The sequence below is a fragment of the Myiozetetes cayanensis genome, unplaced genomic scaffold (assembly GCF_022539395.1).
Source record: "Myiozetetes cayanensis isolate MyiCay16 unplaced genomic scaffold, myiCay2020 scf5-8, whole genome shotgun sequence".
Classification (NCBI taxonomy): Eukaryota; Metazoa; Chordata; class Aves; order Passeriformes; family Tyrannidae; genus Myiozetetes; species Myiozetetes cayanensis.
The window spans coordinates 109,362,209-109,502,894 of record NW_026087742.1 but is presented as its reverse complement, the minus strand read 5'-3'; the positions used below and the strand labels follow the sequence as shown (position 1 = coordinate 109,502,894).

The following is a 140,686-nucleotide window of genomic DNA, read 5'->3' as shown; positions in this document are numbered from 1 at the left end:
GAAGTGTCACAGGTTGCCAAAAGCTGTTGTAGCTGCTGGTTCTGCCCTGCTGTGGACATTCCACCTGCCCCTGCCATGACTATCCCAACACAGGATATTGTTCCTTGAACTGGAACATGGCTGTGCTAACTTTATTTTTTCATTAAACTAAACAAATTAGTCTCGAAAGATACCTTAGGATCCAAAAGGGGCATTACCATTTTTTAGCCAATTTTCTTATTGCTGCTGTAAAAGTATGAGGATATGCAACACAGGGCCAGCAGAAGAATTTAGATGTTGTCCAAAATTAACAAATCCAAGTGTTATTTCTCCCAGAGGTTAGATGGTATAATTTTTATATTTTTTCCATCTTGTCTAGGTTGCACCTCCTATAAACTCTGCAGCCAGAAAAACTCTCAAAACATTTTAGCTGTTATTAAGTTTAATTTTAGAGACAATTATCAAAGCATGATTAACACATATAGCATGGTGAGGGTTTAGTGCACTTTTACTGGACAGAGAGGAGTCAGTGCTTATTTTTCCGAGATTACAGGAGTCTGTGTCTTGGTCACGCAGACGTGCCCATGAACGCCTTTGTTCTCAGGAACCTGCTGACTTTCCTCTGGGAGGTCCCTTGTGTGTTTCTGGGTGTCTGCAGGGTTTGTGCTGTGGTACATAATGGTCTGACAGAGGGAGAGCACCACTTGCTTTAGGTGCACCCGTGGGTGAGGACAGGGGGCAGACAGGAGAGCAGCAAGCATCTCCGTGGGGCTGCGTGTGCCAAGGCAGCCGGAGTGCTGAGAGCTGTGCTTGTTCCCTAAGCCAGCACAGCAGGCACTTGGCCACTTTATCTCATTAGCAACACAAGTATTAACGCTCCTTTGAACTAAGGCGATGTGGAAAACACAAACTGCATGGGGGCACCAGTCTGCCAAACGTGCAGACGAAGGGTCTGCTCCTGCCCTCCCTGCCTGCACCCAGCCCACGGCAGACACAGGGGCTCTGGGAGTTTCAGTTACCTCCTGATATTTGCTACCAATGTCATCTGCAAGGGATGTTCTCTGTGTACTCTTCAAACATCTGGGGACAATTTTACGCTGCCAGCTGTGCACGAGGAGGCCTCTGTGTGTGTCCGTGGATGCAGTGAGCACGGGGGGTGCTGCAGCCTGACTAGGGAGGTCCTGGTGGCTCCATCAAAAGTAGGGACCAAGCTATGTGGCACTAACTTATCTAAAGAAAGGAGTAAAGAAAACGGGGAATAAACACCTTTGTAAAACTGTTCTTACAGGTGAGAAAGATGATGATACATCTGATGCCACCTGTGCTGTTCACAGCTCTGTTTTCATTTAGAGTTTTCAGTTAGGTAGGTGGAGCAGTTTCCCCCCTCCTGAAATAAAAAAAAAGGTTATCTCAAACCTTACTTCATCTCCAGCCTCCAAATGTTGTCTAATGTCAGCATGTGAGTGGCCAAAGCATTACTTCTTGTCACAGTACCAGAAGAGCAGGAGGATGGTAAAGTGAAATTTGGTTTGCCAAAATATTTTCCCCTCTGCTTACCTTGTTTTGACAACGGGTGGTTTATGTCAGATGAAAGGAGTCTGAGGATACATCAGCACCTTACCTTTTCCTGTTCATCCAACTGTGTTGGCAAGTCAGTTTATGAAGGGTAAATTATAAACAGTAGAGCAGAGATGGAAAAGTTTTTATTAGATAAAACAGGCAGTGCAGGGTACAGCTCTCTCCTGAGAACTTATCTGATGCCAGGCTGACAGTATTCTTGCCCGGTGGAAATTATTAGACTTTGAAAGGGATATGCAGTGAAACACATTAAAAATGGCAGCACAAAAGATGCCTGTCTGCTCAACAGTTATCACAGGTAGCTGTGTCACTGTGTGACAACTGTGGAGGAAACACACCCGGAGCTGGAGATGTGCCAGCCTTTAGGACAGATCACAGAGCGTATCTGATGACAGTGCCATGTCTCCTATAGGTGGATGAGACTAATCATAGAAATAGGTATGCAGGGTGACACCAGCATAATTAATTTTCAAAATTCTCAGGGGTCACCGAGTGTACATACACAATTTCATCCAATTAACTGAAATTAGTTTTGTACATTGTGTGCCAGGGGTGTTTCTAAGGCTCTAAGGGTGAAGACTGGAATGATCACTCTGGTTCAGCAGGCTATTGGGGTTTGAAGCCCTGATTTAGCAAGGTACTTCAACACACGCATAAATTTCAGCATTTGAGAAGTCATGTTGTTGAGAGTGGTACTACTTAGGTGCTTCAAGCTGAATAACCACTTAAATGTTTTGCTGAATGTGACAATGTTGAGTTAATGTGGTAGGGCTCTAGAGCTTTTAAACCTCATGTCAGGCAGAGCACACACCTTTAACGAACACCAAGCTCCTGTCAAAAGGGAATTTTGTCCTGATTCTCCAAGGCAAGGGAAATTTTGAAGTGGTGCTGCTGTGTGGGAGCAAAGTCAGATCTGACTGTTATTTGCTGCACACTCACCTTTCCCTGCTGCAGAGACTGCCTCTCATCTCTTCTTTGGCAGCAGCTTCTTCTTACTAGAAACAAGCCCATAGAAAAGTCACTCACAATCTAAGCTCAAATTCATGCAGTTCTGGTTCAGTTTCATTCGAATTCGGGGCCATCAGCGTGTCCAAGATGCATTGATCTGCTGAGGAACCTCGAAGACTGCAAAATCCAGCAAGGATTCATTTTTTGTTTCAACAGGTTGGGTCAGAAGCCAGGGAGGGGTAGGGTGGAACATTTCCATGGTCGATACTGCATTCATAAATCCAGCCCTTTGTTTGGCTGGGGGCTGCATGCTGACAAATGTGCTGCTTCCTGAAAGATGTAACATCTGTGTCCAGTGTCCAGGTGCGGGAAGTAGGGTACAGAGTGGGACAGCCTGTTTCTAAAAAGGTTTGGTTGGGTTTTTATTAAATCCTTTTAAGATTAAGAGAGCAACCCAAAATCTCAAGGCATGCTTAAGATCAAAAGGACTCCAGCTCAAGAAAATATCAGAGCCTCTTTTCATCCCACAGCTATCCATCTTTCTCCACTACTGAAGCCTGGTTCAATCAGCTATTATCTCTCCTTTTCCAAAGACGCTGCCCTGTTTTTTTCTTTCTGAAATCTTTATGGACATTAAGTCTACTGCAAGCTGCAGATTAGGTAGTTGTGTGTGTATTGAGATACTGTGTCAGCCTTCTCCTTGGTTGTGATAGACACAAGGCCAGCTTCGTGACACTGTCAGTCAATAATGGTTATACCCTGAATGCTGAGTTCTCGCACATTGTTGCATTAGATCATTTTACTCTTGAATTGCCTCAAGACACGAGGCAGCACCCAGTCAGCCTACCAGTTTCATACAGTGGGTTCCAGCTTCAAAATCAGGAGGTAAGCAGAGGGTGATAGGGTCCCATGGAATTTGACAGCTTTGTCTTGAAGCACAGTGCACACCTCTTAGCAGGAAAATGTGGGCCTCAGCTTGCAGTAAATATCATTTTTTCAGTGCAGTGTTAGAGCTCAAAAATTGAAGGAAAAATACTTGAGACTGACCTAGTCAGGTTTTTTGGAGAACAAAAGATTCTTTTCAGGTGTTTTAAATAAGAATGGAGATTAGAAAGAAAATACTAGATCACAAGTCTTAGACATTAGTCTGGACACTGCTCATAAGGCTATTGAGGAAAAGCTGCTCTTCCCTCTCTGCCTTGGTCTGATCATCCACACTGCAGAAAGCCAATTGTCTGTCTGTCTCCTGATTCAAACCCAGTTAGCACTATCCATCAGTGGCCTACAGGGCTCCCTGTCCGTGTTTGAGCTCCCCAGCACTCAGACCAACAAATGAGTGTCTTCACCACTGACTTATGAAGTTCGTTATTGGGGTTTTTTTCCCCTCCAGTTAAAATGGGTGTTCAAGTGTTTCTTTCTGCTGAGTACCACACGTCTGCCAGGACACGGAGAGCACATCCCTCTGTACCACTTGGTGGCTAAGGGCTGCATCTGGAAGGGAGAAGACCCTGGTTATAATTATTAATCCAAAATAAGCAGATAAGGCTTGTGATATACCAAAGTGTCCCACCCTCTGGGATTAAACTTTATCCCTTGAGCCATCATGAAACAAAGGCTACTCCACAAAAAGCATAAAGATAGCTTGGATGTGTCAAAACATTCCCTCTTTTTTTTTTTTTTTTAAAAAGGTCATTTAGATCATATCTATTTCTCCAATCTACCTTGAAATGGAAAATGGTTTCCTTTGATCTGAAACTTCATTCCTCTGCAAATACACTTTAATATTTTTAATAGAGAAAAACAGGCCTACAGAGAAACAGCTAATATGTTTTTACAGCTGCACCTATTAAAGGAAACATTAGGATGAAGGTGGCACAAAGCCTCTGAATTAAATGGGCCTTAGATGAGCCGTGAAACTCTCTGAAGGTGCCACGTAACTGGATATCAGAAATAAAATTTAACCAATGGCAAATCTTTGCAGAAGATAAAATCACACTACTGTTTTACCACTTGGTTTCTGACCAGACTTAGAGGAACAGACTCCGTGTGATCGGTGTCAGGAATTGCTGGGCTGTAACTCCAGATGTACTGGGGTTATGTTGGTCTTAGCTGTAGTTTAGAAATGTCAGGAGGGGTTGTGGGTTGTTTTGGGTTGGTTTTTTTTAACTTGTAGTGTAGTCTACAGCTGCTCTTGTCGCTGCTTCTCCACCGTTCGGTGGCATAGCATTTGGTACCCTGGGACACTGATTACTTGGGAGGCTGACAGGCAATCCTTGGTGACTCCTGCTGCAGTGGTTTGTGAAGTAACCACCCAGAGCTTTCCACTCTGAAAGTCAGTTTAAGTCTTTGGCTCTTCCATGGAAGTAGGTGAGTTGTCTTTGTCCCCATTGGAGCCTCTGAGGTGAGAGCAACCCTGCGAGGGAAAGGGACAGATGGGAATAGTTTCCATGTTGAGCAAGATTCTTCACAATTCACCTGTCAATGTCTGTGGTGAGTCTCTCACCACCCTTGGAGAAAACATGGGGTATCACTGTTCTGGTCCTAGGAATGTAACAGTAAAAGTGGCCAGTGTCTCAATCAGACTCAGATGGTGCAATGCCCTGTCCCAACTCCTGTCCCACCTCTGCTAGCAAGGGGTCATCTCCAGAGGAGAGCTGAGCACTTGCAGCATGCTTGGAAATCACAGAATCATGTAATGCTTAAGGCTGGAAGGGACCACAGTGGGTCATCTGATCCAACCTCCCTGCTCAAGAAGGGTCATCCCAGAGCACATGGCACACGACTGTGTCCGGATGGTTCTGGAACATCTCCAGTGAAGGAGACTCCATACCCTCTCTGGGCAATCTGATCTAGTGCTCGGTCACTGCACAGGAAAGAAGTTCTTCCATCATGTTCAGGTGGAACTTCCTGGGCATCAATTTCTGCCCATTGCCTCTTGTCCTGCTGCTTGGCACCACCAAGCAGAGCCTGGTCCATCCTCTGACAGCTCCCTTCAGATACTTGTGTACATTGATGGGTTCCCCTCTCAGTCATCTCTCCTCCAGGCTGAACAGGCCCAGCTCCCTCAGCCTTTCCTCATTACTGAGGTGCTCCAGCTCCTTAATCATCTTTGTCACCCTCCCTGGACCTGCCCCAGGAGCTCCATGTCCCTCTTGTCCTGAGGAGCCCAGAAATGGACACAGCACTCCAGGTGATCCTCACCAGGGTTGAATAGTGGGGCAGGATCACATTCCTGATTCCCTGACCTGCTGGCGATGCTCTTCCTAATGCACCACAGGATCCCATTGACTTTCTTGGTCCCCAGGACACACTGCTGGCTCATGGACAGCTTGTTGTCCATCAGGACCCCCAGGTCCTTCCCCACAGAGCTGCTTCCCAGCAGGTCAGCCCTCAGCCTGTCCTGGTTCCTGGGGCTGTTCTTCCCCAGGTGTAGGACCCTGCACTTGCCTTTGTTGAATTTCAGACAGTTCTTCTGCATGGGAGACCACACGTTTTTTTCAGTAGGGTATTTTTGCAGTGTGAAGATACCATCAAGAGTAACATAGTAACCCAGTCGTGTACAGAGCAAAGATGGCCCAGCAACATCCAGGCACCTGCACAGATTTTGAATGTGTTACCTAAGCACTGTCTATGTTCTGTCTTGGAGTCATCTACATATAAGCATAGAATCACAAAATTATAGCATGGTTTGGGTTGGAAAGAACCTTAAAGATGACCTTGCTCCAATCCTCTTGCCGTGGGCAGGGACACCTTCCACTAGCCCAGGTTGCTCATAGCCCCATCCAGCCTGGCCAAAGCACTTTTCCAGGGATGGGGCATCCATAACTTCTCTGGACAACCTGTTCCAGTGCCTCACCACCCTCACAATCAAGACTTTCTTACTAATATCTAATCTAAATCTACATTCTTTTAGTTTGAAGCCATTCCTTCTTGTCCTATCAGTACACACCCAGACCAAAAGTCCCTCTCCACCTTTCCTCTAGGCCCCCTTTAGGTACTGGAAGGTTGTTCTAAGATCTCCATGGAGCCTTCTCTCCTTCAGGCTGAACAATCACAACTCTCCTAGCCTGTCTTCATCGGAGCAGTGCTCCAGACATCAGATTATCTTCCTGTCCTCCTCTGGACTCATTCCAGCAGCTCCACCCATGTTCTTCCTGTGCTGGGGGCCTCAGAGCTGGACACAGCACTCCAGATGGGGTCTCACGAGAGCAGAGTAGAGGGGAAGAATCCACTCCTTCAATCTTCCCCTCAGAGCTGCTCTCAATCCATTCCCCACTCAGCCTGTATTTGTGCCTGGGATTGCCCCAACCCAGCTGCAGGACTTTGCATTTGGTCTTGTTTGCACAGGCTCACCTCTCCAGCCTGTCCAGGTCCCTCTGGACGTCATCCCTTCCCTCCAGTGAACTGATCACAGCACACAGCTTGGTGTCATCAGCAAACTTGCTGAGGGAGCCTCAGTCCCACTGTCCATGTCACTGACAAAGATGTCAAACAGCACTGATCCCAACACCCACTCCTGAGGAATGTGACTTGTCACTGCTCTTCACCTGGACATCAATCCAGTGAATGCAACCCTTTGAGTGCAACCAACTGGCCAATTCCTTACCCAGCAATTGTTCACCCGTCAAACCCATGTCTCTCCAGCTTAGAGACAAGGATGTCATGTGGCACAGTTCCAAACGCTTTCCCACAAGTCCAGGCAGATGATGTCAGTTTCTCTTCCCTCATTCACTGACACTGTTACCCCATCACAGGAGGCTACCAGGTTTGTCGGGCATGATCTGCTCTTAGTGAAGCTGTGTTGGCTGACACCAATCTCCTCCTCACTTTCCATATGCCTTAGCATAGTTTCCAGGAGGATCTGCTCTATGACTGTGCCAGACACAGAGGTGAGTCTGACTGCTCTGCACCACTCGCTTATTTTTCCTTCTCGTAGGATGCCACGATGTCGCACACCCACACACCCGTACTCAATCCATTAGTCTTGTGCACATACGTTTCTGAGGCACTGCAAGAGTTAAATATTGGAACTGGTGTATTGCAGGACAGCCTGAAGCAGTGGGAGAGGGTGATCTGCTATGCAGACAGCTGCCATTAGATGTCTCCAGCCCCCTGGTCTTGGAAACGGAGGGAGTCAAGCATGACAGTCAGGGGTTGGTAGCAGAATTGGAAAGTGGTCATTCACCCTCCTAGTTAGCAAGCAAGAGCTGGTATAAAGTGTCCATTTGCTTGTGAAAGAGCTCTTGAACTTCAAACTAAACCTCTAAATCAAGGTCCTCTCTGAACTCTGGTGACCCTGGACTATGTCTAGTTCTCTGGTAGAAACAGGCTGTGGTAGAAAGTGTGCTGAGATCAGGATGCTCTACAAGTTATAAACACAGGCCTACAGAATTTGCTTCTCAATTGTTGAGAATGCTGCAGTTATTTTCCTCCATTTAGTTTACTTATTTAAACAACACAACAGATTTTTCCTGTGTGATTTTTCAAAACAGTTCCAGAAAAACTTAACCAAGCCAAGCAAAGCCCAGCTTTATCTTAGCTGGGGCTGAAATAGAGCTTCAGTATGGATCAGTTTGCTATTTCCATTTTCCATATGAATAAAACAGACCAGAGCAAAGTGAAATGACTTGTCAAGGCCACTGTGTAAGTTGGAATTTGGCTAAATGCTCAGTCTGGGCAGTTTGTCTCTTTCTAATATTTTCAAGCAGCTGATCACAGAAGAGAATGACGTGTCTGTTCTTTGCTGTGGGGTCCCTGAAAGTAATTAAGAATGGCAATAGGTGTTAAGATGAATTAAGATCTCAGAGGTAGAGACATGAATAGGAAAAACTGCGAAGCACTGATTACATTAATTGTGATCAATTAGAGAAAACTCTCTCCTCTGAGCAGAGAGACTTTTGGAGAGCTTGCCTCATGAACCACTTCTGGTGCTCAGCAAAACCTCGTGGGCCCAAAGCTTACTGAAAGAGTCAAAGCAGAAAAACTAGACCAGCAGCAGACATAAGAATGGCTCCACCGCCTCAAAGCACAAGTCTGAAAGCACCCAAGAGAAGAGGCCTGGGGTTGGGTGTAAGCCCCATGGCAAAGGTCTGCTCCCTCCCAGAAGGCTCTTCTCCTGCTCTGCCTGCTGCTGGTGCCTGGCTGTGCCCAGGCAAAGGGAATGTTCACACCTGGGCATTCACACTGCACGTGTATGCACCGTGCACCTGGACTCGCCAGCCCCTGGTCACACACCCACCACAGGCACTGAAAACCCTGGAAAGGCTCAGGCCAGTCATGCTGTGTTTGGCTGCATCAAACCTTAAATCACTAGCCATGAACATCTGCAGAGCCACATAAATAAATGAGGATTTCAAAATTTTCTGATGGTTGCTGAACTTCTTGTAAAAAGGAGCTAACAAAGACAAATGAAGCAAATGCTAAGTGTTTGAGATTTATGGTCTACACAATGACCTTCCCTTGGAACTGTGTCAGTGTCATTCCCCTTGCTGGCTGAATGCACACACACACACTGTCTCTGCAGCTCTCACAGACTGTTTTTCTCTGGTTTCACTTCTTCTCCACCCTGATTTATAAGGATGTGTCCTATCTTCATGTCTCAGGGAACACATCAGACTTTCAGTAAACATGCACAATGCAGTTCCCTTTTCCCCAAGAGTCAAAAGGAAAAGGCTCCTCCCAACAAAATAAACAACCCACCCACCGATTCCCTCAAGCAGAATACATAGGGGAAGAGAAGACTGTCTGTGCTTTGTGCCCTGTAGGTTTTCAGGCTGCTGCCTTCTGCAGTGAAGAACTCTTATCAGTGAGGGCTTTCTCTTGAGAGTGCTCTGCCATGGGTCAGCCCAGGTGAGGTCTGGGACTCTCAGACCCAGCAGTACATGATCCTTGGCTCCTCCCTTACCCCTTGGCCAGAGAGCCAGGTATTTTCCACCAGAGTGATATAATGCCCAAGGATCCAAGCAGTACAGATTGCACTCCCTAAGTTGCAGGAGCTGATCCAGTTCCTGTTGAACCAGTATCAAGAGATTTCTTTGGTTGATGGCTGAAATGTCTTTTAAACTAATAGTGTGGTATGATTTTGATTTAAAACAAAAAAAATACATTGACCTAGGGACCTTGAAACTTGTCAAATTTTTCTTACAACCTGACCCCAAGACAATTAAAGTCAGTTTGAAGTCCCCCTTTGATTCCATCGAACTTTAGACTGGCCCTTGGCAAATGTTTCAATTAACCTCTGCCAGGTTCCATGTTTGTAATGAAATCTAAATTCATGTTAGTTTTTGTGCAGTTTCCATTTTTGTAGTAAATGTTATCCACAGCCCTGTTTCCAAAGAAGAGATGTCCTCAGGCCCTACAGACCACGTAGAGCCTTAGATAGAAGGAAAATGAGTGGCCACATGGGACCTAGGTTGTAGAAGGATACTGTAGTGATGTCTAAAACATGGTGGTTATATATCAGAAGGCCCCAAAACCACTTTTCACCACAGGAGAGTCTGCTTATCCCGTCACCCTCTGTACAGGAACAGTCCTGTTATCAGGGAGCAACACTGGGCTCGCTGACTTGGTTACCCGAGGAGGGAGGAAAGAATTGCATCAAAGTAAGAAAAGCCTATATGGTCAAAATAAAGGCAATGACACACTGATCCAGTCTTAGACACAGAAACTAGAGAACACTGGGGAACCAGATGCCACCAGACAAGTGTCTACATGACTACTCCTAGGCTACACAAAACATGAGGTCATTCATACTAGCATGGACCTGTCTCATCTTCCATGGAGGATGCAGAGATCTCAAATTATCCCACATATGCCACCGTGCAAATCATCAGGGACAGTTGCCATGGATCAGCCGACACCCGATAACCTGCTACCCAGCAGAAAGTTCTTCATGTGTTCAAACTCGTGATCTCCCTTGAGACTGAAAGGTTCTCTGCAATGTTTTGGAGCGTGCCAGGCTTTCTGTCCAGCACTCAGAAGCTGTTTACCTCTCTTTGATGCCCCTTTATTGTTGTTTATTTCTAAGAATATACGCAGAATGGCAGTTCCTGCTATTTTTTATTAACAGGAGTTTCTTGTTATTCACCTGCTGAGTGGAGTGATTATTTCAGAATACACTTAGTGCTTGCCCCTCTCCTCACTGCAGTTTGAGGACTATCTCTTTGGGGGCTGCTTGTTTCTGGAATGGCTGTTTGGTAGTATCTCTGAGTGGGAATAAATCACTTCCAGATGGGCTGTGAAAACTGGTCCTTCAAAAAAACAGTATTAATCAGGCTACAGCACTTATCTTGTGTATTGCAGTTGCTTGTCTCCCTCATCCCACCAGTACCAAGAGAGCTTAAATTAGCTTTCAAGGACATAAGTTCTACATCATATTCACTTCCATTCAATTTTGTTTACTTCCTCAACAGTGTTGGCTCAATAACACCCTGGTATTTCCACCCAGTGTTTACTCAAGATCAGCCTGCAAAGCACATCTTCTGATGACAGTTTGGGTTTCCCACTTGTAATCCACAAAGGGCCACCATGTCAAGGTGGTAACAAGATTTGGTGCCTTCTAGAATAAAAGCTTTGCACAGGCAGAAACCACAGGGTATGCCAGCGTATCCGAGCAGGAAGGCTGGATAGCACAGAGCATATGGGAGACCTGGAGAGGTGGATTTAGCACAAGCTTGGCTTCCACGGCAACCAGCAGCAGTGTCGGCTCCTTGGGGCATGTTCTGCCAGGGAACCTTCCCCTGCTAACGTGGTGCTCAGATCTCACTGTCACACAGGAGTCTTCTCAGGGATAAAGCAGTGTGGTGGCACTTCGGTTGACATCACCACCCTTCTGTCATTTTGTGCCATGTCCAGTGTGCTGTGTCCAGTGTGGATTTCCACAGAAATAACAGTACATGCTAATATCCAAAGTATGATGATCTGCATGTTCAGCAGAAGGATGACTGAATACATTGGAGTCCCTCGCTGAGCCACAGTTTGGTTGCCTTTCTTTATCTGGCAGTCAAATGCATATCCTGAATTAACACAGATAAGCTCAGCTGAACAAAAATTCCTTCCACACGGGGTTTAAGGCACCATTTCTTGAAGAGCTAGACAAATGTGTGCTAAAAAGACAAGTCTTATCCAAAAGTATAAGCTACCTTAGCTAGTAGAACACTGCAAAAGATGGATTTCAGAAATATATGGTATTCTTTGCAAACTCCAAAATAATTGTATTGTGTTGTATTGTGTTAGAGAATTCCTTCCAAGAAAAAAATGGGGTTGATACAAGGCAGATCCTTATGTCTGACTCGGGGTGGTTAAAATAACAAAACCCCTATGAAGCAATAATTAGAAGGACAAGCAGGAGCAGAGAGCAAAAGCAAATGCAAAACATACAGAGCCTTGGAAAGCACAAGAAAACAGGAAAAAAACCCTATAAATACTTATGTCAATAAAGCAAGCCACTGTTCCTCATTTAATTAGCCATTTTTATTAACAGTGGTTTGTTGACTAGTGCAGTGTTTACCTAGGGCCCACATAAAAAGCATTACAATCAGGAGATAGTGGCATTTTAATCCCCCTATTCCCAGTGTGGAAATGTAAGTGCTAAACTGATCATTTGTGTCCATCAATAGATCAGGGGCAGAGAGATCACCAATCTTTGTATTTTCCTTGGGGGTCAGGATGCAGGGGGATATACCCATGGGCCCAGCTGAGCTGCAGCTTGCAGAGAGGCAAGGGGTAAAATAACTTTGGCTGACGTCATTTCATCTGTTGCACATGGATTCCCAATAATGCAGCCAGAAAAACAACTGCTGGTTCCCAGATCCATCTCTTCCTGCTAGTGGTAGAGCAGGATATAAGCCCGAGGTCATATATTTTGTTTTCAGTCTTTGAACTGAAAACTCATTCATTAGAAATCTCGAGTCTTGCCTACATCTAAAATGTAGAATTCCATTCCAGCAAAAGGCAAACCTGATGGAGGCTTTAGGTTGGAGATAGAGGCCAGGATCCACCTCAGCAGTTTATTTACTGCTGTGCTGAGTACTGGAGTGATCCCCCCCACTCTCTCTGTTGGCAAAAGAGGAAATGTTGTTCCATGATAGCTTTCTTTCAGAAGGTCCTTTCTAGAATTCAGAAATCATGACTCTGTGCCATATTTCTGATTCCTTTATTGGGACTTAGGTCAGGCAGGGGTTGAGCTACATCCAAAAATCTCTTTAAAGGGTCAAAATGAAGTGTTAGATGGGGCTGTTTAGAGTGACCCCAAGGGATCAGCGCACCACTGGGGCTTGCTGGTCCCTCTCCACTCTTTCTTAGTGCCCTGTGCCTGCCCAGAAAGGTCTCTGCTGCCAGGGGCAGGGGTCTGGTGACAGGGACCTCGTGACACTGGCCCTGGGTATGGGGAGGCTTCCCCTTCATCCTTTCTGTGCCAGGTGAGCCGTGTAGGGGAACTCAGCCAGAGCCACGTGTCAGGATGGTGTAGGCAGTAGCCAGGATATTGTCTGCAGTCCTGGCCTAGACCCAGCAGTGGATCATCCCATTGTTGCTGGATCCTCATCCTGCTGCGTGGACTGGAGGTATTTGTGCGGGGAAGGCTGAGGTGGCAGGAATGCAACCTGTCCAGGCTACAGTGCCTGCAACCCCTAATTACAGTCAGGTCCTTCCAAGTCAGATGCCGGTGACTAAAGGGGTGTGGACTGAAATCCTCTTGCTGGTGAATCGGCCGGGCTCTGAGGGGGCTGGAGTGTGGCTGGGAAAGGATAAAGCGGATAGTTCCCTGCCAGGAGTCAAGCAGTCAACTAACACGTCACAGGGGTTTCTTGTGCCTGCTACATCCCAGCTCTCCTCCTGCCACCCCACAGCATGCCGAGGTCCAGCTTTCTGGACAAATCCAGGATGGAACCCCAACATTTGCTGGGCTGAGGCCACCAGCAGAGGCAGAGTGACTCCTGGATTTGCCCTGGGCTGTGAACTCACAGGAGCCACAGCCCTCGAATCAGTGGCTCTGGACCCACCGGCACAGCCCAGCCGAGCCTTCGGCCATCCTGGAACAGTCATTCACCTGACCCTCTTCACAAGGTCACCCTCTGGTTGATGCTGACATCCTTCCACTCCCTGAAATGCACAACAACTCTCACACTCAGCCCACTGCAGTGGGCAGTGAAAAAAATTGAGCTTTTCCCCCGGTTTATATTTTCCTCAGAAATGAAGGAGACGGAGCTGTCCCAGTCCACAGAAACCAATGGCAGGATCTCTGTTTTGCTGCTGCTGTGGCTGTGCTGGGTGTGAGGCACACCTGGTGGCTGATGGCATTAATGACCTTTATCTCCAAGAGTGAGGAGAGGAGGGATAACTCACCAGTGGCTTTAATGGGTGACCATAAATATAATAGGAGACCCACAATCACATAATTATCTGTCTAATCCATCCATCTGCTGTACACATACTTTATTGATTATACACACACACACACACATAACATATCTGCAATATGTATATGTATTTGAAAAATGCTTAACAAATCATCCACGGACTGGAAGATTTATCCTACTTGTCACAACTGTTTAGGCTGCCACTTCCATTATAGCTATTCTTTTCCAGTGTGCTTAACTTTCTTCAGCATGGCACTTTTATATGGGCATTTAAACACTGTGTTTCAGTAGAGTTTGAAAGGAAAAACAGGAAGAGACCTCTTTCAACCACTTTTACGTTTAGTAAAAATGAAAAATTACTTTTCCCACATTTTTGTGTTAATAACAAACTCCTCTGCTCAGCCTGACTGATGATGAGACAATTTACCTGGGAGGCACTGCGATTCTCTCAGCAAAACAAAGCAAGAAACTTCTGCAACTCTCCTTGGTCCTTGCTGCCTCAGGAGAAAGGAAAGGGAGAAAAAGCAAATAAGACTATTTCCTTCCAGGGGAAGGAAAAAAAAATGCATGCCAAAGGAAAAAATAAACCTTTATGTGTGGGTATGCCAGCACTATTTGTAAATATTCTCTAAGCCTGAGGCTTTTTCCTTCCTTCTTTTCAGTAAGAAGAAATGTGGGGAGGGATTTCGTCTTGTTCCACGAGAAGAACTGAGCTGCTCCATTGCAGACCGGGGTGCCATTGTCCTGCTAACCCACTGTTGAGCACGGTGCTGCCAGACAAAAGGAGAGCTGTGAGGGGTGTGAGGGGAGGGTGACACTTCCCCAGGCCACTGCCTGCCAGGTAGGGCCCCCAGGGCAGCATTCAGCTGCTATCCAGGTAACTCACCTCAAGAAACAAAAAGGATACTTGTCCCCCTTCTCATCTTCTGGCACAGAAAAACAAGAGACAAAATAATGACCCTAAACTGAAATGTTGAGATGGCAAGGTTTCCGAAAGTTTGGATGTATAAAAGAAACATTGATAAGGGTGATGTATTTCTTTTCTGCTGCCAATATCAGCAGAAATGTGAGGACGTAGGGGTGCAAAGAGCACCTGTGGGGTGCTGCTCTCTGTCCTGCCTTTTGCAGTCTGCCTGGTCTGGAGAGCTTCAGGTCCAAAAAGTGTTCATGGGAAAGAACTATAGACAGGCCTGTGGCCAAAATAACATTGCCCTAGAGCCTTAACTCTTGCATTTCCTGGCTTAAAGTTTGCAAGTTAATAGTGGAAGGGAAGGGAAGGCAAGGCAAGGCAAGGCAAGGCAAGGCAAGGCAAGGTAAGGCAAGGCAAGGCAAGGGAAAAAGGGGAAGAGGAGGACAGAGGAGAAAAAAGAGCTCTAATGAATGGTGAGAGTAATGAGACTTTATTGCATAAGGATATGAAAGCCCCCTTCTACACACAAAGCCAAGGTATGGAGTGCTTCTGAAACCAATCTTGACCTAAAAGTCCCAAAACCCTGGGACTGTGGCAGCACAGCCAAGAAGGCAGGACTCCTCTGATGTGTGGCCATGGCCCACTGTGCTCTGGTAGCACTGAGGGGCTGGTGTCCTGAGCAGTGACCTCTGCAGTGGAGAGGCTACCAGTGAGGTTGCAATGAGGTTGGCTACCAGTGAGTTCTCTCGTTTATGACAAATCTAACCTTTGTATTCTGCACCAGTGCCTGACCTTCAACCTTCATCCTCCATTTGCCACAACACCCCTCCTCTCCCAAAGCCAGGTATGCCAAGTCAATACCTGTAAGGCAGGAGATGTTGAGCCTAAGTTTGCTGAGGCTGAGCAAATATTTCCAAGTGTGGGATCACTGTGTACATGTCCTGTGTTTGTAATCATCCCTGTGCAGCTGTGGCCAGCTGCTGATGGAGACAAGGCAGTGGGTTAGAACAGAATAGAACAGAATAGTGTATTTCAGTTGGAAGAGGCCTCCAATGATCATGTAGTCCAACTGTCTGACCAATTCACATGGATCTGTGATATGATCTGACACAACAGGTCTCTCATTTTCTAATATGTTATCTGTCAAATCTAGTCCCTCACTGTTTAGGTATATTACAGTATACAAGGTGCCTGCCCAGTGATTTTTAAATGCATTGGAAAGCTGTGACATTTCCTAAATTCCTATCTGGGAAAAACACAGTGATGGTACTGCTGCTGCCCCATGTGCCAGGCACCTGCCTGTGTGGCTGTGCCAGTGGTTGGGATCAGGAGCTTTCTGGGCCCTTTGAAGGCAGTATGATATCAGTGTAGAAGGTGTGTGAGAGCTGAGGGTGGATCGATGGTGAATTCAGGCTTTGCTGGTGACTGCAAGATGTTGAAGGATTGCCCTGATAAGAAAGGTGTTTCTGTAAAACAGAAGCAGATTGGATATTTTTTTCTTTAAATAATTGGGCTTTCCTGGCTTGAGCATATATGTCAATCTTTCTGTGTGCCAATCAGTCTTAGCTGGCGACTTAGAACCACCAAAGGCCCCGTGCCAAAGCAGTGCAGCCAAGGTGCAGAGATTGCACAGTTTGGCATGGGGGGTGGGATGGAACAGCTGACTGGTCCTGGCACTGGGTGGGCTGGAACAGAAGGGAGAAGGGCCAGCACCAGTCCCATGAGGGCTTCTACCTCACCTGTGCTGCTGCATGATGCAGCAGTGAAACCTCCAAAGTTAGAGGTGTCTGCCCCCAAACCTGGCATCACCCGGCTGTCTCTGGTATAAGAGCAGCATTATCAAGGAGGGTGCAAGTCCCTTTGTGCCACTTGGCTACCAAACTGTGGCCCTCTTGCGAAACAGTGCTCCCTCCCCAGGCGGGCTGTGGGTGGTCTATTAGCCCAGCCAGCCTGGGCAGCACACGCTGGCAGCTCCCCAGGGCCAACATCCACGGGGCATGGAGCAGGGAGAGCGGAGGGCTGAGGCAACAAAACAGTACCTCCTGGATATCGGCATGCCAGCAGCCCCCCCTTCCCAGCTGTGTGATTTGGGACTGCCCAGCAGCTTGTCTCGCATGCCCCGGTGCCGGCCACGTACGTAATCCCAGGGCAGGAGCCGTGCTTGAACTGCATGTGAACCGTAAATCCCTGCGCCTAAAGCCGAGGGCAGTTCCCGCTGGCACGCCTGCTGTGGCGGCTCAGCCTGGTCCCCGGCACTGCTGCCCAGGGCAGCAGTCTCATTTAAATTGCTTTATAAATGGGCCAAAGAACTCTGGCTCCAGCCTTCATCTGAGTAATAAATACACAATAAAGCAGCCTCGGTGGCTGAGGGAGGCCAAGCAATCAACACTTCCAAAACAGGGAGGATGATCTTACTGAAAAGAGGTCGGCTTTTGTAATGTTTTAGCCCTTTTCTGCCCCTTTTAGGGATTCCTCCTGGAAGAGATGGAGTAGAGACTATGTTTAGCCAGCTGTATGCCCAGATGGTCACAACACTCATGAACACCATCCCCTAGGAATAATTGTATTAAGTCTTCTTTGGATTTTATGCTCTTGGGGTTTTAAAAAAAAAAAAAAAAAAAAAAGATTCTCTAGAATTAATGGTTTGGCACTTCTGCATTTGATTACTGCATTAAGAAAGCAGCCAGCACCCAGCAGGTTTTTGTAGCCACCTCCAAACACGAGACATCACACAGGACCGTGACTTCTTAATGAAAAGCTGGAAAGTCTATAATTGAGGCTGAAGTAGGATGTGCTGACATATCAGAAAGGACAGCTGAACCCTGCTATACCAGTATGCCCACATGGGTTAAACTCCGTACTCACACGAGGAGCTCTTCTTGCACAGACAAGAGGAGCCAGTGAACAGTTTTCAGCCCCCTGTTAAGCGGCGCACATGGCAATGAATGTGTGCTCTATTTGGCTTGCAAATTTTACATCACCTATTGCGTTTCCACTCACTCCTTTCTTTGGGGAGAAAGAAAAGAAAGCAACCAAAGAAAAGAGAGCAACAAACAAGGGAAATCAATGAACCATGGCAGAGCACTCTGCTGCACACACACTTCACACCCGCCTTGGGAGAAGGCAGGGAAGGGTGGGGGGACAAGGGGATGAATGAAGGCAACACCACACAGTTCAGTTAAGGAAAGTGCTGAGAGATGAGAGTGGTGAAGGCAACATAAAAACTTTTCTGGGAGATCATTTGGAAGGGTATGTAAGTTTTAAAAGCTAACATACACTTTCCTGGTGCGTCCCAGTGGATCGTGAAGTGCTTGGCAAGCGATAGCACTGCCCCTGTTACCAAACTCCTGTCTCATGACATACCCATTTTACAGGCAGGAACACTGAGGCAAAGAGGAGTTATCCAGTTTCTGCAAGGAGAAATCAACTTACATTAGGGAAAGACAGATAACAATTGTGTTTGCAGAGATCTAACCATGACGGCCAGGAGGTTCTTGCCCAAAGACTTGCATTTCTACTTGTTATTGTGGTGTTGGAAAAGCCATAGGCATTAAGAGGCATAAAAAGGATCTGTAAAACATCCACCCCACACACCAGGGTCACCAACACTTCACCTGGGTCAACGCATCACAGGCTGCAGCCAGAAGTGCTATATTCCATAAAAAGCAGCTGGAAGAGACATGACTCGGTGTTCTGGGTCCTTGTGATAGCAGGGAATGTACAAAATGACTGAACCAGGAATGAAGACTGCCTATTGCTGCTGGTCCAGTGAGCTCTGAGTGTTACAAGTAAATCTTACCAGATGTGTCCTGCATGGAGAGCACGTAAAATTAAATCTGTACTTCCCCAAAGCCATAGCAGCCCACAAGACATCACACTACAGGAAAAACCAGCTGTTACTGGCCCAGGAGACCCTAGCAGAAGCCAGCTGTCTGGTGTCAGAGGAAAGGGAGCACTGCTCTTCACCTCATGTTTACTGGCTGGCTTCTGAAAAGTGGCTGCTGCAGGACTACTTGGGCTTGGGTGTGACTATCCCTAGGCCCTGAAAGGCTGCTCTGGAGGCTGGGAATAACAAGACTGCAGCAATATCCTGGATATGGCCCATTAGTCCCTGCCATGGCCCTTCTTCCAATGCTGTGGGGGAGTTCAGCAGATGCGATTTCTGCTCAGCTGATCCATTCCTCAAGACCCTGGTGGAATAGCTTTGCTGCCCCTTCTTTATTCCTGCACCACTGCAGGGAGCTACAGCAAACCCAATAACTGGGGCTTCTGGCATTATCCTCCTACCACACACGGGATTCCTGTCTCTAAAACAGAGCAGGAATGAGATTAGCATCTTCTTCCTCTCTTGCTATGCCAGGTTTTGACAGACAGGGAGATGGGGGAGTAGAAAATAGTATAAAGATAGAGCTGTGAGTTTTGATAGGAATTGTCATCACCCTGATAGCAGTAAGGTCATGTGAGGACAAGGTGGTTCTGACCTGCTGCAAGCCGCTGGCTGGAGGAAAGGGTGTCAGAGGAACACAACATGGTGTGAAGGGGCTTTACCTCAGCACAGACCACAGAATGAATGGGGGTAACAAAACCCTGCCTGTGCTGGCACCATAACCATGTAATGCATAAAGCCCTACAGACTCAAGTCACAGGATTCATCCTGCTGAAATCACTGCCACAGCCCGCAGGATCAGGCATGTACCTTAAGCCTTTTTTAATGTGTCATTCAGGAATAAACCAGGTGGCTTTTACTTGTCTCTTAGAAGACACATTTTTTCATTATATATGCTCCAAATCGAGGCTAAAGATCCAGAAACTACGGCTGTGGAGTTTTGGCGTTCCCTCTCATCAGTTTGGTTAATTGCTCGTTTCATTTACTAGCTAGATTTTAACTTTCCTACGGATCACTTGGCTCTTGAAATTCCATGAGTACTGAAAGTCAGCAAATTTTGGAAAGTGTTCTCTGGAGGAAAGTCCTGGAACTCTTACAACAGGCATAATTTTCATTTGTGCAGGTTTAGTGCTCTCACAGAATAAATAAGCATTAACTATCCCGCAACTGTGCCAAAATGCAGTCGGTTTGTAGCCTGTCGTGTGCTGCACTAGAAGCCTGAGCATTTTACCTTGCAGACTAAATGCCTCTGTGAACAGAAATTGCAATCATTACTCAGGAGATACCTTCCAGATGAAACTTCACTCAAAAATAGCTACGTCTGGATTTGATACATGTAATACCAAGATAGTGGTATTTGCATTTAAATGCTGACTTCAGTGCTAAAAGGAAATCGTGAGGGACAAAGGTACATTTTTGACTAACCCTTCCAGCCACTGGGTGCCACTAGTGACTTTGGGTTGAGGGAATAGCAGCTACCCTGCAACTTTAGAGGAACAACCCACCCATAAACCCTCGCAATACATTGTTAATACACAGGAATTTCACCTTCAACTTATTCAATTTTCTTCAAAAGCATCTACTCTGCATGTCTCTGATTTCCCTCTATTCTAATTCTCAGTTGGCTGTATTTCAGTCCTGGGGTATTGTCTAAGGTGATGGTTTAGAAGCTGCACAAGCAGATCTTGGAAAGCTTGGTGGAGCAAGCAAAGCACTCAAGCTTCTGCTTACGTTTATGACAACCGAGTAGTGCCTTTGCAATCAGTGAAACTGCTCACGTGCTTACAGACAAGCACATATTTGACTGGATTAGTGCATAAAGTGACTGAAAACAAAGACGTGGTCAGCAAAGAAACCCTTCAAGCTATTGCTTTTGCTGCTGGTTGTCCTCCCCAACTTCATCCTTTGCAATGCAGACACAATTCCATATCCTGACATAAGATACATGTAACAGCTGCTATTAATTCCTAGTCGGGGACAGGATCACACTCCTGGGTTTAATGGTCTGCTTTTCATCTCTGTAATCCCCATCCCCTCTCTCATTCTACTTTTCACTTCAAAATATCTTTGCCTGCCTCCCCCCCTTCCATTCCTATTGTTCTGATGTTCCCTACTATGATTTTTCCAAAGGCAGGGTGGTGAGGTGGTTCAGCCAGAACAGTCCATTTCCACAAATAGGCACATACAAGTTGAAATATGTATATGAATTTATTCTACACCTGAAAACACACGGGGCAAAATAAACCTCTGGGATCTACTTGAACTTTTTGCCTACAGAGAGGTCTCCACTGTTTTCTTATCTGATTTAAACTTAAGCGATACAAATTCTCCGTGGGGACAAGACTTAACTAGCCAGTAATTTGCAGATGCGCATTAAACCCCTACAAACCAGGTCTAAATTGAAACTGGGCCCTTGAACAAGAAATCCAACAGGTTTCTGGGGGGCAATCAGCTGCTCTGTGTCAGCTACACTGGGGTAACTGGCTGGTTGCAAATGCCCTAAACCAGCAGCACCTGCAGTGAACGTGATGCATCCCGTGCCTGTGCCAGCCCTGCTTCACACATCTCCAGAGCGAGAGCAGGCACACGAGCATTGTATTAGACTGGCTGAAATGTGATCCACACGTTGGTGTATCTCACAGCAAAAGTGCCACAGACCCCAGTTAACATTCTTCTTTCTTTCCTCCAGCACCCAGGTATATTCAAAGTCCATGGATGGTTCCGCTCGCCCTTCCTGTGGTCCCCCTCCCCTCACTGCTGCTGCTCCAGCCGCAGGGGCTGGCTGCTCCCACGCTCCCATTTGTATGTCACTCACGCATCTCTCCCCACTTAGAGCTGTCTTCTGTTTCCTGCTGCCAAGAACCGTCTCTATTTGAGACTCCCTTTCAAAACCCATGATTACCAGAAGCCTTCCTCTCCTCTCCTCTCATCTCTCTTCAGCTCTTCCTTACTATTCACTTCTTGGTCTGCATTTTATTTTGGTCTGTGAGTGCGCGCTCTGGGGCAGGGAAGCCCCACGTGTACTCACTGCCCTGCCGAAATGATGTGATGGAATGCTGTGCAGAAGTGGCCTGGGGAAAAGGCACCTCGTCTGAAGGCAGACAGGACAGTGTTGTGACAAATTTTTATCTATTATCCCTGATTCCGTGGTCAGGAATACTCCTGTGCCTTCTTCCTGCTGGTGAGGCAGCCTTTTGCATCGAGAGTAAGGGAGAAGAGGAGAGGAGGTATCACACAGCTGCCCATGAGCCTCAGCTGCTCCATCCTCCTCTGGGCCATCTTCTAGCACGGGCTGGAGACCATGCTCGGAGCAGTTTGGCGTGTCAGGCCACAGAGGAGCAGACTGACAGGAAGCTGTGCGTGCAGACAGGCCGCACGACAGAGGAAAAAGGTTTAAACCAGAGTTTCGTTTTCCAGTAGCTGTACTTGTGTAAATAGGGCAAGGACACAGATGGGTAACGGGCGTGGCCAAGGCCAAGTCCATGCACCATGTTCAACTGCTCATACTCACTAGGACTCCCTTTTTAATTAATAAAGATTTTTCTCCTTCAGACATTTTAAAAATTACTTAAACGGTTCCTTCGAGCCGCAGGTTTCACATGAGGGAAGGGTTGCAAGAAATCACCATTTAATTAAATAAACATCTCTTTGAACGATGACCCTTCTCCAAACTTGGAACCTCCTTGCCATCATTAGAGCCCCACATAAACTGTAGCAGTTAGCAGTCTGCTTCGGGATTACAGTGTTCCTAGCAAGAGAAATTGCTCCTGAGATCATTTAACCTCCCTGGGGAGATGACAGGAAGGAATTAATCTTCCGCTGCTAATCCGCCCTGTGCCGCTGGATCAAAAATTGGCATCGATGGGGGTGCCTGCGTAGGGGAGCCTGCGGTGGCATTTACCATCCGTGTACTCTCCCTCCCACCTCCTCCTCGAGCGCGGCTGAGGAGACAGGGGGCAGCTATTTCAGGAAGTCTACGCAACGTACTATTAAACCATTTGTGCTGGCTGGCAAGGAGGTTTGGTTTCCAGCGTTACCCTCCAGTCCTTGCTATGTCAGCAAGGTGAATGCTACGGAAGGGCTTTCATTTCAGTCCCAGGAATCAGTTTCTCCTCATTAGTTTTGCTGCTACTTCCCATCTCTTTTATTTTATATTTATTATATCATTATTGTTATCATATTTGTTACTCATTTTTAGAGATTATTCATCAGTGCCAGGTACATCAGTTTTTTTACTTCCCAGAGTACTTGTAGGAAATGAACTGTGCTAGCATGACCTGTGCCTGTGAGGGCCTTTGCATTGAAAGCAGCTCTGCGTGGTAAAGAAACCTCCATTTTTATTTGTTTTTTCTTCTCTTGGTGAGTGAAATGGATCCAAGGAACAATTCTGTATGTTTGTGGACAACCTGTGAGCAGAGGCAGGGTTCCAGCTTACAGAGCTAGAGGTGGGGCCGCTCGTGGAACAGGGACTATTCCTTGGGATACAGCACCCAACCACACAGCAAGAATAGCAAGTAGCAAATGCCCTTAGCAACTGGCTTGTGGAAAAAATTAATTTGCAAAAGAGCATCAGTACTAAGTCTCCTTGAAGAGTTGTAAATCACAAGCCTGTACAAAGGGAAACCGGCTCCTGCCTAGTCTGTGAGCAGAGACTGACTATTACGATGGATCTGACTACTCCTAATTAATACAAACTTAATAGAAAGAGTTCAGAAAATACTAGGCTCATCCAAACCAAAGGCAAATCATTCTGCTGATGGTGGAAGATGCAGCGTGGGACCCAGTGGGCAGTTTTTTCATAGCAAGGGACAGTTGCCTGTTTCCTTCTCCACAATATTCAGGTTTTCAGCCCGTGTCCAGCTGCCTCTGCCGAGACCTTGCGCTGCCACAGCTCCCACCTCAGCAGGAAGCAGGACCGAGGGATGGCAGCAGGGTGCCCAGCACAGGACCTGTTCCTGGCACAGATGATGCTGTGGATGGGAAAGCCAAGCCCAGAGCGGGACAAAGGCTCTCACCAGGAGGAAGGGACTGCGCAGTGTGGGAGCAAAATCAGCCCCTTCTGTTGCTAAAACCAGCCCTGACACAGGCTCTTTTCTCCCCTGACTGATCCAAACACTTGCAAAAGACAGGTTTTCTTTTCAGTAGCAGCGCACCACCAAATGGGATTTGCAACAAGGAGGTGTGAGGGATAACAGCCCATCCCTCAAACCCGACAGAGCCTGCAGGCTTCTTTTGCTGCTTTCAAGTTTCCTCTGCATTAATCCCCACAATAACACACGATCAACAGAAAAACCTTGGGAAATAGGGGGCAGGGGGATATGGACACTTTTCAGAGAGAAAGGTATAAAAGGAAGAAAAGAGCATTCACAATGGAAAAACGTAGGTCGTTTGCTCTTCCATTTTTCTGTCAAATGGTGATTAGAAGAGAAAATGTTCTTTCTGTACCAGTCAGGAAAGGAAGAAACATGTTCCACTTCTCGCCAAAAAAAAAAAAAAAAATTCCAATGAAATAAGAGTGATACTATTTCTCTTACTCAGAGAAGCAAAGCGGACTTGAGAGGTCTGTGAAGGTGTCCTTGCAGTTCTTGTGTTAAACTCTGATGAAAGCTTGTTTCCCAAATGTGTGGGGTGTCACACATGACTTCAGAAAGATGCTTGTCAGTTCTTGGGTATCCCCAGCTACCCAAACCTGCCTCCAGTGTCTCTCACCTGCGGTTTTGGGAAGTTTTCTGAAGGTGTCCTGCTGATTGTGCAGCTCTCTGAAGGTGCTCCCCATCTCTCTGAAGATGTCATTAAGCTGGTCCTGATGTGGCTTGCTCTTTCTGTACCCTCCAGACACTGATACTGGAGGAAAGCAAGGTTCCCTATGAACAGACCTCTTGTCTTCTCTGCTCCACGGTAGGAAGCTACAGGCAGGAGCTGGGATATACAGAAATACACTTGTGGAGCATACAAACTTTGATGTTCTTTATTTCGGGTCTGGGATCATGGGCTGTTGTATTCTAAAACAAACATTAGTTCAGATGACATAAACACATATTTCAGCTCCCCTAACAAGTACATTTCTAGTTCATCTCTTTCCCTCGGCATTTCTGCATTGTGATGTTTCTCTTTTTTGTACAATGAGCATTTTCATTTAAGCCAAAAATAATCTTTGGGTGTGTTTAGGATAATCCTACTCTGCATTTTGTTTCAAGGAGAGCACATCTACATCTTGCCAAAGCAAGTCCAAAGAGCCTATTAATGCATGAGCTGGGGTAAAATGAGCACCATAAAACTTGAGTGTGTCGCTGCACTCACGTGGCAGCAAGCAGGCAAAGACTGGAGCTGCCTGGTCCATGTGCAGCAACAAATGGGGTCAGGATTCCTGATGGTCACATCACCCTTGCAGGCTCTGGCACCACAGTTCCACAAGTCCCAGTGCCCAACCATGGTTTTGTGGGTGCTTTATTTTTGTGGGTGCTGTTGACACGCACCAAGCACAGTATGGTCTGATCTAATACCACTTCACACAAGGAGTCACTCAGTGTAGCAGCTGTGAAAGACTTATATTCAACGTGGCCCTTTGACAGTCGATTCATGTTCCCCATCTAACACAATATGGTTAAAAACAAACAACCAAACCAGTATAAAACATAAGTAGCTGCAGCAGAATATATATTTCATTTTTACATTAAAAACTACTTATGGTGATAGATGATAGCACAGTACAATCCAGAAACCAGCTGCCTATATTATGCATTATATCAATATTTATTTAAATCCTAAAGAACTGTAGATTGGGGACTTTTACTAAAATAGACACTGCAAATGGTATCGTGATGGATTATGCTTCGCTCCAAAGTAACTCTACTTGGACATCTCTGAATTCTGTTTGTCACTTGCTCTTCTCTCAGTTTTCCAGCTTGCTGAAAAAGGAAATGATAGAATAAAAATAGAGCTGTGTATCTGAGGTGAGAATTATCTTCCCTGGCAGTGGAGCGCAATTGGTCTCCAGTTGTAATTACCGCCTTCCTTACGCTCTAACAATAGACCCGAAATTGTGTTTTGGGGACACAGGGCTTTCCTTCACCGAGCCGCTGCCGCGCGGCTCTCCGTGTTAAGTGGCCGTGCTTCTCCCCTTCCCCCACCTAAACCTTTCCCGGCGCTAGTAACACACCGCCTGAGCAAATACCACGCACAGGCGGCATATTTGCTGTGTGCAGAACGGCCCAGGCTGAGGCTCTGCCGGCGCTGCTGACGGTGCGAACTCCGCCGGGAGCAAAGCGAGCCCGGGCAGTGGCGAGCTCGGCCGGCAGCAGCCAGAGCCCCCTGCGAGCAGGAGCTTGTGCTGCCCCAGAGGGACGCGGGGGCAGCAGTTCTTTCTCTGAGACTCCCCCGGGAGTCAGGGGCTCAACCTTCGCAAGCCTCGAAGAGCGTAAATAGGGGCACTTTGCTACAGCGCTAATCCGCGAGGGGTTTTTTTTCTGCTGCTTCTTAGCTCGCAGAACCAGAGGTGAGGGTACAGTGGAAAACACAGTTCGGGAGTTATTAAAAGGGAACACGGGCAATTTTCATTGCTTGAAAATGTGTTTATATTTTTGTGTCACCTTCAGCACATAGCTGCCCTTTTTGGTGGGCAACATTGCTAAAATGTAGCGTTCATGTCTATTAGAAACTGGGGACATATTTCCTTTGCCCAGCCCTGTTTATTTGCAAATGATTGATACCTAGCTTGCAAGAGGGATCAAATGAGACAAACAATTTCTTTTCTTCCAGCTTCAATTCTTTTTGTGAAAGCATTTTAACCCCAGAGTACTTTCTCTGAGCACTTTTTCAGTGCTATTACAAGTGATGCTGTGTTTACTGCTTGCTTGCTGACTTTCCTGAAACTATGTGTTTTCTCTTACTTTTCATACATAAAAGCATCCCCTTGTACCTTTTTCCATAGCTACTCATTGCAGTTTAATCAATCTCTTAAATGAAAGATGGTGGTTACACATTTTGTTTTCCATATAACTGAGTCAGCCAGGCTAATTATAATATTTAAGACCCAGCACTGTGTTGGGGATGTTCAAATCAGTGATCATTGTTTTGTAATTGCTGCTACCACAATGATCCAGAATCACAGGATCACAAAATCACAGAATGGGTCAGGTTGGAAGGGACAACAGTGGGTCATCTGGTCCAACCTCCTCGCTCAAGCAGGGTCATCCCAGAGCACATGGCACAAGATTACATCGAGATGATTCTGGAATATTTCCAGTGAGGGAGACTCCACACCCTCTCTGGGCAATCTGTTCCAATGCTCGGTCACTGATCAGTAAAGAAGTTGTTCCTCATGTTCAGGTGGAACTTCCTGGGCATCAGTTTCTGCCTGTTTCTCTTGTGGGTACCACTGAGCAGAGCCTGGTCCATCCTCTGACACCCTCCCTTCAGATGCTTGTGTACGCTGTTAAGGTCTCCTCTCAGTTGACTCTTCTGGAGACTGAAGAGGCCCAGCTCTCATCATTTAGCCCAAATCCTTTCGGGACACTGCTTCAGAGGGAAGCAGCCACTGCCATATGCTTTACCCACGTCTACGCTCCTCTCTCTTCTCCAGATGGTTCCCATTACACAGGACAGCACCAACATCCTGCTCCTTGCCAAAGTCTGAGCCCTTAGACTATCGCTCCATGAGGAGCTAGGGCAGGACTGGAATGTCATCTCTCTCCGCAGCTCCAGAGGATGAAGGGCCCACCATGGCAGGGGCTGCATTACCAGGAGATCCCAAGTGCCTCTATTGCAGGGAGTAACTCTGAGGCAGATGCCTCTGGGGGAACACAATTTTATCTTGGGTAGTTTGCAGCAGGCCCAGAACAAGCTCAGCCCCAGAACAAAAGCTTTCATCACCTTCAGACTGCTGACTCCAGCGATGGGTGTTTCTAAAACTCAAGGGTTGAAAAGAAGTCTAATCTCCTAGCAAATCTAAGCTAATCAATCCCACCTCAAAAACAAGTTTACCTCAATGTTACACTGCTTTTATTCACATTAAGCTGCAGCCAATTTTTACTAGGAGATGCTCAGTAGTGAAAAGGCTTTTTCCTCACTTGCATTATTTAAAGGTTAAAAGTAGAAGGGTATATTACTTAGGATATAGGACACTATATATATGTAAGGTTAATGATTCTTCAAATAGTGAGCCCTGAAAAGGGTTATGTAGGTGTAGCCTAAGGAACGACATAAACATCAACCAATTATTTTTACATTTTTTTCTTTCTTAGTGTAAGCTTCAGCAGCTGGGTCCCATATGAATATGTCATGACAGATGACAGTGATATGAGCAGATGAACCTCAAGGCAACCCGCTATCCTGTCAAGGAGAGGGCAGAGCTAGGTCCCCTAAATATGCATAGGCTCTGTCACTGACAGCAATTTACCATCATGGTCAGGTGCCTGGAGTCTACATTCTTCCCCAAGAAACAGGTTTTAAATATTTTTAGACTTGAATACCATTAAAGTTTCTCTTCAGTAAGAATCACTGACAAAGAAGAGCCCAATCTTACACAACTTGGCAAAATTTCACTTCTTTTTTTTTTTTTTTTTTTTTTAATCTGGCATTTAAAACGATGCTTAGCTAAGCCCTGCCAGCTGCCTTACCTGCCTTACCTAGCAATATTAAGCTGTATAAAGAGGAAAGGAGGTTACTGGAATGATTTGTCATAAATGTTTACATTTTTATAAATAGGCTTACACCTGTGTTTTGTCTGGCTCTGACCATGTGGTTCAAAACACTGAAGATGGGGGAAACGGCACAGTTTCCTCTTTTAAGGTGAAGCCTTAAAAATCCTCTTTTAAGGATCAGTAGGGTGCAAAAAAGAGTGGTCAGTGCATTACCTCCATTAGGAGTTGCATAAACAAAGCAGCCACCCCACGATGGTGATAAGATACAGCCTGTGGCTCAAAAGCTTGGATCAGTTCCTCTTCTGGCTTGCACCACAAAAAAAGCACAGTTACTGTTTTGCAGAATGTGTATGACAGTGCAAAGCAAGGCCTGAATTCTTGCTCCTGATGCCTCTGTAATGGGAGGAATTCAGAGCCTTGTTTAAATATTACGTCTTTCCTTTTCCATGCCCCATTTTCAGATGTGGTCTCTCTTCTCTGCTCTCAAGCAGTGACCAAAAGCCTTCCACGGCATTTTGAAGGGATGTTAGTGATTTCTTACGGCAGGGATTCGTATTAGGGGAAGCTGGTGTGTATACTGCTAAAATAAACTGCTCAATCAAATAAAAGGGAGGATGTCAGTGTTGAGGTCACAGTTAAAGCTAGTTTTGAATTTGAAGCCAAAAGAGGAATCAAATACCTCTGCTTCCAACTTTCCTGACCAAGTTTAATCTTCAGATTTTAAAGACTAGCTCTTACATAAGGCAGGGAGGGGTTAACAATGTTTTTTGGCATATCTACTAAGTTCTAAATGTTGTTCATTTTCTTTTTCATTTATTTTTAAATAATTGTAAATACCAGACTTTACAGATGGAAGATCTGATGGCACCTTAAGGTGTCTGTTGCTTCGTACCTTGGGAATTTCAGGCACCGCAAATCATTCCTCCTGCTCCAGGTGGCAGATCCGAATTATGCTGAGTTTAGCCAACAGGACAGATTGGGTTTGCCAGCAACGTGAGTTTAAAAGCCTTCCACCTCTTGCGTTGCTCACCTGATAATAGAAATTACGGAGGTGGGTTTTCAAGGTAACAGGGGAGTGAGATGTGTGGGATATGTGTGCATGCACAAATGATGTGACAAGCAAGTGACAGCACTGGATGCAAGTGGTTAAGCCCCTCTAAGCCCCAAGTGCTTCAGTGTCTCTGCAGTAGAGGAGGAATAGACTAAGCCCCGGGCCCTGAGGTACTGCAGCAGATCAGCAGTGCTTGGGCAGCTCTCCTTGCAGAAGTCTCACCCCTCTCACCTTCTACTCATCCTTGCTCAGCTCGTGCCTCCGTGCTGGTGTGTGTCAGCTCTGACTGCCCCACAGAGCTGAGGCAAGAGCGAGGGGTTCCCTCTGAGGGCTGACCCCATGGGGGTGCAGGCTGCTGGGCTTTTATCCCGCAGGAACCCAGCCCTGCTTCTGCTCACTCAGTCCCTCCCCCTGGCAAATTGTTTAGCAGCACCACGAGCAGCTTGGCTGGCAGGGGCAGAGGGGATGCAGGCAGCTGCAGCAGTGGGATGGTGTGGGACAGCATGGAAGGGGATGGAGAGCCTACATGAGAGATGTTCATGGTAGAGGGGCTACACAGGCTTTGTCAGCTCACAATTCCTCTGTTTCTCCCTGCTCGGGTCCAGATTGGCTACAGAGCCAGTTTTCTCACATCTCCCTCCTCCTTGGAGCTTGTCAGTCCTGCAAACCCACAGAGCTCACTACAGACAAGCCCCCACCTACACTTCAATATCTTTACCACCTCTTCTCATGCTGCCCTCCTCACTGTCCCACACATATGCCCTTTCTCCTACTCTTCTCCCTTGCCACCCTAATTTTTTTCTCTGTGTCTGTAATATATCAACTCATATGGCTATCTCCACTAATTCTATATAAAAGAGCAGTGAGAGAGCTGACCACAGACTCAGAAAACAGGAAAAAAAGGTTAGTCTGGGCTCTAGGAATAGCAGCATACAAAATTAATCCAGGACATGATCCGGAAAAGGTGACAGAAAAGGGGAGTCAAGTAAAGAGGTCATACAGAAAGTGAGGTGATATGTGAAGATTCAGGGCTTTGCAAGGCACTATAGGAGGAACAGAGATGAAAATACATTAGCTACCCATGCCATCTGTCAATGTTTACACAGAAATCCCACCAAACCAAAAATATTGTTTAAACTCCGTTAAAGTTGCTCATGGCACATCCCACCAACAAAAACATTAGAAAGCCATCAAGTCCCTGGCCAAGCCTTCACTCGGGTTTTGAAGCCCTTAACCGCAGCTCCACCTTCGGCACATCACCCCACCGACTTCTAGAACCCACAGGCTTCCTCCCTCCCTTCCCACTTGAAACCTTTAACCTGAACCCTGCGCACAAACCTCTCCTGCAGAGAACACAAAATGCAACATCGTACTTCCTCGGTGCACCACCTAACTCACACCAGCACAGGGAGTGAGGTGAGAACTCAAAGCCATGGACTCTCCCACAACAGACTCCCACTCACAAGCAAACAAAACCTTTGCCTCATCTTACAAAGCTCCCTTCCACCAGCTGCTGAGATCATATACCTCGAACTCCCACTGCTTCCCAGGGCACCACCAATCCACAGAATTGCTCCTCTTGCAAACTACACCATGCAGTTTGAGCTTACAGTTCCGCAGCCCATGTGGGGACAGAGGGAGGAGGGGTGTGGGTTGTGGGTGGTGGATGTGGCTGACGTAACGTGGAGAAGGTGAAATTACGCTCACAGATTGCAAGGGCTGGCAGAAGGCTACACTGGCAACTTCACTGGTTATTTCCATGGCTCTGGAAGTGCCTGATATAGGTAAGATACTCTTTTTTTTTTTTTTCTTTTCAGTAAATTTTGAGAGAGGATGATAGTGGTGGTAGGGAGTAACCACTAAAACATAACAAAATAATAAGTTGTCATTCTTTCAAATTTGTTGCTTTGTTGACACATTAAGGTCGCAACTATTGGCTTGGCTCTCTCACTTCTCTCCCCACGTTACTGTGACTACATGAGTGCTTTTTTGTGTTGGCTCGGACATGGCCCTTGCGCCTCATGGAGCTCCAGGCTACTGCAGGATTGGGTAGGAGGAGCAGATGGCCTGAGACGGCAGTCACTGGTTAAAAAGAAGAAATCAACTGTACTTAGCAAAGGCAGTAAAGTGAATTATTCTAAAACAGGTAATCTCATGGTGCAGAAACAGTAGAAAATATCTTAAAGCTCACCCTCTGCTCACAGTTTTCACCATCCTCCAACATTACTGCACCTCCATGTCTTAGCATTTTTATCACTTTTGTCCAACCAGATTTAACCTAGAATTTTTTTAAAAAAGTTGCTGATTGCAAGCATGCCCACTTTTGTGTATGGGCTACAGCTGAGTGCCCAGAAATTAAGGTCTTTGTAATCAGTGGCTATTCCTGAAAGTGCCTCCCATAAGATACCTATCCAGTTCACTGGACTCTCTCTTCAGAGTACTTACAACACGGGGAGGGAGCAAGAGCACCTTTTTCCTCATGATTCAGTATCTATAACGAGCATTGTAACTTGTTTTAAATTAAACAACGGGAGGTTTAGAACATAGCATTCTGTGACTGGGGAGATCTGGATCCTCTTTGCACTACTATAAAAGAATCAAATATGACATATCACTATTTAGTAGGGTACAGTCTTAAATTGTTGGCAGCAACTAGAGTGGGAAAGAGCAGAGTTTGTTTAGACAGAAAGAGCAAAAGCCCCTGCTGAAACCTGGCAGCCCTGCTCTTTGCAGGGCAGGCTGGCCAGGAGCTCTCCTCTGGCAGCCAGATCCATGCTTCCAGCCAGACCCTGCGTTCAGAGGAGCACTTCCCAGCAACGCACAAGGCTCATCAAATGCTTGGGGGTTTCTGCCAAGGTTTCCCCAAAAGATACCAGTTGTGATTGCACTGGGTCCCCAGTTCAACTTAGCTCATTTAACAGAAACCACAAGTTTAAAAAAAAATTCGTGTAATCATGGACATGAACTTAGCAGGGCACAGGTTAGAAATTACCCTGCATAAGAGCTGATTTGATGACCTCTGAGACCTGATATAAATCTTTCCGGCAACCGGGACAGATTTCTGGGAGACTTTGGGTCAAACCAAGAAATCCTACATCTGCTAAAAGGTTACTCACAAGGTGCCAGATACTGCATTGGTGTTACCTGGGCTGGATCGTTATGCACAACACAGAAAGGGTCCACTGTTTTGAAATTAGTGTTTGACCAGGACTCCCAGTTGCACCAGTGGCCAGACATGACGGGGATACAGAAGAGCATTAAAACCAAGTGACTGGTATGGTTGTTGGTGCAGAGACCACTGACAAATAGGGAAATAAAATAATAAAATAAAATAAAATAAAAAATAAAATAAAATAAAACTATCACATAGTATAGCATAAAGCCACAACACAAAATAAATAACACAAAATAAAATAAAATAATAATAAAACAATGGAATTAAATCGCTAGCGGGCTGAGAGGGTTTCCCATCCGGCAGGAAATCATTTCTCCAATAGGAGGAGCTCTTTGCTTTGGTGAGACGCTGTCAAAGGCGTGGCCACAGTTTTACTCCAAACCCCCTCCTCCTCCTTCCCCTCCCGCCCCCGTTTTATACGAGAGCGGCAGCTTAATTGATTTGATAACAAAATAAACAGCAGCCGAGGGCTGCCCGCGGGAGACGGCAGAGGAAGGTGATGGATGCCCGTCGTACGACTTTCCCCGGCCGCCACTGTCCGGCCCCGGGGGGGAGCGAGGTGCGAGGTGTCCCTGTGCGTCCCAGTACCCGCTTCCCCACGCCTGGCACACCGCAGGGGCTCAACTTGCTCCTGGCTCCGCGTGGTTCGCAGCCCTCCCGGCGGGCTGTAGCTGCGCGGAGCGCGTAACAAGGCTTTCCCTGCCGTTCCCCCGAAGGAGGAGTGGGGGGAACGCCGTGCAAAAGGGATGGCAGACGCGGGATCAAGTCATGCCCTGGGGCTCCTGAGCGGAGCGAAGGGTCAGCGTCTGGGCTTTCTCCCGCCACGTGCGGGTGATGTTTTAGTGCTCTGGGGTTCCCTCGCTGCTCGGAAACTTCGGGGGAAATAACGGGTAGCACGTCTTATTAGTCTGAGAGTGGGTTTCCAACCCGAGTTTGCAGGGTAACTCGTGCCTTCAGGGCGGACGCTGGCGTCGCCTTAAACAACCCAAACTCACCGCGGCCAGGGGGTGCCTCCTACCCGCGGGTGGCCTCCCTAAGCCCCGACCCCCCTAACCACGGACACTGTGGGGATCGCAGCCGGCCTCGCATCTCTCACCTCGTTTCCCACCCGTGAACCACCCCTTCCTCCCCCGGCAGCCGCCCCAAGGGACAGCGGCTAACCTCGCAGCAGAAATGAATCGCGGCCGTCAAGGCATTTCACTATATTTCTGGGAACTAACGTGCCTAGAGCTCGCATAAAGGTTGCCACGGAGGGAAATGGCCGTGGGGGCTGAGCTTGCCCGCGGGGCATGTTGTGAAGGGGGAAAGTGGTTCCCGAGCAGCAGCAGAAGGAAAAGCTGCCGAAAGAGCTGCGCTAAGCGGCGCTCGGCCACTGCCGTGGCCTCCCGCGGGGTTGCCCGCGATCCTCGCCTCCCGCGAGCACCCGTGGGCTGCGCTCGCCCTCCCGGGGAAGATCCCCACGCTGGCCCTCGGGACACTGTCCCTCCCGCAGGAGGGTCACTGCGCCTGTCCCCTCCACACCCTCTGGTGGCCCTTGGGCAGCAGCAGAGCTGCTCGGAGCTCCGACCACGGCCGCGGGCAGGCGGGATCCCCCGCGGCTGCCCACGCGTGTACGGGAGGCCGGGTGCGGGCGCAGAGGGCAGAGCGGTGGACAAGGCATCCATCTGCTCTCGCCTTCTGGGACTAGCGCAGCCACGAGCAGCAGCAGCAGTGGAGTTTCCAGAGCCTTGTCCGCAGTTTCAGCTTGTTTTTCTTCCTAATTATTTTTTAAAGACTCGATGACTTCTCTGTGTGGGTTGTGCTTTTTTGGTTGGTTGGGGTTTTTTGTTGATTTTTTTCGGGGTTGGTTGGTTGCCTTTTTTTTTTTTTTCCCTCTGGTTTTGTCTGCTCTGCGCTGCAGTGGGGATTTTGAGCTGTAGAACCCGAAACCAGGAACCGTGACTAATTTAGGGGTGTATTTCTTCAGTGCATTCATTTTAAGACAGTAAAACTTAAAAGATGGAGTGTAAGGGGCTGTGAAAGGGGGAGAGGCGAAAGCGCACTGCTGGGGCTCTGCGTGAAGTTTAATACACCGTGAGACACGTACAGTGCGATCGGTGTGTGGGGCTGGGGGCGGGGGGGACACGTAGCCGGTAACGAGCAGATTGCCGTATGATTTAGAGACGATGATGAGGTTTATCATTTGAACACTGATGAATTCAGGGAACATGAGAGCTGCAATTGACATTCCTAAAAACAATTAAATCGGTGGGGAGTACTGCTGGAAAATCGATACGGCCCAATGTAATACGGTTTGACTATAAACAGATTCCTCCCGTAGCAATAAACCACGAAGTGAGTGTGAAGTACCGCGATTCCCTGGCTGAAAAGAGGTCTTTTCCCTTCAGCATCCCAGAACACATCCCCTCTAGCCATCGGCAATGGTCCCCGGCTCCCGCGGCGCGTCCTGGGGAGTCGGGGCGACGGTACTGAATACCTTTGTGAAATTCTCCAGCAGCAAACGTTCATAACCCCGAGGGGAGGTCGGGGGAGGCATTTAAATAGCTTCCCGAATAAGTAGCGATCGCCTTTGGTCTGGGACGAAAATAAACTGGGAGTTAAGCTTTAAATATCCAAGCTTGATTTAAGAGCAAGATGCACTCGGCTGAGTGCGCTCTCGGGGTGGCCCCCCGAGGGGGGGCCTGGGGAAAGGAAGGGGAAAGGGAGCTGTGAAGGGAAAGAAGGGAAAGGGGAAGGATGAAAAATGGCAGGGAAAGGAGGCCCCCGGGCCCTGCTCGGGCTGTGCCGCCCACGCTACTCTGCGCTGAGCGTGGAGGCGACGTTTCCTGCGTCCCCTCGGTCGGAATGGTGGGATGTGGGGGATCCCGCCGCCGCCGCGGCCCCGCACCGCGCGGAGCTTTCCAACAGAGGGCGAGGGAAGCCCGGCTGGGGATCCGCGGCCGCGTGGGGGTCAGCACGGGGTTCCGCGGGGGGAGCAGCTCGTTCCCCCGGGACACCCCACCCCCCCGCGCCGCTGGCTGCTCCCACTGCAGAGAGGGCCGCCCTTCCCGGGTGGCCTCGGGAAGAGGAAAAGGGGAAACCGACGACAGGCAAACCCCGGGGGCCGTTCGCGGAGCTGGCTTTCATTCCGGCTTTGGCTGGCGAGCGGAGCGCTCGGGGCCGCCGAGCCCCGCTGTGCCCGCGGCTTGGCACGGGCGGGCAGCGCCGGCTGCCAGCGCCGCCCTCCGCGGGCCGCGATCGTGCGGTTTGCAAAGCAGCGGCTGCACGCCGGGGGCCCCCGCCCGCGGGCGGCGGCCAAGCCCCGCCGGGAACGGCCTGGCAGGGCCCGGGGGCCGCCGCCGTGCGCCGGGCGGGAAGCGCCCGCTTCCCTCGGGGCCGCAGCTCCGCGCCGGCTGCTCGGGAAACAGGATCCCGCTGCCGCGCGCTGCACGGGAACCTGTTCCTGGCAGCCGCCCGGCTTCCCGGTGCCTCCACGGAAGAGGATACAAGTTGAATATTGTTTGTGCGGCCGCGACAAAATATCCAGGGCCGGCGTGGAGGGGGAGGGGGGGGGGAAGGGATTGTGTTCGTCCGCCCGTGATGAATAATCCGGGCCGGCCTCCCGGCTGTGGCGGCCAAATCGCTCTTGGATCTGCCAAGAGATCAGCCGCTACCTCTGCCCGCGCCTCGGGCGCCGTTGGCCTTTCCCCGGCTGGTTCTGGCAGCCTCCACATCGCAGCCGCCGAGCGCACGGCGCTGCCTCCGCCGGGGCCACCCGCTCAGGGGCCGGGCCGCAGCCTCAGCCTCAGCCTGGGACGGGGGATGGGGGTCAGGAGGGGGATATAAAGGGTGGCAGCGAAGTTTGGAGCGGAGTGAGTGTTTCCCCGGGCCGGGGATGCTCGGAGGCAGGTGGAGGCTGCGCCGCTGTCCCGCGGGGCGGGGGGCACGGCGGGGCGCGGAGCCCTCGGGCTGCGCGGAGCGGGACCTGCTGACCCTTCTCCCCTCCCGCCCGCCCGGCCGTCTGGTGGGAACAAACACAAGCTGTTCCGGACCGGGGCCGCGCAGCTGGCCCGGCGGTGGCGGCGGAGCTCTGCCAGAGGGGCCGCAGGGAAGGTCCTCGGGTTTCCCGCAAGCGCACACCCGCGGCCGCCCGGGCGCGGCGCTCGGACCGCTCCCAGCGGGGGCCCTGTGTGTGTGTGCGGGTGTGTGTGTGCGTGGGTGGGTGGTGACGTGCCCGGAGAGCAGCCGGGGACGGCGGGAGGCTCCGCGTGTAGAAATCCGCGGCGGCGAGTGTCTGCGAGACGATGCGCGTGGGGGGAGCGGGATGCGGGAGAGGCGGCGCGCGTGTCCCTACGTGGGAAACCCTGAGCGTGTGCGATCGCGTGTGCGGGTCAGCGTGAGTGTGTGGGGCTGTGACAGAGCCCGGGTGTGAGAAAGGGAGTGTGTGTGGCTGCGTGCGAGCTTCTCGGCGTGCATCCAGGCTGAGAGAGGCGGCGAACGTGTGAGAGGCTGCCGTGCTTCCCCGCAGGATGCAGTGCCCGTGCGAGGGGGGCAGCCGAGTGTGCGTGGGAATCAATGTGCGTGTGACACAGAACGTGTGCGTGATACGGCGCGATCGAAAAGAGGCAGTGTGTGTGTGCCACACGGAGCGTCTGCGTGACACGGTGTGTGAGAGGCAGCGCGCCCGTGTGACTCAACCCGTGAGTGCACGCGTGGGCGAGCGCCTCCGAGCCGCGCGGGGAGCGGACGCGCTGCGGGGACGAGGACGCCGGGCAGAAACTCTGCCCCGTCGCCGTGCCGGCGCCCTGCCTGGGCGGCCCCCACTCCCGGGACCGCCCGCGGATGTCCCTTCTCCGGACGGAGCCCGCCGGGCCCCTCCGCCTCCGCGCAGCGCAGCGCGGCCGGCGCCCGCCGGAGGAGGGAGCTCCCGGGGCAAGAGCCGTGGCTGGGCGGGCAGCGGGCCATGGAGGAGGGACCCCACGCCCTTCCCCTCCCGCGCAGCGCCGAGGGCTGCTCTGCCCGTCCCCACCTTGTTTATGTGCGGCAGGAACTGGGATTTTCCATCTGCCTGCTCCGCTGGTCGTGACCTCCGAGCAGAGCTCGCAGGCACCGGGCCGTGAGTGGGGCCGGGCTGCGGGGGCAGCGGGAGCTGCTGTCGCCTCCCCGGCGGAGGACGTTGATCCTCACATAGGCTCCCGGTGTGAAAAGAGGACGATGGCAACGGCGGGGGGAAGGGATGGAGCTGGCGGTGGGAGGCCCTGGAGATCTGCCTTACCCGAGGAACCCTGCCAGTCTTGTCCTGCCTCTGCACGTCCAACCACTTCGGCACAAGTTTGCGCTTTCCCTGCCCCGGCCCTATTCCTCCTGCCAGGGACAGCATATGCCCTTAAAGGGGTTTCGGGGGGAGGGAATCCCCAGCTTACTTACACCACAGGGAGTAGGTGACCCCGCTGTGGCTGTTAAAGCGCTGCCGGGAGGAAAGACCTCGGTTCGGCACGGGAGTCTGCTCCTGCTCCGCGGGATCCCAGAAACATCAGCAACCGCATGGGAAAGATGCTCCTCCGGCACGGGCGCCCGTTCCCACTTGCGGCTGTGTGACCCTCGTCCGCAGGGAGTGGAGAGGGGGTGGGACACGGGCACTGGTCCCACTTGCTCTGGCAGGGAGGGGAGCTGCGGCGCCGAGGAGCCACTCAGCCCAGGCAGTGTCCAGATTTGGATCCGCCCATCCTCTCCCACGCCCGGACACGGGGGAGCGGGCACTGCCTCGCCACTGGGCTCACCCCTAGAGGGGTGGGGGGTGCCCGCGGGCTCCGCATGGAGGCGGCACGGAAACAGCGCTGCGAGGGAGCCATGGCTCTCCTCCTCCTGCGCTGTAGAGCAAAGCCTGGCTCTCTCTGAGCAGCCAGCAGTGATAAGAGCTGATTTACAGGTAGGGGTGAAACGTGCTCTGAAAACCTCGTGACACTTTCAAATTCAAATAGATTCAAATAATATATAAAGACCGTGAGGTGGCGATCTCCCGGGTAGCTCCTAGGATGCGTGGTGTTGTTGTTAACACATGTTTCAATTTTGGATTGAGACTGTCAATTACCCGCTGAGCTGTGAGTCTTAGCCTCAGGCGGGCTGGGGAGAGGGGACGGGTGTATTTATTAACCTCTGAAGCCTGGCGAAGCTGCGCTTCCAGCCTCTCGCTCGGGCTTTCTCGCACCTTCCCTCCGTCCCAGCAGGTGCCACCCGGGCTGTCCCGGCGGCCTCCGCTGGCCGTGGCAGCCGTTCTTTGCCTCCTCCGGTCACTGCATGTGGCTCTCGGTCCCCATGCCAGCACAGCACCGCGCTGAGCCCCACAGCTGCAGGGGGGATGGGAGGGACGGGGAGGCAGCCCGCCCAGGGCGAGCCGGAGGTCGCTGTTTTGGCCACAACGGCCCCGGACGGAGCAGGGAAATGAATGGGGAGTGTTTCTTCTCGGTTCCCAAACGCACTCTCTTTCTCGGTCAGAAAAACAGGCCGGTTCTCCTTGGCATAATCTTACGGGCTTAGGGTTCTGTTCTCCGAGCGGAAGAAACCCCCTTCTCCCCAGGAGCATAAGCAAACAGCACCGAGAGCCCACTCCAGAGACAGAAGCGGAAGGGCTGACAATTAACATTTCCTCTGGTAGCAGAGATCTGCAGGCAGATCGCTCGGGAAGCGCATCGTCCCCTCCCGCGGCGTGCCCTCGCCGCATCGCACGGTGCCTGCTAAGCACTGAGCCCCGTTCGGAGAGGTTTCTGTGTGGTAGAGCCCGCCTGCTGCCCCCGACCCTACCTCGCACCGCCCCGGGAATGCTCCGCCGGAGCAGCCCAGGGAGGCCCTCAGCACCGCGGTCTGCCCTATTTGCTTCTCCGCCGCTTCCCCTACAGTCACCTGAAAACAAGCCACCCTAACTCGCTCAACGCGGCGCCTCTGCCGCTTGCTTTTCTTCTCCCTTTCCCTGTGCCTCGCCGCCTTGACCTCCCCAAACTTCGCTGGTCGGGGCCGAGCCGAGCCCAGCGACCCCCGCAGGGCCCCGTACGCCTCTCTGTGCCGGGAGCCGCGAGTGCGCCTCTCCGCACCAAGCCTCCGTGACGAGAAAGGCATCGTAGGCAGCCTATAAATAATTTCCATTATGTTCAGCTGACAGCGCGAGGCGATTAATTTTAATAGCTGTATATTTGCCTGTTTCTCCTAATGCTCTGTAATGAGATGAGAAGCCATCCAACCCCAGATGGCTCCAGCCGCCTCGTTATTTATTTATTTTGTGTGTGCGTGTGTGCAAAAGAGGGGCGAAGGGGAGGAGGGGTAGCGGTTCCTGCGGGACCGGCAGCACCCCCCCCCCGGAGCTGCCCGCATCCCCGCCGCTCCCGGTATCGCCCCCGGTGATGCTCGTGGGCCGTGGGAGCCATCATGACACTGCACATTCAGACGCCGGGGACCGGTCACTCGTTCTTGGGGCAGGGCCGGGGGCCGCCACCAGGCTGGGTGTTCCGGGGATGTTTATTTATTCTCTCCGGTCGTGCCGAGCATGACTGCGGGAGCGCCGAGGGCCGGTCGGCGCTAGAGTAAATGCAGCGGATCGATGTCATTCGGGGTGAGGGGCGGGCGAAGGGGACCACGGATCAAAGCCCATCCTATTAACCTAAATTTCGGCTCTGCGTGGCCTGCGGTCCGGGGGCCGGCGGGAGGGGAGCGCTTTGTGGGAGCCGGGAAAGCGAACACGCCGCCCGCTGCCGGCACCAGCCAGCGACGTGGTGGTGTGTGTGTGGCGGTGTGACAAAGCCTCGCCGCGCTGAGCAAGCTGTCCCTCAGCCCAGGCGGCGGGCGGGGGAAGGGGAGGGTGAAGGGAGGTTTCGACATGTAGGAACGGCGGAGCGAGTCCCAGATTTGGGGACTCCAAAGATGGGGGTGGGGAGGGGGCATTCCCTGGTAGGACGAGAATGCTTAACCAGGTGGAACAGCACCGAGGCGAGCACCTGTGTCTTTTTCTAAAAGGCGTGTACTGATAATTACGAGAGTTAATTGCATTGCTTTGAAGGTCATTTGAAGTTACGGGGCTGTGTTTTCTTTTCAGGCTAGCAGACAATGCCTGTGCACTGTTTTAAATGTAAATCAGAGGGTATCCGCATAAACCTGTATTGTAGGATCGAGGCGTAATGGATTCACTCCGGCTGTGCCTGAGCTCGCCACAATACAGCTGAGCAGCCGAGCTGGGAGCGCGCCGGGGTTTCTCTGCGGAAACGCAGTTGCCGAAGAACATGAAAAGCATTAAATCGTGACGGGAAGGGGGCGGCGGCGGGGGGGGGGTGGGCAATGCGTTTACGCTCGGGGGGGAAATCTCGGGACCGAAGGATGCGTTGCGGGGGCGCAGCCACTGGTCGCTGGCAGCCAGGAAGTTTCTCACCCCGAAGAGACACGGGGCTGGCGTGTCACGCACCGTGGCACCGGCGGGGACGGCCCTGGCATCGCTCCTCCCGCGGGCGTGGGGGGGCATCCTCCCTTGTACCCCGCCGTGTCCCACCTCGGAAACCGCTGTTCCCAAAGGCTGCTTGTTCGTGTGAAGGGCCAGGGCAGAAGGGCGGCTCCCTCACCGGCTCGGTGGACCTTGTCCTGGCCGCCCTCTCCCAGGGGAGGAGAAAGTCCCGGCCCGATCCGATCCGGAGGAATGTGGTTTAAGGGGGACTGGCCCGCAGCCCATCCCCGCTGCCTGAGCCTGCATTAATCGCACCGCCCGGGGCCGCGGCGCACCGCCGAGCTGGCCTGCCATGCGATTAGCCTGACGCCCCAGGGTACGGCTCTTCCCGGCGGCGCTGACAGCCAGCCCGGCCCCCGCTGCCCCCGCTCCGGCACCTGCGAGCAGCTCCGCCGGAGGCGAGGACGTGCGGCACTGATTCCGCAGAGAGCCTTCCTTCTCTCCCCTTTTCCCTACTAACACCAGCGCATCGCTCAGAAGACGGTCGCTCCGCACGCCCTCACTAATTTCCACCGCCGGGCTGCGGAGGGACGCGGGGCGCCCGGGCAGCCGTGCCACGCTCCCGGCCCCGCAACGGTGGGGGCACAAACCGGGGAGGGACCCGACGGCATCCCAGACGGGAGGGTATGCGCACGTCCCCAGGGCCGCCTGCGGGGAGGACATTCCTCTCCCCAAGGATGTGCCCATGACTAGGGGCCACCTTCCGGACGGAGGGGCCGCGAGGCGAGCGGCGGCCGTGGCAGATGCGGTCTGTCCCTCCCCGCGATACAGGGCCACCCTCATGCTGATCGCGCCGTGTCACCTCCCTGATGGCAACCACCACCCGCCTCTCAGAAAAGTCGTCAGCCCGGTACCGCCGCTTCCCCCGTTGTCCACGGCAACCGGCGTATCTGATTGAACCTCGTTGTAGGCAGTGACACCCGCGTAATGGATCATCCTGTCAGTGCTTTTTTATCACAGGCATTTATTTTGGTCACGGCTGGTGATAACTTTGGTGTTTATCCCTTGTGTCGTTACGGGCCCTGGCCGCGATCTCCCTTCCGGCCCCCGCACCCCTCCCCATCGGGCGTGCTGGGGGGACGGGCTACTCCGGGACGGCGGTTCCCCCCCGCCCGTCTGAGCGCCGCTGCGAGGGGCGCACCGATATTCCCCCCGCTCCCGCCCCGGGCTCCCGCGGCCCCGGCTGGGGACAGATCGATCTGTTTGGTTTGGTTAAGCGCCCTCCCCCGCTCCCCCCGGCCTCCCCGGGGCCGGGTTATCTTGGGTCACGCTGGCGCGGAGCGCCGGGTGCGGTAAGAGGCTCCGGCGGAGCCCTGGTGCAGGAGGGAGCCGAGGGAAGAAAGTGCCGTCCGCAGTTCTCCATCAATCCAGACACTTCAAAAGTAAATAAAGCAGGGCAGGGAAGGGCCTCCAGGGAGGGGAGAGAAGAGGCCTCTGACAGGCGATTGTCCAGGGCGGAGTCAGGGCTATTTCCAGCCCGGGAATAACAACACTTGGGCTGCGGCGGCTCCGACCCGCGTGTCCAGGAAAGACCGGATCGGGGTGTTTGTTTTGCTTTTAATTATTATTTTGACGGCGGGCTGGCGCAGCGCTAGCAAACAATAACCCCAAGCCGTCCGAGAGAGGCACCGGGGGGCAGCGCCCCAGCCCGGGGGGAAAAAGAGCCCAGCGAGGGGGCGGGCGCGGGGCCAGGCTCGCTGCCTCCCGCGGAGGTCGGGGCCGGAGCCATGGGGCCGGGAGGAGCCCGCTGGGGCTGAGGCGGCGGGCCGGGGGCGGCCCCGCAAGGAGGCAGCGGGAGGCGGCGCGGCGGGCGGGGAGGGCTGCTGAGAAGCCGGACCGGGGCCCCCGGCGCGCTTGCGGGCGGGGGTGTAGGGGGAGGTCGCCGCGCTTATCTGGGTCACTGGGGTTAGAGGGAGCAGCTGATAGAAACAGAGGAGCTGAGCTCCCGCTGCTGCAGAGATAGAGCCGCGATATGGGCCAGGCAGGCACCGAGCTGGAGGAAGGGCGGGAGGGAGGGAGGGAAAGAGGGAGGAGGAGGCGGCGGCTCGTTCCGGCTCCCGAGCCGAGCCCAGGTGCGCTGTGGTTTCCCTGCGCTCAGCGCTGTGCTCAGCGGCCCCCCTTCCCTCGCTCCCCATCCCCCGTCCTCCTCCCGTCTCCCTCCAACGTTTAACCCTTTCCCACCTCCGCGGGGCTGGAGGCTGAGGCGTGCGTTGGCCCGGGCGCGTCCCCTGCGGTTCCCCACTCCCTCCGTGGCAGAGACTGATCGCGGTAGGGGAGAAGCGGGGGGGCAGGGGGGGCTGGCCTTGTGCTGCCGAGCACCGCCCTCGGGCAGCTCCCGGGACCCGGCTTTGTACACACGCACACACTCACGCTCGCTCACACACACACACACACACCCAGCTGCGCCGAGCCGAGCCAGCCCCGGAGCCAGCCCCCGCCTGCCGCCGCCGCCGCTAGCGCGGCCGATCTCGGTTACAGCCAGCCACCCAGCAGGGTTTGCTGCTGCAGCCACCGCCTTCCTCCTCCTCCCCGGTCTCCGCCGCCCTTTTCCTTCCTGCTCGGGTTGAGCTGCCCCGGAGCTCCCGTGGCTCGCCGGCGGCGGCCAGTCCCCGCTCCCGGGCCGCTGCCGGCGGGGAGGCGGATGCGGAGCGACCGGGTAGGGGAAGGGCTCTCCGAGCACCCCCATCGTGCGCCCAGCCCTTTAATCAATTTCACCCTATTAATTATTAATTTTACGGCAGTCAAGCTTGCCCAGGAGGAGCGAGGAGGGGGAGGGGAGGCTGATGTCAGTCGGAGGCGGCGGCGGCGGGGCCGTGCGCCAGGCTCCCCGCTCAGCCCCGGCCCAGCAACTTTCGGCTCCGCTGGCTCGGGCAGCTACGCTCGCCGAGAACCGGGGGAGGCGGCGATTCCCATTCCGGTGAATGATGCGATACCCCCCCCACACTTCGCACACACATCCACACACGGTCTCCCTCTCTCTTTTCCGCTCCCTCCCCTTCTCTCCCCACCCGCCCCCCTTGTAGATACATCCATACAAGGGCCCATTGCATCGTAGCGATGATGGATCGTGCCTAGCGGGGGTGATTTGGTGTTGATCGCATATTATCACGGGCAGGTTGGACTGGTTGCTGATGGACGGCTTTCTAGCAAGCCGCTCCTTCCGACGCTCGGGGAAGCAGCTCGATCGAAAAAGCAGCTTGCTTTTAACTCCTTCTCTCACCAGCACGCGTAGGGCAAAGCTTAGCATCTGTCACAACAGCTCTCCGGATAGCACTTTTCCCTCCTCCCGCTCCATTTTCGCCGCGGCAGCCCCGGCGCCGGCTGGTTCTCCCCAGCACTGGGCGAGCACCGGGCAGGGCTGGGAGGGGGCCTTGGGCAAGGGCTTCCGAGGCTCTTCCGAGGGCGAGCTGCCTGCAGGGAGGCGCGGTGCCCTAGCTGAGGGAGGTGCCCGTGGGGGTCCCTACACCCGCCCGGAGAGAGCCCCCCCCCAACGCCCGGACTCGCTCCTCGCCTAGGGAGAGCTGCTCTCTCTCCCTCGCCTCCTTCTCGATTATTTTTTGTGTAAGTTCCTGTAGATACGAAGGCGGTTTCATAATGCTTCCCGTCTGCGAGGACAGGGGACCTTGTCTAACCTTTCGAAAAACTGCAAGTGGCTGGTAGTAGCCTGCTCTGACTGCACAGGGCACCAGGGAGGGTCAGCGTTTCGGTGACAGGCGCCGAGGTAGCCATGGATCCACTGTGAAAGGCCTGCTCGTAGCCTGCCTCCCCAGAAACGCTTCGTGAGAGCGCTTATTCTCTGGCGAGAGAGGAGGGCTGTGGAGGGGAGGCTTAACCCTTTCGCTCCTCGCCTCCAGCCGCCTCCCAGCCCGCTCCAAGACGCGCCGGACAGCCCGAGGCTCGGAGCAGCGCCTGCCGGGGCCGGGTCGGGCGCTACCTCTGGACAAACTGCCTCTTCTCCACGTGATGGTGCACGACGGGGAGCCCTGAATTACATTTTTATTTATTGATGTTTATTGTTATTTATTTTAATTTGATGTTCTTTCTTTCTTTTTTTTTAAAACACAGGACTCGAAGGCGATGGTGCACGGAGCTTATCTCGCTCTTCGCTGCCAGTTTAACTCCTTCCGCCAGCCCCAGCACAGGTTCCTTGGGCCGGGGATTGTTTTCTGTTTGGAAACCGGAGAAGAGGGGGAGGCTATCGGCAGGGAAGCAATAGCTCGCTCTCTCTGGAGAGCTGCTCTCCAACAGGCAGCGCCTTGAAATCTATTTAAAGAGAGGGAAGGGGGGGGGGAGAACAAAGGGGGAAGAGGAGGAGGGGGCCGAACCAGAGCCAGAGAGAGAGGGAGAAAGCGATGGATCAGCCGGTTTGCAGTGTACATCAAGCTATCACATCTGTATATGCTCCGATCGATGAAAAGGATGGATAATATTTGTCAGCTGCAGACCTTTTTCTTCTCACTTCCCAAGGAAAGGACGGGGGTGGGGGAAAGAGAGGTAATAGGGTGCTTCAAGGCCAGAGGCACTTCCTGGTACAACCAAATAGAAAATAAAGGCTGGGGATTATTATTAATTATTTGTATTATTCTACAGCAGTCAAAAGGGCGATCAGGGGACCATGCAGCCCTCTTTGCCCACTTCTTCACGCTCTCACTCCTTCCTGCTGCCCCCCTTCTTTTTTCTTTATTTTTTTCTTTTCTTTTTTTTTCCCTGAAACTCAGCTTCCTAGCAGGGCTCCAAAGATTTAACCCTTTGCTTGAGGCTTGAGGTGGGTGAGCACAAAAGCAGATCGCGAAAGCCTTGGACCGGAAGAGAAAAACCCAACCCCAACACGAGCCCAGCGAGAAATCAGTAAAACGCACCGTTACACACACAGCGACGTGGTTTGGCTTTAGGGAAGACGAGGCGGGGGGAAAAGCGAGAAAGAGACGTAGCCTCTCTCTCCACCATCCCCCGGCTCTGCCAGCCCCTCGCCTGGTGCCTGCAGTTTGCACTCGGAGTAAATAGTTCCCACACATGGTCCACATTTTGCACAGCAGCAGCGTGTTTCCTCTCGGTCTCTCGTTGCTGCTCTCCGAGCAAAGGGGGGGAAAAAAAAAAAAGAGAGGTTTAGAGGAAGTTAAAAATCAGACGCGCTGAGAAAAGACTCTGCGTTACACACATCCTGAATGAAAGCGAAAGCGCAGCGTTTCGGCCCTCTGAGCGCCAAGCTCTCACCTCCTTAGTAATGTCACTAATATACATGTTGGACATACCACAGTAATTGCTTACACCCGGCGAGACGGGCTCTCGGGCGCTCACAATAGCCGGGCTGGCTGCGGAGCCCGCCGGGGGAGGCCGTGCTGCAGCTGCACGGAGGGAGTGCCCCGGGCGAACCGGGGTACCCGGCCGGGGTATTCCTCCTCCCTGGAGATGGGGGTGCCCGCCAGCCAAGCCGTGCGTGCAGAGATGGAGATGTCCTGCACCCGTCCGGCGTTTACTTTAGCAGGGCACCGAGTACCCCTGGAGGGGCGGCGGGACGCGGGGAGTGGGAATGCTGGGTGTGCCCCAGCTCTAGGTGGGTCGCTATCGTTTCTCTGCACTCGGGTCCACCCCGGGCCTGCGAACTACTGGTTGCCCCGTGCCTGGGGAGCTGGAAGGCAGGGTGTCCGAGCGGTGTGCGCCGCTGGGAAACCATTATCCTGCGTCCTCCTTTTCTTCTCCTCCCAGGCCCCGGCTCCGTCCCCGCCCGCCCCTGAGCCAGGATCAGCCAGATGATCCTCAGGCCCGCGGCTGAGTGGCAGCCGTTTCATGGGTAGCATTAGGGCTCGGCCACTCCGCGCTCCCGTGACCCCGCCGTGTCTCTCTCCCTCCACCGCGGCCTCTCCGAAGCCCAGTGCCCCATCAGCTCTCGCTGTGTGATATTTAAAAGAAGGGTTGCATTCTCCCCAATAGAAGCCCACTCGTTTCCTTGTTGCCAGGAACAAAGCGTACATTCAGAGGGGTGGCTGTTGACGGCTCCCTCTGTATAGCACTGGAAAGCGGGTGGCCTTTGGTTACTGGCAAGGAAAATTCTAATCAGGGTGCTTGTAAGCGGGGCTTTATAGAAGCTTAGTTACAAAAGGCTTACACCAGAGTAATGCAATAACTATAATAACAGCCAGGGAGCCCTAAAGAGGGTGGAATGTGCTTGTGTCTGGATGATTTTCCCCGCTCGCACAGAGAGGGACTGTTTACCGCGAGTGCCATTAAGTATCGCTGGAAACTCACCAACCGCAGACTTATTTCAATATACTTTATTGTTGCATCTGCTCTAAAAGCAGCTTGCTTCGGACGACTTTTAGATCGTCCTAGAGAAGAAGGGGAGAGAGGCTGCCCTCCGGTATCAGAGGAGGCTCGGATCAGAGGGGTAGTGCCAAGGGTGAGGGAGCTGCGAGCCGGGGCACAGCCGAGCAGGCTGACCGGAGCGCGTCCCGGCGGGCAGCAGGGCCGCCTCAGAACAAAGCGGTGAGGCGAAAGGGCCCTCCGCGCCCAGTGGGACAAAGCCGTCAGGCTCCTGCCCCCGGGGGTGGGTGCGTCCCCTCCATTACCCTTCTCAGCTGACGCGTCTGACAAGGGAGAGGGGGCCCAGAGGCAGACATCGAGGAGGAGGGGAGGCATCGCCCTCCCGCCACTCAGGCCAACGCCCCGAGGCGCCCCTGGCAGCGGTGACCCCGCTGTTCCGGCTCAGCCGCTCCGGCTCGACGCGGCTAATGGGATCAGCCACTGCCCTCCGCCACCGCTGCCGCGTGTTGATTTTTCCAACCTCTCCGCTCGGCCCTGCTGCCCGCCGTCCCCCAGCCAGACCCGGCTACCGCTTGGCCGCCGGCAAGAGGCCGCGGCTTCGGAGGGCAGGAAATGGCTTGGCCGGGGAGCCGGGGCGGTCACCCCGCCCCGCCGCGATCCCGGGGCACGGCGACGGCCGGCGCGGGCTGAGCCGGGAGGCGCCCCGGGGACCGCGGCGGCCCTGGGGCGGGACGCGGGAGGTAGGCAGAGCTCCACCGCCACCCCGTTGCCACCCTCCCCCGGCACCCCCGAGCAGACTTTGCAGCGCTTTATTTTAACGGAACAACGGAGCGCGGCGAGCAAACTGCTGCTCCGCGCAGGGCAAGAAAAATGGGTTTTTAATAGGCAAGGTCGGCGTGCTTGGCAGCCGGCCATCGCGGCCGGGGAAATAAACAAACAGAGGAGCTGCGACTTCAGGTCGGAGCAGAAGTTGCGCTCCCGGCGAGATGAGCCCGCGGTGTAGTCCGCGGGGCGAGCGTGCAGCCGCGTACGGAGCCACCACGGCGAGCATGTCCGGCCCCCCGGCTCGCCCCGGCTCCGGGGGCGGCGCGCTGGGTCCCGCGACCCCGGAACAGGAGCGGGGCAGGCTCAGGCTGCGCCCCTGCGCTGCCGGGCGCGGTGCCGGCGAGCTGGCAGCGGGCGGAGGGCAGCTGGCCGCCCTTGTTTATCGCGTTCCGGCGGTGCTGCACGCCCAGCCGCTGCTGTGCGGCACGGCCGGCCCCGGGGAGGCAGGAAGGGAGAGGTGGAGGGAGTGGGAGCGGAGCCTCCCGATCGCGAAGCGGAAAGACGGCCGTGTGCCGGAGGGTTTCGAGCGATGCCCGCGGGGCTCCCGCCCCGGGGCTCGGCGGTGCCGGCCCCTCTGGCCGCACCGCGGGGGCGCCGCTCTCCCGCTCTCGCGGCGCGTTCCGGGCTCGGTGCCGAGCCCTCCCGGCTGCCGCGCATCAGCCTCCCCGCTGCCTCCCGCCGCCGCCTCGCTCACTCGCGGCTCTGCAGGCGGCAGGGCAGAGCTGCTCCCGCTGTCTCCCCAGTGGCACTGGCCTCTGACTGGCCTGTACGTCTTGCCGCCGCTCGAGGAAGAGCCCGGGGAAGGGATGGGGGGACGGGGGTCCTCTCCTCCTCTCGCCCTTCCCGAGCCTCTCTGCAGCGTCGGCCGCCGCAGGCCCACACGGGGCGAAAGGCGGCCCCCGGTCCGAGCAGGGTCTATGCACACCCTCTGCTCGCGGACTGCTCAGCGGGGACATCGGTTTAGCACCCAGCCACTAACAGGGCCCAGAAGCCTCGACGCTCCCGGGGTGAGGGAGTGACCATCCCTGTGTGCCCTGGGCAGAGGAGGGCGAAGGGAGCTGTGTCAGGAGAGCGAAGAGCGAAGTCCAAGCCTGGGGAAGCTGGACGAGAGCTCGGGAAGAGGCCGGCAGCACTCGTCCCGGCGGTCATAGACCCTTCCCGCTCACTGCTGCCATGGCTTGCGCCGGAGCATGGCCCGAGCTGGGGCCCCGGTTCGCTGGGAGGAGGCTCGGGGACGAGCCGAGTCCCCCGAGTTCCCACGGAGCCGCGGTTTGGGCTCCCAGCGCTGCTACACCATCACCATCACCTCTCGGACACATCGCGGCAGAGGGGACAACCACCTCCCACCCCGCTCCCCGCAGCTGGGCACGGAGACAAGGCGGGCTGCGACCGGGACGGGCACCGGGCAGGGCGGCAGCCGCTGTCAGCGGCGCTGCTGCTCCTTGCCGTCCGGGCACCTGCCAGGTTTTTGGCAGATTGCTCTGCAGACGGCTCCCAAGGACTCTTGCAAGGGCTGAGACGGGTCACGGGAAAGAGCTGAATAGTGCGAGAGGCCGGGATAAAAGAGGGCAGAGTCGAGCCAAGGAGAGCGGGGTCCAGTCAGGGTGGAGAAAAGGGAGAGAAGCAAAGAGCCGAGGGAAAGGACAGGCAGAGCCACTGGCCTGCAAAATGCCCAGTTGGCAGCATTGCCAAGAAGCTGGGGAGCACTGCAGCCCCGACAGCCAGTGAAAGGGCCGATGAAGAAGCAGCCTGAACAGGGCCACGACTGTCTCTTACAGACCTGGTGTGACCTATGGTTTAAAAAATCTAGCTTCCCCTTCTAGTGCCAGGGTGTACCTGCAGGGTAGTCTCTGCCTTTCTGTCTCTCGTCCCATTATTCCACTACAATCTAATCCTTCTGTTGTGACCTACAGCAGAGCTCTGATTTATTTTTAATGCGTTCTGATTCCTGTTCCGTTGTCAAGAGATGCATTGAGATTCATTTTCCAACCCCTGCTTTTCATACTTCTGTTCTGCTGGAGGGACCCGCCAATAGAGTTTAATTCGATTTGATATGATTTAATGAACACCTTTATCTTTTGTTTTTAGCAGAAGGATAAAGAATACAACTGCATTCAGCTTTTGCTAAATCAGACATGTTTCCCACCGAAATCCTATCTGGTGACACACACTCACTGTAACATTTCATTAACAACCCCCTTGATATATTGATTTTTAATATTTGTATTAAATGTTGTGTAAAATTGAACTCAGGCGTTAGAAGAGATTGTGCAAGTCACAAGACATGACTCCTACTTAATTGTTATTTTTTTTTCGGTCCTGGAACAACAGTTGGAAAGAGGCCAGCAGGAGGGAAAAAAAATTAAAAATAAATTCGCCGGGGGGGGCGAGGAAGATAAAGGGCAGTGCCCGGGGGAATGCGGATGAGATGGGGAGAAAGCGCAGCCCGGGCGGGTAGCAGGGCCTGGCCGATGCCCCGCCGAGACCCCCCAGCCTCTGCAGGCCCCTCCGGGGCCGCCCCCGCCCGCCCCATGCTCTGGGCCGAGGCGGCCGCCCGGCTCCCCGCTGCTTCCCCTGCTCTCCCGGCTCGCTCGCTCCGTGTCGTCTCCCTCCCTCCTGCTCCATATGGTTTCTCCCCTCCTCCTCTTCTTCTCCCCCCTCCATGTTGTCTCCGTGACTCTCCCCGCTCCACGTTACGCCTCCGTTCCCCGGGGGAGTGTTTCCCCACCGCGGCGTGGAGGGGCCCCGCAGAACGGCCCGGCCTGGCCGATTGTCTGAGGGGTTCAACCGGGCCATATCGCAGCTCAGAGGGGCGAGCGGGGGACACTGGGGGTCAGGAGAGGGCTACGAGGAGGGGTGCCAGCCAATCTCCCGGCCAGAGAGAGAGTTTCCCGGGTGTGCGGAAGAAGAGCTTGAAGAAGTTCATCTCCTGCACGCTCCCCCCCCTTCTTGTTTTCTTTCTCTCTCCGCCCGATCTTCTCCGCACCTTCCTTCCCCCTCCCCCCCAGGAATACGAGGCATTCAGAGATCAACATAATTCACCTGCATCAAAAAAAACCTCGCGAGCTATAAACTAGCGGCTGATCCTCCGCTTAGACTAGTGTTTAGCCGTTCATGCATCATGAGTGTCAAATAAATGCCTGATTGAGGCCCTCAGCGGAGGAATTAGCTTTCCTTGTGCTGGAAATGCATAATAGAGAAAGTGCTGAGGCATCCTCCCCGGAGTTAGCTCGGGCTCCGCTCCCTGCTCTCCTCGTTTCGGGAGTTTTCCCTCCCTCATTCCGGCTCCGTTCCCTTGGCCCCCCCTCCCCGCCTATCGCCCGCCCTTATCAGCATGCCCGGCTGGCCAGGGGCGAGGGAAGCTCTCCAGTGTGTCCCGGACTGAGGGGGCCGGCTTGAAGGGAGAAGCCGAGCATCTCTGCCGCTGCCCCGGCGGTACTGCGGGGGGCACGGCGGGGAGCGCTGCCTCGGCCGCCCGGGGCTGGGCGGGGGCGGAGGGACCGGCAGGGGCGGGGGGGCCCTCAGCGAGCTCCTTGTCGCTTGGCCGCCCTTCCGCGCCGGGGGCCTCATCCTGCCGGCGGGTACGACCCAACCCCGGAGTTTGGTGGCCAAGAGGGGCGGGGTGGGGGGGTGGAAGGCTGGTGCAGCGCTCGGCTCCGCCGTCCCGGTCGCCCTCCGCGGCTCCGCACCGGGCTTGCTGCCCGGGCGGGTCCGAAGTCCCCGGGAGCAGGGGACGCCGCCGGAGCTGGCGGTCGAGGTACACAGGGGTTAACCGGGAGGAGCAGTTAAAGTGCACGGGCTGCAGATGCTTTTCAGGCCTCGGTGTCTACCGTTTTAAATTAAAAAAATGCACCCGGCCCGACCATGCACCAGTGACCTGCAATTTCCCCTTCTTTTCAAACTGAAATACGGCCAAACTATCTTCAAGTTAACTTAAGGGCTGGGGACGGGGGCGGGGGAGGTGGGGAGAGCAGGGGGGGGAGGAGGAAATCGCTCTGGGTTGAGATCTCTGTGTCAAGTTTCATCCCCTCCTGACATGTCTGGCTCCGTGCCAAAGTCCTGAAAATGGAAAATTGGGGAAGGGCGGGCTGCGAGGGGGTTGGGGGAGGAGGGGGGGGGGAGCGGGCCAGAGCTCTCGGCGGAGCGGCAGTAGCGAGAGGCTCTGGCCAAGAGGGATGCATGAGCGAGCCCGTGTGAGCGGAGCGCGGCGGCATCTTCCGCCATCCATTCCGCCGCCCAGGCGCGTGGAAAGCTGCCGGCCGCTGCCATTGTTACCGCCGGGCGATGCGGGGACCGGAGCCGCCGCTCCGGCGAGAGATAAATAGCCCCTGACAGCGTCTCTTCGCACCCACAGCTCGGCAGATTGGATTCGGCGGACGGCCGCAGGTCTGTGTCGCTCCCTTTCGCGGGAGTCCCTTTAAATCACCACTCCACTCCTCCCCCGCCGCCACCTCTCTCGGGGGATGTTTCCGACCGTCCCCCACGCAGCAGCCCTGCCGCCCTCCTGTGCTCTCTCCCTCGTCCCGCAACCGGCTGTGGCCCCGCTGCCACGGCTCGGCTCGGCACGGCTCGGCGCCACCGGCCCGGCGCGGAGCCCCGCCGGGGGAGGGGGGAAAAGTCTCTGCTGAAATACTTTCGGCATCCTGAGACTTTGCCAGGAGAGGTCTTAGCGTCAGATCTTATTGTCTTGGGGCCTTCGGCTGCGTGCCCCGGGGTGCCTGGCGGCTCTCCCGGGAAGAGCCTCGGGGGAAAGCGCTGGGGAGTCCCAGGTTGTGCAGCGGGCAGCAGCGCCCCTGCCCCCGCTGCCAGCGCCCGGCAGGCACTTCTGCGGGCTCGCCCGCCTCCTGGTCCCCCTTTCCCGCCTCAGGAGCTGAGAGGTTCGGGCTGAGCCCTGCCCTCCGCAGCCCCGTCCTGCCCACGCCGCCCCTTCGAGTGGGAGAGTGTGACAGTGGCCCCGCGGGGGGGTGGGGGAAACGTGTGTCCCTCGCCGCCCGCGGCACTCCCCTGCACCGGCCATCCCGAAAAGCGAATCGAGGGACAACTCCGGTAGCCAGGGAGCTACTTTCCAGCTGCCCCCCTTCCCCGTGCCCGGTGGCCACGTGCGCTGTGGAGCCCCCTGGCACTTCTGGGGGCTTCTTTCCCTCGGGACACCGGGCAGTGCCTCATCCTCCGCGGGCTCCTGCGAGCGGGTCGGCGTTTTTTTTTTTCATCATCCCTTTCCTCACCCCCCGCCCCAGCCGAGGCCGAGCTGGTGTGCATGTGTGCGAGACGAGGTTATCGCCAGCCCGAGTCATTATTTCCAGGCCGGCTGCCGCGGGAGTCTCTCCCAGGTGGAGCCAGTGCGGGAGGCCAGTACCCGGGGAGACAAAGGCGGGAGCCGGGGCTGCGACCGGAGCCTTGCGGCGCGGGCAAGTGCGGGCTCGGCCGCTCCCGGCTCGGCCCCCCCGCCAGCAGCCGTGCTCTGCGGGGCCGTGGGGCGCTGCCGCCGCCCCGGGGAGCCCGGACTAGGCTTTCCGAGTCACATTTGTTACATTTCCGAGTTATATTTTCTGTTATACTGAATCTACTTTTAGGCGATTGTTTTCCCTTTCCACTTGTTTGTCTCCTGCTAGCCTCGTAAACTGCCTCATGATTTATTACCTAGGCTAAGTGCTTAATTTGTGAATATGAAACAGATTAAAAGGAGATCGGCGTATTTTAGCAGGCAGGCCAGAGCAAAGCCCGGCAGCTGTTTCGAGTTTGTAGGCATCTCCAACCTCGTGTTAAGCAGCCCAGCCTGCTAGTGATCAAGGGGGTATCCCCGGGCTCTCTCCGACAGGCCCACCGCCGGCGGCTCCCCGTGCGCACGGCTGGCGCGGAGACCGGCCGTGGGATGGCCGCTCTGGGCTTTTTTTGGCGGGGGGAACAAACACACGACTGATGCCGTCCGTCAAAGCGACACCCGCCGTTCTGGGATTGAGGATCCGCTGCGTCCCCGCCGCAGGCGGGCTCTGCCGGCGGAGGGCCCAGCAGGCACGCAGGGGGTTAACGACGACTCTGCCCTCTCCTTCAAAGGACTCACTCGAGATAGAGTAAATACGGTCGGGGCGGGGGGGGTGTGTGTGTGTGTGTGCCGCTCAGGCCACATGATGCAAAAGTAAGACAAGCACACTCCGGAGAACAAAGGCTTCCTACCCCTTTCCTCCCCCTCCCCCCAAAAAACTTGAGCAGCTATAAAACAAAGGCGAACGATGAAAGTTATAGCCAAGGGACAATCAAAATAAATACCTTTGATGCAGTCCAAGCACGCACTTGGTATTTTCGGGAGCTCCCTGCTATTCTCAGCCAAGAACGACATCGCAGGCTCTCCCCAGGACAGGGGTGATGTTCACTGCCGGAGTTGTGGCTCAGGCTGATGTAGGCCACCTTCCACTGCCCGGGAAACACCCGCTGCTCGGGGCCAGCACCACCTCGTAGCCCTGGGGGAGGCAGGCTGGGCCGGATTGAGCCGTGCCGTCGGCTCTGGGGCCGGGGGCTGCAGCATCGGGACAGCGGCTCTCTGGGTGTCCCACAGGGTTAGCTCATCGAGACACATTCCCGTGAGACGTGCCTGGGGCCCTGCAGCACAGCGTGGGGCTGGGAGTGTCTTCTGGCTCCACCGTGAGCTGTCCCTCTGCCCCGCGGGAGCATGACAGGAGCCAGCCAGGGTGGTTTGCTCCACGACCCAGTGGTGGTCCCGGCTCCAGGTCACACCTCCCAGCCCGTGTCCCCTGCTCCAGGCTACCCTACGTTTGCAGGGCAGACCAGCTACCTTAATGCTGGTCTTCACCTACACCCCGGAGCACTTCCCAGCCCCAGTGTCCCACAGAGCCTGCCTTCTCCCTCTGCCACCCCCTCCCTTGGCCCTTGGAGGAGGCTTTAAGGCATCAGGGACGGCAGAGGAAGCGAAGGGGCACAGCAGCATAAGAGCTGCCTGTGCAGCCCAGCAGACAGCGAGGCCTGACGAGTACAAAGTACTCCTGGTAAGCTCAAAAGTCAGAGAGAGGCAAAAATCTATAACCTGCCCTGTACCTCTGAGTGCCACTTAAGAAGCAGGAGCAAGAGCACTTTGCCACTCCTGCTGGAGTACAGCAGAGAGGGCTGGCTAGGAGGTAAATGATTCATGTGCCCTTGTTGCACCAGAGCAGTTGCTCTGGTGTTGCAGACGTGGCTGATGTTGGCACAGCAGAAGGAGCAGGAGATGGGGGCAGACTCTGGGCAGAGCATGGGGACAAGGTGTGGTGTGGCACATGTCTGGGCAGGCTGAGCCCTGGTCTGCCTGGGAGCAGGAGAGCAAAAGGCTGTGCTCGTGGCATTCAGAAAGATCCCTCTGTGTGTGTGTGTGTGTGTGTGTGTGTGTGAAGGTGTCAGAGTAACCTGCCTGGAGAAAACTCAGACTATAGTTGGGAAGCAGCCCTGTAGGTACATGTGAGTGAGGGCTTGGGGGCACCCCCTCCCATGGCAAGGAAGCATCTGAAGGAAGAGTGCAAGAATGAGATAACAGCAGATATCTGTGTGTCAAGTCAACTGCTTCAGGTTGGCTCAAGACAAGGTCCTTCTTCTGTATTTGGGGCAAGGTTTTGACAAACCAATACTAGAACTCATTTCCCAGGGGCCTCTTGGGGTTTAGTTGTAGTTGACTGGTCCCTGCCTTGTGATGGGAGAGTTGTTGCATAGGTATTATATACCACCACTGTTTCTAAGCCCCAGGCCTTATTGTTCATTGTCTAAGGGCAGGACTGAAACTTCTGAGCAACCTGAAGAGCAGTAGGCAAAAATGGCCCCAGGGTCTCTACCCCTCCCTGTAGGTTCTGCACAGAGCTGTTCTCTGCCTAGGTACGTCCAGCATTTTAGAAGGGAGAGAAAAACACAGGCTTGTGTCATGATGATTACATACATAACTTTTCAAGCACTATGCGTAACAAGAAACTGGAAAACAAGACATTAGCAATGGAAAAGGAAAACAATCCTTTCCAACTTGTTGGCTTGGCCTTTGCAGTCATCCTTACCTCAGGGAGGGCCATGGTTACAGTGTTAAGCCTTGGTTGTGCTGCTGAAATTCACCGTGCTAAAAGTCACCTGGTCCCTAGAGTGCCCTCGTAAAGCACTCCAAGACCCCAGAGAAAATGGTTTGTGAGTACTTAAAACTATGTGGATTTGCTTCCAACTGTTCATAATGCTAGTTTCAGCCTGATCGTGTCTGGCATTCACTGAATTAACGCCTGGATGGATCTAAGTCCCAATGTCTCAGACCACAGTGGTTCAGATAGTCCTCCTGCTGCTGTCCCTCACTGCCCCAAAGGCATTTTAAAATCTCCTTGGAAGTGCTGTTATGTGGCGGTGGTTAAGCCTCAGAAACAAAGCCGTGGAGAACACTGCTGCAGCAGAATGGGCAAACCCTGATGGCTTGGAGCAGTTGGCTGGGTCACCAGAAGGTGTGAAAGCTCCTTCAGTTTGAGCACAGGTGCACCCCAGGCCCCTCTTCTAACCCCAGCCCTTTGCTGCCAGCACTAGTAGGCTGTAGGCACCCCATCCCCACCAGCCTGCAGTCCTTTTTGCAGCTGGGCTTACACCTTTGATGTTTGCCCAGTTCAGTTTGTCGAGTCACAACATCTCTCTTTTTCCCCATTTCCTAATATCTTACCACCTTCAGAACACTCCTGAGATGCGGAAAAGCAATTTCAAAGGTCCTGTCACTGAAAATTCTTAAAGACCAACACATGACCACTTAAATGATACCTTCATATTCTTATAAACTGTTTGTGCTGCCTGCTTGGGCTCTGCTTTTTTTTTTGTAAGGTCTTTGGGGTAGACTCTACCTTGCGTCATCTAATGTGCTGCTCCTGTCATCTAAACACAAAACAGCGGGGAGAAGCTTTGGACTAGCATAAGGCTCAGGACATGTGGAGGTAAACGGGGATCGACATATGCTAAATTTCAGTGGTATTTTATCTTTCCAGGTTCACAGATATTCAGTTACCTGCCAGCGGCTTTAGTGTGCTGGGCACTCTGTAGGCACAGAAGGCAGATTGCTCCTGCCTGCCCAAAAAATGGAAGCAAACCTGTAAAATCTACAGCAGCAGATGACCACAAGAGCAATGCTGGTGGTACAGGGAGGCAGGTGAGCTCCTGGACGTAGTCACGGGCTCCTTTGCTGTAGCTCTGCAAGCCACCACTCCCAAAGTCTGCAGTTAGAAGGGAACAGTGTGTGTTTGTATGTGTGTGTTCATGTGAATGTAATTGCATTTCTACATAATGTGGATTACCTTTCTTTTGGCAGCAAATCTGTTCAGGGGGGTTAGATAAAAAGATAAATCCTGCAGCCATTCCCTTCCTGGGAAATGGCATTTCTTCTGTCACTTTCTCTGCTCCTTTTTCCGAGTGGTCCCCAAACATGCTTTTTCCCAGCTCAGAATCTGATATCAGCTTGAGAGCCTGCCCACTCTCAGCGTGACACACTCCCACATGGGGAGTGAGGGGGAAAACGCACGGAATAAGGCACAGCAGGTGAGGTGGTGCTCAGATGAATGGGAGGAGAAGGGAGCCGGGGTGTATGGCATAGAAGTAGCCCCAACGGCATTGCCCCAAATGGTGCTTATGTGATGGTTACAGTTCCACCACTTCCCAGGAATCCCTCCTGGCAGGTGTGCCATAGGTGCAGGACACCCAACGGGCTCCCTTCTTCTGAACCGTGGTAGAGCTGCTTGGCTTTACAAAGTGTGAAGGCAACCTTGTCGGGAAAGAGAGCTCCATTGATTTAAATGCAAAATTACCCTCCTGCAGTTCTAATTTCCCAGGCGAGGGCTGTGCAGGCTCTGAAAACATGAAAGTTGTTGATGTATTGGTTCAATTAATTTTTAAAATAAGTTTGAATGCCATTTGTTTCAAATTTGATAGGAAAGTACTGTGGATTTTTGCAAGCAAGGACTGAGGTGAGCGCAGATGGAGTATGTGTTTCGCAGAGCCTTGAAAAGAGGGGTTAAACATTTCATTCATTTAGTAACAGGCCCCTGTGCAGGGATGAGTGAGGTCCATTGGTGAAAGAAAGAGACCTGAATGTCTGTATTTGCTAAGTGGCACCCAGCAGCAGTCAGCCAGCTCACAGAGAAGAGCAGACATGCGGGTGTGAGGCCCAGCGGAGACTGCTGGGTCCCTGGTGCTTTTAAAAGGAAATAATAGCTTGTGGGAGAACCCTTTCTGGTGGCCTTGGCTCCCGTGACCCCCCTCTGATGTATGATATTTAAACAAGGAAATGTCAATATTGGTTTTCCACATACGGCCTCGTTCTGCTCTCCATGAAAACTAATGACAAACCCCTTAGAGGGCTGGAGGAGAGCAGACCCCAAAACAGTCGCTCGGACCCAAATACTGTTTGCTGCAGCAGCCTGGAAGGAAGGAAGTGCAGGTTGTCATGAGAGGCTGGGCGACGTGTGCTTGCAGGTAAATTAGACAGAAGAGAAGCAATCCCATCCTGCCTCAAAGCTGCAGGTCTGATGGTTTGAATGATTATTGCTTTTTAAAATTATAAATTGCATTTTCGTACAAGTGAGTGAGGGTAATGTGCTGCTTACTAGAATTAAGTGTAACTCAAAGGTGTTTTGTTATAACAAAGGTGACTTCTCTGTGCTCGCTTTTTCATGGTCGGGTCTAACGGGGAATTTGATTTGAACCTGATGGCTATCTAGCAGTGGTTTTGGAAGGGAGTAATGCCCATTGTACGAGAAGATATCCATAAACTGGGCCATCAGATGTGTCTTCTGATATATGTGTCCTCTGAGGTAGGAAAGTGTAAGTCATAGGAAGAGAGGGCAAGTGTGTCTGACTCATAGTAAAATGAGGGCATATGGAAAGTATAAACGAAGGGAGAGCTGCTACTAGGAGGACATGAAGGCTGTGCTGTGTGTCACAGGGAAAATAATTTAAGTTCGTGGATAATTTAAGCTTAAAGGGGCAGTTGTGGTGCAACTGCATGGTGCAGAACGTGAGGTGGGGCATAAGCATAAAAGAAATGTAACTCTTGATCCTGTGCTGCCGCCGTCTTGGTGTTGGCTTATGCAGGCTGGGCCTCGACAGGTGTTGCAGTAGCAGCTTCAAGGTCCTCTAACGTAGTGTGAACTTCACTACAGTTCACTCCAGGGTAAAAAGTGTAGTTACAGAAGCTTTATGCTCTAGCATCATGTCCCCAGAGGCAGTAGCAGAATAAGTAGTGTGCAAGTCCCTCAAGCAACTCTCTGCAAAAGGAGAACCACTCCTATATGGGGACCAGCTATTCTGGGCAGGTTGTATCAGCTTGCCCACTGGAAGATGTCCATGGTACAGGCCCACTAAGCTCACCAGGTCTCCAGCATGTGCCATAACCTCTGTTAGGGCAGAGACCTCAGTAGGAATAGCCTGGGGAACCGAGCGAGCTAGAAGATGCTGTGTGCCAGTCTAATTGCCTTTGGCAGGAAAAGCACCTTTGGTTCTGATGCATGACCATGACTAACATGAATCTACAACTGGGATTGTGAAAAAAGACCTATCATTTGGGAGGAAAATAAATAAAGGAGTGTCGCTCAGGTATGATTCCTGCTAGGAAGCACAGAGCTCATGTATGAAGCTGAGGCTCAGCCATTTCCCAGAATGTGTCTGTCCTACATGATTTTCTGCTTTTGAGGATACAAATGATATGGAAGGAGATTGTTGGATCACAGACTGTTTCATCCTTGCTATACAACACAATGCAGTCCTAGCTACAGCTGAGGCTTTTGGGAGACAGTCTCATCCAGGTAATCCAGGGCACTTTGGCTGCAACACAGGCCAATTCTGACGCAGAACAGAGTCAGGCTTGCACTGCATGCAGTGATTCCTGGTGTATCTTGAGAAGATCAGAGATTGGGAAGGTACCAGAGCAGTGCAGTTAATCCCTCTATAACACCTCAGTCCTCTGAGATTCCTGCCATTTCAGGCTGCACAGCAAGGCTATCTCAGAAGCTGAGACAGACTGAAAAATGGATGGGTATCACCAGGATGGGCAGAGGAAGGACAGTTCCTATTTCTTTATCAGAGGGCATGTTTCATCTGGTATCTAGTGGGACAGCTCTGCCCTGCTTAATGTCCATCTTTTGGAGCAGACATTCATGAGAAGGTGAATGGGGAATGGCCTTGGCTGTGAAAGCAGATCCTTTGACGTGGCTGGAGAAGCCCTCAAAAGCTCTCTGTGGGCTATCTGGAGAAGAGTGTCACAAAACTGAGCCCCACTGCTGTCACTGATAGGACTGAACCACCCTGAGTCTTGTGGGAACTCAACTAAGGCTTTGGCATTGCAGGAAAGGAAGGGAGAGGACGGAATGGTGTAATGGATCTCTGTCTATGCACTTCTCTGTTACTGCACAGCCAGGGCTAGTGCCATTGTGCAAATATGCAGCAGTTGCTTCTCACAAACAAAAGAAAAAAATATGAAGCCCTACTGAAGGGTAGGGCTGGTGGAGCACTGAAAAAGCCCCAGCTAGAAAAACTAAACCAGCTCTGCATTTTGGTCAAGCACTGCTCAGCACTGTGAATTTGATGAACAGCACTAGTCTGCATGAAGACAGGTGACTTTTTAAATGGGATTTTAATAAAGTCAGTATTGCTAAGGCTATCTATAAAGGTAATCTGCATAGGGCTTTAAACAAGTAAACTTAATGATGCCATTAATGCTTCTGACATGAATGAGACTGCTGCTGGAATACTGTGTCCAGCTCTGTTTTGGTGTTTGCATGTTAAAAGTGCATTGGCAAATTAATATGGGATCAGAAGAGAGCTAGAAGAGTGATTCAAGGTCTGGGAATCGCATCTTATTGCAAAAGACTAAAGAAATCCCATCTATTAATTTATCCAAGAGGAGGCTATGACTTGGTTTGATCATAGTCTTTAAGTGCCCTAAGTGTCTCTATGGGGAGATTTCTGATAGTCAAGATCTCTTTAATGTGGCAGACAAAGGCATAATGAGATCCTATGTTGGAAAATGAAGCTCTATGAATTCTGAGCAGAAATAGGTGCTTTTTTTTTTTAAGCCAGTGAGGGCACATAACCACTGGAACAACTGAGGCAAGCAGTGGTTTTTCCTGTTACTTAAAAGTCTTCAGAGCAAGATTGGATGCCAGGTTAAAAGCTCAGGCAGAATTTATGACTCTGATACAAGAACGTCTGGCTGAAATTCACTGGCCCATGATATGTAGCAGGTCAGACCAGCTGATCATAACAGTCCGTTCTTGGTTAAAAAAAAAAAAAATCTATGAATTAGGTATTTCAAGTCCCCTGAGCCCCGATATTACTGGAGGTCTTGAGGGAATGCATTATAAGCTGTCATCATTTAATTGTAAGCAACCAGGGGCATTGCCTTTTTCCTTTTTTCTTTGTTAATACACTTCTTTTCCAAAGCTTGTTAGACACCAGAGTTGAGCAGCTGTTAGCAAACATGACAACATTTTAGAAACAGTTCAAATAATTCTCCATCTCCCATTTGCTCAGCTTTGTTTCGCAGCAGCACAATTTCATTCATGCCGCATCTACCGATGCTTCTCTAGACAAAATAGCAAATTCCATAAAATGAAAAAAAGCAACCTCTGTGCTTAGGGTGGACTCCTTACACTATGTTTTCTCCCGTGTACATCCCTTAATCTCGCAGATACATTACAGGCTTTCTCTCAGCACCGTGCACGAGCAGAGCAGAGAAGGAGTCCATCCGTTTTCTAGCGCAGGCCCCTCAGATAGGTAGGAATCCATTGTCTGTCACAGGAGTGCTTGGCCTACAGAGCTCCTGGTTTGTCTGGATAAACGGTGGAAAGGAGAAAAAGGTATTAAGGAGCCACCTGGTATTCCTGAAATTATTCAAGCTATTAACCTCCTTGAGGTTTCATAAAATGGCCTCCAGCAAATGGTCAGAATGTTTTTCTTTCACGGGAGGAGTAGTTTCCAAGATAGCATAAACTTTCTTAATATCTCTTCAAAGGAAAAGAAAAAATAAAAGGGAGAGAGAAAATAAGATAACAGAAAATCCCAGCCATGGCTCTCGGGAGTCTTGAAAATCATATCCAAGGTTGCGCAGACATTCTAAACCTCTGATACATTCAGTGCCTCGTTAGCCTCAGTTATCAAAACTGAAACAAGAGGTGGTAAGGGGGCGCAGCAAAAGATGGAGTTTAAAGTCGCTCGAGGACTGTACTCCCGTCGGCGGGAGTGCTCGCCCCCTCCCTCCGCCTGCGCTCCGAACCCCCGCGGCGTTTGATATGCAGGCAGTGAGTCAGAGGGCCGAGGCTCGGCGGGGCGGCCGGGGCGGGGGGCGCCGCTGCCTCCCCGAGGCGCGGGCGGGGAGGTCGGCGGGGATCCGAGCAGCGGGGGGAAAGGTGAACCCGGAGCCGAGCGGGGCACAAACCCATTAGTCGCACATAACTTGGGAAGACGCTTGGCCTCGCCATGACAACCGGCGGCCCGGGCTGCTCCCACGTTCCGCCGCCTCCCCCGGGAGCCCCTTTCCGTCCCCTTTCCCGGCGCTTGGGGAATGCGGGGCTGGAGAGGCGAGCCCGGTGCGGGTAACAAAAGGGGATGAAAGGAGCTCTGTAGCTCACTTTACACGTCCGAGAGGCATTTTCATACCTCGTAATGAGAAGGGATCATTCCGAGGAAGTTCAGATCAAAGGGGAGAGCATCCCGGGCATTTGCATAATTGCCGGATTTCGGAGCACAGGCTGCAACCTGGGCACCGCACCGGGGGCTGCTCCTCGCTCGCTCAGGGGCTCCGGGGAGGCCCGGAGAGACGGGAGGCTGCAGACCATGCTCCCGCGGGGAGAGAATCGAGGCCTGCCCCGGGAACAGGATGCGGAGGCCGTGGGGCCCCGGTCGGGGTGCTGGGGCACGGCTGAGGTGCCCGACGGCAGGGAGACCTCGGGGGCTCCGAGAGGTGCGAACCTCCCGGTTCCGCGGCCAAGCCATGGCCAGGTCCCCGGAGGCTACCGCCGCTGTGGAAGTGGTGCCGCTGGGGATCAGCTCCCTGCTCCCAACCCGGCGACATCTGCGGCGCCGAGCCAGCACGTCGCCTCCCCGGCGGCTGGCGGGTGGCTCCCGGCCCGGCGGCTCGCACCGCCACCAGCGAGCGGGGATAAAGGGATTAAATGGCACGCTCGTTCCGCCGGGCGGGAGAGGGAAGAGGGGGGCACTTGGCCGGCTCCAGCCTCCCGCTCCCCCCGAGCTCCTCCCCCGCCGCCCGCGCCCCCGGCCGGCCCCGGCAGCGGGGAGGCACCGGGTGCGTCCGCGGTGGCTCATTATTCCCGCAACCAGCCGGGGCTGCCGCCGGCGGCCACGGTGCTCGGGGCGACGAGGTTCGCCACCACCGCTGCTACCGGGAAGGGGATGCCCGGGGACACCCTTTTCAGCCATTTTAAAGAAGCAATGCTGGCGTCTCGCTGAGGGTGCCCCGATCCCCCCCTCCTCTCTTTGAAGCCTATTCCATGCCCGGACGACCCTGACGGAGATGCGGGGGTTCCCCGAAGCCGGCACCACGCGCACACGCCCCGCACCTGCGGTCCCCGGGCGAAACTCCACCCTGAGGGAACGCCGCGCTCTCCCTGAGCTCTGTCCCGGGCGTGCGGCCAGCCCTGGCCCCTGCTCCCGCTCCGGTGCAGGCATCTCCCGCTGTAGCCCCAAGGCGAGATGCGGTCGCCCTGCCCTGCCCATGCCCTGGCTTGGGCTGCTGCCAGCCCTAGGTCGGGGTGCAACGTCCTCACGGGAGCCACGGCTTCTCCCCGCACGGCCGGGCCCGGACGGGCTGGCCGGGTGCCAGGGAGGTGAGGTTGGCCTCGGAGCAGGCTGGCGGATGGCATGCTATTGTGAAAAGCGAGCGGGGAAGGCAAATAGGAGCATGGCACCGTATAGGCTCGCCACGTGACCGAAATGTGTTTATCTCGCCCCGGAGAAGCCCGGGCTGCCTGCGGAGGCCAACCCTGCATTCACGGCATAGGCTTAAGTCCCGTGGCCGCGGACGGGGCTGGGCCCTGCGAGAGACCACTTCTGTTTGCTTTTGCTGTCGCTTCGGCTCTTATCATTTGCCTTGTCATTCATCATCAACCTCTCCCGGGCTCCCTCCCCCTTGCTCCCCCCCTTCGCCTCCCCCAGGGTCAGTCGGGAAAAGACTAGGAATTCATCTGAGGAGTGAGACGTGGGAAGAAGGGTTGGATGATGATGTGGCTGGGTGGGGGGCGGAGGAGGGGTATGTGCGTTTAAAAGCAGCTGCATGCAGAACAAAGGTGCTGGAGGGTGGCTTTTGGTAGTGGAGCAGAACCTCGTAAATGGGAGATTTCCGTTCACAAGACTCCGCTTGCAACAGTTTCTGTCCTGCCCTTGAACTGACAAGTGAATATCTGCATTGCAACCAGAAAGTAAATCACACCGAGCCTGGCTCGGGGAGGGCGCACACGACTTCTCAGTCGGTTGCTAAGTGCGAAAAAGTGAAAGATTTCAGCTCCCAGCGCAGCCCCGCTCCTCCGACACAGTATTTACTTTGGGAGCCCAGCGAAACACGCTCAGTGTTTATTACGGAGAGTGCCGGGGCAAGCTCGCATTTGCGTGATTAGGAGCAAGCGGAGGAGCGGCCGTGGCGCGGAATATCAAAGCGAGACCGCCTTGGCAGGGCTCCCAGGCAGGGCTTTACTGGCACCCGCGGGATTCCGCGGGGCAGGGCGAGTGCGGCCCGGGCGGCGGCGGCTGCCGCTCCCCGCTTGCCGCCGCCGGGCACGGGGGGAGCCGGCGGCCCTTCGCGGGAGGCCAAAAGCAAACATCATCTCTGCCGTGGGCTCCGCGCTAACGAGGCGCAGCGGCTCGGCTGGGCCGGGCCGGGCTCTGCCCCGCTGGCTCGGCGCTCCTCAGCCCCAGCCGCGGCCAGCCGGCCGGTAATCTCATTAGTGCCGTCGCCTTTGGGGAGCAAAGCGCCCGCACTCCCCGCCCGGCCTCGGGAGAGCAGACAAAGGTCTGCGAGGCAAGGCCCCGCGGCCGTGCTACACCGGGCCGGCCTTGTTAATGTTCAATCGGGAGCCGGGGAGCCGTGCCTCTCTTCCCGGCCCCGTGCCCGGGGGGCGCCGACCTCCGCCCGCTGCTGCCGGGCAGTCCCGCGATGGAGCCGATCCACCGCAGCGCGCCTCGCCGCTTTGCCCCGCCGGCATATTTTCTCCCTGGAAGTTATTCTAAAATAACATTTGTGTGCACGTTAATGATTTATTTATGTGGCTAATAACGCTTACATTCTCGCTGATATTTGTCTAGGCGAAAGACCAGCTGCGAAATGCCCCGCAGCTGTAGCCAGTGCTAGAACAGAGTGCCTTGGAACCAGAAATCAATGCTCCTGAAATGAACAAGTGGACAACTTATTAGGCTCAGTCACTCCACACGCCGTCCCCTGATAACAAATAGATGAAGTAGGCGCTGTAGAAGGGACATGGCCGGGAAGGCCACACATGCCCACTCCTTCCCAGCGAGGCTGGGTAACACCGCAGGGCACAAACGGCCGCACGGACGTCCCCGGGCAGGGCAGGGGCCGCGACACGGCATTACCGGGCTGCCAGGGGTTAGATGGCGATAAATACAGCGAATGCCCAGGAGAACAGCTCCGGGAGTCACTGATAAAGGTGTCCGGTTTCCCTGCTGCTCCAGAAAGCACAACCGACAGGTTCAGCGAGATCACGTAACCGTGGCTTCTCTGCCTAGAAACAGTCACGCTAATTTTGCATTTTTACCATCCACGGGGAGGAAAAATACCTGTCGTCCCGCAATGCAAATCCTTACGCAAATAGATCTGCGGGTGCACAGGGAACTGCTGCCAGCCTGACCTACCAGCTGGGAGTCGCTGGCCCCGAGTTCAGAGGTGCTGGCCGGCAGCAGCATGGCCCGAAAGCACACGGGATCTTGCAGACTCTCTGTCAGCCCCTCGGCACTCGCCGCTGCCTCAAGAAAGTCCGAGAAAGGAGCCTGCGGTTAATCTCCAAGGCCTTCATGCATCCCTGGCTAGCAGCGCCCCAGCGCTAAGTGCAATTAACATAACAGACACTAAAATAGGAGAGCGGCGCTGAATTTAATTTGCAGGCTTAAAAAAAAAAAAAAAAAAAAAGAAAAAACCCTCCAATTTAGCACTTGGAGCGGTCTGGTGATGAACGCAAGGAGTGATGTGGAAGGCGGCGGAGTTGCCCTCCTGCCTCGGAGAGGAGCCGCGAACCCTCTCCGGGGGCTGGGACCACCTTAGTGCGCGCAGCACCGTAAAACATTTCCAGACAGGTAAACTCCTCCGACGGGGCTGCCTCCCGTCGCATCGCTCCAGCGCAGCTCCCCCCGCTCCCCTCCCTCCCGGGCGAGTGCTCCTGTGGCGGCGGGGCAACCGCAGCGCGACCAGGTCGCCGGCGCGGGCAGGCACCTCCCTGAGCCTCCTTGCTGCCCGCCCCGACACGCACACACCTAGATCCGGCTCACTTTCCTGCCCCCGCTGCCTCGGGGGAGAGGGAGGAAATGGAGGAGGGGGGGGAGAAGCGGCGGGGTAACCCCCTCCCCGCTTTTCCTTCCCCTCCTCCCCCCGGCCTCCTGCAAACTGCCGCTGAAGTTCACAAAAGAGGGAGACATAAAGAGATCGAGGTTTCCGAGAAAAGGGAGAGACGAAAATAGCGAGGTAAAGATAAAATAGAAAAAGAAAAAAAAAAAAACCAAACAGAAATTGTCGCAACAGAGGGACCCACCGAACGACTGGGAAGCTGGTGGTATCCGGCCGGGGGAGAGGGGGGGAAGGAAGGAGCAAAGAGGGCTTTAAAAAACTGGAAGGCAAAAGCTGTTGGGGAGGAAGTGTAAACCGAGAGGGAGGCTGGGGGAGGGGAGAGAGCGCCATCTTTTCATGTCACAGTCACAGAGACAGCGCTGGGTTCGGCCACAGTGTCTCGGTTTCTTTTTAACAGCGGAAAACGTGCGATTAGCAGGCAGACGGGCGGAGACTACCAGCCCTGCGCGCACACACAGCCCGCAGCTCTGTCTCCGCGCCATGTAATCCCAGCGCTCAGCCCTTCTGCACCCCCTCATTAAAAACCCGGAGATTTCCTCCTCCTCCTCCGCTCTCCGAGGAAAACAACGCCTGCCACTGCCTGAACCCGGGCAGCGCCGCCCGCCCGGAGGCCGCCCAGGGGCCCCGCGCTCCCCACCGCCCTGCACATCGGTCGGCCCCTGCTTCCCCTCGGGAGGCTGATGCTCATCCCCCCCGCTCCCATCCCAGAGGGCCGCCCCCGAGGGGACGCAGGGCGGGGGCTGGGGGAAGCTGGCTCCAGAGCCCCCCCCTATCTCCCGTCCCCAGGGGCTGCTGTTCCCCCGCTGCTACGGCGGCTGCTCACTCCCCCCCCACCCCGCGCCCTGCCTTTATCCATCCCGAGGGCGAGGGTGGGGTGCTCCGAGCCGGAGCTTCCCGCACAAGGGGCCGGCGGCGGGGAGCAGCGCCGGGATCCCCCGGGAGCTGGCGATCCCGCGGCAGAGCCGGGCACCGCCGCCCACGGCCCCATGAACGGCGCTTTATTCCGCAGCGCTCAAACCCCTCATTGTGTTTGGCAGAATCACCTGCCTCCTCCGGAGCCGGGCGATTAATTTAATGCGATACAGAGTGCGCTCTCTCCCAGCTCCTCCTCAGCGGGGAGATCTCCGCCGGGCGCTCCGCGCCGCGGAGGAGGGGCACGGCACAGCACGGCACGGCAAGGCGGGCTGACATCCTCCGAGCACCGGCTCTCCCGGCGGCGCTCGGGGAAACCTTCCCCGCCCGGTAGCGGTGGAGCGGCAGCTCCGATCGGAGTCGCACACAAGCATCCGCCGCGCAGACCTGCTCGGTGCCCGGGGCGGGGGGGAGGCTGCGAGGCGGGCGGGGGCCGAGCCAAGCCTGGCGAGGGGATTTGCTGGGTCGTTGGCTGCGCCTGGGGAAAAGCGGGCGGGGGGGGTGTGGTTGGCTGCGCCTAGCGATGGGGGATTTGAGAGGGAAGGGGAGGGGTGGCTGGGCTCGGTGGAGGGGGGGTGCTCACCGCCGCGACTGCTGGGGACGGCGGCTGTTATTATTGTTATTATTACTGTTATTGTTATTTTTAGGGGGCGGCGGTGGTGGGAGCGAGGGGGTGGGGCGGTCCGCGCTCGGCGGGGGCGACGTGGAAGGGGGCCGCCGGCTGCTCCCGCGGAGGGGGCATGAGGTGAGGGCGGTGGGAGAAGCGTCTACTCTGTTTCTAATAAAGGAAACGACTTTTATTGAACGATAAATGCAGGGGAACGAAAGTCGTGTGGGTGCGCCTGGTGAGGGCGATTGATTTGGCAGGGGAGGGGTGGCGGCTGCCCGTGCCGGCGCGGGCTGTTTGGGGCGGGAGGGGCCGGCTGGCCTCGGTTGCTCCTGCCCGGGAGGGATCACGGGGAGGGGGCGTCGGCCGCCCCAGTGGAAGGGGACGCGGGCTGCCCCTGCTCGTGGGGGGGCTGGAGAGGGGGAGCGCGGGCTGCTCGCAGTGGGGGGTCCGGCGGGAGGGGGGACGTAGGCCGTGGGGTGGTGCCGCCTGCCCCTCTCGGGCAGGGGAGGCTGAGGGGGAGGTGTCGGCTGCGCCTTGCCAGTTGGGATTTGATAGGGGCGGTAGGAGACACGTCTCCTGTTTCTAATAAAGGAATCGGCTTTTATTGAAGGATAAATGCAGAGAACCAAAGTCGTGTGGGCTGCAGCCGCCGAGCTTCGTTAGCTGCCGATGTGACTGTGAAGATAAAACGCTCCACAATAATTCGAGCGCGAACAGCGCCGGGGATGGGGACGCGCACTCCCCGCTGGTCCTGGCCTCCGGCCCCCTCGGCTCCGGCCCCCTCGGCCCCGGCTCCGCGGCGGAAGGTGCCCGGGGAGCCTCAGACCGTGTTAACGGCTCGGCCTTGGGACTTCGCCAAGTTTCTCTGACTTAGGGGAACTCTGGGGATGAGTAATCGAGCCAGGCTAGGGTTTGGGAGGGAGGAGGTTTTGTTTTTTTTTTTTTTTTTCTCTCGCTCGCTGTCTTCTTTTTTCCCCTTGTCATCAGCTGCTGACCCACTCCGAGAGCACGGCACCGACGGGTTTCTGAGAAGGGCGGTGGGAAGAGATCGGGGATGTGGCAAGCCAGGGGAAGCCCTCCCACCGTCTCGGCTCCCCGCCGAGCCACCCCGGCTCCGCTCTGGCCCTGAGCACGTCGGGGCAACGCGGGGTCGCTGCTATCACGTCTCCTGTGCCGTGCCCTCGATGTGTCTTTGCGGGGGGAATAGGGGACGCATACACACCCACGCCACACGCATTCCGCTGCCTCGCGTGGAGGCCCGTGTGGAGATTTCCCGTGGCAGCGAGGACACGGCGCTGCCGCGCCTTGCCCTCGGGGGAGGTGTCGGAAAGTCTTTCTACTCGACATTTCGGTTTTATCGCAGGTGGCGACGGCTCAAGGACGGGAGGGGGAAACTTCTGGCCCGGGGAGAGGCCCCTGGGGACAGGGAAGAAGCATGTAGCCCCGGCCGTGGCTGTGGCAGGCGCGGACGCGCCGAGCCAGGAAGGACGGCGTCCGCATCCTGCCCGCGGGCCCCGGGGCGGGCGCGGCGGGGCCGTGCCCGGTGCCGCGGAGGGCAGGGCCGCCGCCGTGTGCTCCGGGCGCCGTGCCCGCACCCGGCCTCCGCCTGCGCCATGCAGGCAGTGGGGGGCAGGGGCGGCCGAGGGGTAGGAAGTGGTAGAGGGGCTCAAGAGCAGAACCCACTCAATACCGAGCGTGGCCGCCCACAGCAGATCCCGGGGACAGGCCAGGGGGGTGGGGAGTGTTGCCGTCGGGGGTGCTGCAGCTAAACGAACTGGAAAAGGCAGCCTGGCTCTCGCTTTGCTTCACCCGCCGCCGCGTGTGGGGCCGGCGCAGGGCTCTCCCTTAGCGCAGCTCCCTGTCCGCTCCACGGGCAGCGAGGGTCCGCGTCCCCCGCCTGCCATGGGGACGGTGAGCGGGCACGGCCGGGGAGCGGCGGGGAGCTGCTAATCTCGGCGCCTGTCAGGTTTCGGTCCTCTGATTACTTGCGTGATTTGGCTTCCGAGAGGAGCGCTGTGAAGCGGCTGCTGCCCTTGTTTGGGTACTGTGGTGGCGGGGGGGGGTGAACGACGACGTACGGAGATGAAGTGAGGACGGGGTTTTAAATGGCACTTCTGAACGGAAAATACTTTTATTTTCCCTTGTTTTTTTGAAGCTGCTTTCGAAATGAACATTTTCTGCGATAAGAGGTGACCGATCAGAATCGCTGGGGGGAGGTTGTAAGCAGACGTTTTGCCCCAGCTTACTGTTATCTTATCTTTCACACTTGCAGGGCGAAAAAGTGGCTTATCTTTATACCCACCCCCCTCTCGCCTTAATTGCTAAAAACACTGTGAAGTGTTAAGTACAGGACTAAAGAATCTCCCCGCGTGTCTGCCATGCGAGTGAAGGGGCGGGGGGGTAGGGCTCCGATTTGAAAAATTAGGGGCTTTTTTCTGGAAAGGTACACACGTGTACACACCGAGAGCCCCTCCCTGCCCCCGCTCTGCTGCTGCTTTGATGTTGCAGGCTCTCATTTCATATGTATGCACCCCGGCGAGCCACCCGCCGCTGCCGGGTTTCCAGCCGGGGCGCAGATCCCGCTCGGCACGCCGGCGAGCCCGGGGGCCGCGCCGCAGGGTGCGGGCGCGGAGGGCGGCGGAGGCCTCCGCTGTCACCTCTGGGGCAGAGTGAATAACCCCAGTGTTTATGAACCCCGGCGCGGAATTGATATTCAGCGCCGAGCCACGGCATCGTCTCCTCGCTTTCTCTCTCTCCCCACCCCCTTCGAAACAAAACACAACACAAAAACAAAACCAGGAGGAGGACGGAGGTGATTCATCGGCTGTATCCAATTATTAACATACAAGCTGTAGTCTGCACAAACACACCTTCAAACCATGGCGGTTCCCCGGGCCGCCGTATTATATTTAAACTCGGGAGCATGGTGGCTTCCGAGCCTCTGCCGAGCTGCTGCTCGCTGCCGCTCCTCCCCAGGCCGCCGAGGGATGGGGACGGGCCGCAACCCGCGCCCCTCCGGGGCTGAGGAACCCCACCGGGAAAAGGGGTTGTAGCCTCTCGCTCCTGCGCATCGCCTTCCAAGGCGAAGGCTCAACCTCGCCCGCGTCGCTCTCCGGCCGGGCCGGGGGTTTTGTCTGCCTCCGGCTTCTGTTCTCCCCCTGCGCCCTCCACGCCGCCCTCCCGCCGAGCCCCACTGTGCCTCCCGCTGCCCCCCGCCGGGCTCGGGGGAGGCGAGGAGAGCGACAACCTCGCCGGCGCTATTTTTACTCCTCTCCAGACTTGTGTGGCGCACGCCCCCTCCCCTGCAGGGCCTTGCCTAGCGGCTGCATCTCTCCGCTCGCAGGAGCGGCCGGGGCCGCCGGCCGCCCGCTTGCCTTTCACCTCCGCCCGCCCCCGCCGTCCCCATCGCCCGCACGGCCCTTTCCCCGCGCCCGGGGCAGCGTCCGCAGCAGCCCGAGGGGACAGGGCGGGGGCGGGACACACACACGGGCACGCCGCAAGCAGACAAAATGGCCGTGGTATGCAAGGGGGAGAGGTGGAGGGGGCAGCTCGCAGACAGCCTGCCCTCCTCCTGCAGCGGGGCTGCCTGCCCCGTTCCCCAGACCGGGGCCCGGTGGCCTCGGCGCTGCGCTCCCCGCACCGAGCTCTGCCCGGGCCCAGCCAGCGCTTCCCCAGCAGCGGGCGGCAGGCTGAGCTCCCCGGCTGGGGGCAGGCCGATATTGCGTGTGTTTGTTCGCCTGTCCCTCCTGGGCTGTCCGCTCCGGGCGGCCGACGGGGTCCCGGCGTCCGCGGGCATCTCCGCTGTTTCGTGGAGCGGGGAAGGGGTGCGGAGTGAAGCAAACACAACAGGAGCGATTTGTCAATTTCCCGTCGTAAAAAAAAAAGGTAGTGGCGCTTAGTCCGTGAACCGATCGCATCTCGGGCTCTTCTGGGGAGACGGAGGGAAAATTATGGATCTCCTGTCAACGGAGTAGCCCTGAACTACGAAGTGACATTATAGTACTTCTGCTATGCAAAACCCCTTTGATTGCACGGGGAGTTTGCATGGCGATGTAACAATATGCTGACGCCGTGTCAGGTCTGAAGCGCTGCAGACCCTGTATAACGCCAATTGAGGCTTGTCTTGTTTTGTTATTTAGATTTCTACACTTCCATTAAAAACAGCCTTACAATAACCAATGATAAAGGTCTGATTTAAGACACTCTCAAGCAGGGCAATTCAGAGCTTAGGACAGTGATCTGTTATTTATAGGCTTTTCCTAGCACTCATCACCAGGCTGTCTGAACACCTCGCTTCCATTAATTCTTTTTAACTTCGCAGGGCCCATCTCCCCTCTGTCTCAGTTCCCCTGACCGGAGGACCTGCGTGCTCCTATTGCCGTTTGGTGGTCACGGGAGCGGGGCGTGGAGGGGGCCAGGCTCATACGCTTTAACCCCCAACTTTCTGAGGTGCGCGGGCCTGGGACGCGGGAGAGGGTGGGGAAGCTTCCAATTAGAGGCGGTGCTGGAGGTAAATGAGAGCCGGCATAAAGCCATCCCACTTGGAAGCCTCCTGCGAGAAGCCCATTCTGCCATTAACAATGGATTTGTCTTTACGAGGAGGTTAAGTACTTAGCATTATCGGAGCAGCCGTTTTTGCGAGCGCATCCTTCGCCCGGCTCCTCGGCGGCAGCGCGGAGCCCCCCCCTCCGCTCCTGGGGAGAGAGCAGTGTGCAGCGGCCTGACCCGGGGGTCAGCTCCCTCCGGGGCCTGTGGGAGGAGGGGAGGCCGCCCGGTAATCCGCAAGGCAAGAGCATGCTCTGAATTTTCCGGGGTTAGCTCGGCGGTGCCCGCCGGACCCGAGCAGCCGGGCCGGGGCAGGCCGCGGGAGGAGCGAACTGAAGCCCCAATGTCTTCCCCGGGAGCCGCCAGCCTGCCGCTGCAAAGCTCGGGGACCCAGGGAACAAAAAAGGCACAGAGGCAAACAAGCATGGGTCTGTTCCTCCCCGCCACGAAGGAAACTGCGTTCACAAAGAAAGAAAGTTTACGGTTAAAAATAAAAGCGGAGCAAGTTTACCCCGAGATAACTTTAAGTCATTAGTGTAAAACAAAAAAAAAAAACACCAACCATTCCAGACCCAAGCACCCAGCCCCACTCTGTAGGCACACACATGTGATCCGGAGTTCGCAGCCCGGGGGAAGGGAAGCGGGCAACTTTTGTGATGCAAGTGCGGGCCGCTGGCACCGCGGATCCAGACCTGCGGGGAGAGACAAAGCCCAGATCAATGCAGCCGGGAAGCCGCGGCGGCGGCCACCTCGCCAGGAAACGCTCTAGTTCTGTTTTCCTATCGAAAGAAGCAATTTTAATGAGGTTTTCCTAGGAAAAGGAAAAAAATCCAGCAGAGGCCTCCCCTCCAGCTGTGTGCCTGTAACTCACGTGTGTTCAGTCTAATAACTTTTAATGTCTAGCCCTAAAACATCTTTATAAAAAATAGCTTTACAGCGTAATAGGCCAGGTGTCCTTCTGCTTGTTATCGGAGATTAAAAAAACGTGTGGGAGCCTTTTCAGATGCGTGGCCCGGCGCGCCAGGACCAAACCCGGCCGCTGCCCGGGGCCGCGTTCCCCGTTGGTCAGCACGGTGGGACCGCAGCCTGGTCGCCGTACCCGGCGGCTCCCCAGCTTCCCCTCTGAGGAAGCTGAGCGGTGCCGCTGGAGTTTCGGGTTTCAGATGGTGGATATTTCACTTCTGCTTTAAGATGGAAGAGTTTTTAAAAGAGATGTAGCGAAACTCCGAAGCCCGTGATGGCAGTTTCATGAAATGCCAACCCTCTGGCCGTGACCCGGGTGGATGTGTGTGTGGGGGGGTGTGCTTGCACTTTGTGTCCCCTTCCCGAGCATCGGGCAACCACCACGTTTGTTTTTTTTTTTCCCAGACGTGGCGTAGATTCTCGATTAAAAACTTCTCTATTTGGGAGAGGGGAAGCTTTATAGGGAGAACCTTGGAGAACTGTTACTTTTCCACCTTCAGAGATAAGCAACAGCGGCGGAGAGCAGGCAGGCGGCCCCGGCCGTCCTGCTCTGGCGCTGCATTCTCATCGTCCTTCTCGCTGCTCCGATGCTTTCGGCTAGGGAATCTTTTGCAGCTCGTAGCGTCACCGCAGCCTTTTCGCGCAGGAGGCGATTAAAAATCCCCCCCGGGGCGAACTGTCCGCGTTAATCGCCTGGCGTTTGGCTGGCAGTCGCTCCCACACCGAGCGGCGGCGAGAAGGGCTCGATGCGGCGCCGGCGGCGCTGAGGTGGCAGAACTCCCGCTTTCCCGGGAAGGCGCCGAGAGGTGCGGAGGAGCAGTGGGACCGAGAGCCCGCCTGGCCCTGAGGCCGGGGCCGCCCCGGGAGCCTCCGCGCCGCGGGCTCTGCGGGACCAAAACTGGGAATATCGGCGGGGAACGGGCGTTATGAACGTAAAATTTACGAGTCGAGCTCGCCGAGCCAAAAGTTGCCTTGCCAAAGTAAATAGATGCAGCCGATAACTACCAATCCGGAGATTAAAGGGCTCCACGTTCCGGACAGGAATCTTAAAGCAGTCGTAGAAATGCCAGCGAGGGAAACGGCGCTTCAGTCGTCACCCCAACCCTGGGTTGCCACACCGCTCACACCCGGTAAAAAGCGCGTTAAGGGCTGCCAAAGCCGGATCAGGCGAAAACGCGCTTTAATAAGGTCCCCCTCGGCCCCCCCGCCCCCCGCAATGCAGACGTTGACAAACGAGTGGCTTTTTTTCCATCCCGATTCAGAGCTCGGAAACGCGGACCAGGGGGAAGCGCGAAAATCAGCGCGGCCGAGCCGCGGACCACGCGATGCTGGGGGAGGCGGGTGGCACCAGAGAGGGGCCCCGGGGTCGGGGGGCGACACACACAGCCCTCCACGGGTGTGGGAGGCTGCGGACGAAAGGGTCCGTGCGTTAGTGTGACCCCCTGCGGGGGATTACGACGGCTGCGATCCCTCGGCAGGTCCTGAGGGAGCGGGGATGCCTTTGCGCGACGGGGGGAACCCGGAGCCGGCGGGTCTGATTGAGGGGCGCGGGCTGCACCGCCGGGGGAGATTCCGGGCACCGCGGTGCTGCGGGGAGCGCGGGGGGAAGCGGGGTGGGAGGGCCGGGGACGCCTGGCGGAGGGCCTGGGGGCGAGCAGGGTGGCGGGGGGTGGCAGCGCGACGCGACCCGCCGCGGAGGCTCGCAGCGATGTCTGGCAGCGCCGCCGCCGCCGGGGTTTTGACAGCTTGGCGGAGCGGAGTGAGCGGAGCTTTATGGTAATTGCGGTTCTCCACTGGCCTTCTGGGTAGCGAGAGAGGGGAGTATCGGCGGGGCGGGGGCGGCTTTCCCCTCCTGCCGGCCGGGGAGCGCGGGAGCACGGAGTCCTCCCCGGGGCGCCGCAGCTTGGCAGCGACCTGTGCCAGCCGGGGGGAGCGGGCGAGGCGAGGGGCTGGCGGCGCGGCGAGGGGGGGCAAATCAATTAGTCAGGGCAAGGGCAGGGGGGAGAAGCGGGCGAGCGGCCGGGCGATCCCTGCCTGGGCAGGGAAACGCAGCCAGGGGAGGGGGAAACTTGCTGAGGGAAAAAGCGGTGGCGGCGCTGCTGCTGCCGCTGCTGCTGGCGGCGGCTCCCTCGGTGCAGCGCCTACCCGGGGGGAGGGGAAGGGAGGGGAGGCGGCGGCTGGAGGAGGAGGAGGAGGAGGAGGAGGAGGAAGAGAGGGAGGGGGGATGCGAGGGGAGCGCAGCGTGCAGCAGACGGAGCCCGGTCTCCCAGCGGCAAGGTGAGGAAGAGCGGCTTTCCCGGCGGACTAAAGAGGGGAGGCGGGAGGGGGGAGAGGAAGAAAAAAAGAGAGAGAGAGGAGGAGAAGAGGAGGAGGAGGAGAATTAAATCCCCAGCCACACACACACAAAGCCGCGGCGGCCAGGGCACGGGAGACGGCGGCGCGGGCGAGATGTGGGGAGCGCCGCGCTCGCCAGCACAGGAACTTCGCCCGGAGCAAGCCAGCAACATGGCGCTGCCAAACCAGAGCCGGCAGCCGGAATGAGCATCGCGGGCTGCCGCTCCCACTCCCGCTGCTGAGCCCAGTCGAGCCGAGGAGCAAAGCCCTTCCCGTGGGCACCTGCCCCGTCGGCGCAGAGGGCGGTCGCGGTCCCGCAGCTCCCTCCTCTTTTCTCACCCCTTCCCCGACCCGCCCGCGCCGGGGCAAGCCGCGGAACAGGCACCCACAAGAGAGGGAGAGTGGGATCGTGAAACTTTTCTCGCCTCTTCCTCCCACCCCCGACGGGGCTGCCCTTCCAGGGAGAGAGCAGCAGGGCCAGGCGACGGTGTGGGGACCCGCGGCGCGGACCGCGTACGCCACAGCCCCGCGGCGCGGAAGAAAGGTCTGTGCTGCGCTCCGCGAACAGCTCCCGTGCGGAAGAGCCGCCGCCGCCGAGTCCCGCGGTGACGGGGCGGTCGCGGGGCTCCCCCGACCCGCCGCGGGAAAGGGAAGGCAGAGCGGCGGCGGCGGCGCCGCAGAAAGTTACGGCTCGGGGCAGTGGGGCTCGGGCGGGATCGGCGGGGGCAGAGGGGTCTGCCGGTGCGCCTCCGGGGCTGCGGCGGCGCTGGGGAAGTTTGGAGGCAGTTGCTTCTAAAGATGCCTGTTTGGGGCAGCGGAGGCGGAGGGGGAAGCACCCCGGTCGAGTTGTTTGCTCCGGTGCGCCCGTTTGGGGAGTGGTGGCGGTGTTCTCGCACTTTTGCGATTGGGAAGGCGCCGGAGCAAGCGGCGTTGCGGGGGCTCCCGTGGGACGGGGCGAGCGAGGAGCAGCGCTGCCGACTCGCGGAGCGGGGACGGCCCCCGCCCCGGCCGGCCGGGCTCCGCGCTCCCCGCCGGGAGCAGAGCGCGGTCCTGCGGCGCCGGGCAGGTGAGCGGCGGGGAGAACCCGGTGCTGGCTGCCGTTCCCCTCGCCGGGAGAGCCCGGGGCGCTGCTCCCCCCTGTCCCTCCGCCCCGGCGGGGCGGGCGCCGCGGCGCACGTGGGGCAGGGCGGCCCGGGGTTTTCCCGTGCGCGGAGCTGTGCTGGCGTGAGGTCCGGCGTGACACGGAAGTTTAGTCAGCCCGAAAATGTAGTTTGGAGTTGGGAGAGCGAGCCGGAGGGAGGCTCGGGGCTTGCCATCAAAGGGCCGGTCGGAGGGGGACGGCCAGGGGGGGTGGGAGCGGAGGCTGCTTTGTGAAGCCGGGGCCAAGTGGGGCGGCTCTGCGCAGCATATGAGGCATGCATTTGATGTTCGTGGAGCGAGTCCGGGGGCGAGGGCTGCGGAGCGTTCACGTTCCTCTTTCTCTCTCGATGTGTGTGTGTATTGGTTTTTTTTTTTTTCCCTTCCTCCCCCTCTCTCGTTTCCGCGATGTCTGTCGGATCCCGGGTTTGGTGATCGCGGAGGGGGCGAAGGGGAGGCGAAAAGCACCTCCCCCATCTACCCCGAAAAAAAAAAAAAAAAGCCCCGACCATAGTGAGCGGTGCATAACTGACGAAGTATGGGGACTGGCTTTAATGGTATCGCCTCGGAGCTCCTCGCGGCATTAATTCCCACTAATGAATCTCTTCCAGAAACTCCGTTCATTGCTTTCATCTGCTCTTTGGAGCCCTCAGCTTTTGTATTCGTGTTTGTATTAAAAAGGGGGAGGGCGGGGGGAGCCCCATCCGCACCACGTAGCCAAGCCTGGATTTTCCGAAGGTTTCTATTAACTTTTTTTTCCCGCCCCCTCCCCGTGGCCCTACTGCGGGGGGTGGCCGGGAAGAGCAATGCCCCGCCAGAGCCGCTTGGGAACAAAGCTGGGGGCGAGAGCGGGCGGGCGGTGCTGGGTCTCCGTCCCCCGGGTAGCGTCTGCAACCCCAGCCGGTGGCTCTGCCGCTCCCGGGTCGCCGCTCCTCCCGCAGCTCCGTGCGGGCCGCTGCCCAACCGAGCCCGGCGTTCCCCTTCCTCCGGCCGCCTCTCTCGCCGACTTTCGTCCCCGAGACGCTGGTGCTTGCCTGTCTGTCTGGAGCCTGGTGCTGTCGCCCTTGCGACACACCGATTCATTTCCTTTCGGTTCTGCTGTCGGAGCCGCTGGGGGGTTTTTTTTTTTTTTTTTCTTTTTTCTTTTTTTTTTTTCCCCTTCTTGCCGAGAGGTAGCCAGCGCAGCGCTCACCCTAATTGCTTTTAGGAGGATTAGGAGCAAATTCCTCCTCCGGCCCTCCTCCCCCACCTCCGCCGCCTCTTCCCTCCCTCCGCCCCCCCCGCCGGGTTGCCTTCGCGCGCCGGGGTTACAGTTTATCCCTGGTGCGGTTCTTTGAATTGCTGTCACAAATAGGTGACTCAGAGTTAATTAGGAAGTATGCACCGGATCAATGGGCTGCACAGCTCATTAGTTATTCCCCAGCCTTTTGCAGCGTTGGACCTCCGGCTCCTCGCCCCGTATACCTCTTTAATACGCAACCTGGAGGGCTGGCAGGGACCGGGGAGCACTTCGGGTGAGGGGGGCTGGGTGCGAAGGGGCGTGATGAATACGGACATTGAAGTTTCCAGGTTGGGAGATTGCGTACGGACGAGTGACCGGGACCCCTACTGCTCCCCCCCGAGCCCCTCCCTCCCCGGCTATCAAACCTGCCGCCCCTCACGGGCGTGGTGGGCCCTCGCCCGCCCTGAGGTCGGAGGGACGAGCCCTGAACGTTACCAAAAACAAACAGGCACCGAAAAAAAAAAAAAGTGTGTGTGTTTATTGGAGCGTACGCTGAGAGAGCAGACAAAATCTCATTTGTCAGGCATGAAGGTGGGCTGTGTGGAAGGCTATAAATATACCGGGGAGGATTGTATCGCGGTCACTTTTCTGTTCTTCGCCATTTCTAAGGTGAGTGGCAGAGGCTGAGGGACCGGGCAGGGGCTTCTCCTGGTATTGTTTGTCCGTCTGTGATAGATCGGTCTAGACAGCCGCTCAGGCTCCCTGCGAGCTAAGGAACCAGAGCCTGAAAGGGAGAGTGGGGGAGACGGAGAGGAAAAGGTCACTGCGATATTTTTTCTTTTTTTTTTTCCCCTCTTTTCTTCCTTTCTTTCTTTCTCTCTTTTTTTTTTTTTTTTTTTGGTGGAGATGGTTGTTAACCCTTAAGGCTGAGAGGAGATCGGAGCTGGCTGCCCCGGCCTGGAAAGCTGCCGTAGCAGCAGCGATCGCAGGGATGCTGTCGCAGCCGGGGTGGGGGGAAGGACGACGAGGCAGCGCTGCCCCGTCCATCTAATGGCTTTGTAAAGAGATGTTTCCCACAACAGGAAAAGAGTTCACGAGGCGAGCACCAGATGATTTTGTTCCCAGGAGTTTCCTCTCTCTGGAAACTCCGAGGAGCTCCTGGACCCAGGGTCGGGCCGCCGCAGGGCCGGGGCAGCTGCCGCAGCCCCTCGGGCTCGAGGGTGTTGGGGCCTGGCGTCGGGGCATCCCTGGGGCGCTCCGCCTCCCGCGGGCCCGCTGTGGCCCGCCCTCCCCCACCCCCGCTTTCCGCGGGCTGCAGTGGAAACCCCGCGATGGATGTTCCTGTCCCCGCTCGGGGAGCGAGCTTCCGCGGCCACCTTCAGGTCCCGTCAGCTTGTCCCCTAGCAGCTCCACGCCCTCCGCCCCACGGGGGCCGCGTGTGTGCTCACAGCGTGGGGCAGCCCTCGGCTCGTGTCTGTGCAGGCAGGAGCCGGGCGTACCTGCCTCGGGGTGTTTGGAAGCCCACGGGAGCGCACACACCTCGTGGAGTGTAAGGGCAGGTGGAGAGCAGGGTCTGCGTGGAGGCTCGGGTGGGTTGGGGGTTATTTGCAGCTTCTGCGTGCATGTGTGTGCTTCCTTTTGTGCTTTAGACGTCCTCAGTGGATGAGATGCGATCCTGGTGTGCAAGCCTGGGCGGTACAGATTAAAAGCAGTTAAGGCTTTAGAGCGATAGATAAAAGCTGGTTTTGTTGGATTCGCCTGCAGCGCAGACCATTCCCATCCCTCTTTGTCTGAGCCCTGGTTCCGGGCGCTACAGCCTTATTGGAAATGCTCCCGAGCAGTCCGCACAGCCAGGGCAGCAGGCAGCTCAGTGCTTATTTACACGTCACATCTAAATACATCTCTAATTAGATAGAAGCAACGCCGGAAATGGCAGATTTGTTGCATATCTAATAGAGACCAGTGCAAACAGACTCAGCAGGGTTTCCCTCCCTTCTCCCCCACTCCCCCCAAAAAAACCCCACCATCAAGACCAAGCCAGTAATCTGAGAGCGAACAGAAATGACTTCTCCCATTTGAGCGCATTATGAACTACACATTGGTGAATGTCTCTAATATTTAGAGCAATACTTAGGATGTGTGAGCTGAATGCCCAAATATGGACTGGGTCTTGAAACAATACTGGTGCCTTGGCTTTATTCCTGTGCTGGTGGACAATCCAGGCTCTGTGTCACACGCTGTATCTGCCTTTACCAGGATGTGCCAAGAGCTGCAGCTTCTCAGGCAGTTCAAAATTGTCATCCCTTTTCCCTCTTCTTCCATCCCATGATAATTCACTTTTTTTAAAGACTGATAGAAGAACCCAAGGTCCCCTAACAGCAACTGAGCTTCAGGGGCTCCTGTACAGTCTGTGCAAACAAACTTTCTGGATCTGTGCAGCTGCGAGACCGCACAAAGTTGTTGACATGCTTTCGTGTCTCCGTTTGCGGAGAAAATGGACGCAGGCCACCACAGCCCAAAATAATGAGTGCTGCACATACCAAAGTAGTCCTGGCAATCTGTGGCTGTCGTTTAAAAGGTCTCTCAACTTTGACCGATAAGTGGCCCCTGCAAAGACAGGCAAAAGGCCTGCTCCAGTTCAGGTCATAGCTGTAGCAGCCCTTGGAGTAAACATGGCTTTGAGTATTGGAGTATATTGGTGATTGGTATGGAGCTCAGGTGATCTCTGATTTCTGCATGTCTTGGCAGAGATCTGGACTCTTGCTGGGACTCTGCAGCATAGCTGGGTTGCACAGGTGATGTGTGATGTACAGTCTTTTCCCCCAAACACCACAACAGATCACGTTTTAGTGCAGGCTTAGAAAGAGCACCATGAAGCTGAGTGTAATACTTCCTGCTTAGGCTGGTGTTGCTTTCTTGGTATTTTTTTACCCCTCTTTCTTGGTATTGCAATAAGCTGAGTGGTGGTGTGGAGAGCTGGACTCACCCCTCTGAGCTCCGCCGAGCAGCGCTCGCTGGCTGCATCGCGTGTGTGTGCCAGAGGCAGCGCGGAGGCCCGGGCTGCAGGCAGGGGGAGTTCCCCTGGCCGTGAGCAGATCTCGTTAATCCTCTGGCCTTTCAGGGAACCGGCTTACAGCAGCCGCTGCTCCGGAGCGACCTTTCCCTCCGGCCCGACCCACGCAGGTCCCCAGGCTGCGGCGGGCAGGGACGTCTCTGCCAGGGGAGTGTGCCCTTCGTGGAGGTTTCTCTGGAGCAGGCAGCCAAAGCTCCTTTGAATGGCTGAGCAGACGAGGTGGGGATGGAAAGGAGGCCAAGAACTCCTTGCTAATGTGGCTTTAGGAAAGTTCTGCTGGTCTCCAGCAGGGAATTAATTTTTTCTTGTTTGCTGGACAACAGTTCTTGGCTGAGCGGGGATATTTTTTCCCCTCATCTCTTCCACCTCTGGAAAAGTTAGCGAGTGAGAACACGCCTCTGTACCTGCCTGCATGTTTTCTGAAACTGTTGTCCGAATTATTTGGGACTCTCCCTTCACTCTTTGCACCCCAAACCTACCTCATGAGCTGAACAGATTCTGTGCTGTGTGATTAGACATGCAAGGAAGTCCGCTTGGAGAAGATCCTGACAGCATGAAATATAATTTGTGATCTGAAAGACAGTTTCCAGTATAATCTCATTATGCACCACAGACTCCCGGTGTTATTTTGTAGAAGGCGGACAATGATCAATTTACATTGACCTAGGGCTGGGCGAGCTTTTAGATGGTAATTGCCATATTGATTTGCATGCAAAAAGAAGACCTGCTAAAATTAAAGACCGGAAGCTAAATTAAACTAAATTTATTGTCTAGGTGCAAACTAAAAGACTTGTTAAAGTCTAGGGTAGACTTGGAAAGCTATGAAATTGAGAGAAACATGATTCTCATCCCGATCTCTCCGGAAAATGAATCTACAGGACGGAGACTGGGGCTGCAAAGACCCCATTGTGAGCGGAGGCACACAAGCCAGGGCTGTTCCGTGTAAGCCCTGACTCCCCAAACAATCGGAGAATAAAATATCTCCTCTGTCCAATGAAAATCTCGGCCTGAATGTTGGGATTGTCGCGCTAAGGAAAACAAAGCTTTATTTGGATAAGACAATTAAAGTGGAAAGCGCAGAATCCACCAGCCACACTGGGAATGGCTCGTATAAAGAGCTGAGTGTGTTCAGTGGAGCACAGGGGAAAGGGGGAGGTTCGGGGCCACGCTGCGCGGCCGAGCCCACACCGGGAAAGCCTGGCATTGTGCTTCCTCTGCCTGCTCCTCAGCCAGGAGGAACAAGAGTGCTCCCAGCAGACATGCTCTCCTTTCCATGGCTCCAGCTCCCCTCGGAGCAATCTCCCGCATCCAGGAGCTGCACTGGCTTGGTGCTGTGGAAGGGTCATTCCCCACGCACCTCTAGACAGCTCACGGTGGGTTGCAGTCTGCCAGTCAGTGTTCTTTCTCAGAGTGTGTTCTGCTTTTAGTTTTCAGCTGGAGTAGCTCTTGCTCTTACCCCAAGCACTCATTTAAGGTTAGGGAATACCTCACCTAGACCCTTTGTGTGTCTTTCAGTATTTGCATATTACAAAACATTTGTGCCTGTATCCTCTGTTATAAAAGAATTCCAGCTTCACAGGAGTTTCGGAGTAGCTGGTACTTAGCACAGTTGATAGAAGAGAGAAATACACCTCTACTTGCACAGAGAGCAAACTCCATGCTTGGGGCAGCCCGACGAGTGTGCTTGTGTGGACCAGGTGCTGTGGGGCTGCCTGTCCCCCACCCACTGCTCTGTTTCCCGTGTTCCCCGGGGAGTGGGGTGGCATTGTAGCTAGGAGTCTCCTGGAGGGATGGGAGAGCTTTGTGGGGCTTGTTTACTTATGGTTTAAATATGGCATTTGCCTATGATGACAGGTAGGGACAGAGAAGTGAAATCAAAGCTGTAGGGGTATATTCTCATCTCTCCCTGAAATTCACAGAGAAATTGTTGATGGCACGAGAAGGGATGGGCTGAGCTCCTCTTCTTTCTAAGTGTAAATTCCCTCCCTGAGCCAAACTTTCTCTGTGTGAAAGCTCCCAGCTATGGAGAGATCCTACAGGGATCTCTGATCCCCAGGCAATCCCCTTTGCTCCCACGCCCCGGTGTGCTGTGTTGTGCTTTAAGCCTCTTCGGCTTGCCCACAGCAGTAGGAGGCTGACCCGGGTGTTGGGGAAAGCCCTTCCCACAGCCTTCAGTCCCCCAGGCTCACCTTGCTCTGGCCTGGTCGTGCTCCCTGTGCAGTGTTTTCCTTTCCTCCCGTTTCAGTAGTCAAGCACAAAGTGGATTAGCAAAGCCCCGTGCAGAATTAAGCAGCCCGGTGTGAAGTTATGCGGAGCTCCGCCTGGAGGACTGGCCTGCCTTTCCCCGCAGACCTCCTCTGCTGTGCCATGCTGTGCTTTGCCGTGCCAGGGCAGCCCAGGGTCCACAAGCAGGGATGGAGACCCTGGGGTCTCCACGCCACCCTGGGCGAGGAGAGAAACAGCTCTGGCTAAAGTTGGGAGCAGCAGGGGAAGCCGGAACAATACTTGCAAGCAGGAAGTGATCTCCCAGGGTAAATGTTTTAATGGAAGTGTAACCTGGCATGGCACAAAAAACCCAACCCAGGGCGGCTGCTGCCAGCTGGGGAGGATGCAGGGCTCGGGGAGGTGCGTGGGAGGCTGTGCTGTGCAGTGCCAGGGGCGCCCACAGCGGAGCCATGCGTGCAGAGCTGGAGGCGGCTACGGCGTGGCCTGCCCTGAGCAGGTGGCTGAAGGTTGTCTTATTTTAGCTACAGAAATATCTCTCTAGATCCATTACTGCGAGATCTCGTTTGCAATAAACTGTATTGGCTCCCCTCTTTATACAAATTGCTGGTATGAAAGAAAACCCAGCTTATATGCATGGAGGCAGGCATGAGCTAGTGAGATCAGGTTTCCTACTGAGCTCCCGGAGGAGAAGTCAGCATTTGATTGAAGCTACACTTGGTTCTTGGTTCCCAGGGGATAGCAGCCCTGAAACACGAGAGCCCTCCCTCCTTTTTTTCCCCCTTCTCTCTCTTCTTCCTCTAAAAGCCTTTGTGCTGAAAGAGCCTCAGTAGGCACGAATCGCCCGTCTCTCACAAGACTCTGTTGCAGCCTTTGCTGACATTGTTCTGTTAGCAGTGGTTTTTACCAGGCCAGCAGATTTCTGGCTACGTATAGGCAATGAACAGTCGATGATACTGACCTGCAAGTACATACTGGCATCTTTGGTCGGTGAATCAGATTCAGAAGTCGATTGGAGACTTATCACGTTGGTGTGAAACACCTCACCTGACTGGGGAGCGCTGCCCTTTGGCAGGAGTCAGGCCCAGATGGAGACGTGCTTCCAATAAAATCAGCTATTTTTCCTTTCTGGTGCCAGCTCCCAAACTCCATATAGGTACCTGGAAAGGGTTACTCCATGTCCTGTAGCCTCTTCAAGAGTTGGTGTGGGACAAAAATTTCAGAGAAAGTTGCTGTGTCTTGGATTTCCCTTAAGAGACACATAATTTGGGTAATACCAGGAGTCAGACTGGGCATGGAAAGGTTTCCTCGAACAGATTTATTTTTCCCTTGCTTCTGTAAAGTAAATTCCACCTCTCCTCTGGCTTCGCTGCTGATGCAAAAATAAGTAAGGGCAGGGAAGGAGGTATGAGGATTTACACTCAAATTCCAGCTGTGCCCAACAGAAGGCCCACTGAGAGTGTGCAGTGCACTCCTTTGCTGCCAGGTGGTTGTATCGTGAGCGAAGCTGGAGTCGTGCTTTAGGTTATTGGCTTTTTTATTTTTTTTCCCTTGCCTTAAGATGGAAAGGGATGAAGGTGGAAGTGCGTCTCAGCCGACCGGCTGCGCGGAGGGGCCGGGGCCGCCGCGGGTTGCGGGGTCACGGCCCGCGGCAGGGGCGGAGGAGGGGCCCCTCGGCGGGACGTTCTGTGCCACAGCAGGTCGGACAGGCGGTCCGGGGCGAGGCGGCCGGGCAGGGACTGTGGAGAGCCCGACTCTCCCGGGGAAGGGCTGCTCGGGGGCGCGCCGCGGGGGCGAGCTCGCCGTGTGCCGCGGGGCGCCGCGCAGCTGCAGGCGCGGCTTTCCCCGCTACAGCGGGGTTCCCCCTCGCCCTTCCCAAAAGCCAGACCGAGAGCGGAGCTCAACTTCTGAGTGAAGGCGTTCCGTCGGGCGTGAGTGCTGACTGGAAACCCCTCTCCGCTGTGGCGGGGAGCCCCGCGGCGGTCGGGACCCCGCCGGCATCGCGTTGGTGGAGCAGCAACCCCCTCCCCCCCCAGCCCGCAGAATCCCCCCGGAGCAGCGCGGCTCCGCCTGGCCAACCGCCGGGAACAAGCACGTTTCTGGCCCCTGGGCGGGGAGGTGGGTAGAGGGTGTTCCTTGTTTCGAGTAAACCAGCTGCAGTAGTTGATGGTAAAGCAATGAAGGCAGACACAATGCTGCTGTTGTTGGTTTGATCTCTAACTGGGGATTGTTAGTCTGGGTTTAACTCTGTGGCAAGGCGGGGTGTGGGGGGGGGAAGGCGAAGGCTGTTTACAGCCAGTGCAAATAATGTGACAGCTGTTGGAGCGCGAAAAGCCCGCGCCTCGCCGGTACTCGCACACAAAAGCTCTCGCTGCGGCCGGAGCGGCCCCGGGGCCGCCCCGCCGCTCCCGGAGGCACCGCCCGGCGCTGCGGGGCCCGGCGGGGCGGCCGCGGGGCTCTGCGGGGCATCCCGGGCGGCGGAGGGGCGCCCAGCATCACCCACCGGCCGCCCGCCGCGTCACTTAAGCAAACGCCGCTGGGCGGGGAAAAAACGTCCCCCCCCTCCCCAACTCCCCTTTCCTCCTCCGCTTGATTTACAAGCGCAGAGAGGCAGCGGGAGGAGCGGCCGGCTCCGTGCCCGGCCCCGGCGCTGGGAAATCCCCCCCCGGCGGCAGGTTTGCGCCGGCCCCGGTGACTTTGTGGGAGCAGCGGGAGAGGCGTCCCGGCAGCCCCGCGGGAGGAGGGGAGGGGGCAGCCCCGCTCCGAGCTGCTCTGGCCTGGGGCGCGGGGCGGTGCGGGGGCTGGCAGCGCATTTCCCTCCCAAACACGTGCTGGCAGAGAAGTAGTTATCCTTGAGATGGCAGCGTGCGACCCCTGATAACCTGGACGCGCAGACCCCTGGAGTAGGTCTTCAGTGAAAAACTCCTCGTGCATAAATTGCCCGAGCGGCTATTTTCTGCTCAAAGCCTCTGCATCTAAGCCCCTCGGTTTGCCATCTGAGTGTAGGATACAAAATGCGGTCTGTTCTTGAAGTTTGCTCCGGTACCCAGAGTGATCTCCTAGCCCTTTCAGAAGAGCCTCTGGGAAGTCGAGGGAACTTGGAGAACTGGGTTCCGGCCTATATTTGTACCTGACATAATTTCGCTACCTACGAGAATCGCTGTGTTTTATATAGTAAGTGACCTCCACATACTATTGTCTTTTTGACGACGCGGCCCTGGGGTGGAAAGCAGGTAAGAAGGGGAGATGTTTATTTCCTCCTTCACCCCCCTCTTAGTCATTTTGGTCGATGGGTTGTCTTTATCTATTTCTCTCCAGTCAATCTATTTTTTTTTTCCCTTTTGGCCTTGACTATCCCCTTGGTCCTTTATGGATTACACTGTGCTATTAGTGGCAAAAGTACACCAGTAGTCATATAACAATTTTAGCATCAATTCCTATAAACCGGTGTTTTATATGACATGTGCCATTTTTCTGCAAGAATACTGCTTGCGAAACTAGTTTCGCCTTGGAGCAAAGGCGGAAAGATAAACAAGACTGCATAGCCAAAACACTTGCATAGCCAAAACACTGGCAATCGCTGCCTCCTTCCAAATCTTTTAAAGTCACGGAGCAATATTTTCAGGATTATGCTGCTGCCTCTGAGGAGGGAATGTCGCCGGCGTTAAAAAAAAAAAAAAAAAAAGCTAATGCAAATTAGAGAAAAATAATTTTCTTTCAGCGATATGCAATGTATTAGTCACTTGTTATCATGCTTAGAGGCAGACCTCATTTGCGCGTCTGCCAACTCGTTCACATCTGCTCAGAGCTGTTCAGGGCATTTTAACCTTGGCGGTGTCGTGTCGTAGTCCCACGGATCAAGAACGAGTAATTAAAGCTCTAAGCAGCAGCAAAAAATTCATAGCCGCCCATCTGCATCGCAGTTGATTCGCTGCTTTGTTTCGGTGCGGAGCGCCGGGATGGGAAGGCAGGGCCGGCGGCGGCCTCCGCGCTGCCCTCTTCTCCGCCGGGGCACCCCCGCCACCGGCAACTTTATGTCCCTTTTTTATTTCCTCCTTTTTCTTACCTTTTTTAAAAATTATTTTCATTTTACAATTTTTCACGGAAAAAACGAGCGTCGTTGTTGGGCTTCCTTTTCTCTTTCCCCGGTGTTTTCCGCACGCCGAGACGGGCGGTGGTTGGCGCTGGCTGTGCCCACCCTGGACGTTTGCCTCTAAAGGTCTGGAGAAGGTTGATGTGAGGTCGGGACGTGGAGTTGCAGAGACGTTTAGTCGAGGTGCTCGTAATGCAGCTTTCGTAAGCGAGGGCTCGCCAGCGCTTTCCAGAAGTGCTCGGGAAAGCGTTTCCCATTAAAGAGAAACGTTAGCGCCATAAACCCGACATAAACTTTGGGGCGAGGCTAATTTTTATGCATTGTTCAGCAGAAACCGAGCTGTTTATTTGTTTGTTGTTGGGAGGAGGAGGGAATTAAAAAAAATTAAAAAAAAAAAAAGGAGGAAGAAGCCCCAACTTCCCAAGCACTTTTTCTTACATGTGGCCGGCTAAGGTTCCCGTGCCCTGGCCCCGGCCCCTCTGTGGCTGTGCAGACAAAGCCCTGCGGGGAGCGGAGGCTCCTAGGCCGGCCTCGCTAGGTAGAACGAGAGACGGAGGCACCTAAGTTTAATATTTCCCTGTTGTGCGCCGGCCATTTGCTGCATGAGGCGCGGGAGCCGCCGTCCCCCGGCGGGGCTGTCGCTGCGGGGAGGGAGGGGGGACCCTGGGGGAGAACGGAGGGAGCCGCTCCCTATCCATCAGCCCCGCGAAGCTGTTGCTCCGTAAATGAGGGAACCACAGACCCTGTCAGCCGCAGTTATGCAAAATGAAGTCGTCCGTGATCAATATCTCCCAACGTCCCCGACGGATGCGTGGGGGGGCCGCCCCCGCCCAGCGTGCGGCGGCGGCTCCGCGCCGGGGAGCGGTGTGCCGGGGTGGCCGGAGGGAAAGCAAGGGCGTACGTCCCATTAATCACTCCAGCCCCCCCGGGGGTGCGGCGGGGCCTGGGGGAAGGAAACGGGGGGCCGTGCTCCGGTATTTCTGCAAGGATAACGTTACGGAAGTGAACGCAGGCCTTCGCCCAACTCTCTCGCAGGAGCGCTGGGACTTTTGTATTCATTGTGGGGGGGCTCCCCCCTCCTCCCGCCTCATAAGTTTCCCGATCTATTGGGGGCGGGGGGGGCTCGGCGCAGCCCGGCTAATGGCGAGCCCGTGGCGCTGCGCTCGCCCAGCCTCCCGCGGCCGAACAATGGGGGACGAGCGGGGGGAAGGGGCTGGCTTGGTGGTATTTTCTTTTTTTTTTTTTTTTTTTCCCCTGCCCTCTCTCTTTTTCTTTCTATCCCCCTCCTGGAAAGCAAAAGCCATACGGAATAAAGGCAACAATGAAGGGCTCCCGGGATGCCGAGTGCGCGGCGGGTTAATGGGCTTGGGGGGTGGGAGGGGGTCGCGCAGGCCTGCGCTTTTCCTTCCCCGCGCCGGGAATGCGGCCTTAAATTACCTGAAATGCACATTTCTGCCTGGCCCGCGGTGCGTGGGTGTGTGTGTGCTTGCGTGTGTATGTGTGTCCCTCTCCTACTGCTGCCGCTGCTCCTCCTGCGCAGCCCGGGCTCGGCTGCTGCCTGTTGTCTCTGGCAGCAGCAGCAGCGGAAACCTCGCTCCCGTGCGTGTGTGTGTGCGAGTGAGTGTGTGTGTGTGTCTAAAATGGCGCGGACGGTCTGGGTAGGGAGATGCCGCGGCGGGTGGGCGAAGGAGGGAGCCCAGGCTCTCGCCGGGAGCCCCGTCTGCGCGGGGGCCCGGGGGGTTCCTGCGGCTGAGCCGGTTTGCGGCTCCCTCCCTCCTCCGCCACCGCCTCCTCCGGCAGCCTTGTTCCCGGCACGGCCGGAGCGGCGGCAGGAATCCCCCGGCCCCCCGGGGGGAGCAGCCCGCCCGCCGCTGTGTGCGCTGGGGGGGACGGGGACATGGCCCGCACCGAGGGGCGGGGGCGGCTCGGGGGCGGGCGCCGTAGCGGCCGTGCGGGGCTGCCAGTGCGGCGGACGGGGTCAGTGTTTCCCGCGAATCCCTGGTAAATCCTTCATGCGGTGATGACTCAAAAGTTGGGTACCAGCTGCCTCACCTCTCCCCGTTGTGTGTGTGTGAGAGCCTTTGCACTCTCTGTCGCAGCCCCTCGATGTGTTTTAACCGGAGGGAGGGGAAGGGGGGGATGGGAGCGAGTGCCCCTGCCATGCAAATGTCCCGTAACCTTCAGGTGTGGGCATCGCCGTATGCCGAGGCAGCCGTGGCCCCCTGAGGCAGTCTTGGCCCCCGGGGCGCCTCGACGAGGTGTGTCCGGGGGTCCGGGTCTTCCCCCGGGGCTCCACGGCAGACAGTGCCGTGCGGGCCCCGGGGAAGGGCAGCCAGGGTTATTTGAAGGATCGCCAGCCATTTTAACTTTCCCTCATTGGCCTCCTCCCCCGCCCCCTTCCCCAGTTCCTAGGCTTATCATTAATTGAAAACTTTCCCCCCCTCTCTTTTTGGCTGCCGCCGGCGCTGAGAGCGATGCAATGATTCGCCTCGCAGCATATGGGAAAGGGGGAACGCGCCGCTGCCGCTACGGCTCTGCGACTGTCTGTGCAGGGTCCAAGGCGTGACAGGCGGCGCGGGGGGAGTGCGGGGGCCGCCGCTCCCTCGGGCCGCCTGTGCCGGGGGGGCCGCCCCCGCCGGAGCCCCGCTGCGGGCGGGGGTGTCTCCGTGGGGCCGGAGCCAAGCGCAGCCCGCGGTGGGGGTGCTCGAGGGGGGGAGGATGCCCCGCTGGTGCGGGTGCTGGTGCGGGTGTTGGCGCGGGTGTTGGCGCTGGCTCGGCGGCCCCGGGTGCCCTCGGTCGGCTCCGCCGTGCCGTGTTTACACGGCAGAAAGTCCCGTTCGCTGTTCGACACGTGACGGTGTGGGAGCCGCGGTGAGGGGGGGACACGGGGACGACGGGGGTGGCTGCGGCAGGAGGCTTAAAAATAGACGCCGACCCCCTTGCGCTGCCTGCACGCTGCCTAAACCGAGATGCACTACTGTCGTGCATGACTCAATATGTATTTTAAATCGGTTTAGCGATCTCGCTGGCGCATTGTGCTTAGCTTTATGGTTAAATGAAATGCCACACGTCCCGGGTAAAGGTCAAACTTCTTCTCTAATCCGCGGATCCGTGCGGCGGCTACTTAGTCTGCAGCTTCCTCCTCTCGTTTACAAAACGTGTCACTAGCGGTGATGCCGTGTGGAGATTGAAAAAAATAACCCACAGTATTTTTTATTTTTAATATATATATGTATAAAAAGCGCAGCCAAGCCTGTTCTTTAAACACTTGTCTAATATTAGATCGCTGGCTGCTGCCAGAGCTTTATACGGCGCATTGTAAACGGTGCAGCAATACGGTGTCTCTGAAGTCTCCTTTCTAGCCGTGGCACAGGTCGTTGTTTTTGTAACTCGTAAATATGTAAGTCGGAGGTACAAGATAAACGAGGTACCTAAACACATTCATAAGCATCAGCTCTGTATTTAAGCTTATAAATACCGTGCGAGTGCTGCCCTTTAAATCAAGCTCCAGATGAACGGGGCTGAGGGCTAATCGAAGTGGATCGCTACGAGTCCCCGATTGCTTTTCACTTCTCTCTCAGGGATTTTCACAAATCTAGAAATGATCCTTCCATTGGCCTGGAACCGGGCGGCGGCGGGGCGGAGGGGGGGGGGAAAGTGGTGGTAACGTGGGGGAGGGATCAGAGCCGCGTAATTTATTGCATCGTTTTTAATATCCGAAAGGCCGGGTTGTTTGCCTGCCGCTCCGTCGGTGCCATCGGCGCTCGCAGAGGTTTTTTTTTTATACCCCTCGCAGCCCTCCCCGCCGGCTGCCGCTGCGCTGCCGCTGCTGCTGCCGGCTCCGTGGCTTGTGCAGTGGAAACTGGCGGGCTGCCAGGCGGAGCTCGGAGGTGGAAAAGAGTAAAGGCGCCAAAAGGGAACTCGTGCGCCGCTGCAATTCTCCTCCCGCCCCGCTTCCTGGCTCGCTGCAGCCGCCGGCCCCGCCGGGCTTCCTCCAACCCCTCCCGCCCCCACCAGCTCCCCTTACCTCCCTCCCCGCTGAGACTTTCACCTCGCAAACTCGCTGCTGGGCACCCCGGGGTCATGGGGTGCTGGGAGGGGAGGGGGCAAGAGGAGACTGCTCTGGCTCCGGGTGGCGATGCCATCTCCTCCTCTTTCCCCTCCTCCTCCTTCTCCCCCCCTCCCCGCGGGCATCGGGTTTTTCTCGTTTCCACGCCAGGAGCGTGTTAACAAAACTTTGCTGCTGCTGGCGTCAATGGCTGCCAAAAGTCTGTTGACGTTGCGAGGGAGACCCAAACGTTTCCCTTTTTAATCAGCGCGGTGTGTGTCTGTGCCTGCCTCTGCGGCGCGGGGCCGGCGGGGCGCGGGCTGCGCGGGCCGGTGGGTGTTCCCGGCAGGGCTCGGCTCGGCTCGGCACCGCGCGGCACGGCTCGGCACGCCGGGGCCCCGCTCGGCAGCACGCCGGGAGGCAGGTTAGTGCTTGCTTGCAGGCGCTTTTCACAACTGGTTTCGCACGGCGGCATCGCTGCGGAACCGCGTGTGCTTTGCGCGTCTCACTCTCTCCCCCCCACACCCCCCAGTCCCCCTCCCGCTCCCCCCGCGCCTCCCTCCCTCCTCCGTGCATCACCGTCTATATTTAGCCGCACATGGCTTTATCGGCCAGACACCTCCCGGAGGAAATGCCGTGCGCGCTCCGGCTGCCGAGCCCCGATCCGCGCCCCGCCGCGCAGAGCGGCGGAGGCAGCCGGGGGGGAGCTGCGGCCCCCCGGGGCGCGCCGACGGTAGCCCGGTGGGTGACGGGTGGGGAGGACGAGGAAGGGAGGAAAAGAGAGACGTGTCCTCGGTTTCCTCCGTGCGTTCGGGCGCTCAGCCTGCCGTCGAGGTTGCATAACGGGGCCGGCTGCGCCCTCCCCCGCGGAAGCTGAGTATAAATAGGTGCGGTGCCCCCCACGCCCCCGCCGCTGTCGCTGCAGTGTGGAGGGCTCTAGGAGCTCCCGGCGTTTGGCCGAGCCGGTGGAGTTCCCTGCGAGCCAGCATCCCCGACGGCAGCTGCCTGCGGGCAGAAAGAGGAGGGAGGGGGAGAGACGGGGTGTGCGAAGAGTTAAGAGTCTGCTGCTTGTTACAATGAAATTATGGCTGGCAGTGGCGCCGCTGCTCGTTCAGCAGACCTCCACTTTTAAACAGTTCACAAGAAGTTCATCAGGGCGGCGATGATTATAACTGCACACACGCGCACCCAGGGCGGGCAGCGACAAGAGGTGGCTTTGGGGAAGGGGCTGGCAGCCGTCGGGGGCGCGGGGTCTGGCATGCCCAGTGGCCCTAGCACATCCCACCACCTCCCTGCGACCTGACGTGCTTTGCCCTTGCTCGGGTGATGGTGGTGGGACATGGAGCCTCCAGCTTTCCCGCTGCGGCTGGGGAAGCTCTCGGCCCCCTGTGCAACTTCAGCGTTTCGCTATCTGCACGTGTCAGGGGATTGATGGGCTCTAATTCAGGCTCTGCGCCTTATCTTAATGATACACTTCCACCGAGGAAACCAGGCCAGGCACAGGCGGCCCCGCCGAGGAGAGCGGGACACAGGGAACAGGGCCGTGTGCCACCGAGGCCCTTCTCCGAGCCGTTGTCCGTCCCTCACAGATGAGGCAGCGCACGGGGTGCCTACTAACCTTACGTAAAACCCTAAATCACTCTCTCCATGCTGCTGCTGCCTCTATTGAAAACATTACGAGCGGCGCATCTGGAAACCAGTAAATCTGTCCAGAAAACGTCTTTCCAGTGAAATAACTCCTTTTGAATGATAGTGCGCTATCTAACCTCCACGGATTTTTGTTTCCTCACTGCAATTTGTGCGGACTTCATTAGGGAAAGCTAACCGTTGTGGAGAGAGGAGGGTCAACATGCCGTTTCATTAATATACATTTGTTCCAGACGTGGAGTTTTGCACAAAAGGCCTCTCTGAGGGGAGAAAAAAGTGTTGGGGAACAAGGCTTTCCTGCCGTTTCAGTTCTTAAACCTCTCTGAACGTGTGTGAAGTATTGTGTTAAAGGCCCAATCTGGGCTTCTTCCCCATTAAATGCCAAAGCGATCATTTGCATATTTTGTAGCCTGACAAAGGAAATGAGTTTGCTGGGGAAGCATGGATGCTTTGGGAGACATTTAGGCATTAAACTCCCAGTGGTCAATCGCCCGTTACTGGTTTGTGTGTGTGTGTGTAAAAGGAGTATCATGCCTCCTGCTTAAAGGCTTCTATTTTTGTGAGAGAGGAAGAGCTGAGGGATATCCTGTGCATTAAAGGCTCCCCCTACTTATTAACCCAGCATTTAGCAGCAGGATGCAGGCTGAAGCTCAGTCAAAAGAAACGACTCAACCTCCGAAGAGCAATTAAAATCTTGCACTGGAATAAATCATGCGCCGCGATAATCCTGTTAATAAAACGCAGCTTGTCCTGACACTTCGCTCATGCAGCAAACTAGAATTTAATGCGAGCAGAGGTGGCATTAGGCAAGGTAGAGGGGAGGAAAAGCCTTTCCCTCTCTGCCACTGGACGCGAAAATGTGGTTACCTTTCACCTGCCTCTCCGGCTGCACACGGCGCCGATCCTCTTGGACTGCTAATACTTCTCCAGTGAGCCCGCTAATGATTTCTTTCCCTGGAGTGAGCAGGCATCATTGAATTACTGAAAGCACTCGCAGCAGCAGCAGCAGCAGCAGCAGCAGCAGCAGCAGCAGCAGCAGCAGCTCCGATGCAGAAGCCACCAGGGCTCCGCACTTAATCAAATCAAGGGGTGGGGAGCTCGCCAACCCACTTACTATTTTTAACCCCTTTCTCCAAGTTAGTCATGTGCAGACGCTAAAGGGGAGGTTTTTATTTAGATCTCTTCTGTAGCAGCGTCTCTTCAGTTTTAAGTCCTCGTGTAAAGGCCTTATCAGTGATCAGCGTAGCGAATACATGCGCTATGTGGTTGTTCTTGCCATGCTCTCCTGCTCCTGTGTGTTCCTTAATACAGGGCTTTGGTGAGCACCTGTGGGTAGTTCACATGTTCCCCCAAGCCCGTGGTGTCTCCCTCCTTGGCTCAGTCTGTATAAGATGAGGATTTGGGGACTGGTGTGTACTTGGCCCGCTGAGTCATTTCTCGTGGAAATGAAAGGCTGCAGAGAAACTTTTATTTGTCGATAGCCTGGAATGATCCTTAATTTTCTGGATGTGCGCTGGGGAAAAGATCCATCTCCTCTGACCTATAAATGCCCTCAATTTGCTCCTCTATTGCCGGGTATCTCCCTTAGCGGTTAACGTAGGCAGCTCACTCCCTGCACCAATCCTGCATTCATTATTAATTACCCGGAGGGAGGCTGGCTGCTCCGCTGTGATGTTTGCACTTCCTCCTAGACAAATCTGCTCAACTTTTTTTTTCTTTTTCTTTTTTTTTTAAATAGAATATAAAACTGTGAAGAAAAGCGGCGATTTTTAAGAAGACGTCATGCTTTCTGCAACTCCCCTGTATGGCAACGTTCATAGTTGGATGAGCAATGAAAGGGTCCGCATGTGTGGAATTAATGAAGACAGGTAAATATTTAAGCTGCTGGCAAGTTAAACCACACTGTAATTCTGCAGAGTGAGGTTCTCGGAGTTTGCTCGCTTCCCTAGTACTGGAGCAGATAGCTGCCACCTTGTATCGAGATCAGCCCAGCTTGGAGGGAGGGCAAGGGGAGAGAAACAGGACGTGCCGGAGAGCAGCAGAGCAGACGCTGATTTACTATTTAACAGGCAACCTGGGTCAGTGAAGTGGGGACGCCCTTTAAAGGGATTACTCCCTGAAGCAGCCCTTAAAGGTGCTTTTACAATTAATTAATTTTTTCATAGTTGTGAAAGGGATTTAAACCAAATAGTGCCTGTGTTCTTGTGGTGACTCTTTGTGGCAGAGGGGCTCCTGCCTCGAAGCCCTGCCTCCTGCCTGTGACTTTTGCATTCCCTGCCTTTGGGCCAACACCTTGTCCTGTGAAATAGGATCAGTAGTGGCCTTTCCATCTCCCACATGTGAATTTCTCCTCCACTTCACCATTTTTCCTCTTGAATATAATTCAGTCGATGATTAAAATTACAGTCTTTAATAATTTTCCTTGGGGTGACACAGTCTCACTGGCTGGTGTCCTTTTCCCTTAAATCCTAGCTTTCTAAAAAGCAGAATGATGCTGAACAGAAGCTGCAGATACGCCTGCAGTTCTCTGTGCCAATTTCATGTGGTTTTAGTGTTCTTCTGTCTTCTCAGCCTCTGTTCTCACTGTTACGTGAAAAGCCTTCAAGGAGCTGGGGAAACTTTTTGGTCTTTTGCAGGGAATCCTATTTGCAAACATAAGCTAAAGGAAGATGGCCAAGTGTCTCACTTTGCTTTCTCACCCTCCCTCCCCAGTTTCCTTACAGTTATTGAGGGATAATAATTTTACATGTTATCTGCAGGAAAGGTGAATCTTTTTAAAAACAAATGCATTAAAGTCACACTTCTACTTTATGGTGATGGTGTGCCTTTAAACACTTTGATTGAAAGAAGTTCTTTTGGGTAATACTGAAACTTTCCTTCTGCTGCATGTCAGCGATTTTTATCCATGGGATTTGAAATTTGGTGCTAAGGTATATTCTTTATTGGTGATTTCTGTGATAACAAGTCCCAGTGCTGCAACACTGGTATAGCACAGATGTGCAGCTCCCTCTTTAGCATGGAAGAGCTGACGTTCATATGATATTAGCATGTGTTTTAATTTTCTCCTCAGCAGTGTTTATGGATGGTACAGGAACAGGGTATGTTTAAAATGGGATATTCTCCCTTTGGAAAAGCAAAAGGGCAAGGGGCAAAAGAGGAGACCTTGACAAAAGCCACTTGCTTTGGAAGAGGCTGCTCTGAGATGTGCTTGGTGTGTTCTTGGTGTCAAAACCCTTTATGCTTATTTTCAAATGGTCCCTGCTTTTCAAAGTAGTCTCTGTGCATGGGTACAGAGAAGGATAACTACATTATCTCATGGTACTCCTTGAGGAGGATCAAAATATGGAGGTGATATGATCTTGTACTGATCTGAGACGGGCAGGGTGTTTTCAAATAATAAGTTTCTGTTTCTTAATAGGAAAATTCCCATTAATGATGGCGATGCACCGAAAAGCAGACTGGAGTTGAGGGAAGAAAATCACCTGAATCACAGTGTGGTAAGAAGTTAAAAACTTCGTGCTTCAGATGAATCTGTGCCTGTCCTCCCCACCCCAACTCCTGCCCCTGGAATATTAATATGTGATCCATTTGGAGAACAGGTTTCCGTTGCAGCTCTTGCGGGACATGAGTGAAATTGGGGCTTTGTTTCTTTATCTCGTTAATCTCTTGACGCTGGCTTTGTGATGTATGTTGTCATATGACATCAGATCCTTAATTTTGCTGTTACAAATAATGTCATGCAGAATACCGGCACGTGTAACAAAAATAGTTCATGTAAGCATTAAGTACATCAATGTTTCAGCAAAGTTGGTGGGTTTTTTCTTTCTTTGAGTGTACGTGGGGAGGAGCAAGTGGGAAAGAAATTCGATGGCGGACCTTTCTTCATGCTGCATCCTCAGATGTCTCACCCCGTGAAACGTGGTGGTGAGCCCTGGAGCAGAGCTTGTGGCAGAGGGATAGGTCCTGGAGGAGGAGAAGGAGGAGAGGCACTCCATCCTTCTCTTCCTGGTATCCATGCCACAACCCACATCCACTTGCTCTGGCAGGGCCGGGTCTGAGGAACCTGTTGTCGCACAGGAACAGTGCCACTAAGCATCGTCTCTGGGCCTCTTCTAGGCTGCTTGGGTCTTCACACCTTTGTTTCTGGCTGTTGAATTTTGGATACGGAGAGATTGGTGCTGACGTTTGCAGTGTTGTGTATATTGCTCCCTGTTCTCCCATTTTCCAGTGTGACCAGCCTCTGTACATTTTCAGAACAAACACCATGTTTGTGTTGTTGCTGTTTATCTCCCCTAATGCTAATCTATCTGTAGCTTGAGTGGCAGTCGTGTTAGTTAGATGTGAAAGTAACATACTTCTTGTTCTGTAAAGGTGGATGCGACTACAGCACATCGCATTGACAGTCTTGCAGCTCTGAGTATGGACAGGTCTGGACTCATGCGAGAAGGACTCAGAGTCCCCAGTATCTATTCCAGCTTGTGCGGACTTGGCTCGGAAAAATCACGGGATGCTACGAGTTCGATAGCCGGCCTCGGATTTACTCCTGAAAGAAATCCAGAGATACAGTTTAAGTCTAATCCCCCCGAAGCGGTAGAAAGCGCAGCTGTCTCTGGAAAAGCCCCGAATGGCTTCAGCGCTATTTACAAAACGCCACCTGGAATACAAAAAAACTCTGTCCCGACGGGGGAGACGCTGGGTTTGGACCGGGCTGCGGGTGACAGGCAGAGTCCCCTCGGTGTCAATGGTGCTAGTTACCTAAGGCTCCCCTGGGTAAACCCCTATATGGAGGGCACAACGCCTGCCATATACCCTTTCCTTGACTCACCAAATAAGTATTCGTTGAACATGTACAAGGCATTGCTACCTCAGCAGTCCACCTACAGCTTACCACAGCACCTGGCTTACTCACCCGTATGTACGAACGGTGAGCGTTTTTTATACCTGCCTCCCTCCCATTACGTTGCCCCCCACATCCCCTCGTCACTGGCATCACCCATGAGGCTCTCGACCGCTTCGGCTTCACCGGCAATCCCACCTCTGGTGCACTGTCCGGATAAGAGCTTGTCGTGGAAGATGGGTGTGAGCCCAGGCACCCCTGTGGACACGCATGCCTACCCCCACATCCAGAGCAGCAAGCAGCCCCGGGTCGCCGCTGCCAAGCCGGCGCCTGCCAACTTGCCGGCAGATCCCGCGCTCCTGCTGCCGCACTCACCCCGGCCATCCCCCCGCCTCCCTCTGCCCACCCAGGTGGGGGATGCCTACACGGATTTCCACAAACACTTCCCCAGGATCACCACCTCTCCCTCCTCTGCTGTTACCCTCCCAAAGCCCTACGTGAACGTTGGTGGTGAATTTCCACCCTCTCGCCTCTCCAATGGGAAGCTCCCCAAAGGCAGCGACGCTGGTGAGGCGCCCCCACCATCCGCTCCACATGCACGGAAAGCCAGCCACGACCGGAAAGATGGCAGGTCTCCCCCGCTCCTGGAAAAGCAGACCCCAACCAAAGATGTCACCGACAAACCCCTGGACTTGTCAGCGAAAGTGGTTGATGCAGAAACTGCTGGCAAGTTGGACCATGGTAAGAAAATTATGCCAACAGTGCTGGTGCATGGAAGAGCAGGAGGGGGGACGCACTTGCCTGGCAGTGACATCATTCAGAAAGAAACCATTTCTCCTGGGAACAGCTGCCCCATCTACAGGCCTGAAATTATCAGCACGGCACCATCCTCCTGGATCGTTCCTGGTCCCAGCCCCAGCGAAGAGGCTGGGAAGAATCTCCAGCTGAAAAACAAGGCACTGGACTGGGTTATCCCACAGCAGCGCAGCTCCTCCTGCCCCAGGATGGGTGGCACGGAGGCAGTCGTGGGCAGCGTTTCGGGGACGGTGTCGGCGGGAGGGCGGCCGGCGTCGGCATCGCCAGCTCCCAACGCCAACGCGGACTGTCCCAAGGCAGCCCGGAGCTCTGCGGAGAGCACTGCCTCGGTTATACAGCATGTCGGGCAGCCCGTCGCCACCCCTGCGAAACCGAGCAGTAAGGTGGCCAAATCCTGTGGCCAGGAAGCCAACTTCAAGGCGAGTGAGACTGCCCTGGCCTCCAGCCCCATCTTTCTGCCACCCAATGAGGCGTTCCGCTCCCCACCTCTGCCCTACCCCAGGAGTTACCTCCCGTACCCCGTGCCAGAAGGGATAGCCATCAGCCCTCTCACCCTCCATGGGAAAGGACATGTGTATCCACATCCTGTCTTGCTGCCCAATGGCAGCCTCTACCCCACCCATCTTGCTCCCAAACCTGGCCTCCCCTACAGCCTGCCAGCAGGGCGGGGGGAGTTCATGACCTACCAGAACGCACTGGAAATGGGGATGGTGCACCCCATGCTGCTGCAGCATTCAGCTCTGGAGATCAATAAGGAGGAGAAGCCAGAAAGGAGGTCACGGTCTCACGAGAGGGTCCGATATGAGGACCCGTCTCTGCGGGGCCGGTTGCCAGAGCTCCTGGAGAGTGGCGGGAAGATGCATTTCGAAATGCCCAGTGACAAGAGCGTGAAGTTGCACCAGAGCTCTGGCCATAATAAAAACTCCGCAAAAAGTGACAAACACCTCTTCCCGGATCTTCTCCGAGACGAGCAAGAGGCTAAAAGTGAAGCAAACGTAACGAAAGCCAGCTTTGCCACGGAAAGCAGTAATCAGACTAATGACCCTACAAAGCACAAGGCAGAGCAGGCGCCGCAGCACAGAGATTTTATTGTAATGAGAGAGGAGTTTGGAAGAAATAATGATCTTCATGAAACCTATAATTTCAAGCAGGCCCAGAGTTCATCAGTGTTCGGCTTAAGGAAAGAAGATTTGTCTGTGAGCCAGCCTAAAGAGAGAGTGCCGGTCCAGCCTTCGCCGGTTTTCTTGGAAAGCGCTCACGAGAGTGATGCTCCGGCTCTGGCTTTTGGCAAGGTGCAGGAGGACGCGAAGCCATTCTGCATGGGGACCGCACCGCCCAGCATCGACGCCAACCAGACCTATACCAAAGACGGAGCCGAGGATGCAGAATCTGCCGATGGCAAAATACTGAAGCCCAAGCCGTCTAAGTTGGCCAAGAGGATCGCAAACTCTGCCGGTTATGTAGGTGATCGATTCAAGTGCGTGACGACCGAGCTGTACGCCGACTCCAGCCAGCTCAGCCGGGAGCAGCGGGCCTTGCAGGTGAGTCCGCGCGGTCCAACAACTGCCGCGCTTTTTGTCGTTATTTCTCTGTTGCGAGTCACAGTTGAGTTGTTAAGTTGAGAGAAGCAGCGCAGGTGGGAGAAAAAAATGGAAGTTTTTTTTTTTTTGTTTTTGTTTAGGGGCATACTCTCCAGAAAAGGGTTTTAAATAGCAAAGTAAGTTTGTTAATGAGAGCGAGGCGATGTAAAGAACAGTATGCGTGGCTTTTAGGTATGTGCGGGCTAATAAGCTTTTAAGGGCTTTTACTAAGATCTGATAAAAATGTTAATGCACGTTAATGAAATGTTTGTGCAGTTACGAGGGGAGTCGGACAGGCATGCATGTTACCTTGGCGCTAGCGATGGCTGTAATTTCTCAGCTGGCCTGTAGTGCCAGCTAGCAAAGCGTACCCAGAAGTTGTGATTAGTATGCCAAATGTGCCGTTTGATGGAGAGGAGTCGCAGTCATGTATTAGCGGGTCTCAGGCAACATTTGCGCCAAGCGAACGCGTAGGAAAGAGTAGGAGCGGTATTGAGGTTGATGCTGAGGGATGATAGACAGATACTGTGTAGGAATATTCTTAGGGTGTTTTACTTTTAATGAAGGGATGAGTTAAGCCAAATTGTTTTGCATTGTTAAGAAAAGAATTGGTTTATGCTTATAAAAATGGATGAAATTATCTAAATGATCCATTGAGTGCCCATTTTAATTACATAGATGGAAGGATTACAAGAGGACAGTATTTTATGTCTACCTGCTGCTTACTGTGAGGTCAGTTCTTCAAATTTTTATTACTAGACTCTTACATAAACCTTTGAGTTAAATTTCATTTCCAAATACACAAAGGGAAGTTTGTGGGCCATGGTCGTCTTTATTCATTGTACAGTTTTGTGTTGTTGTGTTTCTTTTTATTTTATTTCTTTTTGGTTTTGTCTCTTTTTACCTCCAAAATGGAATGTTTTTGTTTTATATACAATATACATTTATATATAATCTTTTATATATATATCCCCTTATATATGAAAGAATTGTGTGGCTATTTGCTTATAAGATGCTAGAACATTGTTTTATGAGTCAGGTGTGTTAAACTCCTACCCTTAGCTATCTATCTGAAACCTTTGGTTTTGAGTCAGTTCTAATTAGAAAATGCTTTTATGTAAGGTAAGGTAAATAAAGTAGTTTTTATTGCAAGACTTTTTTTTTTCATATCAATTCTCTTTCTAGCGTGCAATGATGCGCTTCTCAGAGTTGGAGATGAAAGAGAGAGAAGGCCAAACAGCTACCAAAGACTCAGAGGTCTGCAGATTCAGCCAGGCAGACTGGGAAAACTTGAAAGGAAACAGTGAAAAGAAGCCAAAGTCTGTCGCTCTGGAAGATGCCATTGCTGACCAAAATGACAATGACAGATGTAAGCGAATTTAGATGGCTTTCTGAAGCGTGTGTGTGTCTCTGTGCCGTGGCAGCTTGCAGCAAAGCAAGCAAATCTTTGTGCTCTCATGGTGTTGCTGGTTAAAGTCACTGGCCTGGGCCTCAGCAGGTGCACAGCTGCCATGGGCTGGTGCCCTCCGTGCTTTGTTTTGGGGTTTGCAAGTTACTGGTTACTGTTGTACCTGTGTTTCCGGAGATAGTTAACTAAGTTATTGCCTTAAAGAGGTGAGGTCCACATCAGCCAGTGAAAGCAAAGGTCCAAGGTTATATTTTAAATACAGAAAGGAGGTGGAGGAAGAGAGGGAGGCAAGAAGGAGTTCAGCTTCCTGAAGCTGCAGCAACTCTGGGAGGTGCCAATTTGTAGCTTTCAGGTGAATCAAGGATGGAGGACAGAAGAGTGATGGGGAGTGGGAAAGGATGTGGTTTGCTGGACTGGCTTAGCCTTGAAAGCTGATGGTAACAACTCCAAATGACCAGAAGCTGGTTTGCCTGGATGTTTTCTTGCTGCAGTGGCTGGGGAGGTGCATGTGGCACAGGTTCTTGTAGGCAGGCAGAGTCTGTGAAATTCCCCATGGGGCTGGCAGTTCCCTCTAGGCTGTGGCAGGGTGTCAGAGGACTATGGAAAATGCAACATCCTAAACCTAAGATAAACTCAAATAAATAAATAAATGGTATTAGGGGATTTTTTACTGCATGCAGGAAAAATCACTTTTGCTTTTTTCAAGTTTTGCTTGAACTCTCGGTGAGCATGTGGCTTCTATCAGTTTTCATAGGTTTTTTTTGCTTTACCTATGTATTTAAGGAATGGATCAGTTCCTTCTGTTGCTACTTTGTTCTGAACAACTCAGAAAGAAAAAAAAATCTGCGCTGAGAGCATTGCAAAACAAGAGGAAACACACTGCAGACTGCACCATGCGTGTGTGTGTGCACTGTGTAACTCGGTGGTTAAGTGTGCTCTTCTGTAGGTGGAGATTCATGAGCAGGGCTAGTAGAAAATACTGTTCAGGCAATTTAATAACTTTGAATCATTGCTCTGGTCTTTGGTGAATGCTTTTGGTGGAGAGCATGCTGGTCAATCATACTTGCTCGGTTGCTCACCTAAATCAAGTTACGGTGGTGTTGCTGTCTCTGGAATAACGGCCTCAACACAAATGGGCCTGGCAAAAAGGCAAGGGAAAGTTTTCATTGTGGAACTGGAGAGGGTACTAGGGTGGGGAGGGGCAGACTGAGCCCCTGGAGAAGCTGAGTGGCCTTTCCCTTCTCCAAGCTATACTTAGGGAGCCTAGGGGAGGAAGACACAGCTGCCCTTGCAATCCCTGTGCTAAAGCTGAGAGCTGGGCAGGCTCCTGCCCTAGTTCCCCCCCTCACCGCAGTCTTCCTTGCCCCTCAGAGGACTTGGGATTCCCTGGTGGTGTCCCCTGTTAAATTCCACCCTGTGTGTGCTGGAAAGCTAGAAGAGCAGCAACAGTCTTGCTGGCTAGTTCTGGCTGCAGGGCAAGATGGGTTCAGCAAAGAGGGGATGGTGGGCTGGGGGGTTGAGGAATGGACGCAGGGGACTAACGGAGAGAGGGAAAGCTTGCTTGGGCTTGGTATGTGCTGCTCGGCATGGGGTGGGGTCAGTGGAGGATGGTGGAGAGGAAGAATATTAGGGCATCATTATGTGCCAAAATACCGTCCCCTCGTCCTTGCAAAAGGCTAATGATACGGTTGGTCTGTAAATTCATCATTTATTGAGGTCTCCGGCAGTTGAATCTGTTGGCTAAAATGCGTTTGAGACGGTTAAATAACTGTTGGAAGCAGGGAAAGTGTATTCAGTCTTAGGTTAGTTCATTCCTCTCCTGTGTTAATTAGCTTTGATTTAACAGCCTATTTCAGAGTTTAGCCAAATGTCTGAACTCCTAAAAGCGCAGATCTGTTCTGCTGAGGGAGCTCCTTCTCTGTATGCTCGCCTGGGCAGCAGCAAATACTTACCAGTACAGATTCAGGTCTCAGTAAAAGTTTTTTTATCGTGGTGGTTCACCTCCTGCCCCTCGGGATAGCAGCTGATAAATCAGGAAGCCGAGTTTCACACCTCTTGAATGCCTCTACTGTGGTGGCTTGGGCTCTCTGTTGGGGCTTGAGCCACCAGCAGTCTTAATGCATCTCTCACTGAGAAACTGGTGAAGGGGTGATGAGTTCTGCCTGCTCTTCCCCAGCAAGAGTCAGGATTACTTACCTATTGCCTTCTCTCTGCCTTCAATTTCTAACCACACTGTTGGTGCCTTTGGCTTTAGAGCTCCTGAACGGGAACGAGCTGATGGTTTGCAGCCTCATCTGTTCTCCTTTCTGCCGCCTCCTGCAAGCGATCTCGCTGCTTGAAAAGTTGTTTCATCTTGTTTTGTGTAGCGTTTGTCCAGCGCTGTCTTAAAGCGAAGCACTGTGCCTTTGCCTGTGCGAGCAGGAAATTTAGGAGTGAAACCAGTGAGCTGTTAGGTGTGACCCCCACTGTGCCAGCACCTCACCTGCCCGATGCCGGCGGGGAATAAGGAAACTGCAGCCAAAACTGTGCTCGTGGCACGGAGCCAGCTCGCAGGGCTCCCCTGCTGCCGCCTCGGCACAGTCGCAGCCGTGCTTGGCTTGGAGCACCGGAGCCGATCGGGGCCCTGGCAGCTGCTCGGCCTCTTGGCTCCTCTAAATCTACCAGTGCCACAAAGGGCTAAATAACACAGGCAGGTGATGCTTACAGAGGCATCTGATGGGATGGAAATGGCTTTTTTTTCCCTAGCTGTGTTGCACATGTACAGACTTCCTTGGAAGCAAATGAAGGCACAATACCCGATATCTTAAACTTTTCCTCTGAGTTGGCAGTGCATGGCTTTGCTGCACTGTACTGGGAGTCTTCTTAAGCTTCAGTGTGCCTTCTGGAGAAAGGCGAAAGAGGTGGGCTTTTGTTTTGTTTACGTGGTTTTTTTTTCCCTGTTGTGCCTTTTTTTTTTTTTTAAAGGCCCAATATAAGGGAGGTAGCCATGTTAGCTAATTAATGAGCAATTAAAGCCAAGCAGTAAAGTAGAAGTGCTTCAGCTCTCTCCCATCTCGTTTAGGTTTTGCCGGGCATCTGAGAGCAGCCGCGAAGCTGCTTTGTTGCCAAGGTGACTTGTAAATGTTGCTGAGGCGATGCTGCTCTGGTGCATTTTCATAGCACAAACATGATAAATTATGGGATGCATATGTCATGAGTCATAGGATTGTTCAGAGATCAAGTGATTTAAGCTATTGGCACGGACACACGCATCAATATGGGCATGTGATGATCGCATGTCGGTTTGTAACAAAGCTCTCCTAGAATTGAAAATCATACCCGAGTGTGAAAGAGTGAATAAATTCTACAAGCTGTGAATTTCTTGACTGGGGAGCATGATTTCGCCTGTTCATTTAATTTTCTGGGAGGAAGACACTGCCTGTTTAAGCCTTAGCTGGGAAAAATTACCCCAATATGTTAGAAGCCTGATCTTAAGGCATGAGGTCACAAGGAAGAAGTTAAAGCAGTTTCTATGTGTGAGGGTAAATGGTGTGATGTGCCAAAGCACATTACGCTATAGATCTTCAGCGCTGGAGAGGTGCTGGTGTCCCTTTGCGTGGTAATCCCCTGCTTTGCTTTTCTCTTGCTGGGCTGTGTGTATACTGGAACAAATGAAAGATGGAGACAGTAAACATGTCCTTTGCTCTGGTCAGTTATTACCTTCCTGCCATGGGACATAGTGCAATAAAAAGAGAAGAAACCGAAAAGTCTGTACATTGAGACTCGTGGTTGCTTGTTTGTGCAGCGTGATAGTCTTGGTCAGAATGAAACAAATGCTGAAAGCTCCCAAACAGAGGTACTTGGAGGGGAAAAGGAAATCAGCTGGGGTCCCTCTGCCCCATGGGATACTCAAAATTGAATACAGAAGATGTCTTAGGGAATTTCTTGCTGTTGTGATGTCTGTGCTGAATACTGGGTTTTAGCATTTGGATAGTCATTACCATTCTTCGATGAATAAAGGGTGCATTGCATAAGTGAGCGCAATGAGAGGTTGTTCCTGAGAAGAGGAAAGGCTGTTTTTAGCTGCCATGTTATTTGAACAAAAGAATCGCAGCTTAAACACTAAGATGTGTTTCCTTGTTTGCATTGCACGGGAGGGCTTGGTCTGAAGCAGCTGTCAGGGACAGGAAGATGGAAAAACGAAAGAAAGTTTTCTTTGGGTAGGGTGTTTTTGCTTGTGTGTAACCATTTCTTGTTAGACTGTAACCCATGTGCTAAGGACCTACTGCTTCAGGCAGAAACCAGATGTGAAGAAGCTTTAATTCTTCCTTGTTTCTAGTTTGGTATGATGGTGAGAAATGGTTTGAGTTGTTGGTGCTGGTTCTCACAGCTGGTGTGAGACTGGCAAATGCTGGAGGCTTGAGGAAGGAGCACAATTTAAGAGTTTAATCTCCTTACTCATAGAGGTGTGTTGCTATGAGAACTCAGCATTTATCCTGTGTTTCTTGCTGCCTCATCTCTGTTTGAATAATGATAATACAAAAACTCCCGAGTATTTTGTTGCTGTTTTCTTCCTCGGGCAGAGAAAAGGATGTTGTAGATGCACGGAGCGGGAAGGGGTTGGTGGGAACAAAAGCGCGTAAATTCTCCTCATCGTTCGGGCATGCACGTTATGCTTATGTTGCTGTGCCTCATGTTGACATTTATATCTTAATTTGTGGAGACATCGTGTCTGACCTGTGTTGCTTGCAAAACAGTTTGAGGATAGAGTGGAACCCGGTGGTAAAATATTAATAGAGCCTGTGCTCCGTGAGGCGGTCGCTGCTGTGCCAAAGGGAAGAACCTCTGGGCATGCGATGTGTCCGTGCAGGCTGCGCAGAGAGCCTGGCAGCCCGTGGGTTACGCCGTGTCCCGAACAGTGGCTGACCTTTGTCCTTTGGCATTGGAAATCCGGCTGCGGGAGAGGCGGGGAGCATCGGAGTCGGAGCAGAGAGGCAAGGACGCGTCCCGCGCGCCTTCCTGGCCGCGCTGCCGATGTCCTCCCGTGTTGCTGCAGGATGATTACACAACCGGGATTAGAGCGCGGAGATGCCGCTTCTCTAATGGTCTTAACTGCATCTAGCGGGACAGATTTCACAGGCGCATGTGCCGCGGGCGGTCCTTGAGAGGGATTTCTGGCAGCCGAGGAGATGTAGCTCTGGTCCCCCGAGGGGTCCCTCTCGGATGTGACCGGAGCGCGGAGGCCAAGGTGTCACAAGAGCTGCTGGCAGTGACAGCCTTTGGGATGAGCCTCAGTAGGTGTGTGGTGTTCTCCTCAGCACGTGGGGCCCCGGAGAAATGCTGACAGTGACAAGCTGTTAGTGAGGTCTCTCCCTTTTTATTTTTTTAGCACAGTCTGAGCGAGCAGCGCTCGGCATCGCTGTGCCGAGTCCTCTTGCAGATAGAGAAGGAATTAATCTGCAGCAGGTCGCGTTCGGTGGTGGCAGGCTGGAATTAGCTTGCTGTTTCCTGCAAGCTGTAAAGATTAAGACCATCACCCCCCCCTCCCTACACCCTGCTACTTCCTCTGACCCTGCAAGAGCTTCTCTGGGAATTGGTCAGGATGTGCCTGCCTTTTCTCAGGCCAGACAGTGTTAGGAGCAGGAAAGTTATCCCGACGTAGAGACTCTCAGCAGCGTGTAGCTGTTGGTTCTGCTGGAGACAAGAAGGCTCTAAACAGCAGGAACGTGGCTGAGAGTGCCCTTACCTGATCTGTTCAGGGAAACTGACCACAGAAGTATAATGTTTCCTTATGAAAGGAGGAAAATAGCACATTGCATTAAAAATGTAAAATGAAATCCGATAGAAGCGTTTATTTCTAAAGTGATACTTAAAACGTGGCTGGTCCAGCTTCTTTTATGCTGTGTGGAACAGGGCTGCTGATGCTATTGGTGTTGTTATAGGGTGCAGCTGTGGGGCAGCATCTTCATGCCTGATGTGCAAACACGGGGCATTGCCAGATTCATCCTGGTTTGGAGGGACATGGCGATTCAGGGGCACAGTCGTAGTAAGCTGAGATACCTGTTTTCTGGAACATGTCAGCATTGTTGACTGGAAGAAGTGTGACAGAGTGTGTTTTAAAATCTTGAAGGGGAGCATGTGTTGGCCAGACAGCCTCGTGGAGAGGAGCATCACCAAGTAGCAGAACAGCCCGAGCGTCCTGCTCGCCTGCAGAAAGTCAACTTGTGTTTTGATTTTTCTTGGCCAGTATCTTCTGCTGTTTTATAAGCAGCCCTGCAGGCAGCTTTCCAAGCAGCGTAAAAATTATGTGGGGTGTCTTCTGGTGCCTGCAAACATCTCCGGAGCCCTTGGTGCTTCTTGGAGCCATTTCCAAATTGCAGTGAAGAGAAATTTCATCAGAGGAGGTTTTTTTCCCCCCTCCCCCCCTCAGCCTTCCATTGCTGACAACAGGTATTTCAAGGACAGTCACGAAATCAGAAGGTGTTGTCAGAGCTGTAGGAGGGTGCTCTCAAGATAAGGTGGGATAGAGTTGGGCTGCATCCAGAGGCTACCAGTGCCTGAATGCTGCTGTGGTGGGGCTGCAGGGAAGCAGTGTTTGCCCTGGTGAGGGGGAAGAGCAGAAGTTGAAGGCCAGGCTGTAGGGGAAGGAGACTGAGTAAGGACAGGGAGGATCGGGGAGGGAAGGACAACAGAGCTGTCAGGAGTCCAGGTAGGAAACCAGCAGATGTGTTTGCAGGAAGGTAAATGGGAGAAGGAGGTATAGGAAAAGGGACAGTGAACCGTGGGGGAGTAGGATGGAGCATAGTTTGCCAAACAGCAGCAGAGATGCAGAGAGAGTATTGGTCAGCCAGGAGGGCTAAAACGCATGGGAAAACCAACTTGTTTGTGAGAATTGTAAATAAGAAGCTGATTATTTGTGTTGCAGTCTGTACTGCACGTCTGCCTAACCATGCCTCAGCTAGTTTGGTTAAACCCAAGAAAAAACACCTTATTCAAAACGATGATTAAGTGTAATTTTAAGTCAAGCATCCATTTAAAATTGCTTAAGCTGTTGCTGAATTTGGGCGAACGGTACTGGAGAGAAGCTGAAGTTCAGGCAGGCAAGGCAACATGGTTGTTTTTGTGGCTAATTTGTCAGACTAGTTTCTAGTAAGCTTTTCAGAGCTCACCCGCTTGCTGTTGCTGGAAATATTCCCTGAAAAAAGTGAGGTCTATTTTAAAAGGAGGTGACAAAGATCATGTGAGGTACAGTGACTGGCTGGTTACTTGGAGTGAGGAAGCCTTTTTATAACCTTGGATTCAAGTAGCGCTTTTTGCAAAATATCACAGCTATTCTTAGTGGTATTCCTGTGTCTGTGTGTGTGTGTTCCTTATCCAATTTATATCTCCAGAAAAAGGGACCAATGCTTTTAAGTGAGACTCTGCAATTCAATGGGAGAAGTTAGCAAAAGATAAGGATTATCATCAGAAGGTATTTTTGAAAACAAAGTTGCGAAGTGGGGCTTGGATTGTTACTTTCCACGGTTTTGGGGGGTGAGGATGCTTTCTGAAAAGGATCTGTGCTTTCAGTGTCTAAAGATGTTTCTTTATTTAAAAAAGCATATTGTGATGTTTCTATGGATACAAGTATTGTGAAAATTGTGCTTCTTAAATTAATGTAAAAACAATACAAAGTAGTGTGCTTTTTGGGGCTTTTGTGCTTAACTGTTGAGAAAACTGCTGCCTTAGGCTCACCAGAGGAGACTTGTTCCAAAGTACAGTTTTGTGTTTATTTGCGTGTCTCATGAGCCATAAGTCATGGTGGAGATGACACTGAAGAGATAAGAGAGCAAAGCTTTCTCACAATGAATTGTGTTGTATTTATTAGGTCTTGTGGTGTTTGTTTTTATTTTTTTATTTTTAGGTAACTTTACTAGTACAGAAAACACCCGGGGTCATTTTCTTGAAACTCCAGAGGAAAAAGATCTCTCAAATGAGAAATGTTGTTTAGAGAGACATTCTGTATATGAGAAAGCGGAAGACCAGCCAACAGAAGAAATTGGCCAACATTCATGTCCACGTCTGGACAGGAAGCGTAAACACTCTGGTGAGAGAGTGCAAAATGATGGCAGCCAAAATGAAAGCTTTGTGGATGAACTGCAGGATGAAGTTGTATCAAAAGCAAAAAAGAAGAAGAACTCCAAAGGTAAGACAGCATTTTGCTTTGGTCTCTCTTCAAGGAATGTCTTGTGAAAGGAATGTCCCTTTGGCTTAATGTGTTTCCATTTTTGAACTTGCTAGTTACTAATGTGAGCACTGTCATTTCACTTTAAATTATATATATGTATATATATGTATGTATATATATGTGTATATATATATGTATATATAAAAAGCTTGGTATATAAGGATAAAGCACTAGTCATTGGACACTGTAGCCACAGCAGTGCAAGTTACTGTAGTGCATGTAACCCTTAATGAGCGAACCTTTAAAATGCATAGTGTGGTGGTAAAGCTGAGACTATATGCCCCGAAAGTGAAATGTAGCTTTTGTTTTAAGTTGAGGGGGCTTTTTGATTAATTTTTAGTTATTTTTCCATTAGATGACTGGCCTGAGAGGGAAATGACAAACAATTCCTCTAACCACTTAGAAGAGCCCAATTGTAATGAGGTGACCAACCTGAAGGTGTGCATTGAATTAACAGGGCTCCATCCCAAAAAGCAGCGTCACCTGCAGCATCTTAGGGAACTATGGGAGCAGCAGGTGTCACCAGAGAGATCCCCGTCCGGCAAGTTGGGCCGGCAAAGCAGGAAAGATTTAGCTGAGGCTGTTCAGCCAGAGGCCACTGCAAAGGTCAAAGACTTCACAGAAGAAAGGCACACCAAGAAAAGGTCAGAGGCCAAAAGCAATAGAAGTTGGTCTGAAGAGTCCCTCAAAACAAGTGACAATGAACAAGGTATGCAGAGACTTACTAGGGAAACCAGCCGGCTTTAGCCTTTACAGTGACGCATGCTGCCACCGATGTTAAGGAATTGTCGAGAGCTTTTTTTTGTTTCTTTTCTTTCTAAGTTTTATGTATATTTCTGTAGATGTCCATTTGTTTAAGGACTGACACCTCCTCTTTAAGAATTGCACTGTAGCTGATATTTGTCAGACAAGAAAATGTGTTTGTGTGTGTAACTATGTGTTTGTGTGTGTGTGTGTGTGTGTGTGTTTCGGCTTTAAATACTTCAATAGATGATGCAAAGATGAAGTTTATGTTTCTAGAGGAGAGCAGGGGGGGGGCATAAAATGCAGGCATGCTTCTGGGTGAGGGAGGGAGGGAGCAAACAGGCTGTTAGTTCATGTAAGGATGTTTAACCACACGTAGTATTTGAGGGCCTCTGAACCTCTGAAACAGCGTCAGCACAGATAGCAGTTCTTGATCTTGGGAACCCAACACCTCCAGCACCCTCAGCACTGCTGGGTTTCCCTGCCTTTCCCAGGCCATATGCTCAAGAGCAGAGCTCATCCTCCTCCCGATGAGGGTGCCTTGCTGGTTCATCCTGAGCATGTTCTGTAAACCCCTGTCACCCCACTTTCCCAGCCCCTTGTCAGAGATCTTCCCAGCAGCTCTCTCCTAAGGCATCTCTTCCTCAAAGCACATCAGCTTTCCTTGATTTGTTTCTGGCTGCTTCTTTCCCCCTAACTCCACTTTTTCCTTTTTCCCATCCTTTCTCCCATTTCTGCCACTTCCCTGTCCTGGGAGAGTGGAAATTGTGGAGACAATCTGCCACATTTTCATTGGGATGGACAGGTCACTCTCCTGTCCCTACTGTCCTCAGCCCCTGAGCACCTTTTGTGCTCTGATGCTTTTCTCCTTCCCTGTTAGATTTTGCCACTTAGTTGGAGAACTGGTGGGGAACAGCATCAGGCAGCCCACTTGACAAATCCCCTCATGCATCCCCTGTACATGATTGTGAATCCCTGTCTACTCTGGGCACAGCAGCAAGCCTTTGTCTCCTCTTTTTACCTTGTCAGGTAAAAGGTTGTAAATACCCTTTTTTCCTTCCTCCTCTTGCCTGTTTAAGTCCTCTGCTTGTTTTTGAGGAGAGGCTGTTTCTGGGAGGGGGAGCTCTGAGTTGGATGTTTGGGCTTTCTCCTCCTTGACAAACCTGGGACCTTCATCAAACTGGAAGACATTCACACTCCAGTTGGCCTAACCTGTAGTTTAGCTGAGATCCCCTTGAAAGAGAGAAGCATGAAGAGAGTGGATCCTCTTATCCCATATCATGGGAAGGACTGAGTCCAGATGATCCTGTGCCAGTGAGGGTTTTCCTGGCTAGCGTCTCCAAAACAGTCACAGGCAAAAATATCAGCTTGTCTTCGGTCCTAAGGCTCCTCATACGTCCTTCCCCTTAGTAGGATTATCTGAGGGCAAAAAACCTCGAACTTTGATACTTATTGATGGGGAAGGTTCTCCAAAAGGATTTGCGGAGTGGGAGATCAAAACTTGGTTTAAAAGAAGCTTCTTTGACTCTTACTTCCTTGCTTTATGTGCTGCCTTGGCGAGCATGGTATCGGCTCACACACCCCTGCCCATCACCTGCCCCCCTTTGTACTTTCAGAGAGAGAGACCTTGTAGAGATTAAACGAGGGTCACTGACAAGAAGCTGCATTGTGTAAGGACACTCTCACTTTCCCCTGCATTGCCTCCCGTGGCAGTGACAGGTTTTCTCTAGCACATGACCTAAGGGAAGAAAAAGAGGTGGCTCCCGATTTATGCACCGTTCCCAACAGCATGCAGGTTCGCTCGCCCTTTGGCTATGAAAAACCTCTTGGTTTTGGAAGCTGCTGTAAAACCATGAACTTGACTAGATTATGTCTTGCTATTCATTGTACAGGGTCACTGGAGATCATTCAGATCATTTTGCTGATGCTCCTGCAGCCCTGTTGAAGTGCAGACCTTTGAATCTCCATGTTCTTAGTTCACTAGGATGAGGACATTTTTCCCTGTAGTGTGACAGGGCATCCTCTGTGTGACAGTTGCATCAGGATAGAGACTTCCAGCTTGTCTGTCTTGCTTGGGGCAAGTCCTCAAACTTTTCTTAAACAAGCAGATACTGTCAGCGTGAGAGTACACACTGTCGTTTGCAGATTTCTTTTTAATCTGGAGCTGGGAACATCTGTTCCCTGTGTCCAAGCACTGCATGCAGATGTGGTAGTCTCTGCTTGTGGGAAGCTGGTTGTATCTCAAGCAGCGAGCCATAGCACGACATCGAGGTCTGCCTCTATGCCTGCGAAGCCTTAGTCTAACAGCAGGATGATTTGCTGCCTGTGCCTGCAAATCTCTGGGAACAAGGAGGGTTCTGACTTCTGTGCTTGTTGCTCCAGTCGTGTTCAGCCTGGGATTTTAGTGTGGGAGGAGTCACGTGTTGCATTGTAAGCTGCCACCGTGCTGTCACCCCTTTGTTCCCCGGTCAGTGCCAGAACCATGAGAGCTGGCATGTGACTTGCCCGAAATAATTTCAGGGGAGGATGGTTTGAGAGCTGCCCTGCGGAGAAGGACTTGGGGATGTCTGGGGAGGAGAAGCTCAGCATGACCTGGTAATGTGCACTGGCAGCCCAGAAAGCCAGACGTGTCCAGGGCTGCATCCTAAGCGGTGTTGGCAGCAGGTTGTGGGGGAGGAATTCTACCCCTCTACTTTGCTCTCATGAGACCCCACTTGGAGTGCTACATCCAGCTCTTGGGCCCCCAGCATAGGAAGGACGTAGACCTGTTGGAGCAAGTCCAGAGGAGGCCACAAAGATGGTCAGAGGGCTGGATCACCTCTTCAATGAGGTCAGGGGTTATTCAGCCTGGAGAAGAGAAAGCTCTGGGGAGACCTTATAGCACCTTTTGGTACCTAAAGGGGACTTTCAGAAAAGCTGGTGAGAGACTTTTAACAAGGGCATGTAGTGATAGGACAAAGGGCTAATGGATTTAAGTGGACAGAGGGCAGGCTTAGATTAGGAATTAGGAAGAAATTCTTGACTGTGAGGGTGGTGAGGCTCTGTAACAGGTTGTCAGGAGAAGTTGTGGGTGCCTCATGTCTGAAGTGTTCAGGGCCAGGTTGTATGGAGCTGAGAGCAAGCTGACCTAGTGGAAGCTGTCCCTGCCCATGGCAGGAAGGTTGGAACTAGGTGGTCTTTAAGCTGTCTTCCAGCCCAAATCATTTTATGATTCTGTGATCCTGCTTGCAAAGTGACGTTGCCGCACAGAGTCTCCGGGACGTGGCAGGTCTTTGAGCATGGGGATGCCTGCAACCTCAGGGCATCATGCTGCTTACCCAGACCCATGACCAAGGTACAAGCCACAGTCTTTGCTGGGGTCCCTGCTGAGCTATAACCTCATGCTGCTGGTGGTGGAGTAGCCAGCTCTTTAGGTGGTCCCCCAGGGAGCTGCAGCTTCTCACCTGGTGTGAGGAGAAAACCCAAACAGTGTGGAACCAAAAGCCCTGAGGAGAGGAGCCAGGAGGATCTTGCCCACCAAGAAGCCTCTGCCAGCGCCTCAGAGCTGCCTCGGGCTGCAGGCAGTGTGAGAGCCACTGGCTTGGCAGGCAGGAGGAGGCAGCTGCTGGGGTGGGAGTTGAACAGGCGAGCGTTCAGGTGACGCGGCAGCAGCTGCTTTTCCGTGTGGACCTCTCTGCATCCCGCTCCTGTGGGAAGGGAGACAGGTCCTGCTCTGAGTCAGACTTGCCACAACCCACATCAGTCAGAGGTCTGGGTTTTTTGGGGTTTTTGGTTTGGCTGCTTTTTTTTTTTTTTTTTTTCCATGGAGATTTGGGGATATTCCTGATCACCCTTGTTTTTCTTCTCCCTTCATGAGATCAGAATGATGGGGTGAGGTTCCAGGTTTAATCACTTGCCTCTTTTCTGCCAGTGTTGTCTTGCATTTCCCAGGCTGATGCTTGGCTTGTTCTGTGTGGTGCTGGCCTCTTGCAGTGTTATTGATCCTGAAGCTCCTGGGCATAGCGTAGCTACTCTCTGTCTCTTAGCTCCGGCGCACTTCTAGCCTGGTGCCTGCTGTCACCACCACAGTGGAGGGTCAGAGTGGAGCACAGTTTACATGAAGCTTGCAGGTGGGAATACACATTTTCTTGTGGTGATTAGACTTCTGCTTTCAGTGCCTCGGCATCTCTGAGTGGGAAAGCCGGCAGTTCTTTGAGATAGGCTTCCCTTCCTGTGTTTTTTACCTCCATCTTTTCAGTATTTCTGTCCTTCTCCAGACCTGGGAGTTTTTCATTCTCTTCTAGTTTTTCTATGTGCAACAGTTTGTTCCGTTTGCACTCACCAGCGCTCATCACTGCCACTTTCCATCTTTTTAAATTTTTTTTTTTCAGTAAGTGATTAAGCAGGTAATGATGATACTTCCGTATTGGAATTGGGCTTTTTACGTGCTACTTCAGTTAGGTTAGTTGGGATTAAATGGGAGAATTAAACACTCCTTACTTCATGCTGTCTACTGAGTTGGAAAGACAGCCTTGCAACCTACGACTGGGCGCCTTCCTTCAGGATTGCAAAGGCTGAAAAATTTACAGGATTTTTGCTGAACAATCTGCACATCATGTGTCCCATAAATTCCCTGGCATCTGCTTGGCAAGCCACAGTATGCGTCTTTTTCTAGAAAGTGTCTCAAAAGAACTGAGGGATTTCTGTTTTCATCTCTAATCTAGAAAGCCTTCTGTGAGTTGCTTTCACAGATCTATTTAAAGGAAGACAAAAGTGTGAAACTGCCCACCAGGAGGATTCTAGATTTTATTTTCTTTTTTACCAGCTGGCTCTGGATCTCTTTAAATAAAGGTGTCTCTTCTCTGAGCACCTGCTTATTTGCTCCTGCCATCTCTTCTGTTCTGAAAACAGCATCACTTCAGAGACTTTTTGGAGCAAAGGAGCCTCTTTCAAGTGCTCAGGGTTTTTTCTGCACCTTCCCTCAGTGGCTGTGGTATTGTTTGGCCAAAGTTTCCCTTCCTTTCCAGCAACCTTTAATTTTTCTGCAGAGGAGTTTGTTCTGAGGTCACCTCAATTCTCTTCCCAAGGGAAATTCAGACTATAAAAAAAGTCAACTTTCCTGTCCTTGTTTTTTTGTAAACCTGCTTGCACTCTGAAAAACCCCAAGACTTAACCATGCTTTTTGCATGTGGCCCAGATTGTGGGATCCAACTTACTGGAGCTATAACCCCTGCAGGAAACCCAGGCCTGCCAGTATTCTGCCATGGGCAGCAGAGCACTGACCTCACTGTCCCAGAAAGAGTCAGTTCTGGATGGAGTTCTCAGGAAACATCCAATTGCTTTTTCTGCAAAATCCCTGTGCTTTCTGATAGAGCTTGTACAGAGCTTCTGTAGGGACAGCTCCTTGAATAGTCTTTCTTCTCTCGGCTTGTTTTTGAAGTCAGAATGCTGCTGAGATGTTCCCTGTCTTATGGCCATCTTGGGGCTAAGCTGTGCTGTCCCATTCAGATCTGATCCAAGCTCCCACCTCTCTTCCTTCCCCTCTTCCCTCGCCATCCTTATGTCTGCCCTTACACCCCACCGAGCCAAGGGCAGGCAAGCCCAGCTGGGCCCAGGCTGCCGGAGGAGTTGGTTCCCCATCAGATAAAGCAGTTCCCAGGTAAGGAGGCGAGTTTTTCTCTCCGCTCTGCCTGTGGTGGCCGGGCTGCGGCACTGCCGAGCTGGCGTGGCACCGCCACCGCCTGTCCCCGGCGGTGCCCCGGCACCTGGCGCGGGGCGCTTCGTTCAGGGATTTTTATTAGGGCCTGATAAACTGTTAACGTAACGTCGACTGGTGAGACGCTATTTGCAGTTGGGATGTGGAACACTTAAAATATTAATGATTTGAAAATGTAATTGTAGATCTCTTAAGCAGTCGAGGAGCTTTGTGTTAAGTGCTAGCGATGCGTTTTCCTTTTAACGCACCATGCGATGTGTAATGCCTCTCCTTCCCATTTAGGCTTGCCCGTACTCCAGGTGTCTCCGCACATGAAGAGCCTTTCATCCACCAATGCAAACAGCAAAAGGCAGGCTCAGCCAAACTGTACTCCAGCCTCGAGGTTGGCTGCCAAACAGGAGAAAATTAAAGAAAGCCGGAAGACAGATGGGCTGTACACAGACGAAGAGGAGGATTTCCAACATGCATCTCTGCTGCAGAAATACAGCGAGTGTGAGAAACCATCAGGGAAACGTCAGTGTAAAACAAAACACTTGGCACTGCAGGAGAGGAGGTCATCTCTGACAGGGGATGACACCACAGATATCGAAAATGCTGAAGATAAGGTATCTTTATTTAGACTTAATTGTCCACCGACCTCTGAAAAGGCAGAACCAGCCTGCTTAAAACTAATGTGCTGTCGTGCATGCAGGGTAGCAGGGATTGCGTTCAGCTTCGTCCGTGGATGCTTTGCACATTTTGTATTTGTTTTTCTTAACCTGAGCTAAAAGCACTATTGCAGGGGGTGAGGCATCTTGCATTTAAAATCTCTAGCGGGTCTTTCTTAAAAAATTAAATGTGAGTGGAAAAGTGTAATTCTTTGCTGACAAAATATAGTCCCACTGCTGTACTGTAAAAACAAGGATAGAAAGAAAACAAAACCAACACCGTAATGGTTTTGACAGGTAACGGTAACGAGGAAAGTCAGGAAGCGACCAGAGCCTACTTCAGACTGCGACTCCTTGCCGGCCAAGCCGCACGAGCAGAAGCCGTACGATTGCCTGCAGCAGACTCCCTCATTACTACCCGTCTCACAGCCCTCGCAGCTGCCGATCGCCAGCCCCCCTCAGGAGACCACCCCGAGCCAGACGATGCCGCCCGAAGCGCGGAGGCTCATTGTCAACAAGAACGCAGGGGAGACGCTGCTGCAGCGGGCGGCGCGCCTGGGGTACGAGGTAAGGCTTCCCCGGCTCCCCGCGGGATGGTGAGGGTTTGGTTTCTTTTATTTCAGAAGTTAAAATGCTCTTTTCCAGTTTTATCTGTCGGTGGAAATTCTTGCGAAGTGGCAGCTTTCGGTGTGGTCGTTTAATTTGCTGCCCCTGCCCCCCTCCTTTCCCCTGTTGTGTGAGGTTCAGAGGCAGGTTGCTACGGGAGTGAGTCCCCCACCGCTGTTGGGTCAGCTGGCAGGGACACAGGGTGAGCAGCATCCTGTGGGAGTGAGCAAATGGTAAAGTTTTATTGGTAACCCTCACTTCCCTTTAAATATAAACCATCTGCAAACAGAACAAATGCCCTTTTTTTTTTTTTCTCCCTCCCAAGTAATCTTTATGGTGATCTTTAATGAGCTGTATGTTTTCTGCTTTTGTTGTTAGTGAAGAGCATGTAGTTTAGGAGAAGGGTTTTATTTTTTGTTCTTTTCTCCAAGGAGTATCTGGTATGTGACACAGGATGTAGCGCTTGGAGTGTCCTCTTGCATGATCAGACGCATCATAGGAGCACTCTGCATGCTTTATGCTCAGAGTCTGGAGCTGCTTGGCGTAGCTGGAACAATGTTGTCTAATGAAACGGGCCCCCTGTTGCTACAAAAATCAGAAACCGATGAATCCCTCAGCTCTGCCGTTTTGAAGCACGCTTTTATTGGGGAAATATGGGCATGTAGGTATGAGTGCTGTTGTTGCTCGACGTCACGTCTTGCACAGAGGTGTTTCATTGCACAGAACGACTGCTGCCTGTGGCAGAGCTGCAAGGTTTGTCGTGGTGGTAAGAGGGCTGCCTGGACCTCAGAGCCCCACGTGGGAAGGTGGCATCAGCCCGGGTCCAGGTGGGACCGTCCCAGCCTTGGGAATTTGCTTGAGACCTTGAAATGCCCTTTGTATAGCTGGAGAGCTTTGTGTGGAAGAGGCCTTGTCCAGCTTTGGAAAGCAGGGTTTGTTGGAAAGGTTTTGTTTACCCTAGACAAAGGCTTTTTCTAACCCAGGGCACTTCAGCTCTAGCTGGGAGGAGAAACGGTTGTTACAACATTGCTATGGTATTCTCCGTAATTTAAATGGTTTAATTTTCTGTGGATCCAAAATCAAAATGTGTTGTAGGATGTGCTCCGAGCTATCGCTGTGTGTTTTCTTCCTGCGTGGGGCTCTGTCGGGGTGGATATGCTTGAGCACTTCACTTTCTGTGCCCAGCACACTCCACTGGGCCCAGCTTAATGGGAGCAGCTCCGAAACTTAGTGATGGGGTGATGTCCTGCTCGAGCAAGGGCTCAGGGCTCTCTCCATTCCTTTGATAGCAGGAGCTCTCTGCAGCATTGGCTGGTTGCAGAAAGCTGGGGATACCCAGGCTCGCCAAGGTGGGGGTAACCTTGTGTGCCACCCATGCCTTCTCATGAATAGCTGATTGGGGATTTTGATTTTCTGAACTTGAATTCACCCAAAAGTTCGAGTGAACACCCTTGTTTTTAATAGGCTTAAATATTCAGATCGTTTGATTTGGTTGCTCAGCTGGTGTTGGCAGCAGTTGGTTTCTGTTGTTGGTGGAGAGAGGAGCAGGAGAGCTGAGTGGGGGCAGGGAAAGAGCCTGGTTTGTGCACCTGAGATCTGGGATCTGACATTGTCCGTGTCTTTCAAGGCTCAGAATGGCGGATGGCTGTACCATCCTGTTGGGGCTTCATTTGGCCTGTGGTGAGCTGTCATGGCTTTTAAGGCAACGAGGCTGGTGAAGGGTCTGGAGCACAAGTCCGATGAGGAGCAGCTGAGGGAGCTGGGAGTGTTTAGCCTGGAGAAGAGAAGGCTCGTGGGAGACCTTATTGCTCTCTGCAACTACCTGAAAGGTTGTAGCCAGGTGGGGGTTGATCTCTTCTTCCAGTCAACCAGCAGTAGCACGAGAGGACACAGTCTTAAGTTGCGCCAGGGGAGGTTTAGGTTTGACATTAGGAAGAAGTTCTTCAAAGGAAGAGTGACTGGGCACTGGAAAGGGCTGCCCAAGGAGGTAGTGGAGTCACCATCCCTGGAGCTGTTTAAGGAAAGACTGGATGTCGCACTTAGTGCCATGGTCTAGTTGACAAGGTGGTATTAGGTCAAAGGTTGGACTCGATGATCTCAGAGGTCTTTTCCAACCTAGCTGATTCTGTTGTCAGCTGTGGAAACTCCGTAGGTGAGGAGTTTTTCTTGCTAGTGACGAGACTACAGCAGTTAGTAGAGCTGAATTTCCTCTATCTCCAGAAAATACGAGAATGGTCAAGAAGTTACAGATTCCTCTATTAAAGAATGAAAACGAGAAATCTGGATGAGTTGATGTAATATGCTGGTCTGTGACCTGTGACAACTGCACAGGTCTGCACACAAACTGTCTGTTTTCTGCCATCCCTGTTAGCAGGGCAGCAACCTGTGGTGGGCACATGAGGGCTTCCCCATAGCTGCAGCGAGGGCAGCCCCATGGCCACGGGCCAGCTCGGTGGCAGGGGAGGCAGACGAGTTTGCATCATCCGGGCCACAGCTCGCAAAGGGACGCCGGGTGCTGATTCAGGACTCAGAGCTGGAAGTGGCTGGCACCGCAGGGCACCACCGAGCCCTGGCAGCGGCAGGAATGCCGTAGTGCCCTGAGACCGGATGAGCCTGTGCCTGCCCTTGGCAGCCTGCCCGCCTGCCTTTGCAGCAGGGATGCCCTGAGGCCGTGCAGGGATCCCACTCCAAACCCAGAGGCGGTGCTGGCACCTTCAGCACGAAAAGGTGCTGGCAAGCTGTAAATGCCGCTCCCGGATCCATGGGGAGCCCAAATGCTGCCAGGTCATGTGCCTCTGCCCTGCTCTCGGTGCCACAGCACAGATGTGCCCCAGATCATTGCGGGGAGCACGACACAAGCGGTTACAGTTTTGCGTGTAAAAGCTGACGCAAGCCTGAAATGTCGAAGGACAGATGCGGTTTGTGTCTGGTCAGATAAATTGCAGGGCTGCAGCCTACAAGGCTACTTAAAGACATTGCAGCAAATGGTCTTAGGCGCTGGAAATCCCTGCTGAAGCTTTGCCTTTTCTTCACTAGGCTTCTACTGCAGGCCTTGCTTTGGCAGGGTGTTAGCAACCCATCCCAGTGTATGGGCACTTTCCAATCCATTCTGTTTTCCCCGTTTGAAACAAATGACTTGAGATAATGGCAGTCTTAAAACTGTAATTTACTTTTCGTGAAGAGGGAATTACAGGGAGCATAGAGTCTTTTTGGGGGGAAAGAAATTACAAAAAGGCATAATGCATTTGATGTGAGAGGAAACACTGGCTGTCTCTGTGCTGCTTTTTGGTGTGTATCTGGATGTGGTGGTGTTGGCTGGGGTAGAGTTAATTTTCTTCACAGTGGCTGGTATGGGGCTGTGTTTTGGATTTGTGCTGAACACAGCGATGATAGTATGGAGATGTTTTTGTTATTGCTGAGCAGTGCTTACACAGAGCCAAGGCCTTTTCTGCTTTTTGTACTGCCACGCTGGTGTGAGGAGACTGGGATGCATGGGAAACTGGAAGGAGACAATGCTGGGACAGCTGACCCCAGCTGACCAAAGGGATAGCCCATACCATATGACATCATGCTCAGTATATAAAGTGGGGAGAGGAAGGAGGCAGGGGACGTTTTGGAGTCATGGCATTTGTCTTCCCAAGTCACTGTTACGCGTGACGGGGCCCTGCTCTCCTGGAGATGGCTGAACCTGCCCGTGGGAAGCAGTGAATTAATTCTTTGTTTTGCTTTGCTTGCATGCACGGCTTTTGCTTTCCCTGTTAGACTGTCTTCGTTTCAACCCATGAGTTTTCCAACTTCTACACTTCTGATTCTCTCCCTGATCCCACTGGTGGGGGAGTGAGTGAGCAGCTGCGTGGTGCTTGGCTGGGGTTAAACCACGACAGTGAACTTGCAAAGTTCTCTGGTCGCTTTGGTATTAAATCCTTCCTGTGAAGGCAGTGAAATTAGAGGAACATGTGGTGTATGGTAGGGGTTGGGGGAGAGATCATATTTGTTTCCACGGGGTTTAAGCACACATGAAGGTAGGGCTTATCCGGGCATGGGGAGAGGGTTTGCCCTGGGAATATGCCTCATACAAGGGTCTGGCCCTGGATCTCCTGTATCACTGCCACAGGAGCTCCTGAGCATCATCCTGCCCTTACACTGCTCCCCTAGGGCTCCTGCACCCTGCGTGGGAATGGGCCTCACTCCTGGGGTTTGGTGTGGTGCTGTGGGGAAGTGTTAAGGCTCAGCATAGAACGCCTCACCCAAGGGCAGTGTTTTGAGGCTGGATGCAGGGGAATAGTGCATCTTGGTGGCAACATGCATGCCTGGGGCATGGGGGATGTGCAGGGGGATGGCTGACCTCTTCCTTTGGAAAAGGAGTGGGAGCTGCTGCTGTGGAGTACAGGTTGGGTGGGAGAGATTGATGCAAAGGGCACCTCTTCTTAGATGAGGATGGAGCATGCATATTTGCATATTTTAACGCTGCTGTTTGCAATTTGGCTAACAACCTGCAGGCAGTGGCAGTGGCACATTCCTTGGCTGGTGAGGTGCTAGTTTGCCTCTTTGGATTAACTGCAAGTGATTTTCAGATTGCTGGTTTAAATAGGAGCACCTGAGCAGACATTAAATTGCCCCGTGGCACTCTCACAGCCTTTCGTGAATGTTAGCGAGAAATGCTTGTGAAACCAAAAGTGTGTTTGTGGCACCACATGTTCCTGTATTCGGCAACGATGGCTAATTTTTTTGTAAATTGAATAAATCATGTTAAAAAAAGTTAATGAGGCATTTAATTAATTAACAATGTAGAGTTTTATGGTCTTTATGGTTACATTTTGTGGTTAATGACATTCTTCTTATAGCCTCTTAACACAGAATTGCCCGGCAAAATTAGCCTTTTTGTCCAGTAGTAGGTATTCCACCCTAGGACGAGCCTTTGCTTTTAACAAAAATAGATGAAAGGTCTTTTATTTTGAGTTACAGAATCTATTTTAAATGGTAACTGCATGCTAAAAGCAGAGCTGAATACAGCAGCTGCTTCTGCTACCTATATCCATCTGCTAATTTGCCTGGCAGGGTGGTCTGGTTTTAAAGGAAAATTCATACCTCCAGAGTATAGTTCCGCACAGCCCTTCCTTATGAGCTTGAGCGTGTGCAGGGTAAAGAACATCCGTTCTGGAGCAATTTTTGGCCTTTGGGCTGGTTAGCAGGAACCCTAAAAAGCCCTGTTCTGTTTGATGAGAGGGGGGACTGTGGGGGTCCCAGGTTAAACCGGTGGATGAATCGGGTACAGGTGGGTGCATCACTGGTGGCAGGTGCAGGGCATGCTCTGGTGCCTGGGATAGGCAGCTCATTAGCTCCTGGCTTTAGCCTGGTTAGTGAGGGCCTGCTAAAAGAGCAGCTTCATGCTGTATCCTGGATACCGGCTCTCGAGTCAGGTACACCCAGAGCACAGATTATTGCGGGCTTTCCGGTAGATTCTGAAACGGGAGGAATAAATGCGTCGCACCCGATGTTGTTTTATTCTCTTGTTTTGGCAGAGCAAACACTCACCCCCTCCATGCTGTACCTGGCTGTGCAAGGGTGTCACTCAGCCTTCCAGAGGAGCAAATGCAAAATTAATGGTTTACCACTAATCTGGGAACGTGGGGGCTGTTTTATGCCCTGAGCATCTCTTAGAAATGTGTTTTGTTTTGTTTCGCTTTCTTTTGCGTCACACACAAGTCGAGGAGGACTAGCACCATCCTGAGTTTTTAGTTGAGTGATGGAGCAGTCATTGTTTCAAGGCTGCAGGACAGCGTAGAGCTGAGTCTGGCCTAGGCTCTCGAGCGTGGTATATTTGACTGCAAGATGAATCGTGTTAAATTCACATGGCTTCCTGCGGCGCCGGGCTCGTTACTGGAACCTGGCGCCTGGCTTTAGTTCTGCATGCAGAAAACCGGGGTGGATGAAAATGGGATTTCCCCGATCTTGATAGAGCCGAGCTGTTTTTTGTTTGCCGATAGCAAACCATCCTTTGTGTGTCTTAAATGTGTTTTTGTTTCGGGTCACGCACTTTTTAAAATCGAACCGACTGTGTCGGGCTGCGCTGCTGTTACACTTGCAGAATTTTCTGCTAAAAATTGCAGATGTAAGAATAAAAAAACCTTCCAGCTTAGCTTTATGTATGGAAGTTTTGAGAAGTGGAAGGTTATGCGTTTTGTCTGCAAAATTTGCACGTTCCCCCTCTGTGTTGATTCCTGAGGTTGTGGGTTTCAGGAAGGTCCCTGCAGGGTGCAGAGCTCTCGGTGTCTCTTTGCCCAAACTAGTCTGCTCAGGGAAGTTGTGGTCTCTGCTATGTCTCTCTCTCTCTGAATAAACAGGACTGTCAAGAGCTCCCCTTCTATTTTCCTTTTGACTGACCCATCTCAAAGAGTACATATCACAGGGATTTCATCTTTTGGCCTTTTTTTCCCCCCTCCTTTTCCTTCAAGTAGAGAAACCTGTGCATTCACGCAGCAAAGAATAACTCTGATGCATCTGTTTTTCCTCCTGTTTCCAGGAAGTGGTTCTGTATTGTTTGGAAAACAAGGCGTGTGATGTGAATCATCGTGACAACGCGGGTTACTGTGCCCTGCACGAGGCCTGTGCCAGAGGCTGGCTGAGCATCGTGCGGCATCTCCTCGAGTACGGCGCCGATGTCAACTGCAGCGCTCAGGATGGAACCAGGTTAGCAGCTCCCCTGGCCCCCGGCATCGGGTGGTCACCACCACCCAGCCCTTCCCTCTGTGCCCTCTCCATAATCCTCCCCTTGTCCCGCTCTCCCCATCCTGCATGAAACCCTCAAAGCTACCAAGGTCCTCCTTGTTGCTGGTCGCTGGGCAGGAGCATGCAGTTAATAAAGCAGTGGGGGCACACTTCTGTCGTGACTCGAGTTCAGTGTAATTTTATTTTTTTGTTTCTGGGAATTTTAGTGTGTTGTGCCTTGGTGGTTTTTTGGTGGGTTTTTTTTAGCGTTAGTGAAATTGCCAGCTGCAGGGCAGGAAGGAGGGATGCTTGAGCTGCAGCCCTGCTCGTGTGCCCTCCAGTTCCTTTGAGTTGTGCCGAAAGAGTGGGTTTTGCCTTGTTAGCAGGGTTACTTTAAAGAGCACTTCAGGCTTTTGTGGCGATCGGGTGTGCAAGTCCTATATATGCTGTACAAAAATGTTGTTTTGCCGAACTGTTAAACTATCTGCTCATTTGATATTTCGGCTTTACTTTTTTTTAAAATCCCGAATTAGCCTTTTTTAGTTTCCTTCACAGAATGGTAGGGATGCTTAGTTCCTGTGCTGGCAGAATAGATAGCAAGCTTTTCTTTTTTGCATTGTGGAGATAAAAATGCTGCTCCCACCTTTTTTTAAGCCTCTTGTGTTATCTCCTAAAGTACCTCTTTGACCACCTCTGCGGGACTGACCTTGGGGTAACTTGTCCTCAGCATATGCAGAACGTTCTACAGTCTATGCATTTTGGAGACAGGTCGCTTTGTATTCTCTGAATCTCCTGCAGCTCGTTATCTTAAATGGTTTATCGCATTCCCTATCACCATCCAAATAGCCAGGGAGGTAAAATTAGCGTAACTAAGAGCCTGCTTCTTTTGTTTTTAAGCTCTTTATTTATTAACTCGAGAAGGGAGGAGTCAGGAAAACAAAAAGAGGGCTGGTTAAGATGGTCCATTAAAAGTTCATGATGGTCCATTGTTACCGGCCCATCACCGGCCATCACGGCCCAAAGGAAGCCTTTTTGGAGAAACATTGAGACCCCGACTGGATTCCTCCTCTGTCGCTCACTTCCTTGCAAGAATTCTGAGTTCCGTAGGCTGCCAAACAGCCTCTCCTTTTCTGCTGCCTTCAGCTTTAATACATGACCTATGCAACAACGGCGAGTTGCCATAAAAAGAAACTTGAATTATTTTTGTCTCACTTGCTGGAATAACCTATATAGAAAATTATCCCCAGGAAGTTTCTGATCAGTCTTAATCACCCACCAGTTCGGAGTCCACCTTTGATTTCTATTCACAGATGGAGCTGATTTCCAAGAAAGAAACTTGGCTAGTATACCCTGAGAAGTTGTTTTGAGGAAAATGCATTTTAGAAATGAACATAATGATGATCTGATCATAGGTGGTAATGTCAGAACTCAGCTTGCTGTTACCTCTCTTTTCTGAGGACAGACTTAGTTTTCATTTGGAAAACTGCCCAACAGACAGTGTGAATCCAAACCACATCTAATATACAGATGAAAGGTGGTCTGGATGCCCTGAGCTGGGAAGGACAGAGAGCAGAAGCTTCTGTAAGGAACTTTGGATTTGTGGTATCAATTTCCTTTTGGCAGGACCAGACTTCTCTGTCCCTGTAGAGTAAATCAGGACGTTCATAAGACAAATCCCATTTCTCTCTTGAAGTTTTTCCTCCTTTAACTTTTAGGAGGAAAGATGTGTCAGTCTTCCCTAACTGTGCTGCTTGTTAAATTCAAATTCCTGAACATGTTCAACCCTTAGAAAAATACTAAAATCTTAAAGGCAAACAAACAAAAAAACTACCCCAAACAAACCCATCATCAAAGACTTGTCTCCCTCCCCTGCTTTTTTAACGACACCAAATATGCTTTTTATTGTCCCCTCTGCCACCTCACCTGGAAGCCTTCAGTTCTGCAAACAGTAACAGTGGATGTGTGAAGTTCTGTTCAGCCAGTTAACGCAAAACAGCACAGAGGAGTGATGTAACTGCATGTGCTTGTTGGTAAATGTGTCAGCCTGGGATGTCACCTGGATCTCAGCTGCCTGAAGCTTCGGTCTGTGTTACTTGCTGCCTCTGCGGTCAGCTTTTTGCAGGACACTGAAAAGTGAGGATGTGTCTTTAGTCTGTACAAAAAAATATGAATGTGAAGGATATAGTAAAGTTCTGCAGAGTCAGTGCATCTCTCCTTCCAGTCCTGCCTGAAGTGCAGCAGGTGCTCTGATCAGTGTGCTGGTTTTGCACGTGTGTGTTCTGGGACCGAAGGAAATACCTGAGCCTCTGGCTTTGGTGTTGACTTTTATGTAGCCACACAGCCAGTCTGCCTTAAGTAGGTTAGGCAGGCTTTCAGGTTCTGGTTCCTAATACCATCAGAAATCTTGGTGAAGCCAGAAACAAAGACTGTAGTGGCAGTGCAAGGAGGTGACAGTGTTTGGGGATGTAGGTGTGGTGCAGTCTTTCCCTTCACCCTCAGCTCGGTGCCGGGGCTCTGCCTGCAGTGCAGGATGTCCCTCTCTGCCCTATTCACAGCACATCTGGCTAGGCTAAATGTGGTAGGTCTTCGATGTTTTTCCCCTTAAACTCTGCTGATAGACCACATGCAGTGCCTGCAGACCCTGAATACACAAGCACTCTGCTGCTCAATTAGTACCTAATCAAAGATTATTGTAGAACCCGGAGATCTTTAAGACCTGTCTCCGAGGTTCCGCAGTCACTAAGGGCTCTTAATCGTCTTACCTATAAATAATAATAGACCGTGCTTAAGAGTTGAGCGCTTCCCTTCCCTGACAGGACCCCAGTAAGTGCAGTAGCTCATCAAGGGGTGTTCGACGACCGGTGCCAAACATTAGCGAGGATGTTTGCCGAGTGTCTTTGGCCTTTATCTCCTTGTTCTTCTCCTCTTACCTCTGCAGCGTGCCCTAGCTGAACCGGTGCCAGCACAGAAACAAAGCCACATGCCAAAAATACAGGCATCCCCTGCCTGTTAGCGAGAGCTCTGCGTTGATCCAGAGTTTGTTCGCTAGATTTGCTCTCCAAAGCCAGTTTTGCTGTATCCTCCTTGCTGGCAGCTGACGAGCTCAGCCTTTTTTTCATTTTTTCCCGGGGAGGACCATGCCAAGATGGCTCTCTTCCTGTGTCCTTTCATCTGGTCTTGGCAGAGCCATACCTTCCAGCAGCTAACTGCGTTAAAGAAGAGTCAGCCTGCGTAGCTGCCCTCTTGCAACTTGTGCCGTGCCTCTTCCGAGGGGCAGCGTTGTGTAACGGAGTGGATGGAAATAAAAATAAAACGCCAGAATACGGTATTGCTCGGCGAGTTACAAGACCTCTTACTGCAGTGAGGAAAATTCTGGTGGTGCCTGAAAGGCTGGGAGCGTCTAAGTAGTTTATAATTTTGGTAGTGGAATGATAAACCCCCAGTGAAATGTTTTCCTAACTGTAGTGGCTGTAAAAATAGTAGGAAGAACTCGACAGTACACAAGAGAGGGTTGAGATGTGTGTCTTCTGTAGGATATTGCAGCTCTCGAATGTCCCCAGATCCTTCTGGGGCCTTTTGAAGGGTTTGTTTTAGAAACGAGCTGCACTACGTTAACTGTACCATTAGGGATACAGAGTGTTTATTTCCACGATGCTCAGGGCGGAAAAGATTGTATGGGCAAAGCAGCCCAGGAGAGGACTCCCAGGGATCTATTTTTTTGACATCTGAAAAAGTTGCCTATTCCAATAGTCGCTTTCGCATCCTACAAAGAGGATGGTTAAACTCTGCCAAGACTGAAAAATACTCCCTCCTCTGCTGGCCCTGCTGGGAGAAGCAAACGAATAGCTGTGCCTTTGCATGGTCCCCGCTCGTGAGCTTGCCAAGAAGCTGTTCTAGCCAGTGAAAGAGTCTGTCAGTGCTCTGTTTTTGCCTTTTTTTCCCCTGACTTATCTATGGGGAATCTCTCTTTCTCCCCCCTCCCTGCCAGTGTTTTCTTTCCTTCCTTCTATTTATTGTTCTTCCTTCTTCATCATGGCTTTACTACGCCTTTCCTTCCCCATGCCTCTATAAAGTCCCCTCTCATGCCTGGGCAAGCCTCCCTGTGCACTCTTAGACAGCAAAGGTGGGTCTGCCTGCCCTGCTGCCTCTGTCCAACTGCACCACCACACTGGGCTTGGTGACCTGTAGAAAGGGAGAGGGAGGTTCCATCACAGGGTTACAGCCCATGTGCTGCAGTTTTTCCTTCCTGGGGAATGCCCAGGCACCCTTTAATAAACTCGTTTGAGTGTCGTTAAATCAGTTGAAACACTGAGCGGTGATTTAGATGCTGTTTTTAATAAGTTAAGGGATCATCTTGAATTCATTACTGCTTCAAAAGCCACTTAGGTAAGTCAGTTTAGAAAGAAGAAAACCCCAAATAACACAAACAAGAAAACCCACATGCCAGTAATCCCTCAGCACTCTTCAACCCCCCCCTCCCCAAACCAGAAAATCGTAATTCTGAAGCAAAATTTAAAACTGTGCAAAATTAAAGACTCCAGTAAAGTGAAGGAGTGGGGGAGGAAAAATGCATAATTTGGCAGCAGCCGTAACTCTTGTCTGCTCCCGGTGTCTGTTGCCAGACCTGCAGCCAGGGATGCTTCGTGCCCAGTGGGGGACAGGAGGGTTTGCAGCAAGGCTGACCTTTCCTGCTGCAGATGCTCAGAGTGCCGTGACCCGGCAGCTCCGGCCTCAGACGCCTGCTGACAGCCAGAAACACCCGATACTCCTTCAGCCTCCGTGTCAGCACCTCTGTTATTTGTTCCCTCCTGCTCTGTGCCGCCTGGGATGTTCAGCACCGATCCTGCTCCGGCTGCCGCGTGGGCGCGCGGTGCTGCGGCAGTCCCTGTGCGGAAGCACTGAGTCAGGAGGTGGAGGTGGGAGGGTGAGGCTTGTGGGGGATCCCTGGAACGCTGGCTTCTCCAGCGCTGTTCCGCCTCAAAGGCATCGTATAGTTTCAGTGTTATGTTAAGAGATGTTCCCTCGGAAACTGAGAAGGGAAATCCTGACCCCTTTGCAAGTGATCCTTGTGGACCTCTCCGGTCTTAAAATGTTAAAGTGGCTTTCCAGAGAACAGGATGTTGGGCTTTGAAGGCATCCGCATCTTGAGCTCTCTGGTGCCAGGGCTCTGAGGGTTGGCACAAGCTGGACTGAGGACTGCACTCAGCAGCTCGAGGATCACCTGCTTCTTCACTGATGGCATGGAGGTGTGCAGGAGGCACTGATGCCTGCAGGAGGCAGGCAGCATAGGATAAGCCTTCTCTCCATAAGGAATGAGCCGCAAAGCCTCCAAGTGCACCTCCACATGTCAATATATCGTGCATGTGTAAAACCAAAATGGCATACAGCTTTCCAGCAAGATGGGGGCAAGCAAGAGCCCCTCACTTGTGACAGACGTTAATCACCCCAAGTCATGCCCTACTGGAAAGTACTTGGAGTAAGCACATCTGGAGCATCTTTTTGAGATGTGTCAGAGTCCCCCTCCTCCCTCTCCTCCCAACAGTGCTATGCGATAGATGGAAAAACGGTGGTGTGCCGTCCTCTTCTGACTGATTTGATTCTCCCCTCCTCTGCCCTGAGCTCATGTGGATGCCAGTTCATGCCAAACGAGTGGTGACAGAGGGAACATTGCCACGTGAGGCAGAAGGAGTGGTTGGACGCGACCTCTTCTCAGGAGGGAGTTTAAGCCCTGGTTGTTAGCCGAGCGTTGCTTGGCAGATCAGTAGACAGAGCGGAGAGGTTTGCTTGGCTGTGCTTCCAGATGACTTCCCCTTGTAACATCATTCTGAAAGCTTTCCAGGAAGGCAGTATGTGATCCTAGTTGAAGTCCTTCCTTGCCTTTTAATACAAGCTCTCTGAGAGCTTGAAAGCCTTGTTGGGGGGCAGCGGTGTTGACAGCCTAAAGGAGGAGTGCTGAGCTGAGTTGAACTGCCATGAGCACTGTCCATGCATTTGACTCCCCTTTCAGTTCCCTGCTCTTGCTGTCTAAGGAAAGGATGGGCTTTTGACACATCTTCATTAGTCTGAAGGGTAATATGTTCTACTCCCAGACAACTCCCCGTTACGTATAATCAATTTTAAAGGCAAAAGTTAATGCGATTTATAATTAGCGATAAGGAATTCTAAACCTGGAATTGCAGGCATGTGTATTAATGAATAATCCTTCTGTAGGCTCACAAAATCTATGTCTGAGCTTGTATAGATTGCTCATGCCACGTTAAACGTGTTAATTTCTGGGTGGACTACAGTTAAAATAACATGTTTTTCTATTCTCTGATTAGGAGGGTTGAATTGTGCTGCAAATATATTCGCATGTACTGTTGAAAGAGGATATTCTGCGCGGAAGTTTAATTCCTAGCAAATTTTCATAACTTATTTCTGTGTACATAATTTAGGAGCTTTGGGTAACTGATTTCCGTGCTTGCCCAGAGGCAGCCTGAGCGAGCCTGTACTCCACAACACGCTGTTAAATTGGCAGAGATTTGGAACGGTAGAGTGACTTGCAGCAAAATTATGTTTGTGAGGCTTCACACAAACTCCTGCTTTCTGTTACAGCGGTGTAATTATTTTACTGGCCCTCAAAATGTGTGCAGCAATGAATAGACGTAACAGAAATATCTGCCCTGAGCAGTCTGACTGTGAAGACGAGGGGAGGGGGTGATGTGCAAGTAAAACCGACAGAAAGATGATTGGCAGCTGTATTAATAGTGTTACTTTCTATAAATAACTTTGATCTACAGTCTGAAGTTTCTTGTCGAACTCATTTGCATAATACTGTTGAGTCAAAATGTAACACTGTGATTTTTTTTTTCCCTCCCCTGTTTCTCCCTCCAGACCAATCCACGACGCCGTCGAAAACGACCACTTGGAAATCGTCCGCCTGTTACTGTCTTACGGTGCTGATCCAACGCTCGCAACATACTCCGGGAGGACCATCGTGAAAATGACCCACAGTGAGCTCATGGAGACCTTCCTCACAGGTCAGTGCCCACGTTGCCCTGGGGGCTTTGCCGGTCGTGGCAAATGGGGGGGTTTTGTTCCCTGGCCTCCCAAAGTCCCTCCTACCTGGCGGGGATGGCTGCATGCCAAGAAGCCTTGGGGTGAGCAGTAGCTCCCTCTCTGCCTGCAAAACCCCAGCAGCGGCAGGTGGGAAGCACAGCCATGCATGGGGGCTCCTTCTAATTGAAACTCTTAATAAGTCATAAGGATTATTCCACTGTCAAGATTTGATAGGTAGGTGGGAGGTCAGCGGGCTGTTTCGGTGCCTTCGGTTTTCTGCTTGAAATGGAAATAAGAAACTTGCCAAATTGAATAGTTGCTTGTTAAACATTCTCGTATTTTCCCATGGTTTTGCCTTTTATCCTAAAGTGTTTTCCTTTTTGCAAGTTCTGCCTTGTTTTGTATCTGAAATGCTGTAAAACTACCTTAAAGGTTCTTGTCCTTAAACATATCCACGTTGTAGCATGGTTTTAGGGTTTTTTCCCTCCTAGTTTTGGATGAAGACACTTGCATTGCCTAATAAGCTACCTCTGAAAGTGTTTGCAGTTTTCACAGTCAATGAGTTTAAGAACTCATCCACTTATATGTTCAAATGGTGCAGTGTAGAAATCCCATAGGTGTATCAGGACTCTAGTAAAGTTCAGTATCTTGGATTTCTTAGCATCCTGAATCGCAGTATCTTTTCATCCACTCAGTTAGTAAATCACCCAAATTGTGTCTGTAGAAAAGAATTACATCTTCTGAACATATTTGTGTGGTAAAACCTTTTTCATCAGTTTATTTGGGGCCACAGTTTCACCCCCAAGCTGGTGTGTCCAGAATAATTGTGAAGGCCAAAAGGTGTGGGATACATCCTATCTTCACAAAAATAAAATGCTGCTCTCAGTTTCTGAAGCTTAGGGTTGTGTCTGTCCCTGTTAGACCTTGGGTGATGGTTTGATGTGGTGGTTCATTATTTGATGCGAGAGAGTGGTGTGTGGCGTGTGCACCAGGAATATAGTGTGGGATTTTTTGATGGAAGGTATGGAGGATGCATATTGAGTCCATAAGACATGCCGGCCTGCTAAACTTGCCAGCTTTTTGTTCTCATCAGTATGTTTTTGTTGTTGTTTTTTCCTCTCCAGAGTATTTAACTGACCTGCAAGGTCGAAGTGTTGATGACCCTGGTTTGTACTGGGATTTCTATGGCAGCTCTGTGTGCGGTGAGCAAATGTTGCCCTTTATTTCTTTGTATGCGGAGACTTTAAAAACATGCGGCACGTGGGGGTGGGGGCTGTTTAGTTTTCATGGTGGAGGAAGCTAGGAAGGAAGCAAACTGATTTTATTTACAGATCACGTTATTGGAAGAAAAAGCAAGGCCTGCAACAATGTTTTCAGTGCTGACTTGGCACCTTTTATTCAATTTTATTCAGATCCGAAAGATGAATCTGGATTTGACGTCTTGGCAAATCCTCCTGGCCCAGGTGATGAAGATGAAGATGGCTTTAGTGATGTGTTTGAATTTGAATTTTCAGATGAGCCTCCCTTGCCGTGTTACAACATTCAAGTGTGTCTCTCTCAGGGGTAAGAACAACTGCAGGTTTGGGGGTGAAAACAGCTGAGGCGATCAGCTTGGGCTGGTGGCAGTTTGTGTCTGTGGGGAAAAGCATTTGCATTCATGCAATGTGAATGGAAGATCGATACCGTGATTGCTGGGGTTTTTTGGGAAGTGAACTAATGGGAGGTGAGAGGGGAAAAGGCTGATTTGTCAGGGCTGAGTTTTGAATGCCATACTCAAAGTGACGTTTGGACACAAGTTCCTTCCCTCATCCCAGACAGGCACCTTGTTAAAACATCCCAAAATACCAATACTTCTAGCCCTTAATTTTGGATATCATGTTTGTGAGGTATTGTTAATTGTATTTTATGGGCTTTTCTGTTCTGCTGAGTGGACATGCTTTTGTGGATGACAAAATGACACCATTACTGCTTTCCTAGACTTCCTAGCAAAACTGGTTTAAAGCTCTGAATTGGAACAAAAAAATAAGCATCTTAGAGAAGGTTCTGTGATATTTAATAATAAGCAAAGACCGGAAAGTTGTATTATCTGTTATGTTCAAGATATAAATTAGCTTTGTAAACAGCTACTGTTTACCATTTGCGCCAGTTTGGATGAGAGCTGTGAGAAAAATAGTTTTAAATATTGATCACAAAGGAGTGCGGGTTTTACAGTGTTTTTTATGGTTTGGGTGATGCATATAAGTGAAGTTCCCCGAAGTGGACAAGATTAAAGTAAAAATACCTGAGAAGAAAAACCAACTCCCTGTTTACTTCTATTTAATACCAGCATCTCTGGAAGTCAGAGGTGCTGAATTTTGTGGTTATAACTATAAACCAGCCCCTAACTTGCTAAATGGGGGTTGGGCTCGGCCAGGTGAACCAGCTGTACGAGCAGCTGTTGGGATGGCTGCTGGCCCACATGTGCACTCATGAGCCCAGGTTTTATAGGCTCCAGTGCCCCTGGCATGCCTGGACCTCTCCTTCGCCAAAGCTGTGGGCAGCAGGACTCCAAATAAATACATACATACGCTCCTGCACATCTGTTGTGTTCGACCCCTGGGAGACAGCCTTGATGTCAGGGGGGTTGTTTGTGAGGGTGTGGTCAGGGAGGGTTTGTCACACAGTGACACAGTGACAAGTCAGGAAGCCCGTGCCTTAATGTCAGTTATTGGAGCCTCTCTCTCCTTCGCTTCCACAGACCACGGAACTGGCTTTTGCTCTCGGACGTGGTGAAGAGGCTAAAAATGTCGTCTCGCATCTTCCGCTGCAACTTCCCCAATCTGGAAGTCGTCACCATCACGGAGGCAGAGTTTTACAAACAGACTTCCCTCAGCCAGTTGTTCTCTTGTGCTACGGACCTTGAGGCGTTTAACCCAGAGAGCAAAGAGCTGTTGGACTTGGTGGAGTTCACAAGCGAACTCAAGACGTTGCTCGGCTCCTCGCTTCACTGGTTGCATCCGCACGAGGACCCTCCCTTTGACATCCTCTGGTGAACCAGCAGGCCATTTAATGTACAGTGCTCTATACAGTTGCTTCTTTATTATGTATATGTGTTCAAAACGAAATTGTTTCTGTAAAGAAAGGACACTATTAAATATGAAAATATCTTTTCCTTTATATAAGAGATCTGAATTCCAGTTGGATGGATTTTGGAAGAATTTTTTTTTAACTTCAATCAGTTTTTACAAAATTGTTATATAATGTTTCTTTAAATGCACACAGGCTTTGGGATAAGTTTGTTATTACTCGGAACACACTTTTTTTTTTAAAGAACACACCCACACATTGACTTTGTTTCATACAAAGCACTGATTACACAGAACATACTTTTTCTAGGTGATGTGATCAAAGTCGTGTGGCTTGTTTGGGAGATAGAATTTGGTAAGGCACTTGGTTATATTATTTTTGTTTTTTTTGTTTACAGAATTACCTGCTTTGGCCAGGTAAGCACTATTGAATATAATTCAATAGTTTTTAATATAAATTAAACCATATCCATACGCATCAACTAATTGTAAGAACTTTTATATCCTAATTTAAAAGCTGTGAAATTTAGTTTTCACACATCAAACCGGATTGTTTATATATGTTTAAACATTTTATGCTCTTTATTTAAAGAAGACTTTGAACTATTTTTTCTGTACCTTGTAAAATATTGAAAAACTAACATATGTTGAAGTTGCTTGAAACTGTACATAAACTAAATTTTCTGAATTGTGTGTTTATGTTTGAGATCTGTGTTTTAACTTTGTAAGTAAATCTTCTGCCTTTGTATTTATATTTTACAAAAATTTTCTTAAAGGCAATAAAACTGTTGAGAAATGAAGAAGCTAAAGTGACTCCCATTAATTCCATGCCTGGCTGTGACATGAGTTTTGCCTCATTAATGTTTATGAAAAGAGGCTCTGGGAGTAGTTCCCAAAGAGAAACAGGGTGCTGGTGAGGTGCTAATGAAATCTGAGGTAGAATCTGATTCAGCTTTCTAAATTCAATGTTGCAAGACGACATCAGGCAGGCACACTCCTTGGGACAGAAGTTTGAAAAATGGTTTTCACAATACTTTCTGCATCACCTTTTAGTTCAAGAATTGTGAGTATGTTCAATTATTTTCCCTCCTTTGTTATTGCTTTAATTTGAATTGGCTGAGTTCTCCTTTCAGCAGAGTCTGCAGAGGGGAGGAAAACAATACCAGGGGAAATGCTTTAGTTTTCATGTGGAGCATTAAAGCTATGAGCACACCTTGGGGGGATCTAAAGAGACAGTGACCACATGTCACTTTTGCACAGCTCAGGAACTTGCATTTGAGAGTCTGGGCATCTTGGGCTTGGGCAGACCCTCTGTTCAGGATCTGGGTCTGCCCTTCCCCTTGCGGAAAGAAGTTCTCATTGTGAACCCGAACTCCTGAGTTTTACTTTGGGGCTGTTCTTAGCAGTAATATGTCTTGTGATAGCCAGTTACCTCTGAGGTGTTTAAATCGTGCTGCTCTTCTGATGAGGGCCAGGACCCTGAGAAAAGCATCTGGGAAAAAGTTTCTCCATTGTCCTCAAGGACCGGGAGATTGACGCCTCATTTCTGAAGGTGCACTGGAGGGAGAGACTCAGAGCTGGTGCCTCTCGTGGTGTGTTGCCATAGAGTCTTTTGCCAAACATTTGTGCTGTGTGTCTTACAGTGGGGCTGTTTCTGTGGATAAGGTGGTTTTGTAGCCAAGCCAAGAGGTGAGAGGGAGGTCCAAAATCTGTCTGCTGCTGGCAGCTGAAGTTCCATTTCTGCACAGGACAGGGAATTTTTAATCCTTAACACAACTGCCGACATCTTGCTTCAGACTTTGGATAAAAGGGATGGTGATCTCTCCTGCACAGGTTATATGGGCACACTGGACTTTTTTTGAGTACAGACTATAGCTTTACGAAGAATGGAAACACAGGCATCTCTGCTCCCTAGTGCTGGCTGCTTTTACCCCCTGATTTTCCCAGAAAGAAGAGGTGGGCCAGAAAATTAAGGCAAGGGAGAATGTTAAAAGCCATTGTTACAGAGTCCTTTTATCTGATCAGCTGTGTAATGCTTGGATGGCTTGAGCTGAGTATAAATCAGCTTCGTGCTACTTGCAGAAGTGTGTGGCAGACACCTCTCTGAGCCCCTCAGGCAAACAGAAGATTGACGTGGCTTTTACCCAGCTCCTCCTCAAATAATCCCAAGCACGTGCTCCCCAAGCATCTCTGCTTAGTCAGCTTTCCACTATCTCCACCGAGTACAGTTGGGCCTTCTCCATGCTGGCGCCTGCATCCGTGCTCAGATACAGTAACAGCCTCATGCTGTTGTAATGCAAGTGTGTGCCTGCCCCGGGGCTGTCTGTGCTCTAAAAATAGGGTTGTGGCGGGGAACACCTGATCCCAGTGCTGTCCCTTGGCATAACTGTAACCATTTTATCTTATAGGGTGTACTTTAAAAAAGAAGATTTGCTGTGTGAGGGTGCTGGAGGGAGCGCGGAGGGTTCAGTGAAGCAGGAGGGCAGCATCCCAGGCTGCTGTGTGCACGAGGCTGCCTTGGCTGATTGTGCTGGGTGGTTTGGGAGAGACTGTCATGGGAGAGGCGGGATGCACGAGTAGTTCTGCAGTAGGCAAGCCCAGGGGATAGTTGCCTTGGGGAGAGGAGAGGTGGCAGCGTGCCGGCAGGGACTGAACTCTGTGACAGCGTGTAGGCGGGGAAGTTGGAATGCTGGCTGCCTTGCCAGTACTGGGATTTTCTAGATCCTGCACAGTGGAAAGGGAGTGGACTAGCTCCAACCAGCAGGGCTGAGCAGGGCTGGGAGGGTGCTGTGTTCAGCGTTTCAGTTTCTGAATTCATGCTACTTTCCTTTAAAGCACTTCCCTGTGCATCCTCCTTGGGTCATGGATGCTTGCTTTGCACCACTGGCATTGCTCCAGGTTAATAAAAAATAAGGAAACAGAAACGCAGCCTTTGGGGATGGTAAAACCCTGCTGATCCTGTTTCTTGCCTTCTGTGAGGTGGAAGTGCAGTGCTGATGCTGCTGGGGCCAAAGCCAAGGTGTTTCCTTGAATTTCCCATGCTTATCACTTGGATTTGCCTGGCTGTGAGTTTGTGCTGCCCTGTGGAGGTGTTGGGAGAACCACTGGTGCTATAGGGAAAAACCCCATCTCCAGCTAGAGCAGGCAGGTGAGTCTCACTGAAGGGAGGTTCCTTTGTCAAACTTTTACTTGTTGCTATCTGGGAAATCCCAGGAAATACCCAGCTCCAGTCTGGCTGCCTGGCAGGGCACAAGGGGAAGCCACAGCATGGGTATTGCTGGGAGGTTTCCCCAGAGATAAACAATGCTACTGAGGATCACAAAATGTTGAACTCCTCCTTTGCCTTACCCAGGAGGACTGAGTTCTGCAGAGTGGGGTCAGCCCTGGGAGTTTCCCCTTTGGGTTATTTGTCGCTTCAGCCACTTTTCTCATTTCTTCTTTGCTCTGGCACAGTTGGAGTCTTGTGCCAAAGACACTGATGCAGTGAGTGACAAGCAAGAGCCAGAGGAAGTGTTCAAGAAGGTGTGTAGATGTGGCACTTAGGCACATGGCTTGGTGGTGGACTTGTCAGTGCTGGGTTAACAGTTGGACTTAATGATCTTAGCAGTCTTTTCCAACCTTAATGATTCTATGGTTCTGGTTTGCAGGATCACAGGAGCAGAATGGAAATTGTTTGAAAAACTGCTCCCAGGGGCCAAGCTCACCCCAGGAATAAAAAGAGTTCGAAGCTGACTCCTCCCTTCATTTCTGTGCTAAATAATAAAACTATAGATGAGGCCCATCATTTGTGCATTAATATGAACAAGGTGTCAGGGAGTGGTAAGTGCAGGCAGCTGCCATTCCCAGGCTCTGTAGGGGCTGCTGGTAAACACTCAGCGTAATTTCTTCAGTTCACACAGGAAAAAGACGCATGTTACTACTTTAAACTTGCGCAGATGCAAGGTAACAGGAAAAATAATATATTATCTACTTAAAGTTGTTTGTAGAACATCATATATTAGTTTCAGTATGAGTCCAGTGTTTGTAGGAGAGCTCTTGGCACCACTACACAAGACAGAAGAGTTGATTGCCATAATTGTGAAGACACGTATTAGATGTTTTCTTAATGTGCTCATTCACCATTGCATTTCTCCTAAAAGGAGAAGCAGGAGAAGAAAGTGACTGGAATCCAACAAGTTTCACTTTCTGAGCTTGAAGTGCCGTCAGGGGCAAAAATCCCCAAACAGATCTGAAGCAGATGAAATTCCATCTGCACCATGCTGTCCACCCACATCAGCCTTGCTAGTTCTGCATTTCACCCCTTAGTGTGTTTTTCGTGGGTTCACTGTGATTGCAGAGTGAAGGGGCTATTTTCCTGCCGGTTAAGTGTGATGGATCATTAGAAGCAACACTACCTTTTGCCCATAGGGTGAAGGCAGCACATTGCTGGTTTACCAGTCCTGGAGCAAACCTTGTCCACACCATGTGCACATTTTCCTCCAGCAGACTGATGTGACTGTAGATGGTTGCTCTCTTGAGCCAGGTATGAACCACAAATCTGTCACTAAATAGATTTTCCTTTTGTTGTCACATTAATTTGCAACTCATTAATAGTGACAGCAGTGAGGTACTGCACTGATGCAGATTTGCATATTCATGGCTAACTTATTATTAAACAAATAAGATTTCCCTAGCTTAGGAAGCACCCAGAGTAATGCCACATTGTGCATTATAACAGCCTGAATGTTTTATTTTCTTTTTAGTATGTTAATAGATGCAAGGGGTGCTCTTTTTTTAAGTAAATGTGCATCTACAAAATAGCGTGTAATTTCAAATATCACAATTGTTTAAATAGTAATCCATTAACAAACCTGCCAATAATTGAGCACAAATACCTATTTAATGTACGAATCAATTAATCAATTCTAAATGCTGGCTTTGTTGCCTGATGACCGTAACACAGGCAGTACCAGCAAGGCACAACCAAGTCACTGTACCGGCGAGGTGAGCCAGAGGCGAGGAGCTGATCCCGTGTTTTATGGTTCGTTACAGCCAAATTGTTTGGTTTTCATAGTTGCTTTTGTTTCTTTGCCCCAGAGGAGTGGTGGGAGAGAAAGTGAAGACTGAGTTTGGTGTGATACCCGATGCACGGCTGAGGAAAACATGGCCATCTCAACTCCATAGGGAGCTCCCCCTTCCCCTTTTCCCTGCTAGCAGGCACTTCCCATAGGTCCTGCCTGGACACCAGCTGTGGCTTAGCCCTGGGGAGGAAGAGGGCAGCGCTCTGGCCCCCAGCATGACGGGTGGGCAGTGAGCAGCATGCTCCCCTGGCACAGTGGGTTTCTTCCTCCGTGCTGAAGAAACCGTGGTGGAAAAGCCCTTGGAGTTCAACAGCCACTCAAAATCCACAGGTGGGAGGAATGGGAGACGTGGGACCATCCAGCAGGCAGGTGTTTTATTTCACTTGCAGGTAACAGTGAAGCTCCTTTGCCCACAAAGCAGCACAACTTCTTTCTATTGGGCTGTTCAAGACCAGCCAGCATTCATAGCAAACCCCTCTTCAGATCCCTACCACCACATTTCCTTTATAGCTCTTCTAACAATTTGTAGGGTACTGAGTGTAATTACAGGTGTGGGAACCAGCTGGTTATTCCAGTTCCCCTCAGTCCTCAAGTTAGGTTTTTTCCTGAACTTGACTTTCCAGAGGCCTTTGAAGGTGTTGCCTGACCACAAGGCCAAATGTGGTTCTTTACCCCATCCTGCTGTTTCCTTGTGAGTCATGAGCCACCCTATTTGAACCACTGGCCTATGCTCCTGGCCTCCCTAGGCTCTGGAGCTCCTGTTTCTGGCTAATTGCAAGGGTTGTAAGGCCCTGAGGAGACACAGCTAAAACCAAGGGTAGAGAAATGC

The 140,686-nt window shown here is 52.7% G+C and overlaps 1 protein-coding gene across 11 annotated transcripts; it reads left to right on the top strand.

Annotated features, from left to right (window-relative positions):
- The first annotated feature begins 52,312 nt into the window (after positions 1 to 52,312).
- Positions 52,313 to 135,598, top strand: BCOR (BCL6 corepressor). 11 transcript variants are annotated; one of them, XM_050331437.1, is made up of 15 exons: positions 52,313 to 52,458; positions 95,186 to 95,315; positions 96,866 to 96,944; positions 97,819 to 100,641; positions 101,359 to 101,412; positions 101,866 to 102,049; positions 109,971 to 110,252; positions 110,650 to 111,003; positions 117,016 to 117,338; positions 117,678 to 117,947; positions 124,510 to 124,676; positions 131,568 to 131,713; positions 132,857 to 132,934; positions 133,145 to 133,295; positions 134,470 to 135,598. In XM_050331437.1, exons 2-15 carry the CDS (start codon positions 95,230 to 95,232, stop codon positions 134,762 to 134,764), a joined length of 5,292 nt encoding a protein of 1,763 aa, XP_050187394.1. In that variant the 5' UTR covers positions 52,313 to 52,458; positions 95,186 to 95,229; the 3' UTR covers positions 134,765 to 135,598. The 11 variants fall into 11 exon arrangements, with proteins under 11 accessions (XP_050187394.1, XP_050187396.1, XP_050187393.1 ...); XM_050331439.1 differs by lacking the exon at positions 52,313 to 52,458 and adding an exon at positions 66,564 to 66,757; XM_050331436.1 differs by lacking the exon at positions 52,313 to 52,458 and adding an exon at positions 74,544 to 74,800.
- The last annotated feature ends 5,088 nt before the right edge of the window (positions 135,599 to 140,686 follow it).

What these genes read in the sequence shown, in the direction of transcription:
- BCOR (XM_050331437.1), top strand. Translation starts at nt 95,230, where the DNA reads ATGCTTTCTGCAACTCCCCTGTATGGCAACGTTCATAGTTGGATGAGC. An exon ending in CCAAAATGACAATGACAGAT is followed by an intron (nt 102,050 to 109,970) that starts GTAAGCGAATTT and finishes TTTTATTTTTAG; the next exon opens with GTAACTTTACTAGTACAGAA. An exon ending in CAAGTGTGTCTCTCTCAGGG is followed by an intron (nt 133,296 to 134,469) that starts GTAAGAACAACT and finishes TCGCTTCCACAG; the next exon opens with ACCACGGAACTGGCTTTTGC.